We start from the raw sequence: 144,179 nt of genomic DNA, 5'->3' as shown, positions 1-144,179 counted from the left end.
GGTGAGAAGATGTGCAGGGTTGAGGTGCCATCCGCCTTATTTTCGAAAGTGATGGGCGCCCAGATTGCGACCTAAAAGGCATATAGACGTCTCCATGAGCAAAGGGCACCCAAACCTAATAATCGAAACAGGACTTTCAGTGCGCTCACAGCGCACGAACGCCCAGGTACGGACGCTCTAACAAGGGGCGTGTCAGGGGCGTGTTAGGGGCGGCATTACGAGATGGCCGCCTCCAACGTATAACGGATAGCGAAATGGTTTTGCATGGGCGGGAACATGGGCATCATTGTTTAGACCCGAAATAAAAGCGACCAGAGTAAGGGGGAAATCGTCTTTAGACCCATTAGCGATTGTGTGGAGTTGGAGAGTGGCAAGATCGTTGTTGGGAGAGCTGAATTGTTGGTTGCAGAGAAAGTTGAGTGTGTTGAGTACCTGTTACCTTTGGCTGTGTGCCCTAGTCGTAACGTTTTCAACCTCACCTGCCTCGTGTGTGTTTTACCTGTTCACCTTTCCCTACCCTTTCTAGCCCCCAAACCCAGATACCACTACTTCTTCCTCTATCAGCCCTTCCCCTCACCATTCACTGTTCCCACGTTTATATTGGATTCCCTTACCTCCGTTTGTCTCTTTCTTCCCTGTACTGCTGCAGCTGTGTGTGTGAGCACAGTCATTTCCTGTTTGGCGAGTGAGTGGCCAGAGGGTGTGGTGGGAGTGAGCTTCTGTGTGGTGCTGTTGTTTGACTACTACTTGCACTGGTGGGGAAATGGAGGCACTAAATTCACTGGCGGCTTGCAAGTTGGAGGAAGGGGCCACACACCGCAGGAGGTACTCATAGCCCCGAGTGTTCAGGCCCCGCACCACTTTCTTAGACCTCACTGACCAGCAGTGTCTGACAAGGTACCGTTTTGATAGGGCGACATTCAGCAGCTTTGTGAGCAGCTCCAACCCCTCCTTCAGCCCAGGACCCATAGAAATAACCCCATCCCTGTCCACCTCAAAATCACTGCATCTCTCTCTGTTCTGGCCACTGGGAGTTTCCAGTCTGTATTAGCTGTTAACACAGGTCTCACCCAGGCTTCTATTTCAAACTGTCTCACCCACTTCCTGGATGCTTTCCTTACCCACACCTCTCACTACATCACTTTCCCCACCCCCCAGGCCCTGCACAACAACATGGTTGCCTTCTATGCTGTATCTCACTTCCCCTCAGCTATAGGTGTGATTGACTGCACACATGTTGCATTGAGACCCCCCCCAGGCACAAGAGGCCACTTACAGAAATCGTAAGGCATTTCACTCGATGAACGTGCAAGTGGTGTGTGATGCCCAGGGGGAGATCATAGATATGTGTGCCCACTACCCTGGTTCAACCCATGATGCATATGTACTGCAGCACTCGGGCATCTTCCGGAGGTTTGAGCAAGGGGAGATCACCGGTGGATGGCTACTAGGTAAGTGCAGCATGGATCTACCCAAACTATACCTCCTCCACTGGGCAACCCTCAGCACTGTCTTCCTCCAGCTCACTCCACAACCCACTATTCTCACCCACCGCCAAAAGGTACCTGCTCCAAACAATACACACTCATATTTCTCATTCTGTTTCTCCCCAAAGGTGACCGAGGCTACCCACAGAGGACTTGGCTTATGACCCCTGTGGTGCACCCACAACCAGGGTCAGAAGAGACATACAACACCAGACATTGGAGCACCCGTGGGATCATTGAGCAGACCTTTGGCCTACTGAAGAATTGTTTCCGCTGTCTGGACCATTCTGGAGGGGAGCTCCTGTACAGCCCCCAAAAGGTGGCCAAGATCTTCGTGGCCTGCTGCATGTTACACAATTTGGCCCTGCGCAGAGGACAGGCCCTCCCAGATGAGCCACAGCCACCAGAGGAGCAGGCCCCAGATGAGCAGGGTCAGGAGCCCCCTCCACCTCCCGCCCTCAGAGCAGAGCTCACTGCTCACCAGCTGGGGGTCAGAGCCAGACAAAGACTCATCGAAACAAGTTTTCTGTGAGAGTAAGTTGACATTTATTTCTATCAATCACTTAAGTATTTACATAACATCACCACCACCGCCACCCCACCCCGTCCCCGCCTACCCCTCCCACTGTGTTCCTTTGCAGCTGGTGCTGCAGGGGAAGTCTGTTCAGACTCCTCTGATGGGCTGCTCCCACTGTCCTCCTCTGTCTCCACACAGCAGCCTGCTGCCTCGGCTGCCCTGTGGAAGTCCGGCCACCTTGTGGGCTGTAACCTGGCCACAGGACCCAGAAGGGGAGTCGGTGTGGTGGGTGCTGCACCAGTGACTGGGGAGGTGGACGATCTCAAGGACCACCTCTTAGCTGGTGGTTCTTGGCCACTGGAGGAAGTGGACGCCAGTTGTTGGTGCTGCCTCACGGCTGGAGTAGGTGGTGTGAGGTCAGGGCGCAGGCCCTCGATGCTATGCTCCAGCTGTTGGAGTTGCTGGAGCATAGCATGTTGGGCCTGGAGCACTTCCTGGTGGGCTTCCTGCTGCGCCTGGAGTGCTTCCCGCTGCAGCTCTAATTTCTGCTGCCGGTACTCCTCCATGTGCACATTGTGCCGCAGCAATTGAGTGGCCATGCTCAGTATTTACCTCCTCTGGCTGGATGGCCTCTGGCGAGGAGCTGCCCCCCTTTCTTAATCCTCTTCATCAGCAAAGGCTACAGGTGGTGGAGGCACAGCCTGTACTGCTGCTGGTGCAGGTGGAGGTTGAGCCTCTACTGCTGTTGCTTCTGCTGCTGCAGGTGGTGGAGGTTGAGCCTCTACTGCTGCTTCTGCTGCTGCAGGTGGTGGAGGCTGAGCCTGTACTGCTGGTGTACTGCTTTGCTGGGACTGCAGGCCACTAGGGCCAGCCTCATCAGAGTCATCACCTGTATAGTACAAGGGGAGGAAGTGTTTGCTGAAAATAACCCACTTTTGTCTTTCAGCATTCATATACATTGCCCCACACTTGATGACCCAGCAAAGAGATGGTGAGGAGGAATGGGATTGGCACTGATGTGAAAGAGAGCCCCACAGGCAGCTGGGTAGAGGTGGTGGATGGACAGCCAAGAGAAGGACACCGCTCACAAATTGTGGACAAGCTGTTTGTTGTATATTTGTTAAAATGAAGCACATTTGAGCATGTCTTGCTTTACTACTGACTTGCTAGACTGCCTAGAACTGATTTATGAACCAGGTTACTGGCTCCTTACGTTTCATGCATGTGGCCCACAGTGACTAGAGCACAGAGGTGTGGGAAGGAAATATGCAGAGTTTGGTGAGGGGAAAAGAGGAGGGAGTGGAGAAGGGCCCCAAAGCTGTGAAACAGTAGTAACCTACATACACTATTACTACCACCAGGGCCGCCGAGAGCTGGAGCTGGGCCCGGGACAAAGCCGCCCCGACCCCCCACCCGAGGTCGCCGCCCACCCGAGATCGCCGGGCCCCCCTGCCGCCCACCCACCCGAGGTCGCCGGGGCCCCCTCCACCCGCTATCGGGCCGGGCCCTCGGAACTAACCTTAAGCCTCCTTTCACTTCGCAGCAAGCAGCGGCAGGGCAGACCTCTCCTCCTTCCTTCCGTGCCCCGCCCTTGCAGACGTTACGTCAGGCGAGGGCGGGACATGGAAGGAAGGAGTGGCCTGACCTGCTGCTGCTTGCTGCAAAGTGAAAGGAGGCTTAAGGTTAGTTCTGGGAGTGACGGAGGGCGGGCCAGGCGGCGCCGGGCCCCCCTGGAGGCCCGGGCCCCGGGACGTTTGTCCTCCCTGTCCCCCCCTCTCGGCGGCCCTGACTACCACTACTCAAATACAGCTTCCAATCTAATTAACAGACACAGACAGGACAAGTAAGAGGTAAGAGAATTACTAAGGTGGGCATAGTGAGTAAGGGTACTAAGCAAGTGAGTAGTGGTTAGGAGGTAAACACAGCATCATAAAGGTGGGCTTTTAGTCTAGATATGAAGACAGTCAGAGACACACATTGCTTAAACTCCTCCCACCACCTCCCTCCTCCTGCCCCCCACTCCCCACCTCCCTCCTCCTGCCCCCCACTTGTGTAACACGTACTGCAGCACAACAGATACCCCAGCTTCATAATGGTCAACCTACCTGAGCCCTCAGGCTGTGCAGAGGTGTCAAGGGAGCCCTCCTGGGATAAGAGGCCATGAATCATGCGCTCCACGGCGGTGCGTTTCGCGGTGTCATCTGCTGGGGGGTTTTCACCAGCCTTCCTCCTCACATCCCGCCTCAGCTTGCGCCACTTGTGATTGCAGTCTTCGACGTCTTTCCCACAATGGAAGACTGCATTCAGGCGGTCCCTTACCGCCTCCCATTCGCGCTGCTTTGTAGTTGCAGCCAGCCTCTGGCCTGTGGGAGCGAAGAGATTGCTGTGTCTTTGCTCGATCTCCTGCACCAGTAGCTTGACTTCACCATCACTGAAATTACCCTTCCGGGTCAGGGGCTGGCATGGCGGCATTGTACCAATGGGTTTCGATAATACGGAGAGGGGCGTCTAAATAGTCGGCAGGAATGCCCATGTAGGAACATGATAGGCGGGCCTTAGATGGGCGGACTAATTTCGATTATGCACAAGATTCCTAAATGTGTCCAGCTGCTCTAGCGATTTGGGCCGCGTGATTTCAATTATGGGTAGAGAACTATGGGCGTCCCCAGCTGCATTCCCTGTGGACACCCGGGAGGGAGTGGAAAACATGAAAAAGGATCTGAGGAAGCTAGAAGAATGGTCTAAGGTTTGGCAATTAAAATTCAATGCGAAGAAATACAAAGTGATGCACTTAGGGAATAGAAATCCTCGGGAGATGTATGTGTTAGTCGGGGAAAATCTGATAGGTACGGACGGGGAGAGGGCTCTTGGGGTGATAGTATCTGAGGATCTGAAGGCGACGAAACAATGTGACAAGGCGGTGGCCGTAGCTAGAAGGTTGTTAGGCTGTATAGAGAGAGGTGTGACCAGCAGAAGAAAGGAGGTGTTGATGCCCCTGTATAAGTCGTTGGTGAGGCCCCACCTAGAGTATTGTGTTCAGTTTTGGAGGCCGTACCTTGCGAAGGATGTAAAAAGAATTGAAGCGGTGCAAAGAAAAGCTACGAGAATGGTAAGGGATTTGCGTTACAAGACGTATGAGGAGAGACTTGATGACCTGAACATGTATACTCTGGAAGAAAGGAGAAACAGGGGTGATATGATACAGACGTTCAAATATTTGAAAGGTATTAATCCGCAAACAAACCTTTTCCGGAGGTGTGAAGGCGGTAGAACGAGAGGACATGAAATGAGATTGAAGGGGGGCAGACTCAAGAAAAATGTCAGGAAGTATTTTTTCACGGAGAGAGTAGTGGATACTTGGAATGCCCTCCCGCGGGAGGTGGTGGAAATGAAAACGGTAACAGAATTCAAACACGCGTGGGATAAACATAAAGGAATCCTGTTCAGAAGGAATGGATCCTAAGGAGCTTAGCCGAGATTGGGTGGCAGAGCCGGTGGCGGGAGGCGGGGATAGTGCTGAGCAGACTTATACAGTCTGTGCCCTGAAGAGGACAGGTACAAATCAAAGTAGGGTATACACAAAAAGTAGCACATATGAGTTTATCTTGTTGGGCAGACTGGATGGACCATGCAGGTCTTTTTCTGCTGTCATTTCATTTACTATGTTATTGATGGCCTTTTAAAACAGAATTCTCTGTGCTTGCACCGTTGTGGTTTTCCTTTGCATTATTTCAAAGTGTTTTAGTTTCACTTATACTAACCTTTGTTTTTGGCACTGTATGCTTTTGTACACGTGTTTATTTTGGGGGGTAGTTATTTGTAGTTGCCCTCAGCCACCACCACTTCCGTTTCCCTTGGGCCTCCCTTACTGTCTCCCATTCTCTCTGCCTGGTTGTACCAGCCAGTCTGGGGCAGCGAAGAGATTGATACAATGGCACCAAAGCAAGCACCCACCGGTAAGGGTCATTTCACTGAGCCACAAATTGAGCTACTGGTCCAGGAGATAGAAAGAAGACACACCAATAATGTACACAATCTTGAAACACAAGTTCAAGGTAAGCTCATACTTCTCAGCCACCTCTTCTCTTTCTGCTCATGATCAAGGACTCTCCATTCACTGTATGTACTCTGCATTCAGCTCTGACCTCTATTTTCACCAGGTTGCTAGTTGCTATGCAGTGTTTGGAGCAGTGATGCAGACCACCAGGGCTGTACTGTGTGGTTGTGCCGTAGGTCCTCAATGCTGTGCTGCAGGCGTTGGAGCTGCTGTACCGCTTCCCGGTAGGTTCTATCCTTCTTTATGTGGTGAACCCCAGTCCCCATTTATAATGTGCCCACCCATTCTCAAGGGCCAGGGGAGAAGAATATGCAATGAATGTCTTGACCACATTATTGAACACAGTCCTACAATCCTCCATAGCAGTGGCGTAGCCAGAAGTCAATTTTTGGGTGGGCCAACAGGTTGGATGGGTGGGCACTAGACAGTGGTGTGCTGGTAAATGTTTAATAACAGGCTCTCTCCCCGGTCCACCTCTTCACCCCCCCCCCCCCCCCCCCGTCCACATGTGCACCTCCCCTCAAAATTGTAGAGCTGGCTATAGCCGGGGAGAGAGCCTGGGGGGGGAGGGGGGGCAATGCATTTCTCTCTCCAGGAAAAAAAATTAAATGATCCCAGGTTCCAATTTAATTCATGTTTAATGTGGGATAAAATGCCATAAATAAGTAAATAAATATAAACTTTTAATGTTTATATTTGATTCTCAAAGTGGACATATTCCAAACACTATAATGAAAATAAAATGATTTTTTTTCTACCTTTGTTGTCTGGTGACTGTTTTTCTGATCATGCTGGCCCAGTATCCGATTCTGCTGCTATCTGTCCTCTTAACTCCGTTTCCAGGGCTTCCTTTCCATTTATTTCTTTACTTTCCTCCTTTCTTCTTCATTTCTTGCTCTATATCCATAAGTAAAAGCTGGGTCCTCCGCAGACTTGACTGTCCAGTGGATCCAGCTTCTGCCTATTTTCTTCATCCATGTGCAGTTTTTCTCCTCTCTTCCTTTTCCCTCATCTCCTTCCTCACTCTTCCATTCCCTCCATCCATGTCCAGCATTTCTTCTCTCTCCCTTCCCTCTCTTCCATCCATGTCCAGCAACCCTCCTCTCCCCTGTCCTTTCCTCCATCCATGTCCAGCAACCCTCCTTTCCCCTGCCCTCCCCTTCATACACCCATGTCCAGCAACCTTCCTATCTTCTCTTTCCTCCCCTCCATCCACGCATGTCCAGCAACTCTCCTCTCCCCTCCAGCCATCCATACCTAGCAATTCTTTTCTCTCCCATGCCCCCCTCTATCCATCCATCCCCAGCAATTCTCTTCTCTCTCCCCTTGTCCCCTCCATCCATCCATCCCCAGCAATTCTCTTCCCTCCCCTGCCCCCCTCCATTCATCCATCCCCAGCAATTCTCCTCTCTGCCCTGCCCCTATCCAGCCATACCCAGCAATTCTGTTCTTGCCCCTGCCCCCCTGCCATCTATACCAGCAATTCTCTTTTCTCCCCTGTCCCCTCCCTCCAGCCATCAGCGATTCTCCTCTCGCCCCTTCCCGCTCCCATCCATGTCCTGCGATTCCACCTGCCCACCCGGAGCCCTCTTCTCCCCCCCCCCAAAAAAAATTTACAGTGCAGGCTGAGCTCCGTTCCCGCATCTGCCTCCCTCACTCTCACGGCAGCGCTTCCCAAACGCTGCCCACCGCCGCCACGATCGCGGGATTTACCTCCCTCCGTCTCAGCACTCAGCAGCAGCGGTAGCGAATCATACATGCTGCCTCCTTCTAACCCGGCGGTGGGCAGCATTTGGGAAGCGCTGCCGTGAGAGTGAGGGAGGCAGATGCGGGAACGGAGCTCAGCCTGCTCCCTCCGCTCCGCTGCCTCCACTGCTGGGTGGGCCTGAACCAAAACTGGGTGGGCCCACCCAGGCCCACCCGTGGCTACGCCCCTGCTCCATAGTTTGGGGACATCAACATTTCTAACATGTAGCCTGCACACTATTTTCAAGGTGGCCACAGGTACTGCCTACTGAGCCCTTAAGTCATGATGAGGGAGAAGGTTTGTGGTTACAGTTCCTAACCCAAGTTACCTGCAGGTCGCTTCAACCTTGTGGCTGCAGTGGCCTAGTGGTTAGAGCACTGGTCTTATAATCCAAAAGTTGTGGGTTCAAATCCCACTGCTGCTCTTTGGGATCTTGACCAAATCACTTATCCCCAAAAGCTTCAGGTGCACACTTAGAGCCTGTTGTATTATATTGCAATTGTGATGAAGTAAATATCCATCTAATGCTTTTACCATTGTTTCCCCTTTTCTCCTCAGCACTATATTCCATTCGTCAAAGTGAAAAGATGACCCAGCTGTTTGTAGCTCCATCATGGCCCCCACCAATGTGGTGTGGTTGTGGGTAAGGGTGTCTGGTGATCATAGAGCAAACATTGTCTATGCGCTACCTAGGGTTATCTGCAAGTTTCTACTTGGCAGATCACTAGTGCTAAACAACATATCTATTATTTACATCACTCTGTGCTGTGGGGCTCAATGGTAAGGGGGTAGAAAGGCTGGATGGCCATTTCTGTCCCTCAACAGAAATGGCCACCCAGCCTCCCCCCCCCCCCCCTGCTCATACAGCCATGCAGGTTGGAATGAACAAGTGGGCTTTTGTATGGCCACACTTGTCACCGATATGTACCACATTTCCTTTTTCACAGTTCACGTCATGCAATCCATATTGCTGCCTCCTCTCACATCAACACCAGCATTTGATAATATGTAGTGCACAAGGTAGAGACACACACACCCTGTTATATGAAATCTATGAAATGTATTTTTTACAAAACTGTGTACAACTTTCCCCCAACCCCCCCCCCCCCCCCCAAAGTCTTTCAAGGGTGGCCACACTCTCTTTGCAAAGCCCTTTGTAGCAGGGTAATGATCAGCACCACAAGCACCCTCAGTGGCCTGTGGAGCTGCTCATTACCTTGCCTTATGGCTGCGACCTCCTGCAGCAACTGGTTCTGGCCATCTACCAGCTGCTGCAGGAGGCACAGGGCTGGGGCAGGGGCTGGGGGGGGGGGGGTGCTGGAGCTGGAGCAGGGGCTGGAGCTGGAGCTGGGGAAGGGGATGGAGCTGGGGAAGGGGAAGGGGATGGAGCTGGGGAAGAGGATGGGTCAGGGGGTGGGGGTGAGGATGGAGATGGGGAAGGGGATGGGGATGGGGCTGCAGGTGGTGGGGCCTCCTTCATCATGGCCTCCTCCTCCTGGCCCTCCTCGGCCACCTCCTCCTCCTCCTGCTGCTGCTGGCGCCCTGTGTATGTAAAAGGATTGTGGTTGAGAGCAGCACATCCAACATGGCTTGCATGATGCAGGAGCTGGGTGGCCTGAGGCAGGGGATGGGGAAAGGTGTGGTGACCCCTGGGCTATACCCATGGGGTGTGAGATGCATGAGATGACATGACAGGGAACCTTGGAAGCTGGTCTGACACAGAACACACAGGATAGGATATGTTGGCAGACCACACTCATTGGTCACCAGCATGGTTGCATAATGATTTGTGACTAGGGTTGGATGACTTGTTCTTTGTATTGTTTTTTTTTTGGGGGGGGGGGAGGGGGTTAGCACATAACTTTAATATGAGGCAATGACATCCACTAAGAGTAGGACCTCAGGTAGGAATACCATGAAACATTACCCACCCACCCCAGAAAGGGGGATACAGAAGTGAGGCATGTCATCTCATTCATCTCAGAGGAGGTTAGTTTGAAGTTGCAGCCACACTCATGGGAGGGCAGCTGCAACCTCAGGCGTTGATCTGGGACAGAGGTGTTATTTTATTTTATTTTTTTCCAAATCCTTTTTATTGGTTTTCTATAGTACAGAACATTGTCATGAGTTACAACTTTTCAAAATTTGCTACATGCAGCTGAAATTCTTAATACACTCCTGCTTCATTGCCATTTACCTTCCCTCCCCCCCTCCTCCCTCCCCCCCCCCCCCCCCCCCCCCCCCCGTGTCATGGTGGTGCTGGATTCTGTTCTTGAGATTGTTCATAGGGTTGCCATAGTTTGTCAAAGGCTCCCATTCTCTTTATGGCTGTTAGTTTTGCCATCTGATACATAAAGTCAACTTTCTGCAACACCTTTTGGATTTCAGGTGGCTGTGGCTTTTTCCAGTCTCTTGCTATTGCTATTTTGGCTGCCACTAGATATTGCATAGCCAGCTTGTGTTGGAGTCCTGTCAATGATACCGGTTTCAAATGCAGGAGGCAATTTTCCGGCATGCATGGGTAGGGACGTTGTAGCACTTTAGTTATCAATGTGATCACAGTCCTCCAATATTCTGCTATCATCGGACAGTCCCACCAAATATGCAGACTGTATTCCTCCTGTAGTTCTGCAAAGCCTATTATCTTATCATTATCCCATAATTGGCCCAGTGTGTGCAGCCCTGCTTGTGTCCAGTGCCTGTAGGCTATCTCAGTAGCTCCTAGTGGGAACCCCGGGGCCCTTCGTATCCCTGTCTGATGAAAATATGTTCGTTCTGGGAACCAATGTTTCCTGATTTGGTACCAGGTGGACAGAATATGTCCTACCCCTATGGGTGTCCTTCGCCCTATACTCCTTAGTTCCTTATTTGGTAACCACAGAATATCCCCCACTTCTCTCATCCCCAGCCAGGCCCTTTCCCAATGTAACCATTTTTTGTTGACTGCCGGATGCCAATCTGCTAAGATTCTCAGTTGGGCCGCTTGATAGTACAAGAAAAAGTTTGGGACTCCCATCCCCCCCCTCTCATGCGGTTGAAACATTATGGCACGCCTCACCCGTGGTGGCCTTTTCCTCCAGATAAAAGCAAACATCTTTCTATTGAGGCGGGTAAAGAAACTCCGGGGGATTGGGATAGGGAGTGCTATAAAAAGATATAACAATTTCGGCAACATCATCATTTTAATGGCATTTATACGCCCCATCCATGAGATGCTTAAACCCTCCCATCTGTCAAGCTCTGCTAATAATTCTGTTATTTTCCTTGGAAAATTTGCCTCATATAGATCTTCTATTTTGGGTGTAATCTGTATCCCCAGGTATTTGATAGATTTCGTGGCCCATACAAACGGGAATGCAGCTTTCATCTGTGCAACCTCCTGCCCTGGCATTGTGATGTTAAGGAGTTCAGTCTTGCAAATGTTTACCTTGAATCCCGATTGTTCTCCATATTGCTTCATTATCTCTACTGCCCGCCGCACCAATGGCTCAGGGCTTGTCAATGTCATCAGAATATCATCTGCAAATAGCATCAGCTTATGCTCCCTCTTCCGCTCTGATGTTACAGGTCAGTGGTTCAATTGTTAGGGCAAACAATAACGGTGAAACTGCACATCCCTGCCTGGTACCTCTTTGGAGTTTTATAGGCTCTGAATATGAGCCATTAATTTTTAGTACCGCCAATGGGGCCTGATATAATAATTGCAGCCACTTCAAATAGCCTCCCTCTATTCCTACCCTCTGTACCAGTGCAAACAGGAAAGGCCATTCCACCCGATCAAATGCTTTTTCCGCATCGATCGAGAGTACTTTGGCTGGCTCCCGTTCATCTCTCATCTTCTGTAGCACATGTAACAAGCATCTGGTGTTGTCAAAGGCCTGACACCCTGATATAAACCCCACCTGATCTTCGTGGATTAGCTTGGGCAATACCATTTGCAGCCTATTTGCCAATATTTTTGTGAATATTTTATAATCTATATTTAGGAGGGATATTAGTCTATAGGATCCACATTGCTGTGGGTCCTTGCCTGGCTTGAGCAATAAGGTCACCGCTGCCAGTCGCCAGGAATAAGGCAGCTCCTGCACCTGGTCAAATGACCGGAAGAGCCGTAATAACAGCGGTGCCAGAGTGGTTGCATACAGTTTGTATATTCTAGCTGGGAAGCCATCTGGCCCCGGTGCCTTAGCATGGGGGAGCGCTCTAATCGCTTCCTTGATCTCCTCCAGCTCTATGGGCATCGAGAGTTTTTCTCTTTCCCCCTGTGACAACAGGGGCATTTCTATCCCTTGCAAATATTCATCTATATTATTGGGGGCTGCATCCACTTCAGATTTGTACAGGTTAGTATAAAATTCATGAAATGTGGCTTGAATGTCACCTGTTAGTGTGACAGTCTGGCCTTGTTGTGTTATAAGACTATGTATCTGATTACGGGAAGCCTGTTTTTTCAGTTTGTTCGCTAATAGTCTACTCGCTTTATCCCCCAGCTCATAATATTCCTGTTGTACTTGCTGCAGTTGACTAGCCACCTCTGCCATCTGTAGTTCATTAAGTTGCATTCTATTTTTATGAAGCTTAGTCATTGCTTTTTTATCCCTGGGATCTGCTTTATGTTTTTGCTCTGCCTGCTCTATCTTCTCCCTTAGTTCCCGTTCTTTAGCTTCTTTTGTTTTTTTCAGATGGGCCTTGAGGGCGATAAGCTGCCCTCTCAGTACTACCTTTAGACCCTCCCATAAGCTCTCTGGGTGGATTTCTCCCACGTCATTAAACTCCAAGTATTCATTTATATAATGTTCAATCTTTCCCACATTTTCCGGATCATTTAAGATTGCCTCATCTAAATGCCAATATCTTTGCCCTCCCACTTCTCTCCCAATCCTGAGCCTTAGAAGGACCGGGGCATGATCTAGGGACAGAGGTGTTATGACTTATTCGTTGCCTATTAGCCATGTGGGAACTGATATTGTACAGGACACTTGCATTATTACATAATGAAATTTACACATGAGTACAGATGTCCTGTTGTTAATACATACGTCGAGCCCTCAGGCGCTGTCGCACTGCCCTGATTATTTCAGGGCTCTCCCGCCTCACTCACCGGAACCTCCTCCGGAGGGACTCCAGGTCCCTATGAATCCCGAATCGTCTACAATATAAAAGTTTGTACAGCAGGAGTCAGGGGATGGGCTTTCTTGCCTTCAGCACAGAAATTCATTGGGCAATCAAATAGCACAGGCGCACAACACTAATTTGGGGGGGGGGGGGGGCATTCCATTGGTACAGGTGAGGTGGCCATGAGGCCAGAGAGTACCGTTTGTATGCATTATTGTAGGGATGCTTTTCCTTTCTAATACATGTGTTTATTAATGATTGTGCATGTACATATACAGTGGGGGAAATAAGTATTTGATCCCTTGCTGATTTTGTAAGTTTGCCCACTGACAAAGACATGAGCAGCCCATAATTGAAGGGTAGGTTATTGGTAACAGTGAGAGATAGCACATCACAAATTAAATCCGGAAAATCACATTGTGGAAAGTATATGAATTTATTTGCATTCTGCAGAGGGAAATAAGTATTTAATCCCTCTGGCAAACAAGACCTAATACTTGGTGGCAAAACCCTTGTTGGCAAGCACAGCGGTCAGACGTCTTCTGTAGTTGATGATGAGGTTTGCACACATGTCAGGAGGAATTTTGGTCCACTCCTCTTTGCAGATCATCTCTAAATCATTAAGAGTTCTGGGCTGTCGCTTGGCAACTCGCATCTTCAGCTCCCTCCATAAGTTTTCAATGGGATTAAGGTCTGGTGACTGGCTAGGCCACTCCATGACCCTAATGTGCTTCTTCCTGAGCCACTCCTTTGTTGCCTTGGCTGTATGTTTTGGGTCATTGTCGTGCTGGAAGACCCAGCCACGACCCATTTTTAAGGCCCTGGCGGAGGGAAGGAGGTTGTCACTCAGAATTGTACGGTACATGGCCCCATCCATTCTCCCATTGATGCGGTGAAGTAGTCCTGTGCCCTTAGCAGAGAAACACCCCCAAAACATAACATTTCCACCTCCATGCTTGACAGTGGGGACGGTGTTCTTTGGGTCATAGGCAGCATTTCTCTTCCTCCAAACACGGCGAGTTGAGTTCATGCCAAAGAGCTCAATTTTTGTCTCATCTGACCACAGCACCTTCTCCCAATCACTCTCGGCATCATCCAGGTGTTCACTGGCAAACTTCAGACGGGCCGTCACATGTGCCTTCCGGAGCAGGGGGACCTTGCGGGCACTGCAGGATTGCAATCCGTTATGTCGTAATGTGTTACCAATGGTTTTCGTGGTGACAGTGGTCCCAGCTGCCTTGAGATCATTGACAAGTTCCCCCCTTGTAGTTGTAGGATGATTTCTAACCTTCCTCATGATCAAGGATACCCCACGAGGTGAGATTTTGCGTGGAGCCCCAGATCTTTGTCGATTGACAGTCATTTTGTACTTCTTCCATTTTCTTACTATGGCACCAACAGTTGTCTCCTTCTCGCCCAGCGTCTTACTGATGGTTTTGTAGCCCTTTCCAGCCTTGTGCAGGTGTATGATCTTGTCCCTGACATCCTTAGACAGCTCCTTGCTCTTGGCCATTTTGTAGAGGTTAGAGTCTGACTGATTCACTGAGTGTGTGGACAGGTGTCTTTCATACAGGTGACCATTGCCGACAGCTGTCTGTCATGCAGGTAACGAGTTGATTTGGAGCATCTACCTGGTCTGTAGGGGCCAGATCTCTTACTGGTTGGTGGGGGATCAAATACTTATTTCCCTCTGCAGAATGCAAATAAATTCATATACTTTCCACAATGTGATTTTCCGGATTTAATTTGTGATGTGCTATCTCTCACTGTTACCAATAACCTACCCTTCAATTATGGGCTGCTCATGTCTTTGTCAGTGGGCAAACTTACAAAATCAGCAAGGGATCAAATACTTATTTCCCCCACTGTATTACTCATTATCCTTGAATGCAGACTCAAGTTAGTGCTTACATTGATGACCGAGCTCTTATATGTGTAGCTACAGGAGGGGGACCTGATAGCCATGGGGGGGGGGGGGGGGAAGCAAACACTTACCTTTCCAGCCTGTCCCTGATGTGGGACCAGGCTCTAATGGAGTCAATCCTAGGTGGTGGTGGTGGAGGAAGAGCCTGTGGCGGTGCCTGAGGCACAGCTACACAAGCAGCAGGCTCTCTGCCTCACTATAATTCGGCTCTCTACGGAGCTCCATGTTTCTCAGTGAGTAACGCCTTATATGGACGGCCATGCGTGAGGGACGTGCTTTCGTGCACATGTCCATAAATGGATCACCATCACATATATGGACGAGTGAGCACATGGACGCTGTAAGCATAGACGTCCGTGACATGCATGAATGATTGTCATGCGTGCGGGCCCTTATTTTAATGATGCGTGCAGGCCCTTATTTGAATGATGCGTGCGGAGCTTTCCTTATATAGATCAGTATGAAGAATGCAAACCTCTTCAGATATACCCAATATGCATATAGCTGCATGTTCCGCAAGTACAGTGCATGCAGTTCCGGACATCCAGATACGGGAAATATGAGGAACATTCGGTGGGCCTGCATGATCCTTCAGCAGTTCTGTGAGGAACACGTCCTTGATTCCTGTATTTGACGCTTCTCATATTTCCCGTACCTGGATGTCCAGAACTGCTTGCACTGTACTTGCAGAACAACTAGGTACATTCTTTTTACTATAGTTTGTGAGGGCCAGATTTGGTCGTTTCCAACTGCGATAATCGAATGTCTAAGGGCGCCCTTTTTACTACCCTTTGTCCGGCCGTTATTTGGCTGTTTTGAAATGCGATAATCGATTGTCTAAGGACGTCCATATTAATTTTCAATTATACTTACCTGATTTTACCCGCCATCACAAGGGCGCCCTAATTCGTATTTGGACGACCTTTCGATTATGCCTCTCCATGACTGATAAGTGAAAAGCCAGGTTAGAAAATGTTTAAGGAAGTATAAGGTGTCTGAAATTAAGGTGAAATTTTGGATTCAGTGAAGAAGAGAGAGAATTGCTGTCTGTTTGTGTGGGAGAGGAAGTTACTGGTATATTGATTTTGCTTCAGAGAGAGAGAGAGGAAGTAAGTAAATAGAAGTGGTTTTAAAACAAATTAATTAATAAATAAAAAAAAGTAGGGGAAACTCTATCTTTATCCTGGTTGTGTTATACAGCAATGTATGTGTTTAAGTTTGGCACTAATTAAAACCAATTAGAAAGGGGAGAAAAGGTTGGGGATAAGTAAAAGAAAACTGTGCTGTATTAAAAGTTAAAGGAGTAAACGCCTTGATTCTGGTTTGGGTGATGAAATATTGGTTTTGCTTCTTTTAAAGAATATCAGTCTTTTAAAAGAAGAGCTGATTTCAGTATTTTTTTTTGTTTAGTTATAAAGAAAACAAAACAAAACTGGGTTATGTACTACAAATGAATTTGCCAGCTAGAATGTTGAATGGAAAGCTGACTGTGTAGGCTGACTTGACTGGGTTCCTGTGAAGCAGAGTGAAATCCTCTGACAATTTTTTAGATTAGGGAGTAAATGTTTAAGAGTAAGCCTGGAAGTGAAAGGAATTTTAATTAAATTTATTTTCTTTACATAGTTTGTTGGGCCTCAGTTTTCTGATGAACATTAAATGTCATATAGTATAAGTTCAACTTGAAGAGATAAGGAGTTAGGGTTTTGCTTCGAATTTAATTTGTTTAGTAATGAGGTTTAGAGGGAAGAAAAAGAAGAAGTTGAAGAATCAATTCCTGTAGAAAAGTCCCGGGCCCCCACGCAAGAAAGTCTTCATTTCATCAGAGCTCAAGGAAAATAACTTGAACGTATACCTGAAGCTAATTAACAAGTAAAAGAAAACTGTGCTAAACCCAAGTATTAAAACTAAACTGATTGTAAGCCACACTGAACCCACACAAAGGTGGGAAAATGTGGGATACAAATGCAATAAATAAATAAATAAATAAAATTGAAGGAAAGAGTACCTACTGTACTTACCAGAGTGTGAACCGAGGTGAACAGTGAGGCCCTGTGACAATATTGGTAATACACAAAGAATAAATTTTCAAAAGAAAATTGAACCTTAGTTTAAAGGTACAAAAGAAGATTGTAGCAGTGTTCTTATATTGAAGTGATATTATACTTATTTGATAGTAGTACTCATTTTGGTTATAAACTATTCTGTAAGAAAAAAAAAACAATTTATGTCAACTATTTGTTAGTTACGTTATCACATTTAGTACCTTTTTGTTTGGGTATTTAAGGAAAGGAACTTTGTGAAAATTAAATGATACAGAGGGGCATAATCGAACGGAAACGCCTATCTCCATGGGCGTTTATCTCCGAGAACGGGTCCGTGAAGGGGCGGGCTGAACTGTATTTTCGAAAAAATGGACGTTTGTGAGGTGGGCGTTTGTTTTTTTTAGCGATAATGGAAACTAAAAATGCCCAGCTCAAAAACGTCCTAATCCAAGCCATTTGGTTGTGGGAGGGGCCACGATTCGTAGTACACTCGCCCCCCTGATATGCCAGGACACCAACTGGGCACCCTAGGTCAGTGCGGTGGACTTCAGAAAAAGCTCCCACATGCATAGCTCCCTTACCACGGGTGCTGAGCTCCCAACCCCCCTCCTCCAAAACCCACTACCCACAAATGTACAACACTACCATAGCTCTTAGGGGTGAAGGGGGCACCTACATGTGGGTACAGTGGGTTTTGGAGGCCTCCCATTTACCAGCACAAGTGTTACAGGTGGGGGGGATGGGCCTGGGGCCACCTGGCTGAAGTGCACTGCGGTACTCACTAAAAGTGCTCCAGGGACCTGCATACACGCAGGCCTCTAGGACTTGTTGCTGCTATATAACATTGGCACACCAGTTGACACCTGAAGACTAATCTCTCCAAAAACATCCTTTATTGGAATAACCGCGTTTACTCACAGTTAACTGCAGATCAGAGGTTGTGCCCCACTGGCAACGAGTCTCCCTGGTACTATGATGAGCAGTAGGTCAGAGCTGGCAGAATTCTGTACAATGCCCTCTTTCAGCCACATTCAAGGGAAGAACTAAGTTGTCTAACGTGGCTAACACAGGAAAGGGAACTAAAACTGGCTTACAAAAATGGCTACTACCGCATGGACTACAACAGGAAACACAACAGGGTACACTCTGACCCAGTAGGCAGGGGGAAAAGCACCATGGGAGAAGAGCCTACCAACATCGTGAGACTGTAACACAAGCTAATGAAATCACGGAGCCCAATACCCTACACCCACCACAATGCAATGCTGATGTGACCCTGTACTGCACCCGAGAGCCACATCTGACCCAGGGAAAGGCTGTGACAGGATCGAACACATTCTGCTGTCATGGAGGTGGGTACGGCATTTGAGGCTGGAATACAGGCTGGAAAAAAAGTTTTTAAAGTGGGGTTTTTTTGGTGGGAGGGGGTTAGTGACCACTGGGGGAGTCCGGGGAGGTCATCCCCGATTCCCTCCAGTGGTCAGCTGGGCAGTTGGGGCACTTTTTTGGGACTTGTTCGTGAAAAAAAGGGTCCAAAAAAAGTGACCCAAAATCGCAGTAAAAACGCCCATCTCTCCTCGGCTGATAACCATGCCCCAGTTCCGCCTCCACCACGCCTCCGACACGCCCCCGTCAACTTTATTCGTTTCCGCGACGGAGTGCAGTTGGAAACGCCCAAAATCGGCTTTCGATTATACCGATTTGGGCGCCTTTGAGAGACAAACGTCTATCTCCCGATTTAGGTCGCACTATAGGCGTTTTTCTGTTTCGAAAATAAGCTGGACAGTATACTAATTAACAAAATTTATTGAAAGAAAATAAACAAATTATTTATTTATTTATTTGTTGCTTTTGTATCCCACATTTCCCCACCTTTTTGCAGGCTCAATGTGGCTTACATAGTACCATTAACGGCGTTAACCGATTCCAGTCTGAAACAAATAACAAGGTGTGAGCAATACAAGGTGATATTGTAATAAAGTGAAGTACATGCAAGGTAGGTACAATTGGGGGGAAATTAGAGAGGGAGAGGAATATTATAAATTTTGGAGTCTGATTCTCCCAAAATAATGAATAATATCTAATTTTAGTTTAATTTTCCTCTCTCCTTCTTTGAGATAGAGAGACGAGGTTAGTGATTTGTACCACCCTTTGCTCTCAGCTGTATGGTTATGAATGCCAGCCATGACTACTAACAGCGGGCATTAAATAACATACCATATATGATGAGACGCTAGGGGGGTGGGTTACACTACCGTGAAACAGGATCATAAATATACACATTTAACAGCACTGAAATTCAAACAATACAGATATAATATGATGTCAGCCTAATACTAATGAAACATCTAATAAGCACACATTAGAACATTCAAACAACAGCTACTTATGTGGTTAAGTGCCGATATTCAACACGTAACTACATACGGCAAGCAGTCAAATTGGACTGCATAAAACACAGTCCTATTTTATTCCGGTTTCACTTATCTGATGAGGGGCTGAATAATGGCCTTAACCAATAAATGTCAGTCATTTGCATATATACCCAGATATTCAATGCCGGTGCCTGGACATGCATAAAAAGTGGGTCACAACAGAGACAGATTTTCGGCAGGGATAAAAGTTAGGAGCTTAGCATAGTTTCAGAACTAGACTTGTAAAATAGGCTTCCTGCATCTAGGCAAATGATTAGCAGGCCCAAATTTATAATCATAAATTTTAAGCTCCTGAATTAAGAAGACTTTTCAGGCTTCTAAATGTGGTGATGATTGCTGGACTTGAGTACTCTTATCTAAGAAGAGAGAATGGGAGGGAGGACGAGAAGTAATTTCAAGGTCAAGAGGAGCTGCTGATGAAAAGAAGAAGAATGAAGCCTGTCCATAGGATTGTTGGAGTCTCAGCACAGCAGAGAAGCCAAGGAGCTGGAGAGGAGCAGAGGAAAAAGAGTCCAGGAGACGAGAAATACCAGGTTTTTTTTTTTTTTTTGCATTTAGATCATGTTTTTTTAGTAGTGGTTCAAAGACAGTAGGTATTTCTCTGTCACCGGTGTTTGTAAGAAAGAGAATTTACAATGTGGACTGTTTGCTATGCTTGTGAAAAAATATCAATAAAGACAAATTTTTTTGAAAAGAAAGGAAGAGAAGCAGGAATTTTAAGTTCCAACAATGCATTGGGAGTGAACCCAACCCTGGCTTAGCCTGTCTCTAATAACACAGATCCAAGATGCTCTCTCTGTGCCAGCACTTTCAGCCTTTCTTTGTTATTTGGAAAGTAAATAAGTGAATCTGACTCAGATTTCAATCTGATTATGCCAAGGTGCCACCTAACAGAAAACATTACTGCACATGATCTTTTGTGTAAGAAAACCAAAGATTCCTCCAGGTTTGCAGGCTCTTTTGCTCCTGAACTTTGGAATAACTGAAGTGAAAGAGTTTAATATTATCTTGTTCAATCAATTGTACACCTTGGTCTCAGGCAGCACTGTGCAGAGGTGCTGATAATTAATCTCTGGTCCACTTTCAGATCAAGGTTAATCATTACAGGACTTTGAGCCTAATGGGGTGTGTTCTCTGTCTGCTCTAATTGTGGCAGAGTTGCAGATAGGCAACAAAAGTGCTCATTCGGGATCCACACAAACTGGGCAGGTGGCACCTTGGCACTCTCCTCTGATCCTTCCCCATACATTACATATATCAACACTTGACACATTATCCAAGAAGAGTGGAATTTATAATGGCCGCAGCATTAATTGTCTTATATGTGAATCTTATATGGAAAGACATCTACAATATCGTGCAGTCACAATCATGAATGCAGCTTATAGTAATCAGGAATTAAATACATGACTCAATCTTCTATCTAGAGCCTTTCCTGCAGGGTGTCCAGCCTTTTGAGACACACAGTTCACTCTACCTCCGCCTTACCCTAGAGGTATATTTCTTTCTCCGCCTGTGACATTTACTGTAGACATGCATAGGCGATATCATCACTGCTTGTCAGGGGTTGCCATAAAAGCATCTTCCCCTTCACAACCATTGACTCTTTCTTCATGCCTTCAGCCTCCCCATTCTGTCCAAGTCTGAGGTAGACACTGCTGATCATCTATTACTCTGACACCGGCCCCCCCTCTGTAGAAAAGGGGGACTACCCCAGGTCTTAGACATTATCCATACCACTGTTAATATGTGACCAAACCATTCACATTTGACTTTAATTTTGTTTAAGACATAGTGCTATGTGCTCTCTCAGGCTAGGACCCACCACCAAAGACCACAACAGAAGCACCTTGTTTGTCGCTGTCTCCCCACTTATTCTCCTCCTCGCTGCGGCCAAGTCATAAATTTGTAAGTATGCATGTACACTCTCTGCCCATATATATATAAAGCAGTCTACGTTGCAGATATAATGAAGTTGACTTCATCAGACTGGTGTTATACTTGCTGGTCTTCAGCCTAATGGAGAAGTCCCACAGTCCGCACCCTGCAACCCTGTGGATATAGCTATTACTTGTATGTATTGCAGGTACCAAACTTGTAACTACTGCAGGTACTGAACCATTGTAGGTTCTGCAGCAGTGACGATCATGCAGTGAAGATCATATAGAACATGGCTATGGGAAGCTGGGCCGGAATGTTACAAGCACAAACTGGAAATGGCAGTTTCCACGTCCGAGGCTGTTGGTGCTAACCACTCAATACTACAAAACCTGTTAACCATCCAGTACTGTTAGCCTGACAAGGGGGGGGGGGGGCTTTAGCTCAAAAACAACAGCAGATAAAGGATGCAATGATCAGGCATAATGTGTGACCGAATCCATTTCCATTGCTCTGGCCCAGCCGGCCGAGCCCAGAGCAGCTGAGATGGATTGGGAGGTATTGTAAAGAAATGTTGATATGAAGTGGTAGGGAATGTGGAAGAAAAAGGAGGAATAGGAATGGAGTGACAAGACTTGTAGGAGAATTAGTAGGTGTACTACTAAGTACATCAAAATCAATAGTAAAGGGGGAGGGGGAGTTGCAATGTTGATAGGTATGAGTGCCTAGAGCAGTGATGGCGAACCTTTCAGAGACCGAGTGCCCAAACAGCAACCCAAAATCAAATTATTTATCGCAAAGTGCCGGTACTCATTATGGGCGGGGTCACCACATATGACTCCACCCCTATGATAGCCACACCCCTTACACTAGCCATGGCGCATATAAACAGACATCATTGAAAATATTATACTAGTATAGGAGAAAAAAATAACATGATTTTCTGTCATTATAAATCATTTCTGTAAGCTGTTACAGCTCCAGTATACCCAGTGCAAAATAAGACAGCAGATGTAAATTCTCAAATTGGACATATTCCAAACACTAAAATGAAAATAAAATGATTTTTCCTACCTTTGCTGTCTGGTGATTTTGTTTTTCTATTCATATTGGTCCTAGTCGCTGATTCTGCTGCTCTCTATCTGTTCTCTTAACTCCATTTCCAGGGCTTCCTTTCCATTTATTTCTTTACTTTCCTCCTTTCTTCTTCATTTCTTGCCCTCCATCCATGTCCAGCAACCCTCCTTTCCCCTCCAGCCACAAATGTCCAGCCACCCTCCTCTCCCCTCCAGCCACCCATGTCCAGCCACCCTCCTCTCCCCCTGCCCTCCCCTCCAGCCACCCATGTCCAGCCATCCTCCTCTCCCCCCTGCCCTCCCTCCCAGCACCAGGCAGGCCTCCCTCCCAGCACCAGGCTTACCTCCCACCTAGCATCAGGCCAGACTCCCTCCCACCCAGCACCCAACATCAGGCCTCCCTCCCTCCCACCCAGCACCCAACATCAGGCCTCCCACCCACCCAGCACCCAACATCAGGCCAGCCTCCCTCCCACCCAGCACCCAACATCAGGCCTCCCTCCCTCCCACCCAGCACCCAACATCAGGCCTGCCTCCTACCCAGCACCCAGTGGTGTGCTGGAGCCAGCTCGCACCGGCTCGCAAGAGCCGTTTGTTAAATTTACTGGCATCTTGCGAACTGGTTGTTGGCCCGTGCGAGCCGGCTCGCCTCTGCTCCCCCGCCCCGCTAATCCATCTTCCGTCTGCCCTCTGCTCCCCGATAGTAGCCCTGCTGGTTTCCTTTCTGCGCTGCCGCTGCCGCCCTGCCTTTAAAAATTTTATTTTCCCTTGAGGCGCGCCAGCGTTGAAGCGAAGGCAGCAGGCTCAGCTCGGTTCCTGCCTTCGTTCCGTTCCTTCACATCATGGCTCCGCCCTTGCCTGACGTATTTCCTGTTTGCGCAGGAGCAGAGGGCAGACGGAAGATGGACGACCAGGGGAGTGGAGAGGGCTGGAAGATGGCAGAGAGGAGGGCAGGGGGAGACGAGGATTGCTGGACATGGGTGGGTGGATGGAGGGCAGGGGAAGGGAGGGTTGCTGGTCATGGGTGGATGGAGGGCAGGGGGAGAGGAGGGTCGCTGGACATGGGTGGATGGAGGGCAGGGGGGAGAGGAGGGTGGCTGGACATGGGTGGCTGGAGGGCAGGGGAGAGGAGGGTTGCTGGACATGGGTGGATGGAGGGGAGAGGAGGGTTTCTGGACATGGGTGCATGGAGGGGAGAGGAGGGTTGCTGGACATGGGTGGATGGAGGGGAGAGGAGAGTTGCTGGACATGGGTGCATGGAGGGCAGGGGAGAAGAGGGTTGCTGCTGGACATGGGTGCATGGAGGGCAGGGGGAGAGGAGGGTTGCTGGACATGCATGGAGGAGAGGGAAGGGAGAGAGAAGAAATGCTGGACATGGATGGAGGGGAGGGAAGAGTGAAGAAGGAGATGAGAAGAGGGAAAAGGAAGAGAGGAGAAAAACTGCACATGGATGAAGAAAATAGGCAGGAGCTGAGGACCAGAAATGAAGAAGAAAGGAGAAAAGGAAAGAAATAAATGGAAAGGAAGCCCTGGAAATGGAGTTAAGAGGACAGATAGCAGCAGAATCGGACACTGGGCCGGCATGATCAGAAAAACAAAGTCACCAGACAACAAAAGTAGAAAAAAAACATTTTATTTTCATAGTGTTTGGAATATGTCCACTTTGAGAATCAGGTGCTCAACGTTTATTTTTATTTACTTATGGCATTTTATCCCACATTAAACATGAATTAAATTGCCCCCCCGCAGGCTCTCTCCCTGGCTATAACCAGCTCTGCAATTTGGGGGGGAGGGCGCAGAGGTGGACGGGGAGGGGCGCAGAGGTGGACGGGGAAGGTGGGCGCAGAGGTGGACCGGGGAGAGAGCCTGTTGTTAAACATTTACCAGCACACCACTGCCAGCACCCAACATCAGGCCTCCCTCCCTCCCACCCACCCAGCACCCAACATCAGGTCTCCCACCCTTCCAGCACCCAACATCAGGCCTGCCTCCTACCCAGCACCCAACATCAGGCCTCCCTCCCTCCCTCCCTCCCTCCCACCCAGCACCCAACATCAGGCCTTCCTCCCTCCCAGCACGCAGTAGCAGGCCTCCCTCAGTAGCAGGCCTCCCTCCTCCCTCCCACTCACCCACCCAGCATCAGGCCCCCCTCCCACCCAGCAGCACCCAGCACCAGGCCTGCCTCCCTCCCTCCCAGCACCAGGCCTGCCTCCCACCCTCCCTCCAACCAAACAAGCAACCATCAACCCGCCTGCCCGCCCATCCTCCCTCCCTCCATCCCAGCACCAGGAACCCCCCCTTCTCCTCCTAAATTTTAAAGGCACCCTGAGCGAAGAACACGTGTTTCGCTGCCGCTGTCGACGCACACCACCTGAATGAACTCCGAGGAGGTACGCTTTTAAAATTTAAGAGGAGAAGGGGGGGTTCCTGGTGCTGGGAGGGAGGGAGGGAGGACGGGCGGGCAGGTTGATGGTTGCTTGTTTGGTTGGAGGGAGGGCGGGAGGCAGGCCTGGTGCTGGGAGGGAGGGAGAGTGGGCGGACCAGCGATGGCGCGCGTGCCAAGGGAGAGGGCTCTGCATGCTCTCTCTGGCACGCGTGCCATAGGTTCGCCATCACTGGCCTAGAGGGTGTACATGAGCCCTATAGTTCAACAGTATTGCCAGTACCCCCTGGACAACACCACCAGATGCAGATAGTAGCTAGAAAAGAAGATTATGCATCTGCCAAGCATGGATAACATGGCTGCATACAACACTAGCTGTCATGATCTGTTGCTTGCCACTTATGTTCTATATAACACCACCAGTGGGCTGGTAAACATGGTGGTTGGGACTTTGACGTATGATAAGTACAGTTAACAAGCAAATTCTGAGGGACACCTAAGCTACATACCTAACCAAGGACCTGTAGTCTAGAGGAGACTGGTACATCAACCAGAACCTGTATTTCTTCCATGGAATACTCCGAGCCTAATGATATACTTGTCATTCACGATAACCTGGCTAGTACCCTGGTGTATACCTGAGCATAGATAACTTGATGCATCAATTAACATTCTGAAGCCCAGATCTGAAATTGTATCTAGATGGAGACCTGCTGCTATTTGAATGTAAATGCACATTCCACCTACCTCACCAATGACCTGACCTGTACTCGTGGGGCGTACCCTAGTGGGAATGTTGTCCTAGATAACCAGGCAGGTACACTGGTATATAAACCTGAGCATATGTGATAACCTGTGGCACCCTTAAAATTCTCAAACCCCATTCTGCAGCTGCATACATCCAGAGGAGGGAGGAGATCCTGCCGTGGAATCACAGCAGTCCCCAGACTTCACACAACTTCAGGTGTCTCCGGCAGGGGCGTAGCCAGACAGCAGATTTTGGGTGGGCCTAGGCAAGAATTGGGTGGACACCAAGTGTTCTCCCCCCCCCCCCCCCCACCAAATAAAAATCTCAGCTGGTGGGAAAATGCTTCTTTCCACCTTGGCAGCAAGAATGCACTGAAAACTGAGCATGTGCAGGTGCCAGTGTTGTGGAGAGTAGCGTTTTCGTTACCATCAGGGGGAAATCTTCAGCTGATGGAGCTTGGGATTTCCGCCAGTTACCACTAAACATGTGCTACTGTTGGGTGGGCCTGAGCCATAAATGGGTGGGCCCTGGCCCACCCAAGCCCACCTGTGGCTACACCACTGGTCTCCGGTAGACAAATCCCCCCTGCTAAGGAAAAGAACTCCCTTAAAACCACAGCAGACGGCTTGCTAACAAGAACTGAGGATCTGAACCTAAGTCTATGGTGCAAACACCGAAGAGGTGAGGTCCCGACTAGACATGACAGTGGCCTGATGCAGCATCAGACACCCTGAGACAAAGAAAGTGAGGGACAACCTCCCCAGCAGAGAAGAACATCACCCTCTGATAGCCGACGACTTTCAGACTTCTGACTTAACTTTCCAATTGACTATTCTGAGGGCAATTAAGGGTGGGTCCACGGTAGTTATGGACACACAAAAATATGTAGAGGAGGGACTGAGACAGCTTCAACAAAGTCAATATTATGATCAAATAGATTATGACCCTACTGAGGAATTAAAACAGAGCATTAATGAATATGTGAATACAGCGCTCATGAATGGCATTCTGTCTGTTAAAGAGCAACAATTTTTATGCCATCCTAATCCTAAAACCTCTTACATCTATTTTGTCCCCAAAGTTCATAAGTCCGTGTCGGACCCACCTGGACGCCCCATTGTATCTACTTGCGACTCGGTTTTAGAGCCTCTTTCGAAATTTTTAGACAAATTATTAAACCCGTTTATTAGTCATGCGGAGTCATATGTCCGTGACTCTATTCATTTCATACAGTTGTTAGAACAAGTGGATTATCAAAGGATTGACAATAACAGTTTTTACATGGTTGGATTAGACGTAGTGGCTCTGTACACCAATTTACCCCAGAATAAAGTGATTCAGTTAGCATGTGAATATTTGGCTGAAGGGTTAATTTCAGAATCAAAAGTTATAGTATTGCGGCAATTGATGTCCTGGGTTATTGGTCGAAATTATTTTGAATTTCAGAATAAATTTTACATACAAAAGTGTGGAGTGGCAATGGGGGCTACTGTAGCACCCTCCTTAGCCTGTCTCTACATGACTCAGTTTGAAAAGCAGCATGTATATACCTCTTCCCAGTATGACAAGGTCATATTGTTTTGGCAGGGACCTGAAAATGAGTTGTTAGCCTTCATTGATAGCCTCAACACTGCTGATCCTCATGTCAAATTCACTTGTCGGATTGACAAATATGAAATTGAATTTTTGGTTATTAAGATCATCAAGACCAATAGTAATGGTTTTCATACTACGATTTTCAGAAAGAAGACTGACAGGAACACCCTACTGCATTATACAAGTCATCATCATGCAACGTTGAGAAGGGGTGTTCCTGTCGGCCAATTTCTTAGGTTGCGGTGATTGTTCTCTTGAGTTAATGAATTTAAAGTTCAGTCAAAAGACATGATGAATCGGTTTGTGCAAAGAGGGTATCCAATGGGGGTTCTTAGAAAGGCATACAAGCGAGCGTTGTATGCTCATAGACCATGGCTATTCTTGCCTAGGCAAAAACCTGCACATAGGTCTTTAGCCTGTGTGCTTCCATTTTCTCAACATGCCCCTAAAATAGGACATTTAATACACAAATATTGACATGTTCTAGCTGTGCATTCAGAATTCAGTGAGCACCCCAAGGTTGCTTACCGTCGGAAAGCGAACCTGGGGGAACTGTTAAAGAGATCCACTCCTAATAAATCAGATGGCCAACATTTTCCTTGTGTGAAATGTGTTTATTGCAAATATTCAGTTACCACCAAGTGGGTTTTAATACCGAGTTGTACCAAAAATTTTTATCTACAAGGTAATACATCATGTAACAGTGAAAGAGTGGTGTATTGCATTATGTGTCCATGCATGCTCGCTATACTATATTGGTCATACTAAGCGACAATTAAAACACAGACTGGCCGAGCACATTAGTAATCTTAGAACTCATAAAAAAGAAGCAGCCTTGGTAACCCATTGGACCACACAAAACCATGCGATAGAGGATTTAAAGTGTTTAGCATTAGTGCAAGTCGCCCCTTCTAGGGGTGGTGACATCAGTACACAATTGCTGGCTATAGAACAGCGCTATATTTTCGCGTGGGATATGGTGGCTCCCAAAGGCAATTTTTTCTGAGGGGCGTTTCTAATGGGGGTATTTAATCCCAGGAGCAGGAAAGTATGGTTGTAATGTTTGGGGGCGGACCTTTGGATCCCCCGCTTGCAGAGTAGCCCGGATGGTAAGCAGCCACTAAGCGTATTTATAAATATGATACAAGGTTAAAATTTAGATAGGTTTTTGAGATTCCGAGATGATTTGGAGTGGATATGTATTATTGAATCGTTACAGGTTATGGGGAGTGGTTCCTCCTGATGAAGTAAACCACGAAATGTGGTCTCGCATTGAGGAACTAAAGAGGAATGGAAGTTTGGCCATTTAGGTGACCTTATCAACTGGTTTTCATGGAAGCCTTCTAGATGCCGCACAGTGGACCTATGAAGATAGCCAAACATGATATCCAGTTATGAATGGTGTAATTGTGGTTTGAGTACACATTAAGACTCATCATCATGCTATGCATTTGGAGTCTGAGCACTTAGAAACAACTGTCACTTTGACTTTGAATTTGGGATTACAAAAACGAGGGCTGAGAAGCAAGAGCAGCCCACAGCCATTTTGGAACTGTTGGACCGAAATGAATGCCGGGAACATTTCTTAATATTTTCCATCTTAAGTAGAGGAGTGTGGTAGCCGTGTTAGTCCACTCTTAAGGTTATCAATAGAAATCAAACAAATTAAAACATGGAAAAGAAAATAAGATGATACCTTTTTTATTGGACATAATACATTTCTTGATTAGCTTTTGAAGGTTGCCCTTCTTCGTTTTCCGATCTGACGAAGAAGGGCAACCTTCGAAAGCTAATCAAGAAATGTATTAAGTTATGTCCAATAAAAAAGGTATCATCTTATTTTCTTTTCCATGTTTTATTTTGTTTGATTTCTATTGATAACCTTAATATTTTCAAAAGCCAAGGGAATACATCAGAGTTGAATTCTAAGTGCAAGTATTGTAATGCAATTTCAGTGGATTGAAGTTTGTGGTGAACAATATATGAGATTGGTTTGATTGTGTGGATGACACTGTGAAAGGCATGTGGAAGTGAGTTACATGGGAACCGAGGGTTATTGTGAACAATGTATGCATATATATGGGTAACAATAAATGTATTCATGTTTGGTTGAATTTTTCAGTGGAGTACTTTGTGACTAACAATAGGCATTGATCATATTCTAATACAAAGCTATATCCCCCTGTGTGAACAGGATTAAATTTTAACTGCCAGAACCTCAACCATTCTTCTAACTTTTGGAGATCCCTTTTCATTGTTTCTACTCCTTCAAGGGTATCCACTCTATTGGGTATCTTCGTGTCATCCACAAAAAGGCAAACCTTTCCTTCCAACCCTTCAGCAATATCTCTCACAAATATATTAAACAAAATGGGCCTCAGCACCGACCCCTGAGGAACCCCACTGCTCATCATCCTTTCCTCTGAGCAGATTCCATTCACCACCACCCTCTGCCACCTGTCAGTCAACCAGTTTTCTATCCAGTTTACCACTTTTGGTCCTATGTTCAGCCCTTTCAGCTTATTCACGAGTCTTCTGTGGGGGACTGTATCAACGGCTTTGCTGAAATCCAAGTAGATTACATCTAGCATACGGCCTTCATCCATTTCTTTTGTCACCCAGTCAAAGAAGTCAATGAGATTCATTTGGCAGGATTTTCCTTTGGTAAATCCATGTTACCTCAGGTCCTGTAACCCGTTGTCTTCTAGAAAGTTAACTATCCTTTCCTTCAGCAGCGACTCCATTATTTTTCCTACCACTGACTTGAGACTTACCGGTCTGTAGTTTCCCACTTCTTCCCTGTCTCCACTTTTGTGAAGAGGAGCTCAGCAAAGATCGCAAGCTCAGGAAAGATCCCCACATTGGGCAGTTGAGCTTCTGCTCAAGTCTACTGGCAGCCCACGTGATGGGTTGCGGACTCCCCAGTATTGTATCCAGGACCTTCTCCATGCTGGCCTTCTGGCAGCTCGTGCTCTGAGATGCTCACACAGCTACTGTACCCGGGTGTATGACGCTTCCAGCAGGTATGTCAGGATGAAACAAATGGCACAGCATGTGGGAGTTTGGGGCTTCCAGTGACCATCAGTGTGCACATTGATTATGTGCCCTGGACCTTCTCAGTGTTCCCCACCTAAGGCTTAGGGTCAGACAGCAAAAAGAGGCAGCACGTGTGGTTAACGCTGCACCCGTCTCTATCTTACTCTCCTTCCAGGAGCCAGCCAACCCGTGTTCCCAAACTTCAACTAAATGCTTGCCCCTCACAGAAGGTCACGTCCACCTTTGTGTTATCTCCCCCAGCTGCCGCTAATGGCCCACAGAAATTCACATTACTAACCTGAGAACACCGCTGTACTCACTAGCAAGTAGCGCATCCATCTCAGTGGAATCAGCAGCCTTCTGTCCACGTGTCCGCAGTCCACACAGTGCACATGTCTGGAGGAGCGGCAGCCTCGAATCGCGAATACCCAAGTGAAAAGCCGAAAAAAGGTAAGAGGAGGCAGCAGAGCAATCTGAGCCATAGGAGCAGACGGCAAAATAGCGATCACACTCTTGCAAATGCCTCACTTACATAGTAATATAGTAGATGACGGCAGAAAAAGACCTGCTCGGTCCACCCAGTCTGCCCAAAAAGATAAACTCACATGTGCCATTTTTTGTGTATACCTTACCTTGATTTGTACCTGTCTTTTTCAGGGCACAGACCGTATAAGTCTGCCCAGCACTATCCCCGCCTCCCAACCACCAGCCCCGCCTCCCACCACCGGCTCTGGCACAGACCGTATAAGTCTGCCCAGCACTATCCCCACCTCCCAACCACCAGCCCTGCCTCCCAGATGATCTAAACGTAGCTTTACCATCCCTATGATCAGATATAATAGAATGCAAATTTAAGCACGCTATTATCGCTAATTATAGGGTAAAAGTGCAGGAGGATTTTCAATCCACCCGCACTTGTTTGACAGGTCTGGGCTGTCAAACACAGGGGCTGGAGGTCCATGGGACCCTCAGACACCCCTGCAATGCAAGGCCCTAGTGGTCTAGTGCCCCCTGAACCCCCACACCCCCAGGCCAGTGACACGGGGGTTGGAGGTCCAGCAGACCTCCAGTCCCCCTGACACAAGTTCACAGGGGGTGGCTGGAGAGCCAGTGGATCTCCAGACCCCTTAAACCCTTTCACACCCCTCAAATAAAATCCCTGGTAGCCCAGTGGGCCGCGAATAGAAGCCCTCAATCTGGTGGTCTTGCGGCCCCCTTTCCTGCCTCCTCTATACCCTCCTCTTCCAGCACTGCCTTGAAAATGGTGGTATCCAGCCCTGCCCAGTGCATCCAGGGCTGGGCTCTGCCATTTTCAAGGCGGCATTGGAAGACTAGGGCGTGTACTACCTTCTCCTCTGCCACTCAGGTACAGTGGGGGTGAGGAAGGAGGCCAATAGACAACAAGGAAGGGGGGGCTTGTGTTCGTAGCCCACTGGGCCACCAGGGCTTTTTTCTATTGGGGTGCGAGGAGCGGTTAGGGGGCTGGAGATCCACTGGACCTACAGCCTCTGTGTTGCTGGCTTGGGGTGGGGGGTCAGGGTTCCTGTGGGGGGGGGGGGTTGAGGGCCCCTACAGAGGGGTTCCATTGGGGGTATGCATGCCGGACAGGGCTCACTATTCCTCCCTAATGTTCTGCAAACCTTAATGCAAACTCTGAGTGGGTGCAGGGTTTGCTGCGGGCAGCACGCCAATATCTGGTGCATTGCCTGCTGATCATCGGGAATAATAAAATACCAGTTTAGCATGCATTTGCATGCTACTTGTGGTCAGAGCCTGCGAGCGCGTTGTTTCACATGCTCAGGGGGCTCTGATCATGGTGCGGTAGCAAACGTGGGTCCTAGTATGGCGTTAATAGCCTTTAGCGCCTGTGTTTGCTTCTGATCATCGGCCCATTAATGTCTCCTGTGGCCACACCTTTTACCCCCACTTCCTGGACTTTCCCACTTGTTACCTACCTCTCCCTCAACCCCCCCCCCCCCTTCCTATTATCCTTTACTCCCTCACTATCCCTAATCTATCCTGCTTAGGACTGGCAGTATGCCCCTCCCTAATTATCCAACCCCCTCCCCTCCCAACCTCTTTTCTGTCCATGCGTCTGACTGCCTATACGTCTAGGTCAGCTTCCTGAGCATTTGTAGTACCAGCATGGCACCCACGCTCAGAATTCGGGTGGAACCCCATACTGCTGGTTTTGGAGTTTTGCTCAGCTCTCTGGAAAAACTTACACGTCTCAGACTTCTGGCAGTGGTTCCAGTTTTCTTGAGTTTGCATTTTCCAGGTTTATCCAAGCAAGATCAACAGGAACAGACTGAAATGGTTCTGGTTTTGCTCTGAAGCATCAATGGGTTTGAACTTCCTGTCTATCCTAGAGAATCCAAAACCACAATTCATTCCATAGATGCCATGAGGCAAAACTAGGACTGGTTCAGTCTGTGAGCGCTAGCTCTAGCTGTAGCTGTTTAGTGGTGGGCAGGCACTGTGAGTGTTGTGTGAAGGAAGCTTGCACTGCTGCTGCTGCTGCTCGTGGTATACCATTCCTGTGGTGGGGCAGTATGTGTAGGGAAAACGTGCAGTGCTATGCCTGTACTGTAGCAGTTGTGTGATAGGGTAATGTGTGTGAAGCATGCTTGAATGGCTGTTGCCTGCGCTGTACCTGTTCTGTGATGAAACTGTTTGTGAGAGAAGGTACATTGCTATTGTTTGTTATATACCAGTTCTGTAATTGTCCTCCATGTGTGTTTGGAGGGTGGAAATGCTTACTACTGAGCATTCTATACCTGTACTGCAGCAAGGCAGTGTGTGTGTGAGAATGTGTGAGGGAAGCACACAGAGCTGCTGCCCGTAGTGTAAGATGAGGCAGTGTGCGTGTATTTGTGTGTGTGTGTTCAGCAGTGGGGCAGGGAGTGTAGTGTGTGTGAAGCTGGCAGTACTGCTGCCCATAGTGTACTTGAAGCGAGGCAGTGTGTATTGCACAATATGAAGTGAGGCAGTGTGTATACGAAGCTTACAGTACTATTGCCCATGCTGTGTTTATTCAGTAGTGGGGCAGGTGTGTGTGTGTGTGTTGTGCTATATGAGGTGAGACAGTGTGGGTGTGTGTGTGAGGCTTGCAGTGCTGTTACCCATGCTATGTGTATTCAGTAGTGAGGTAGTTTGTGTGTGCGCTGCGTAACCCTAGTAGCGCTTTAGAAATGTTAAGTAGTAGTAGTAGTGTGTGTGTATGATGTTTGGAGTGCTGCTGCCCGAAGTGTACATGCTATGAGGTGAGACAGTGTATATGTGTGTGGTGAGGTGAGGCAGTGTGTGTGTGTGTTTTGTGCTATAAGAGGTGAGGCAGTGTGTTTGTGTGAAGCTTGCAGTGCTGCTGCCCATGCAATGTGTATTCAGTGGTGTGGGCAGTGTGTGTGCTGTCCATGCTGTACCAGGTCTGTTGGTTCTTTGAGAAGAGGGTGAGGTGTTGAATTTACTCTAGCAATCATTGTGTCTCTGGGATAACAATAGATAAGGTCATAGAGAAAAGTCAACATATAAACATTTGAGCCAGGGACAATCCTGCTATAGAATAAAATTGAACAGAGCCCTTTCCTCTGCTCATATCTTCCCTGTAGATCCGAAAGTGGGATGGGACTTCACACATTCCCGTAGATCAGGTTTTCACTCTGTGCAGTCTGCGTCACCACTCTCCTACAAAGCACAGCTCTTACCTACAAAGCACAGCTTTTTACATTGTGCCAAAGAAGCAGCAGACCAATTACCTCATGGATCAGCTGCTGGGGGAGTAGGGGAGACTGGACTGGGGGCACCAGAGATAAGGAGGACAAGTCATTTGTAGTGAATGTCCTTTATAAGGCTGCCAGTGCATGAACTTCTTAACATCTCACAGTAAGTTGTGTTTTCCTTTCCTCTCATGTCCAAGTGTTTATAGTTCTTTTCCTGTTTTCTTTTCCCTTTTTATTTATTTACTAGTAAAACAGGCCCGTTTCTGACACAAATGAAACAGGCGCTAGCATGGTTTTCCTCGGAGTGTGTATGTTTGAGAGAGTATGTGTGAGATTGACTGTGTGAGAGAGAGAGTGAATGTGCGATTGTGTGTGTGTGACAGAGAGAGAGTGAGACTGCTGGGTGCGAGTGTGTCTCCTCTGTCCCCCCTCCAGCCACCCAGCGATTCTCCTCTCTCCCCTGCTCCCCCTCCAGCCACCCAGCGATTCTACTTTTTCTCTTGTCCCCCTCCAGCCACCCACTGATGCTCTTCTCTCCCCTGCCCCCCCTCCAGCCACCCAGCGAGTCTCCTCTGTCCCCTGCTCCCCCTCTAGCCACCCAGCGAGTCTCCTCTGTTCCCTGCCCCCCTCCAGCCACCCAGCGAGTCTCCTCTGTTCCCTGCCCCCCTCCAGCCACCCAGCGATTGTCCTCTCCTCTGCCCCCTCCAGCCACCCAGCGATTCTCCTTTTTCCCTTGCCCCCCTCCAGCCACCCAGTGATTCTCCTATCTCCCCTGCCTCCCCTCCAGCCACCCAGCGATTCTCCTGTGTCCCCTGCCCCCCCCCAGCCACCCAGCGATTGCCCTATCTCCCCTGCCCCCCTCCAGCCACTCCTCCACTTTAATCAGCATATATTAAATTCCCCCCATGTGCTACAGAAAAGCACCGAGCACATCCTATATAATAAAATGCACTTCCAACGTTCTGAAGCAGAGAAAGTGAAGCCTTCAAGCCTTGAAGCATTCGTGCGCTCTGTAAGGCTCCATCTCCTCAATTGACGACAATGTAGTTCCAGAACATTGCAGGAATGCTTCAAGGCTTGAAGGCTTCACTTTCTCAGCTTCAGAATGTTGGAGGTGCGTTTTATTATATAGGATTATTTATTTATTATTAGGATTTATTTACCGCCTTTTTGAAGGAATTCACTCAAGGTGGTGTACGGTAAGAATAGATCAAACATGAGCAATAGACAATTACAGCAGTAAAAATATTCAAAAACAATACAAAGTATGGCATGGTATACTATTTACAATGTCAACACAATACGTAATAAAACATTATAAGTGATAGCAAAGGGTAAAGCAAAGATGTAACATATAGAAGGGTAAGAAAGTAGGAAGAGTTAGAAAGTAAGGTGATTTATTTAAAGAAAGTTGCACATGAGGCAGAGAAATGGTTAAATGTTATCTTAGCTAGGGTAAGAGTGGATAAACATGTCCTGCTGCAGTATATGCAGCCTGAGTACTCCTTATGTGAGTGAGACTAACGAGTTAGTTACTTCTTCCAGTAAAGGCCTGGTTGAAGAGTCAAGCTTTCACCTGCTTCCTGAAGTAGAGATAGTCTTGTGTTAAGCGCAGCCTTTTAGGCAGTGCATTCCAGAGTGTGGGGGCTACTCTGGAGAAGGCTCGCTTTTGGGTATCACATCGTGTAATGTCTTTTGGAGAGGGTGTGGTTAGTGAAAGTCCTTGGTGGTGTATGGAGAATCATCCTATTTTTCAGGTACTCAGGGCCATTTCCTTTCAGGTCCTTGAAGATCAGACATAGAGTTTTAAATTTAGCCCTGTATTGTACTGGTAGCCAATTAAGTTTTTGCAAAAATGGTGTGATATGGTCTTGTCACTTGTAACCTTCTATGAGTCTTGCTGCTGCATTCTGAATAAACTATGATCTCTCTGTATCATTTTCTCTCTCTCTTTCTATCCATATGTAACCCAGTAGGTTATATATATATATTTTTTTTATTTTTACCTGGGGTCCGGGGGAGGCTCTGGGCTCCCAGAGATTGTTGGTGGCCAGTGCTGTGACTCCAGAAGTGGTTCTGGACTTCCTGCATGGAGCTGCACTGTCTGCGGCTTGCCCCAATGCTCTGAGTGTTGGATTTTTTTTTTTTTTGAGTGGGCATCGCTTGGGCATGTATGTGGGGTGATGCAGCATTTAATTTGAGTGAACATTTCTAGTTTTATAAGAGTTTTGACAGATTTATGATAAAAGTCTGTAAATATATTTAATTGTGTGTTTAAACATATAAAAAAATACACTGTATGTATAGTTTGATGACACCAATGATTGTAAGATATTTTGATCTGATTGTATAGAAATTTTATGGGTTTTTGTCTAAAAATATAACTTTTCTATTATTTCCGATGGAAAGTTATTTTACAAAATGGAGATTGTGAAATAATGTTAATTAGTGTCCATGAGGCAAACACCCTGTGTTCTTACACCTTATTGGCCAGCAGAGGTCCAGGGCCGCCGAGTGGGGGGGCAGGGGGGGACAAAATTCCCCAGGCCCGGACCTCCAAGGGGGGCCGAGCACCGGGGTCAGGCCGCCGGCACTGCAGTCCCCGGTCTCACCTGCCTGCCTCCCTCCTCGGCTCCGGGCCCCCTGCATTCGAAGCGACAGTCACAGATCGCCTCCCTTCGGGCCTTCCCTCCCTGTGTCCTGCCCTCGTGGAAACCGGAAGTTACATCAGACGAGGGTGGGACATAGGGAGGGAAGGCCAGAAGAGAGACAATCTGCGACTGCCGCTTTGAATGCAGGGGGCCTGGAGCCATGGAGGCAGGCAAGTGAGACCGAGGACTGCAGCAATGGAGGGCGGCAGCAGCGGGGGACCGACGGGGTGTCAGTGGCAGGGGGAGCGACGAGGGCAGCAGCAGCGGGGGAGCCGAGGCGGGGTGGCCTTGCCCTGGGCCCGGCCTAGTCTCTTGGCGGCCCTGCAGAGGTCAGCTGGTGACTCAGAGACCCAGTGTCCCTTGGCAACAGCTTGCCAGGAAGTGGAGGAGGGGCTGAAGAGGAAAGATGTGTTTGGGAGAGCTCTGAGTGCTTGACAGGATTTCTAGGCAGAAAAGTATGTGAAAGTAAGTTTTTCTGTGAGCTTTGAATCTTTGAATGAAGGTGAAGTGAGCTGAAGGAGAAAAGTGTTGGATTTGAGCAGTTCTAAAACTGATGGGTTTTTTTTGTGTGCTGTTTAAGTATCTGAACGGAAATTTCTCTGCTAGTGTTTAGTGCTGAAACACTGAATGCAGGTGAAGTGTGCTGAAGGTGAACGGTGTTGGATTTGAACAAGAGAAAGAAAGAACTAAACTGTTTTTTTTTTTTTGTTTGTGTACTGTTTAAAAGTTTTGCAGTTAAGACTGTGGTGGAGAGACCCTGTGCAAGGTTGTGTAAAACAGGTGTATGCAAGTGGATTAATCCCAGTTAAGCCACTAGGAAAACTGGTCTCCAAGCTTAAGATTGGGCTTGCAGTATGTGTGTTCTGCATGGTCTGCTGGTGCATGAGTGTGGAAGATTGTATGAGCTTGGAGATAACAAGTTGCTGTGGGCAGTATGACTACAAGATCCAATGAAGAGTGCACTTCCTTAGTTAGGGAACTCAGTACAAGAACAGATAAACTATTTAAGGATATACAATTATTATTTATTTATTTTGTTAGTTAGCAAGCCACAGTTATCCCTGAATCCCAGCTAGTGTTGTTCCTGCTGTTAGTCAGGAAGGAAGTTTTTTGTTGTTGATTTCATTTCAAGGGTGAGACGGTAGGTTCCTGTACTGAAAGAGAAGATCCTGAGCTCCAATGTACAAGCAAGGAGAAGAAAGAAGAAGCTCCAAGAAAGGCTAAAGATAAGTCTTCACTCCTACGTAAAAAGGATACTGAAAGGTCACAGTTTAATCTGACTTACCTGTTGTAGAGACTGAATTTGGATGTTCACATCTAAAAGACAAAGTAATTCAAAATAATTGATTCTTGAGACACACACTATAAAGGAAATTTATAGATTGAGAGAGAACAAATAAGATACTTGGGTTAATACTTATCTGTTGGTTTAACTGTTGTTGTTGTTGTTCTACTACTGCACCTGTTAGGAAAATTTCTGTTATTAGTTTATGTTTAAATGCATTTTTATGTTACAAAAGAACCTAATGTGTTAAGAACATCACATTTTCCATACCCCAAATTAGGTTTAAATAAACCACTAGTAACTTGTATTTACCATCTGTCTGGTTACTGGGTCCTAAAATCCTTTTAGTTTACTTTCCTCTCCATGGTCTAGGACTTTAGAGGCGAGGTTAGTTTAATTGTCTCCAAGCTCAGAGGTGAACTGCAGGCTTGAGGTATTCAGCCAAGGGTAATAGTAGAGCTTGCAGGGCCTTCTGAGATGAGGAAGCTATGCATATTTCTCTCACCCTGTTCACCTTTCCCTTTCTTCAGATGGCTTGCTCTCCTAGCTCCAGCCAGTTGATGCAGAGGTACCGGGAAGATCTGGGAAAGTGGTTGCAGAATAACCCAGAGCTGCTGTTGCGCTGGCTGTATGACCATGGTGTGCTGTCGCAGGCAGAGTACTTCAACCTGCTGGAGAAGCAGCCCAAGCTGAACCAGGTTGTCTCCCTGCTGGAGCTGGTGAGCAGAGACAAGGCTCGGAGTGAGCGGTTCCTGCAGGTCTTATGCAAAGTGCAGGAGAGTTACTGCCCAGAACTCCAGCACTGGCTAGAGGAAAACTATTCAGGCTGCATGAACCCAGAATTCAGCAGGAACCAGATCCAGGCACAACCAGGTAGGGAGGAGGCAGGGTGGTGGAAGGTTGAGCCAGTGCATTCGGATTCAGGATAGCAACTGGTTCAATTTCACTTCAGGGGGCTGATCAGTGCTGGTCCACTGCCAGCATGGAATTGCTGTTCCAGTTTCTCTGTGAAAGCAGGAATTAAAAGGCCATAGATGTGATCAGACAGAACCAGGAGTGACTCAACCTGCTGCATTTTTTAAGCAGACTTTTAATCTGTCATGGTAAAAATGTGCACTCCCTCAGTCAGGGCTGGGGTTAGGCATACTGGGGCCCAGGGCAGAAATTAAGGAGGGGGCCCCCCCAATCCTCTCTCTTCCCCCGATCTCCCCACCTGCCATTACCACTACACATAAAACAACTTTAAATACCTTCTTCACACACAAAACAGAGAGACCTTCACCAAATATGGAACAAGGGATCACAAATTAGACATTAAAATATGAACACTAAAACTGAACTGGGAACCCCAAGAAATTAAACTCGGCAAGTACAGCAACACTAGAGAAATAAAACAAGAAATGCACTTCATTTTGTAAGGAACACAATCAGTGGCATAACCACAAGGGGATGGGCTGTTTCCCCCACTTTGTGCTTAGGCCCCCCAAACGTAACATCTCCCTTGCTGTAGTTGGTGGAAATCCCCAAGCCTAACCTCCCCCTCCTCAGGTCATGTGACTAGAACTCTCCAAGCTCTGCAGCTGGCAGCAGTATTTCAGAGCTGCAGCTGCCCCCCCTCCACACACACATATTGCACCTGCTTCACATTCACACACACATGAAGAAAAAACATTCATGGTGAGGGGCGGTGAGGGGCAGCAGTGGCAGTTCGGGGATACTGCCACCAGCTGCAGAGCTTGCAGATTTCTGGCTGCTAGACCAGAGGAAGAGGCCTTCACTTGGAGGGGCTTGGAAATCCCTGCCAGCTCAGGTATTTATATTTTGTATTCATGCAGGGAAAAAATTTGGTGCCCACCCATTTTGGGCTGAAGGCCCCTCCTCCAAGAATACAATACAATACAATACAAAAGCATCTGTGATGCACATATCCCAAAGATAACATGTTCCAGTTAATAAATTCAAAATACATTTTCTTTTTTTCTACCTTTGTTTGGACTTTTTGTTTTTCCATCATCTTGGTCCCTGTTTCCCTTTTCTACTTTCTTGTCTGCTAATTTGCTTTCCAGTGTCTCCTGTCCATTTTTCTTTTCTCCTCTCTTTTTCCATTCCCTCACTGCACCTGTTTCTAACATACTGATTTTTCCCTTTCAGCTTTCCTCCTTTTTTTCTTTTCTGTCTCTGTCCACTCAAGTTTCACCCTCTTTCTCACCCTTCTCCTTCTTTTTAATTATCAACTATCAATTTTCCATCTCCTCTCAGTCCCTAGTTCTCCCATTTCTCAGCCTCCTATTTCCTTCCATGCATTCCTCATTTCCACATTTCTACCTCTGTACTCACTATTCTTCTCTCACTCATCTCCTTGTCATCTCCTCTTGACCTGTACCACATGGTTCTCCAACAGTTCCAGAATGTCCCCCTCTCTCTCCACTCTTGTAGTTCACCCCATTCTCATTGCCTGATCTCTCCCTGTTCCTTTCCCTCCAGCCCCTAGAATCTTCCTGTCCCACTTCTCTTCCCTCCTGCTCTCCATGAGTTCACTTCTCTTCTTCTCATTGCCCACCCCCATGGTCCATCATTACTTCATCTCTTTTTTGTTCTTCTTCCTCCCTCCACCTCTTGACACAGCATCTCTTTCCTTCCTCCACCCATTGTTCAGTATCTCTCCCTCCATTCCACTGGCCCAGGGCAGTTGCTCTGTTTGCCCCTATCCCCCCCCCCCCCTCCCAATGCCGGCCCTGCCCTCAGTCTTTCCCTAAGCACACAGGCTGGATTATAGGTCCCCTAAAATTTGGCTATAAAAGTAGAATCAGTTCTTGAGGCAGGCTAAACACCAATCACTGTGTAACTCAATGAAGGCGGCTGATTTATGCATAATAAAATTCCCCTTATTGGCTCCTCCTAAAATGTACATGTATATACTATAACAGAGGTAGGAAAAATATGAGGCAAACAGTCCTTCAAAACTACAGACAAATAATTGCAAACGGTATCAAAATGCCTAAGAATGAACATCAAATTCAATAGGGATTTTATTAGTTTATAGACCTCCTTGTCAGTGGTCTTTAATTTCTTCTGATTTATATGAACAGATTTTATATACTAGCACTAAATTCTTATTTATTAGTTCTTGGTGATTTTAATTTGCATCTTGAAAATACTTCAGACACTGTTGTGTCTGAGTTTCTATATTTATGTAATGTACATTTTAATTTACCTGATTTTGCTCCAACTCATTCTAAGGGACATACACTCTTGATCTGGTTAGTGGCACTTCCCACTAATTTAATTGCTTTTTTAATCTTGGGTGCCTATATCTTGGTCTGATTATTATTGCTGTAATTTTACTTTGAACTTTAGAATTGATCCTTTGCAAAATAAGATAGAAAGAAGGAGTAGATTAACTCAAAGGCTGATAGATGAATAGATTTTCCGAGACTTTGTACTCTCTCAATTGATTATTTCAGAAATTAATCCTGAAATAAATCCAAATAAACTAACCGCAATGATACAAACTACAAGAATGCTTGATGGAACCTTTAAAATCCAGGTGTGTGCTAGGAAGAATAATGCTCCATGGTTTTCTGAAACTTTTCTTCAGTTGAAATGACAATTTTGCTAATCTGAAAGGATATGGTGTAAATCAAAAGAAGCAAGTAATAAAACAAGATGACAATTGTTATTTATATCCTACAAGAAATAGGTAAACTCAGCCATACAAGTTTATTACTCTAAATTAGAAGGATTAGATCATCCTAATATGAATAAATTATTTCATCTTGTAAATCATTATACTACCCCTCCTTGTTTACCATCTTCTATTGTTTGTTCCCAATATTTTTTTTACAAAGATGGGATGTCGTCTTCTTCTTGGAAACAGTTGTGTGGAGTTCCACAGGGGTCTCCATATTCCCGTTGTTGTATAATCTTTATATGAGTTCACTTGGGGCAATTTCTCTGGAGGTTGAGGAGTTGATACTATCATATGCTGATGACATCTTTTTGTTGATGCCAGTTAATTCTACCTATGATATCGCTTTGTCTAGAATCACTGATTGTATAAGGAAGGTTAGTCTTTTGTCTTCTTTTTGTTTAAAGCTTAATACTGATAAGACAAAGGTTTTGTGGTTTGGTACGTCAGTTACTAAAATATTAAAAAACAATTCCCTGTTATGATGGAATTCAACTGACAGTGGATTTAACTTCCAGAGTTCTTGGGTCATTTTGGACTCTGCTTTGGAGATGAAACATCATTATTTCATAAGTTTCTCAGACAACGTTTTTAAAAATGAAACAGTTGCGGCTAATTCAATCATGCTTTATTCCTAGTCGTTATGTGCTATGTCAGGCATTATTTTGGTTTGTGTTTCACCAATAATGATTCATTTGTATCTCCTATTGATCTGCTGTGCTTGTTTTCATGTTGGAGTTTACAGATCAGCTGTCCTCTTGCTTCTTAGTACCCCTTTGCCAGTCAGGTTTTCAGGATATCCACAATGAATATGCATAAGATTGATTTGCATACAATGGTGGAAATATATACAAAGCAATCTCATGCATATTCATTGTGGATATCCTGACAACTTGACAGGCAGGGTGGGGGGTACTCCAGGGATAACAGGAAACACTGCTCTAGGGGAAGAAGACCTTGACCAAAATAAGTTTATTATTTCCCTCCAAAAGCTATGTCTCTAATGTCATTGGGCTAAATCTACAGAATAGATCAACCCTTTGGTAGGTTTGAATGGAATTAAACTGGACCAAGGACTCCAAATGCTCCTCCTGTCATTGGCAGATTGTGGAGTCCTGCCACAGCTGGTTGTAGACGTTTATCTGATGTGTTCATTGCATTTCTTGACCTGACAGATTGGAGTAGTAATATTCATTTACTTATTGTCCAATCTTTCAGGGAACACCAAAATCAGCAAAAAAGGTCCCTTATGCTGGCTGAAATTCAAGAGCAAGACATCAAAAAAATATCAGCTCTCTGAAAAGGCTGTTCCAGGTAACAGTGGATTTTTTTAAAATTACAGATTGTTTATTTTAGAAGGCTTATGTCTTATGCTGATTTCAAGAAGAGATTTCCTGAGTAATTGTGAAATAGTAATGATGGCAGATGACAGCCCATTTGCACAAAGACTGCCAGTATATCTGTCCCAATATAATGATAAATCAATTAGCAGGAACCTTCAAACATGCAGGGACAGTCTATATTTATTTATTTAGATTTTACTCACACCTTTTTCAGTAGTAGCTCAAGGTGAGTTACATTCAGGTACTCTGGATATTTTTCTGTCCCAGGAGGGCTCACAATCTAAGTTTGTACCTGAGGCAATGGAAAGTTAAGTAACTTGCCCAAGATCACAAGGAGTAGCAGTGGGATTTAAACCTGCTACCTCTGGACTGCAAGACTGGTGTTCTAACTACTAGTTGGTCCGTAGAAGTGATTGATTTCGAGTTTAGATAGACGCAGACCAAATGACCCTGAGGCAGGTGACGAAACGCTGGCCATCGTAGGTCATGGTCGAGTTTGGCGTCATATCAAGAAACAGAAAATTTGTATTTTCGGACCTTTCTGAAAAGCTAAGTGAAAGCTAAGTAGCTAAATAGCTCTCTATGGTCTAAATATCAATGATAGAAGAAATGAGTATATATTTATACAAAAAATTACTTTATACCCGAGGTGTTTGCCTGTGATGAAACAGCCCAGCCCCCGTGAGCTTGTTTGATACAAAGCCGGGGGTTTTTGAGGCAACACCTTTAGGTCAAAAAACGCTAATTGTGTTTTTATATCTTCTCCATTTTTTCACTTTTGTTATATAAACAGCTCTAATAGGAGGAGATTATCTTCTAAATTTACTAGAATTGTTCTAACTACTAGGCCACTCCTCCATACTGCTGTGACTAACCAATATACACTGACAATTGCACAAGATATTTTTCAAAAAAGTAGAACAACAGCAAAGGCAAACTACTGGTGAATAAGAATGATGCCTTTCTATTAAATATTATTAAGCTTTTGATTAGAATATAAACTCTGTTGTTAAGGAATTACACTTTACTGCCTAATGACAAGTTCAACAAGTAGGACTGTTGTATTAAATTCTGATAATCCAGTAGCCTTAACAGCAGAATTTATATTCTTGTTTTTTTATTATTTTTATTTATAACAGGAAGCTTTATGGAATGAATCCAGCCAATATACAATGTCAAAACAAACACAGTAAAAGTACAAAACATAGAGATTCATCCCATACAAGGAATTCACCTAAATAGGTATCCTCACATATAGCAATATGTTTTCCTGTTGTATTTTTATATTTTTATGTGAACAGTAATAAAGCTAAACATCTCCTATTACATTGCAATAAACCCACTCTCCCTCTCCCCCACATAACAGAGTTTATATTCTAATCAAAAGTTTAATAATATTTAATAGAAAGGCATCATTCTTATTCACCAGTAGTTTGCCTTTGCTGTTGTTCTACTTTTTTGAAAAATATCTTGTGCCTGGGACTTATTGTCAGTGTATATCTGTCCCAGGCATATTTAAATTGCATTCCAGTGTTGGCTTCTGTCACCTTTGTTGGAACATGTGATCAAGGCAGTTAGCAATGCTGGTTTTAAAAAGAGGTTGATTTGGGAAAGCCACTGCTTATTATCAAAGGAAACCAGACTCCAGTCTCACTGATGCTCCTTGTGATCTTGGACAAATCACTTACCCCCTGATTCTATAAAAGTCACCAAAATTTGCATGCACAATTTAATTGAATAATAAGCTAATTAGCACTAATAATTGGCAGCAGTAATTGGGTTTTTAACAAATTAGATTTAATTGGCATCTAAACGTGATCTGAAAAAGGGGGCGTGGAAATAGGAGGGTCAAGGGTATAACGGGAGCATTCCTAAAATTTACGCACATTGTTATAGAATAACAGAGATATGTGCCTAATTTAGGTGTGTACATTTGAACCACATTTCAGTTGGTGCAAATGGCCATACTTACAGTTAGGTGTGATTCCTGGCCATAAGTTCTATTCTATAAACCACACCTAACATTAAGCATAGCTTATAGAATAGCACTTCTTTTCAGCGCTGATTTTTTTGGCGCCATACTGTATATAGAATCTACCCTGTTTCCACGAAAATAAGACAGTGTCTTATATTAATTTTTGCTCCCAAATATGCGGTAGGTCTTATTTTCAGGGGAGGCCTTATATTTTCATGAAGAAGAATTCACATTTATTGTTGAACAAAAAAAGTGAACATTTATTACATACTGTTGTCATCACAAACCAGCATAACCAGACAAACTGTGATGGTACATTTACCGTACCAATCCCGATAGGAAGATTTATTCAATGACAATAATGTCATCATCTTCTGGAACATCATCAAAACAATCCAAACCCTGAATTTCCTGGTGAATTTCTTGTGACTCCATTTCTTTCAGAATCATTGGCCCATATCTCTCATGTGTAGCAATAGCACTGTCCTTAAATGAGTACTTCTTGTCAAGGTAGCCTGCTCGTAGCGCATTTGCAATGCAACTGTCAGTGATTTTCTCCCATGAATTCTTCACCCAAGTCACAACCTCTTGCAGTTTAGGCTTCACAAAGTTTCCACGCTGATTTCTCTCCATTCTATTTTCAATGTAGTCATTAATTTCCATGCGCAAATTGTCCTTGAATGGCTTGTTTATTGCAATATCAAGAGTCTGGAGATAGGCCATCATTCCTGCGGGAATCATTATTTGATCTATTTTTCTTTCGTGAAGAAATTTCTTCATGTCTTTAGCGCGGTGTGTGCTGGCTGCATCTCAGACTAGCAGACCTCTTTGGCTCCCTCGCGTAACAAGCGGCAGCATTAAATCGACCCACTTCCTTATAACTGCTTGTGTGGCCCAGGCTTTTTCAGTTTCAAGAATAAAAATGCCTGAAACACGTTCAATCTTACCCTTCTTGCCCTTAGAAATTATTAAAGTTGGGACTTTAGTGCCATCCAAACGAATTGCCAAAATACAGGTAACACGTGCACTTTCGTAAGCAGTGGAGGGAATGTACACTGAGGAGGCACCCCGCTGTTCAATTGTTGTTTGAGATGCTTGGCCCATAAACACTGCAGTTTCATCCATAGCAATCATGTTGGAAAGATTGTATTTAGACAAGTCAGCGTCATCAATAAAGGACTTGAATGCAAATGCACGCTTAATGATTTCAGCATCTTCCAGCCTAAACAGTGTTGTGGATCTTCTTAAAGACAATTCACTTCGCTGAAGAAAACTATCCAGCCAGTGTTGTGATGCTTTGAATTCTTCAGGGGCTATTTCGAACTGTGGTGCCATTGCAAGGGCAAATTCTTGAATCTGAGCCCTATTCACAACCAAAGCCTTTGCTCTCCTGTCAACAACCCAATCACAGATCAGGTCTTCCAGCTCGGAAAATAATGGTTGCCGGCCTGATCCACACTTGCGTTTTTTAGCATTTCCATTCTCCACTTGTTGACTGAGGTTACTGTAATCTGCTCGCCATTTTCGGACCAATCGGATACTCAACATCTTCTCTTTGCAGAAAGCAGTAAGATTTTTGCCCCAAGAGTCTTCCACGATTCCTTTCTTGTACTCGACGAAATAGCTCTTTCTTTTTGCGCTCATGTCTGGTAGGGCCAGAGCCATAACAACACGGTAAGCGCAGCAGGGGGTCAAGGGCAACGTAGAGTTGTACAGTATTACGGTTAAAAAAAAAAACCTTACCGCGTTGGCAAACTGGCCTGAGTCAGGCAGCTGTCAAGGGACCTCAGCACCTCACTACAGTAAAAAAGAGCAAAAGTCCCTTTCTGAGGAGGGGCTTTGCAGCATGTCTTGCCAGATACACAAACCAAATTCTTACTTGCTCCCAAGATCGCAACCGGCACCAGGCTACAGCACTTTTATTTTACAGAGGCAGGCTCTTCCTTTAGAGCGCCCGCTCTTACCTGACAAATAAAGCACCTGCGCGTCCGCTTCCCAAAGCTCGCGGAGATCTGAGGGCAACAGTGCACCGGCAGGCTGCAACCACTGCAAAGGAGGGGGGGGGGAGGGAGACAAGTAGAACTCATTTTGATCACTCTGGCCAGATCGGGGATATCCCCTCCGCTCCTGGGTACTTACAGATCTTGCCCCTCAGGCTCTGCAACACTGGAATCGCCTCCCTGCTGTCCTCTTCCGCCATGGCCCACAGTAGCTGCCTTTTTCTGGGCTCAATCCTCACTACCGTATGGACCTTCATCATACCGGTAGCAGCTGAGCCCCGCCCACTTAGGGACCGCGCGCTCCTGTTGGGTGGCTGGAGCTGGTTGGGCAGGGCTTACGTAAGAGCATTGAAGTGGGGGGCGGTATCCTGCAGGAGAGTAGGCCGCGGCTCGTCCGCCCACAGTGACCGCAGCTGCAGGACTCGAGCGGAGCAGAGCTGCCCTGGCCAGGCTGGAAATGGAGATGGGGGATTTTCACGAAGGTAATGGAATGTGGGGCCGGGCTGTTCTGGCTGGGGGTCTCGGGAGGTTGTGAGAGGGCTTAGGGCGCAGGATAATCCCTACTGACGTTTAAAAAAAAATTCTACCGGTAGCTCCGTTCCCCATTGGTGGCGCTATATGCGCTCCTCCTGTACATTCGCAACACTTGGGTTGCAGCGAAAAAAATTAAGGTTTCTGTGTCCATGTCCCATCGGGCCAAACAAAAACTTTGCTAGGTCTTATTTTCGGGGGAGGCCCTATATCTAGCAATTATTCAAAATCTCTACTAGGTCTTATTTTCGGAGGATGTCCTATTTTCGGGGAAACACGGTAGTCCTTAAGGGACAATTCTAGGAAGTATGCCCATCACTTGGCGCACCTAAGTGTACCAACTAACACCTGCCATTAATAAGACATGAGGGTGCATCTATACATAGATATGCCAATGCCGGCCTTACACTTGTTTTCTGTAATCGTATCCTGGCGCCAAGATGCCATTATAGAATTGGCACTAAACACACAGCATTGGAGCACCTAAACTGGGACAACAGCTTATAGAATTGTTCTTTTAACCCTCCAATACCTCAGCTACAAACTTATTTTGTGAGCCCTCTGAAGCCAAGGAAATACCTACTGCACCTACTACTGAAAAAAGGCATGGGCTAAATATAAACATATAAAAAGTATGTAAATAAATAGGGAATAAATCTGCTCTTCGGGATCCTGCCAGGTACTTGTGACCTGAATTGGAGACTGCCAGGGACAGGCTTAATAGACTTAGGTCTGACCCAGTCAATATGGCACATGTTATGTACTTAAGATAGACTTAGAGGAGCAGCTACAAAGTTCAAAGGTCAAAAACTTACATCATGCATGAATGCTGTTCAAAAATACCATCCTGGAAGCCCAGGCCAAATATATTCCATGAATTAAAAAGGGAGGAAGGAAGACCAAATGACAGCCGGCATGGTTAAAAAGTGAGGTGAAGGAGACTATTAGAACTAAAAGAAAATTCTTCAGAAAGTTGAAGAAGGATCTGACTGAAAATAATAAGAAACAGCATACGGAATGGCAAGTCAAATGCAAAGCGCTGATAAGGAAGGCAAAGAGGGACTTTGAAAAAAAGATTGCGTTGGAGGCAAAAACATATAGTACATTTTTTTTTAGGTATATTAAAAGCAAGAAGCCTTCAAAAGAATCAGTTGGACCGCTAGATGACCAAGGGGTAAAAGGAGCACTCAGGGAAGACAAAGCCATAGCGGAGAGATTAAATGAATTCTTTGCTTTGGTCTTCACTGAGGAAGATTTGGGAGACCCAAGGCCATGTGGGGCTCATTTTCAAAGCACTTAGCCTTACAAAGTTCCATAGTAACCTATGGAACTTTGTAAGGCTAAGTGCTTTGAAAATACGCCTAGGAACGCGGTGCCAGAAATGGTATTTATTGTTAGTAATATGTAAGGTATCCTTAAAATCAAGCATGGTACCGGAAGACTGAAGGGTGGCCAATGTAACGCCAATTTTTTCAAAAGGTTTCAGAGGTGATCCAGGAAATTATAGACCGGTGAGGCTGACGCTAGTGCCGGGCAAAATGGTAGAGACTATTATAAAGAACAAAATTACAGAGCATATTCAAAAGCATGGGTTAATGAGACAAAGCCAACATGGATTTAGTGAAGGGAAATCTTGCCTCACCAATCTATTATATTTCTTTGAAGGGGTGAACAAACATGTGGATAAAGGTGATCCAGTCGATATTGTGTATCTGGATTTTCAAAAGGCATTTGACAAAGTACCTCATGAAAGATTCCAGAGGAAATTGGAGAGTCATAGGATAGGAGGTAGTGTTCTATTGTGGATTAAAAACTGGTTAAAAGATAGAAAACAAACGTAGGGTTAAAAGGTCAGCATTCTCAATGAAGAAGGGTAGATAGTGGGGTTCTGCAGGGGCCTGTGCTGGGACCGCTGCTTTTTAACATGTTTATAAATGATCTAGAGATGGGAGTAATTAGTGAGGTAATTAAATTTGCTAACAATACAAAGTAATTCAAAGTTGTTAAATCGCAAGAGGATTGTGAAAAATTACAAGAGGACCTTATGAGACTGGGAGACTGGGCATCCAAATGGCAGATGACCTTTACAAAGAGGAAGTGCAAAGTGATGCATGTGGGAAAGAGGAACCTGAACTATAGCTACGTAATGCAAGGTTCCACGTTTGGAGTCAACAACCAGGAAAGGGATCTAGGTGTCATCGTTGATGTTACGTTGAAACCCTCTGCTCAATTTACGGTGGTGGCTAAGAAAGCAGAGTGTTAGATATTATTAGGAAAGGAATGGAAAACAAAAATGAGGACATTATAGTCCCTTTGTATCCCTCCATGGTGCGACCGCACCTCGAATATTGTGTGTAATTCTGGTCACCGCATCTCAAAAAAGATCAGTGGTGTGCTGGTAAATGTTTAACAACAGGCTCTCTCCCTGGTCCCCCTCTGCGCCCCCCCCCCCCAAATTGCAGAGCTGGCTATAGATGAGGAGAGAACCTGGGGGGGGGGGGGGGCAATGCATTACTCCAGGAAAAAAAAATGATCCCAGGTTCCAATCTAATTCATGTTTAATGTGCGATAAAATGCCATAAATAAGAAAATAAATATAAACTTTTAATGTTGAGCACTTGATTCTCAAAGTGAACATATTCCAAACACTATAACGAAAATAAAATGATTTTTTTCTACCTTTGTTGTCTGGTGACTGTTTTTTTGATCATGCTGGCCCAGTATCCGATTCTGCTGCTATCTGTCCTCTTAACTCCGTTTCCAGGGCTTCCTTTCCATTTATTTCTTTCCTTTCCTCCTTTCTTCTTCATTTCTGGTCCTCAGCTTCTGCCTATTTTCTTCATCCATGTGCAGTTTTTCTCCTCTCTTCCTTTTCCCTCATCTCATCTCCTTCCTCACTCTTACCTCCCCTCCATCCATGTCCAGCATTTCTTCTTTCTCCCCTCCTCTCCCCTGCCCTGCATGCACCCATACCCAGCAACCCTTCTTTCCCCTGCCCTCCATCCACCCATGTCCAGTGACCCTTCTCTCCCCCTGCCCTGCATGCACCCATACCCAGCAATCCTCCTCTCCCCTGCCCTGTAAGCACCCATACCCAGTGACCCTCCTTTCCCCTGTCCTCCATCCACCCATGTCCAGCAGTGACCCTCCTCTCCCCTGCCCTGCATGCACTCATACCCAGTGACCCTTCTCTCCCCTTCATCCACCCATGCCCAGCAACTCCCTTCTCTCCCCTGCCACCCCCTCCCGAGTTGTTCAGCAAATTCTCCTCCCTCCCTCCGGATCTGGTCCCTCACCGACCTGACTCTGTCACCCTGCCTTGTCCTCCGAATTCTTCGGGGCAGGCAGTGGTGCCTGCATGCTGCCAGCGCTGACTCTCCCCTGCCGCCTGATCGCGCTTCAAAATGGCTGCCGAGACTTCAGCAGAAGTCTCGCGAGGCCGCCTCTGGAAGTCTCGGTGGCCATTTTTAAAGCACGAACCGGCAGTGGGGGAGAGTCAGCGCCTGCCCCGAAGAATTTGAAGGACAAAAGGGTGACTCCTCAGAGTCAGGTTGGTGAGGGACCGGATCCAGAGGGAGGGAGGAGCCGGCTCGCGCTTTTCAACAACCGGCTCGCAAGTCAGAAGATAATTTAACAACCGGCTCTTGCAAGCCGGTGCGAGCCGGCTCCAGCACACCACTGAAAAAGATATAATGGAATTAGAAAAGGCACAGAGGAGGGTGACGAAAATGATAAAGGGAATGGGATGTCTTCCTTATGAGAAAAGGCTAAAGCAGCTAGAGCACTTCAGCTTGGAGACAATTCATCTCAGGGGAGATATGAAAGAGGTCTATAAAATAATGAGCGGCGTGGAACAGGTAGATGTGAATCGCTTGTTTAGTCTTTCCAAAAAATACTAGGACTAGGGGGCACGCAGTGAACCTACAAAGTAGTAAATTTAAAATGAATCAGAGAAAATATTTCTTCGCTCAACGTGTGATTAAACTCTGGAATTCTTTGCCAAAGAATATTGTAAAAACAGTTAGCTTAGCGGGGTTTAAAAAAGGTTTGGCTAGCTTCCTAAAAGAAAAATCCATAAGCCATTATTAAAATGGACTTAGGGAAAATCCACTGCTTATTTCTAAGATAAGCAGCATAAAATGTATTGTACTGTTTTGGGATCTTGCCTGGTACTTGTAACCTGAATTGGCCACTGTTGGAACAGGATGCTGGGCTTGATGGACCTTCGGTCTGTCCCAGTCAGTGGCGTAGCCAGTATGGGGCCACGGGGGCCTGGGCCCCCGTAGATTTGCCCCTGGACCCCCCTGCCGATGACCCTCTCGACCCCTCTTCCTGTCGCCAACCCGCCGTCGCCTCTTTGCTGGCGGGGGACCCCAACCCCCGCCAGCCGAGCTGAGGTCCTCTTCGTCCCAATCCCTCGCAAAGCTTCGTTCTAGTCTGACGTCCTGCACATTGTACGTGCAGGACGTCAGACTCACAGAAATGAAGCCTTGTTTCTATGAGTCTGACGTCCTGCACATACAACATGCAGGATGTCAGACTAAAACAAAGCCTTGCGCAGGATTGGGAAGAAGAGGACCTCGGCTCGGCTGCCGGGGGTTGGGGTCCCCTGCCAACAAAAGTTGGTGATGGCAGGTTGGTGACGGCGGGTCGTCAGCAGGAGGGGGGGTTGTTTATAATTAGGATCTGCCTCACCCATTTGGGCAGCGGAAGCCATGGGCTCTCTGTACTATCCTAGAGAGAACTGCAAATCCCCTCTAGATGCTTAATTATCCCAACCTTAAATCTGCTCATGACAGGCTTACACCGTCAAGGCAGTATAGACCCTTGTAATTAGAAAGGAACTGTTTTAAATCCCCCCCCTTATAGACCTCTTTCTGACTCCGTCACACGGGGGACTAAAGGTACTTATTTCATATATCAGGTTCTGTATAGTTTCTCTGACCTCCATTGTCACCCAATCACAAGGGGGTGGCATTAGGAGCCGTAATTGAAAACTAATTCCCATAACTACTGCTTTCTGTCCAAAACTGAGTGTCACTTGTATGTGATCTACCTTGTAGGCTAAATGTTAGGTAAAGAGAAGATAGAATCAATAAAAATAGAGACAGAGATAGGTTTAGATAGATAGGTACATTTTATTTCTTACCCAAACACAAGTCTTCAAGTTGATACAAATACAGACATCAGATTCTGGGTTTATCTGCACAGCGCCCTGCCGTCTGAGAGAAGCGTTGGGGAGGAGTTCCAAACTAAGGCAAAATCTCTCCTCTTTTATACACAAACCTCTCCATAGAAGTGAATGGTGAGAAACCTTGCTCCTAATCTTTCTCACTTTCTGAGATCATACTTTCCCACGCGGTCTGCTGTCTGATGTGCCCACCTCCTTCCGTTCTCAGCTACTGCTAATTATCAACATGTTTTGGGAAGCGTTGAGATAACAGTTTCACATCTTCCGGCTGCAATACTTTTCATACCATCTCTTGAACTCTGTATTACCTCTGTATCATTGTATACCAAAACTAATAAGCTCCATTTTATTCATCTGATCTTTCATTACAGGTGCTATATTTGATTTAAAGGTTGTACCAGTTTGTATCAGGACTCATTGTTCAGACCTGCTTTTTTCAGATTCTCAAATATTAATTCACTTGCTTGCTGTTTGGCCTAGTCAGTATTTTTTTCAGTTGTTCTAGGCTGCATAGCTTTGCCCATCACTATTCCAGTGGTAGCCTTAAAGCTAGGCCATATATTAACAGAACCCAGTATGTAGTAGATATAATAAGATAGTTTATTACAATCTTACCAATGGTAGTACATGCAAGTTAAGCATTCAAATAATGGGGCAGCATATCATGGCATGTCCTCTCTCTCTAGCCTTCTGGAGTCTTCCTTCTCTGGTCTTCTTCTCCTCTTGTCTGATCTAATACCCCTCAAACTGCTGCTTATATACAATTTTGGCCCTATTCATTTCAATGGACCCCAGCTGTCTCAACAGGGCTCCTAGCCCTTATCAGTTGATCAGAATGACTTCACATGTTCCCAATCCTTCCTCTAGCCCCCACATTGGATGTTCTCACCCGGGGTGCAGCTGACCCAGTACTATCTCTACATAACCATTGCAACTCTTGCTTATGACATCTTGCAGGTGCCAGTCTTAGGATTGTTTATAGAGTAGATTGCCCCCACCCTTGCCAGTTCTCAATTACCTCATTTCAGCACTTGCCGCAGTGAAATGTAACTGTGTCAAAGGTGATCACTGATTTTTACAGGCTAGCTCTCTTTTGTGTCAGAGATGATTTTGATTTTAAGAAGCCTAGCTCTTATCATGAGCCATTGGCCTGTATTTTACTGAGAGCAAGGGCTAGCATAACTCTTCAGGGTCAAGAGGGTCGTCGGTGGGGGGGGGTGTCAAAGTTGGTGGCAGGGGGGTCGGCAATGGCAGGGGAGTTCAAAGTTGGTGGCGGGGGTTCAGCAATGGCGGGGGGGGGGGGGGGTCGGCGGCACCGGGGTTGGCTAAAATGTGCGCCCTCACCTCGGGCTCTGGACCCCCCTCCTGCTGAAGTCTGGCTACGCCCCTGGTCCCAGTATGGCAATATTTATGTAGACTGTTCACTTATTATCATTAGGGACGTGTTTTTGTTTATACTAAAACAAGAAATGTCTATTTCTTATTTCATTGTAATGCCAAAATATAAGAAAATCAAATACAATTTTGTTTGCAATTGTAGCCCTCTAATTTTTATCAAAGGACCCCCTGGGTGTGTTCTTGTCTAGCCTGCATCCCCATACTACTCCTTTCCCTCAGATCAGCCGGTCCCATTTTGAAATACCACATCAGTAGGGCAGTAGGAACTGAAAATTGCTCCCGTCCATTTTGTACCCCATGGATGGGGTAAGAAATGGAAGGAGAGGGGAAAGGAGGGCAGGAAAGGAGATTTTGGAGAGGTAAGTGGAAGGGCAAGCTGAAAGGGGAGAAGAGGCAGGTGAGTTTAATATGTGGGGACTAGGAAGGCCAGCAAGATTATAAAAAATCCCCAAAATAACAACAAAAAATAAAGAAAATGAAACCTCCACCTCTAGCAACAAAATGAAAAAAAGAAATTAAAACAAAATGAAAAAAAAAATTAAAACAAAAAACACAATCCTGCATACTCTTAATTACCATATTCCACTGGTTTTTACAAGATCCCTAGTTAATCCAGCACCCTCCCCTCTTATCTCCATGCCATAGGTGCCCCATATAAGAGGCTGGGGGAGGCTAAACCTCACCAGCCCCAAACTGTGAGCTTTCCCTCCCTGTCATCTGCTTACTCACCGATACCTCCGCTGGACCTGCCACCTTTTCAGGTCTGTGGCAGCAATGAAAAAGATGCCTGGGACCATCATCCTGCACATTGCTGCTATCTCTGTTGATCTCATCTCCTCTGATGTAAACTTCCTGTTTTGAATGCGAACCAGTAGAGCCTGCTGTGGTGCAAAGAGGGCAATGATCCTCAAACATCTGAGTTACCGACTGCCTATTCACCATGCTTTATAACAGCGTTCTCAAGTCCAGTCCTAGAATATCCCTTGCCAGTCAGGTTTTCAGGATATCCACAATTAATATGCATGTATTTGGTCTGCATACACTGCCTCTATTATATGCAAATCTTTTTCATGCATATTCATTGTGGATATCCTGAAAACCTGACTGGCAAGGGCTACTCCAGGACCGAACTTGCGAAACACTGTATAATAATCCAAGCATCTACCAAAATCAGATAGGCTATTGTTTAAACATCAGGTCAGTCTCTTCTTGCAGATGTGAGGGCTGTAGACATGGCCACTCTGTGCAGATTATTCCATCTTTCTCAGAGATGCCAAGGTACCCAGTTCCAGGCTGAAAATTTTAAGACAGTCCTGGATTTCTGACCACCCCATCCTGATCTATCATGGGATTTGCAACACTGATGTCAAAGGACAGGATCAGACACTACAAATCTGCTTTAGGATGTAAGTTCAAAACCAGGACTGGCCAAAATGTTTCGAGCCTAGAAATGGGCAACTTGGCGTCTCTGCTTTCTTGGAAATTTGATCTAATCTAATCCAGTCTAATCTAGGATTTCTATTCCGCTTTACCCAAAAAAGCTCGTCAGATTACAAATATTTAAAAAATGGTCCACAATTCCATTGAGTTACAAATAAAACATCAGTTAGATTAACAAATCATTTCAGACTAAAGAATCATTCAATTATTGATAGAATAATATGGTTAAGTGCCTTTCTGAAAGTGGTGTAACCAGTAATACTTCTGATATCATTAGGTAATTTATCCCATAGCTCTGGACCTTTACCAATTATAGTTCTATTCCTGGTAGTCATCTTACCACATATTAACATAGAAGATACCTTTAGTTTTATCTCCTGAGCCAAACATAAAGTTGTAGACGCAGAATAAAACGAGACCCCATTAGCAAGATAGTCTGGTACTAAGCCATGTAAAATTTAAAAAAAACAATAACAAAAGGTTAAAATGGATTCTGGCATGGACTGGCAGCCATACCATTAAGATTAGTAGCTTGATACAGCTATTCTGCTGTTAAGGTTGCAACCAGTTGCCCTAGAGGGCAGCCCTCCTTTGGGCTTTCTCCATTCAACCATATTTGCACTGAATTGTGGGGGTATGCCGAAATCTACAGTGCACAGACTGCACTGTGTGCCTGCTCCTCTCATCTTCTCTTCCCTTCTCCCCTGCTGAACCCTCCAACCAGGACTGTGACAATTCCAGGGTGTGCTCTCAGAGGACGGGCCTTGTGTCAAGATGGGTACAGTCAGCTAATATGGTCTCTGATAATGAACAGAGATCAAAGGCTGGCTGATAGATGAGAACAGACCCTGTATGCATTCTGGCTACTAGAACATGTGCTCACATAGGCCAAAGCCCTTCTTGGAGGTGGGGAGAAAGAGGGAATAGGTGCTATTTCCTGTATAGCATCTCTTCACACCTAACTTTCATTAGGGAAACATCATGCTCACCCACTGTCTTTATGTATTTGGCTCTCATCTGGTCTTTATTTGCTTTCACATTCTATGTTTCTATTCATGCCAGGGGCATGGTCACAGATGGGTCTAGGTCAGCCTAGGCCCCTACACTTTTGCCTCACCCCCCCCCCCCCCAAGCTGGGTGCACCATTGGTATAGCTGGTGGAAATCCCCAAGCCCCACTACCTGAAGAAATCCAAAGCCCACCCCAACTCAGCCGTGCAGTGCAGAGGCAGGCAGACAATGGCAGCACTTTGAGCCCCCGTTACAGGCACCGCAAGCATGTTCAGTTTTTGCAGGAGCACTGTCTGATGCTAATTCCAGAAGATCAGTTTTGGGCTGTGTTAGTTCACCAATGCAGAATGTTTTGGTGGTACCAAAGTGCTGCCACTTCCGTCTGCCTCTGCACTGCACAGCTGACTTCGGGTGGGCTCCAGGTTTCTTTAGCTAGTGGAACTTCACCAACTAAAGTATTATGACAGAGGTGGTTGGAAGAAGGGAGATGAGGAAAGGAAGAAATTATGGAAAGCAAGAAGCAGCAGCAGAGGAAATAGAGTGCTCAGTGCTGTGCCCCCTACCTTCCCCCTATACGCACACAAAATTAATGGTCTCTTTCCCAACTAATTCTCATCAGGGAATTATCTTGCATGGTCATCTATCTCCTTACTACTTCCCCATCCTGCTCTTATGAGGTAGTCATCATGCATGATCTTTCTCCTTATGCTTTGTAGCCATCATGCACAGTCTCTGTACTTGCACCTTCTTTGGCTGGCTCTCATCCAGCAATCATCAGCCTATCCACTTTCCTTATAATGTTTCCATCTATCTGTCTCCCAGAACACACCATGCACATCCTTTTTCATTATTCCTCATCTGCCTCTCATAGGGGGATCATCACTTTAAAAAAAATCACATAACTTTCACCATTTCCTCCTCATATTTTCTGTAATATAAAATGTATATGCTGCCATGTCCTCCACAGTGTGATGTTGTGGAGCTGTTTCACTGCTCATTCATTGACCAACCACTAGGTGGCACTGAAGCTACATTTTCATCCCCCTAATAACCCTTTTTGTGAATGCTATTTGAGGAGAAGCACTCCTAAGCCGAACAAATTCAGAAAACAGGAGGTGCCTGTGGACATTCAGTGGTAAAATCTTTCTTTTTGCCTTTGAAACAGATGGTGGAGGAATTCAGTCAACAAATGGAAGAAGATCCCAGGTGCCTCAGCTGAAAGGTGAGCAGGAATGAATTATTTGCAGATGTCTCTACTGGGCAGCCCTTGTGTAGAAAGAGAAGAGGGCTTTCTGCAGCCAGCAGCAAGCTCTTCACCCTATAAATTATATGTTAAGCATGCATTTACATGCTACCTGCGGTAAGAGCCCTGTTTTGCGGTCAGAGCCCGCGAGCGTATTGTTTCACACACTCGGGGGCTCTGATCATGGGGCGGTAGCAAATGTAGGCACTGGTATGGCACTAATAGCGTCTAGCACCCATGTTTGCTTCTGATCATCGGCCCATATGTGTTTCTTGATTTGGTGTCCTTTTTGGCTCAGCTACTAAGCCCTGGCTTTCCATTTTCACTCCCAGCACAGCTCTGTTACAGGCTAGCTTTTGTGGTGTATAAGCTGTGTGGCTGTGCAGGGCACCATGAATATTGGAGTACTGCTATTGTGGTCTGCTACCCCTATATACTATTGACTGGCTGGGATGGGGAGAATGTGGGTTATATAGATATATAACCCACATTCTCCTCAAGGGCCGGCGAGAGACTAGGCCGTGCCTGGGGCAAGGCCGCCCTGCCTCCGTCCCCCCACCGCTGCCGCCCTCCGTCGCTCCCCCTGCCGCTCCCCCCGCTGCTGCCATCCCCACCGCTGCAGTCCCCGGTCTCACCTGCCTGCTTCCACGGCTCCAGGCCCCCTGCATTCAAAGCGGCAGTCGCAGATCGCCTCTCTTCTGGCCTTCCGTCCCTGTGTCCCGGCCTCGTCTGATGTAACTTCCGGTTTCCATGAGGGCGGGACACAGGGAGGGAAGGCCCGAAGGGAGGCGATCTGTGACTGCCGCTTTGAATGCAGGGGGCCCTGAGCCGAGCAGGCAGGCAGGTGAGACTAGGTACTGCAGTGCCTGACCCCTGCACCAGGTTCCCCTTGGAGGCCCGAGGAATTTTGTCCCCCCTGCCGCCCTCTCTGCAGCCCTGTTCTCTTCCTCTCAGCCAGTCCTCAATAGTCCCTGTTCCCTTCCTAACTTGTGCACACTATACACTTCCTTATCTCTCATCTGGGCCACGGTGGACTGGAAGGCATAGCACGAATATGATGTAAAGTAGTAAACTGTGGCAGTGAATTGGAGGAGGAAGAGAAACTGGTGGAACTTGCAGTGCTTCCTCAAGCATTTTTTACCCACAAGTCCTCTCTGCGTGTTCTACATCTAAAGACAGTCTGGCCAGTTGTGTTCACAACCCACCGTGCTTTAAATTATTTTTTTCTTATGGACTTGGTAATTTGTGCCAAGTTGAGTTGGCACCTATGATGCCTGCTATTGATCTGACATAAGTGGGTGAGCTTAAATGTTGGCACATAACTGCCAACTCACGATAGTATACTGTAACAGATTTGGCGTGCAAATGTGGCATTATAGAACACTAGTGCTCAGATTTTTGGTGCCTAACTTTTAGCACCTTTTATATAATTGCTCTTCTTGTCTGTAAAACTAAAGTTCAGAAGTTGTAGCATTGATCAGACAGTTTAATTGGATTGACAGCTTTAGGACACCTTTGAGCAGGCTCTTCAATTTATAATTCAATCATAATTCACACACTACTTCAAACTGTATAAAGGATTACTCCTTACTCCTTATGGTATGCTGTTTCCTCCACAAATGTAACAGGTAGGGGGGGTATGGGCCTGGGTCCGCCTGTCTGAAGTGCACTGCAGTACCGACTGAAACTGCTCCTGGGACCTTTATGTGCTGTCATGGACCTGAGTATGACATCTGAGGCTGGCATAGAGACTGGCACAAAATATTTTTAAAGATGTTTTTTGAGGGTGGGAGGGGGTTAGTGACCACTGGGGGAGTAACGGGAGGTCATCCCTGATTCCCTCCGGTGGTCATCTGGTCATTTCGGGCACCTTTTTGTGCTTTATTCATAAAAAAAACACGTCTGGGTGAAAACGTGCAAGTGTTCATCATGGACATCCTTGCTTTTTTCGATTATGGGTCAAAGACGTCCAAGTGTTAGGCACGCCCAAGTCCCGCCTTCGCTATGCCTACAACACGCCCCCTTGAAATTTGGACATCCTTGCGACGGACTGCAGTTGGAGACGTCCAAAATCGTGTTTTGATTATACAGATTTGGATGTCTCTGGGAGATGGACATCCATCTTCCGATTTTTGTCGAAAGATGGACGTCCTTCTCTTTCGAAAATGAGCCTGTTAGTGTGGAAACTAGTTGCTCAGCTCCTTTGCTCCAGTGGACAGTGTGTTAAACTGGAAGCACCTTTGCTTTCTGCTCCTCTCCTTCCTTTTCTCTTACTCCCTAGGGCAGGGAGCCGAGGATCTGGTGGGCTTCTGAACGAGGTTCTTCACCTACTGCTCCTCTCCATTCTCATCTTAGCTGGACCTCTGTTTAAATGTAACTGAATTATTTCTCTCTTCATAGACCTCCTTCTAGTTATGATTGATTGGTATCTTTCTGGAGCAGGAGCCCAGAATATTCTCCTAGCTACTGCAATGGAAAACATTTTTGGCAACCTGATACATGTGTAATGTCCCTTTATGTTCAAAGATGAAGCTCCAGCCACCTAATTGGGATGCAAAAGGCCAGCCTCCTAGCTTTCATTTTTTTTTCACTATCCTATTGATCATTGTATTTGTTTTTGTTTCTAGATCTCTCTATATAAAATAATATGAATATTAACCACTCTATAAAGTCTTTCTAGGATGGTATATCAAATATAAATAGATTTGGAAACTTGGCATTGAGTGATCACATTTTGCTTGAGTTTGTCCTTTCTAGGTATGTGCTAGCAAAAAAAAAAAATTCATAGTTTTCTCTGTTGTTTGCAAGTTTTGTTTCTTTTTTTTCATTTTGTTTTTACAATTTTTTTTATTTTTATTTTTGTAAATTTCAAACCTTAGTGTAACTTTTAACCAATTACATCAGAAACAAACTGCAAGAACTGACCCATAGAAAGCTTGAGCCTTACTGCACTCCCACCAAAGATGCCAAAAAGTGCTTACCTGTCCACACCCCTTCAAACAAGCATCCAATCCCAACTAATACATCCTACAAAGCTGCACTGGTTCCTCCACTGCTGCTGCCCCCCACCCGCCCACCCCGAAGATCATTGCGATCGCCACCCCGCCTGCTGCAACTGTAATACCTTGGCTGGCGGGGATCCCAAGGTCCCGCCAGCAGAAGAGCCTCCTGCACTGCTCTTCTTCTCTCTGCCACATGGCCTGCCCCTGCGGCTGCTTTTTCTCTCAGGTCATGTGTGCTCTGAAAAAGGTGTGAGCAAAATCTAAATAAATAAATAAATGCTTTGTTTCAAATCCAAACATGCACAGCCTGAGGGGAAAATCAGCTGCTGAAGGCAATGTGGCAGACTAGGAAGAAGAGCAGTGCTGGAGGAATGTCTCTTCTGCTGGCAGGGGCAGGGCCCCCCCGCCAACCAGCCGCCAACCAGCTGTGTCTTCTCCTCCGGGGGGCCTGGAGCCGGAGTTTTCTCTCTCCTGTTCCTGTCGGAATGCGATCACCCAGGTCCCGTCAGGAGCAGGGGAGAAAGAGAGAGAGACCCCAGCGCTGGCCCCCCTTGCAGGACCGGGCCCAGGGAATTATTCCTCCACTGCCCCCCCCCTGGCGGCCCTGGGAGTTAGAGTCTTGGAAGCAGAAGGCTTTGAAATACAACTTGAAGCCACAGATTTAGGCATCTTTGGAGCAGGTGAGGGCATCCCAACATGAGGGTCGTGGCAGTTACAAAGTTTTTATTTTGCACAGAAGTTTTCTGTTCTTATCTAACAAGGTTTGTCCTTTGAGGGCAAAGTAGTAAAGTCCGCCTAGACCACTTTTGTAAGAAACTCCTCTGGATATGCCAGAAACTACAGGATACAATTAATTAGTAAGTTCTCTAATGTGAAGATGCCAAGTTACCCAGTACCAGAATGGAGAATTTTTGTTCAATCCTGATTTGGAATTATACTTCAAAGCAGTGAGGGATTTGTAGTTCCTGATTCTACTCATTGAAATCCATTCTCTAGGTCCCATAATGCGTCATGATAGGCTTGTCAGAAAGATAAAATCTCCCTCTCTGAATTGGGTAACTTGGTAGCTCTGCTGAGGGCACTCAAATTTATGAGTTCTATCAACATTTTAATTTAGATGACTGAGTCAGTACCTTTTCTTTGATTGATTCCTTTTGTCCCAGAGTCCCTAGCTGGGGTGTGAGCAGCTAATAGATAGGGACTCCTGAAGCCTGAATACCAGAGGTGTAGCCAGACCTCATGGTGGGAGGGGGCCAGAGTCCGAGGTGGTGGGGGGTACATTTTGGACCCCCGCCAGCAAAATCAGGGGCCCAGAGGAAGTTTGGTGGGGCCCAAGCCCTATGGCCCCATGTACCTATGCCACTGCTGAATACTAGACTAGAACAAGACGAGCTAGAATTGCTGAAGGTAAGCCTTAACATCACTCTACCTACAAAAAATGCACTCAACACAAAAAGGTAAACAGGAATTAGTGAAAACGAACAGTTTGACAGAAGCTGGTATTCTGAGGCATCAGCAAGCAAGGCAAAAACAGGAACCAAATGCAGGGCTGAATAAGAAAACAAGACTGAAACAGCAGAGAATAAGCTAAGAGGCATGGTGGAAAAGCACAAGCCTGCCATGGGCTGGTCCCTGGTGGGCCAATCAGGAAACAGGAACTGAGATTATGAGAAATACAAGGTACAGCTAGGAACCAGGCTCCCGAGGCAGAATAGCTCCTCCTAGAAAGCTGCTGCCTCCCAATTTAAGGGTTACTGGCTCATGACTGAAAGCTGTTAACACTGGGGGAAAAGTCCTGAAATTAAAGGAAAATGAATGAATGCACATCCCTACTTCTTTCAATGCTAGTAGGAAATGTAATGCAAGAGCTATAGTTACTGATGCTATTGCATGATGGGAACTGTTAGCTGTAGCATTAGTATTGACAGAAACACTATTTGAAAGTATTCTTGCAGCTAGGAAACATTAAAGAACTACCAATTTCTTTCATTCTCCATTTCCTGCTGTCTCTGTTTCAGAACCATACCCTTTTTTGCTTCCCTCCCAAATGTGCCACTGAGACTCAGAGATGCCAAGTCTGACCCATTAAGAGTGTGCCTTATTCAAAGGCTCTCTCACTCTCACTTTCTGCAGAGCTGCCAAGTTACCCAGTTGCAAGAGGGAAATTTCAGACAGCGCTATTTTGATGCATTATGAGTAGAATCAAGGATTATAAATCCCACACTGCTTTCGGGATATAAATTCAAAACAAAGACTGGCTAACTAGTAGCTCTGTCTTTGAACTCATTCTCTCAATCATGAGAGCTTCAGTGTCAGTGTACAGATCCTGAACATTGCTTTCATGAGGCAGGCCTAAGAGAAGAAAAGCTAAGTGGACCCACCAGTAGAAGAAATCTGAGCACACCTTCCTGCCTCCCCTTGCCTTGTTTCGTTTCCTGTACCCAGTGACGTAGTAAGGGAGGATGGTGCCCGAGACGGAGGGGGAGGACGATGCCCACGTCCCTCCTTACTACGCCACTGTTTGCCCCCATTCTCAAACCCCCTCACCCAGCGCACACCATATACCTGAACTGGTGGGGTCCCTAAGCCCTGCCAGTGGAAGCCCTCCTGCCAGTGCACTGTGCCATCCACTCCCCCCCCACCTCCACGCAATGCTGGGTTTTTGTACAACTGAGCATGCATAAGGGAAGCCTGTGCATACGCAAAAACTGTGCATGCACAGGGGTGAGGGGAACAGATGACGTGGCATACGGGCAGGAGAGCTTCCACTGGTGGGACATGAGGACCCCTGCCAGCCAAGCGCCCAATTTTGGGGGGGTCCTGGGGCACCCACCGTGTCCCTGCCAAGATGGCTCTGGGGCAGTCCACCTCCCCCCCCCCCCCCCCACCAACTATGCCACTGCCTGTATCTCCAAGTTCATGTGCTGTGAAACGTCTATGCATACTATTAGCCACAGAGTGGAGGACAGTTTTAAGCCCAGAGAAAGCACCCAGATAACTACTTAGTTACCCAGATAAATTCCTTTGATAATTGCATTATCCCTGTCTATATTCTTTCAGAGGCACCAACGAAAAGCAAATATTTTAATGCTGCTTTTTTCATTTGCAAAGCAATAAACACTTAACTTTTTCTAGATTTATACACCAGACACATCATCTGAAAACTCTCTCACTTCGGACTTCAGTCTCACTATGTGGGATGGTTCACCCTTGTATAAGATCAGAAAGGTTTGGTACAAAATACAGATTTATAGAAGTTTGCATTTGTTGGATGTTTCCTGTACATTTATTTCCTAGATACTACTTGGCGCATAGAGCAATGGTGATTGACTGATTTTGATTTTACTGTTTCTAGTACTTCTTCAGAGTCACAAGAGGTCCCTGCTCAACAGGACGAGCAAGATCCAGGGTAACACTGATGACTCTAGCTCCTGTTGTCATATTGAAATTCGCTACACTGAACTCTTTATCACCACCGACGACCTGTCCCAGACACTCAGTCAACATGAGTACTTCTCACTCGCCAACCGGCGGGCTAGGATTTATGAACACAATAGATACCAGAAGATCCCAATAAAGGAGCTCCTGTCCCCTTTGCCTTTCGAGAGTCAAAAACCCCACAAGATCCTCATAAGTGGAATTGCAGGTATTGGTAAGAGTGTAGCAATGCAGAAGGTACTGAGTGAGTGGGCCTTGGGAGTGGCCTTCAGAAATTATGTGTGTGTCATGGACTTCACCTTCCGGGAATTGAATCTGATTGAAAACAACATATCCTTGATTAGCCTCACCCAGAGTAAACATGCCCATTTGGAACAGGTATTACAGCAACTGTTCAATCACCCAGAAGAAATCTTAATTGTTCTGGATGGTCTTGATGAGTTCAGACATTCTTTGGATTTCACAAGTAAAAGTGACTGCATTAAGGTTGATCAGCCAGCCCATGTCAAAGACTTGGTGTGTAGCCTCTTGAAGGGGACCCTTTTAGGAGGAGCATCGATAATTGTCACCACAAGGCCTAATATCATCATCCCACCAGAAGTGTTTGACAGAAATGTCATCATCCTTGGGTTTGAGGAGCAACAGGTAGCAGCATATTGCCTCAGATTCTTCAGGAGTCAAGAGCTGTCCAAGGAAGTGTTTGAATATATTGTGAAGAATGACAACCTTTCAGGATTGTCTTTCATTCCTCTTTACTGCTTCATCATCTGCACTGCCCTGAGTGAGTTTTTCAGGGGTGGAAGCCAGGGCTCATTTTGTGACAGCCCACCCAAAACCATTACCGAAGTGTACCGCTGTTACCTCTGCACCATCATCCAGCACCATATGCGCCAGGAGTCTTTGGGAGGAGACATGGAGAACCCTCCCAAACTATGTAGCCCATCTGTTCTCAGAGCTATGAAGGATGTTCTATGGCAGCTAGGGAAACTGGCTTACTACACCTTGCTCAGTAACAAGATCTTGTTCTATGAATCTGACCTTCAGGACTTCGGCTTTGATGCCAACAAACTTCCCACAAGCTTCCTTAATAAGATCTTCATCAGTATCAAGGATCAGAAAGAAGTGGAGATGTTTTCTTTCTTCCACATGACTGTCCAGGAACATCTGGCAGCCTTATACTGTGTGATGGCTATGTCTCCAAATCCAGCAGATCTAGTTGTGAGCCTGAACCTTTGGTGCTTTGGTATCATCCCTCAGGAAATGATCAACAGTGAACTGATTTCTACCACTGTGAAGATGCTGATGGGGAACAGATGGGAGAACCTGCAGATGTTTACCAGATTCTTCATGGGGCTGCTGTGTTGCAGAATTGAGGGCAAACTTGAAGGGCTGGTGGATGGCCTAAGCAGAGATATTTTGCAACTTCTTGCAGAGTGGTTCAAGGAGAAGGTTCGCTATGAGGCTAACCAGAAGTTCCTCAATCTTCTACACTGCTTGCGGGAGCTGCAACAGAAGATAGTAGTGGAGGAGGTGGCTCCAGAGATTGATGAAGTAAACTTGTTTAAAGTGACCTTGAATCCTGTAGATTGCTCAGCTCTGTTCTATGTTCTGCAGCATTCCAACAAGAAGCTGAAGACTCTCAACTTGGGTTACACAAACATGGGTATCCAAGGCTTAAGACGACTCCAGCCACTCCTACACCGTTGTGAAATACTGTAGTAAGTATTAGAAGTACTAGTTGTAGCATATTCATGACAAAAAAAGAGATATTAATGCATTGTGTAAATTTTTAGTAAGACTTCATCTAGAGTAGTGTGTCCATTTTTGGAGGCCATGTGTTAAAAAGTGTATAAACCACAAAGAGTCAGTCCAACAAGAGTTATTGAAATGGAGCAGAGTCCAACACCTCGAGAAGGCAGTGAAGGGTAGAGATTTTCAAATATTTCAAAAGTATAAGTCATGCACAGGAGACAGGAATTCTTCAGTAGAAGAATGAATCATAATATGAGGCTGAAGTGGCGTGGATTCAGATATAATGTAAGGAGATATTTAGTCACAGAAAGAGCGGTGGATAAATGGAACAGTCCTTCCAGTGGGAATGGTAAAGGCAAAACATCTTAGAGGATTAGTGGGGAAGTGAGGGTGAAGCTGGAAAATGAGCAGGGGCTGTGGCATTTCACCAGTCACTATCTGACATGATCTGTGAGTCTGTGAAAACTGGTGAGAATCGGAGAGCTAAGGGGACAATATTCAGTGTGGATTAAGCAGGCAAAAGAGGCTGGGGGATCTGGCAGATCTTTATATGGGTCCTGGCTAAATATCAGCCGGGATCCACATAAGTGCCGATGGCCAGCGCATGCCCGATCGTGCTCGGATATTCAATGCTGTGTGCAGACATATATGAGTCCAATTTAGTCAGCAGCAGACAGCAGTTAAAAAAACAAACATTGACCAGTAAAAGATTAGGGGCTGATATTTCTGCTGGCACAATCAGCAGAATAAATTAAGCGCTGGCAACGCCACTGTTCAGATAATTAGCAGTGCTGAATCTATGTGCTGAGCACTGATTGCCTCTATCTGGATATGTTTCAGTGCCGCCTCCACTGCTCCTGCAGCTTGGCCCTTTTTATCGATATCTGGCTGTTTAATGATTGAAGCAGTTATTATCCAGATATCTTGTCATAATATCTAGTTAGGGGAGTTTTGCGGGCGATGTCTGGTGCCCAGCACATAACTCCCTTTGAATATTGGCTTCTTTTCAATGCAGACTTATAATCAGCATTTTTTCAGGTGAGTAATAACATTTTAAGGTGACATAAATCAGACAGAGCTCTTCAGGGTGAATATTTTTAAAAGAAAGTGTATGTTTGATGAAATATTCAGATGTAAAGGCACTTATTTTTTCTCTCTTTTTCAGTTTACGTTACAACTCCCTGAATAAAGAAGCTGCCATCATGGAGTCAGCTGTGCTGAGGTCTCCAGACTGCCAGGTGAAAAGTCTCCTGTGAGTATCAGGTCCGCTTTGTGTTGGAATATCTTCTTCCAGAAAATAGAATTTCTTAGGCTGATAAAGTACTGCTAATAATGATATGTCCATTGTCACCTTTGACCTTATACGCTAAGAGCCATAGTTGTTAAAGGGGCTATTCAGGGATGGAAAGTGCTTCCACCTTCCGCCCCCCCCCCCCCCCCCAAAAAAAGAAAGAAATGCCTTGCTACCCATTTGCCAATTTCTTTTTCTGGCCCTCCTTTTCCAAATTGGGGTGCAAATGGGGCACTTGCATAGAGCCTACAACATGGAGAAAGAAGCAGCAACAAAAGAGGAAATAAATGCAGGGTCTAAGAGCCAGTGCTCATGTTCACCAGCCCTGATACTACCCTGCCCCTTCCTTCAGCACAGGCTTCCTGTTACCTAGGAAACACAGTGATGGTGGGGACACATATGCTGCTTCACAGGCCTCATAGTTACTTCCTCTTTTATTGATGTTGCCACAGGTCTGGAGTTCTTGCAAAGTGAGGAAGAACATCTGAGAAGAGACCATGGGAGGATGCTGCTGGGCAGGGCGATATCGACGAGAGAAAGGGGGGATGTGAACTGGGCTAGAGAAAGGAAGAGAAGATTCTGGATGGGAACTGCATAGAAAATAATAAGACTTGTTAGTGATGCTACTCCGAAAGTATGAAAGATACTTTTCATGTACATAGTTACTCCAGATCAGTGATGTAGCCAGAGGTCCATGTGGGGGGGGGGGGGGGGGGGGGAGAGGAGGAGGAGATCCCAATGGTGGACTAAGCGGACCATGTATTCGCCCTCCCTCCTGTTGTATTAAACCATATCTTTGCTGGCGAGGATGTCCAAGCCTCACCAGCTGAATAGGTCTCCTACACTTCAGCGCTCCCTGCACATACTCGGCTTCTGCTAATGAAGTGACAGTAGAATTTCAATGCTTTTTATAATATGGTTAGTTTTATTCTGGTAAAAAGCAATGTTCTAGTGTGTACATTGTTTCCACTGGATGAGCTGTGTTACTGTATTGTCAGAAGGTCTATATACAGAAAGAGACAAGAGCAGGTTTACTTATGTAAATGTTAAAGATCTAGGACTGAGATTAGATTCCTGTTCCACTTTCCATGCTCCTGCCTGAAGCAGTCTACAACGTGTTCATCTTCACTGTGCAGTCTATAGGGACAATAATGAAGTGAATCAAATTGACTATTTATCCTGTGCTCCCAAATCCCTTTTTGTGGTCCTCCTGGTAACATGTGGCAATGGCACAAAAAGATGCAAAAACAAAAGGAGAAACTCCAGTCCTCACAACCATGTAAAAAGTAACAAAAAGGAGTGAGGAAACAAGAACTAAGGAAGCCATAGCTGAATGATGTAAAACATGTACCTTAATCATAAAAAAGCAGAATAATGTCAAACAAAGATGCAGCACATGAGATGTGTGACAATGTTGTTTCCTCCCCCCTCCCCAAGGCTGGCTTAACCATTAGGCAGACCAGGTGGTTGCCTAGGGTGGCAGCAATTTTAATGAAACAATCAATCTTAAGAGCCATGTTAACTCAAAGAACCATCACTGTGTACTTTTAGCTGCAAGGAGGGTGGACAGTTTTCAAATAGCCCATTTATCTAGGGAAATTACTTTAGAAAATTACCCTTATTTATATAAAATGCAAAGATGGTAACATATGAAATTATGATCTCCAACCATCTATTTTTACAGCAGCATTCTGGGATGCATGGTATTAGGGTCATCATTATTTTGAATTTTAATATAAAAATCTTGGCGGGCAGGAGCCTGAAAGTTAATTGGGGTGCAAGGCAGAAGGTTTGCCTAGGATACCTAGAGGCATATTTTCAAAGTACGTAGACTTACAAAGTTACAAAGGAACCTATGGAACTTGGTAAGTCTAAGTTCTTTGAAAATACAGCTCCTAATGACTTTGCCACGGCCCTGGAACCCTCTCTCTCCTCTACCATTGCCCTCCCTCTAGCAAATCCTTTCAAGACACACCAAAGAGCTGATTGAAGCCTGGTTTTACCCAGTGGTGTGCTGGTAAATTTTTAACAACAGGCTCTCTCCCCAGTCCACCTCGGCGCCCCCCCCCCCCCCCGTCCACCACTGCGCCCCCCGTCCACCTCGGCGCCCCCCCAAAATTGCAGAGCTGGCTATAGCCGGGGGGGGGGGGGGGGGGGCAATGCATTACTCTCTCCAGGAAAAAAATTTAAATGATCCCAGGTTCCAATCTAATTCACGTTTAATGTGGGATAAAATGCCATAAATAAGTAAATAAATATAAACTTTTAATGTTGAGCACCTGATTCTCAAAGTGAACATATTCCAAACACTATAATGAAAATAAAATGATTTTTTTTCTACCTTTGTTGTCTGGTGACTGTTTTTCTGATCATGCTGGCCCAGTATCCGATTCTGCTGCTATCTGTCCTCTTAACTCCATTTCCAGGGCTTCCTTTCCATTTATTTCTTTCCTCCTTTCTTCTTCATTTCTGGTCCTCAGCTTCTGCCTTTTTTCTTCATCCATGTGCAGTTTTTCTCCTCTCTTCCTTTTCCCTCATCTCATCTCCTTCCTCACTCTTCTCTCCCCTCCATCCATGTCCAGCATTTCTTCTCTCTCCCCTTCTCTCCCCTGCCCTGCATGCATCCATACCCAGCGACCCTCCTCTGCCCTGCCCTGCATGCACCCAGATGTCCAGCAATGACCCTTCTCTCCCCTGCATGCACCCATGTCCAGCAGTGACCCTCCTCTCCCCTGCATGCACCCATGTCCAGCAGTGACCCTCCTTTCCCCTGCCCTGCATGCACCCATACCCAGTGACCCTCCTCTGCCCTGCCCTGCATGCACCCAGATGTCCAGCAGTAACCCTTCTCTCCCCTGCATGCACCCATGTCCAGCAGTGACCCTCCTTTCCCCTGCCCTGCATGCACCTATGTCCAGCAGTGTACCCTCCTCTCCCCTGCCCTGCATGCACCCATGTCCAGCAGTGACCCTCCACTCCCCTGCCCTGCATGCACCCATACCCAGCGACCCTCATCTGCCCTGCATGCACCCAGATGTCCAGCAGTGACCCTCCTCTCCCCTGCATGCACCCATGTCCAACAGTGATCCTCCTTTCCCCTGCCCTGCATGCACCCATGCCCAGCAGTGTACCCTCCTCTCCCCTGCCCTGCATGCACCCATACCCAGGGACCCCCTCCATCCACCCATGCCCAGCAGCGACTCCCTTTTCCCCCCTGCCACCCCCTCCCGAGTTGTTTCGTGAATTCTTCTCCTCCTTCCCACCCTCCCTCCCGATCCGGTCCCTCACCGCCCACTTGTTTATTGAATTCTTCGGGGCAGGCAGTCTTGCCTGTCCGCTTCCAGCGCCGACTGTCCTCCCTTGCTTGCTGACTCGCGCTTCAAAATGGCCGCCGAGACTTCAGCCGAAGTCTCGGCGGCCATTTTTAAAGGGCAAATCGACAAGGGAGGACAGTCAGCGCTGGAAGCGGGCAGGCAAGACTGCCTGCCCCGAAGAATTCACGAAACAAGCAGGCGGTGAGGCGGATCCGGAGGGAGGGAGGAGGGAGGGAGGAGAGCCAGAGCCGGCTCGCTATTTTCAACAACCGGCTCGCAAGCCGGAAGAAAATTTAACAACCGGCTGCAGCACACCACTGGTTTTACCCCATTCAAGACTAATAAGGCAAAACAAGAACTGGATCAGCCTATTTGGGGTAACCTGGGTTGGGCAGGAGGTCTCAGCTGAACTATCATTTTTTTGACCTGGGACAGCAAGTCAAAATTTGATATTCCATCATGGACATAGCCAGACTTCGAGGTGGGAGGGGGCCAGAGCCCAAAGTGAGGGGATACATTTTGGTTGCCGCTCTCCACCCACCCACCTTCTGCTGCTGCTACATATACGTTAGTGGGGATCCCCAACCCCCACCTGCTGAAGCACCACCGCTGCCGCATATGCCTTGGCTGGTGGGGGTCCCCAGCCCCCACCAGCTGAAGTGCATTTTCAAGCTCTGGTCTCGGGTGCTGCCGCATTTCCTGCCCTGCTCTCTCGTCTCCTTATGTCATGTCTGGCATGCTTGTTTTAATGAAATTGAGCATGTGTGTGTGTGCTCAGTTTCACTAAAACACGCGTACCAGATGTGAGGTTAAGAGAGAGCATGGCAGGAATTGTGGCAGCACTGGAGGCCAGCGCTGGAAAAAATGCTTCAGCTGGCGGGGGTTGGGGACCCCCACCAGCCAAACCAGGGGCACAGATCCAGTTTTGGGGAGCCCAGGCCCCCGTGGCCCCCCGTAGCTACGCCACTGATTCCATGTCAGAAAAATTAAATTGTCCTTAAATACTATTCATACTAATTGAAGCCTGAGGGAAAGACAGTTCTTGTGCACAGTGCACTTTTACCTTTGATGTATTTTCTGCATATATCCTTCAGAAAAAGTTCAATACCTCTACAAATAATGATTTTCTCTAAACATTACCTGGATGCTTATTTTTGCGTCAGCCCTGCTTGAAGGTGGAGGATTAGGTGCCCTAGGCAAACCTTCATTCCTTGTGCCCTCATTTCTCATCCAGCATTTCCCCTCCATCCTCCTCCTGTCCAAACTGCTACTGCCGTTGGGGGATGTGGCAGTGACAATGGCCATAAAACAGAAAGGAAGTCAATTTGAGGGTGTCAAACTCATGTATGTGCTGAACACCCTGCTGTGTCCTGCCCTCAACACATGGGGCAGAATGTGGCTGGACTTTCAGAGTGCAGCGCCCTGGAGTTCAGAAACCACGTACTGTATATGCATCTTTTTATTGCCTTTGCTGCTGCCACAGGTACAGAGATATGTGGCAGCAGTAATGGTGGTGGTGGTGGTGGTGGTGGTAGGGGGGTAGGTGTGGAAAAGAGATGGAGGATGTCAGTGCAGGGCTTTCTTTATGTGGGCATTTTCTGCCACCCCCCTTGGTTTGGTGTGCTAGCAACAGTCTAATTTGCATAATAGTAGCACTGACCCTGTTTACAAGTGCCTGATCTATGATTGGGTCATACAGGGGAGGACTGACCATTTGGGCAACCGGGCAGTGATGGAGAGCCCAGAGGCTCTGTCCGGTTGCCTGCCGCCACTGCATGATGCAGACCCCCCCGCCTCAGTGGGCCCTCCCCTGCCCTACCTTGAAGGGACCTGGTGGTTTCATGGCCTCTGTGAGGGCAGGAAAGAATCCCACTCCTTTCTGCCTGCTGCTGCTACTCTGCTGGCACTGCCGTGTTTTAAAAATGGCTGCCAAGACTGCAGAGACACACAAGATTACCGTGGGAAGTATTGGCACAGTAGCGACAGCAGGCAGGAAAGAGTGGGATTCTTTCCTGCCCCCAAAGAAGCTTTTAGACCACCAGGGCCCTTCAAAGTTGGACCAAGGAGGGCCCACCGTGGCTCAGGGGTCTGTAGTAGGCAGGAGGGGGCGGCGGTGCAGTGGTGGAGTGGTGGGCAGCAGCCGGTGAGGGGGGGGGGCAAGGACCTTTACTGCTCAGGGGCCCCAACCACTGTCCACCCCTGGGGTGATGGATTTCAGGGAAGCTGCCAGAAATAAGGGAAAGAGAGGATTCTAGTTACTGATGTGCCTAAGCTGCTTAATATCCATTAATGCAATTTAATGGACATCAAACAACACAAGCCTCATTGTCAATGGGGCCTGTTTCCTAACCATGGGGGAAATTCTATAACTTGGTGCCTCAGTTTAGGGACAAACTGAGTGCCAATTCTGCAATGACATCTGGGCATGCCAAAGCTGTTATAGAGTATCAGTGTAAAGCTTAGGTGCAACCACTTAACGCCAGGTCAATGGCTCATGTAAATTGGCAGACAATTGTGTTTGTCACTTGGCAACAAGCCCGTGGCCTACCCATTTGTACATCTCCTTGCAGTTCAATTTAAGGCACTTACGCACTACCTTATAGAATAGCGCATAGTACACTCACACGTGTAAGTGCTAGTTAAGGTGCCATGTACATGTGTAACTGCGCATGGCCAGTTATAGAAATGCCCTTTATGTGCTTAACTCAAAATAATGCACATTAGTAATTTATTTATTCATTTATTTATTTGTTGCATTTGTATCCCACATTTTCCCACCGATTTGCAGGCTCAATGTGGCTTACATAGTACCGTGAAGGCGTTCGCCAGCTCCAGTAGAGAAAACAGATACAAAGTGATGTTATAGTCGAATAAGGTTCATATGTGACAGACATATTGGGAATCGTAGGGAAGAAGAGTTATATAGTAGTGTTCATTACGAGCTTTAATGACATTGTGTCGCAGGGTTCAGGCACTTAAGTTGGGTTGGTAGGGTAAGCCTTTTCAAACAGGTTGGTCTTTAATAGTTTCCGGAAGTTGAGATGGTCGTACGTTGTTTTCACAGCTTTTGGTAATGCATTCCACAGTTGTGTGCTTATATAGGAGAAGCTGGATGCATAAGTTGCTTCTCTTGCATGGGATTTACAATGATGAATAAGCTGAAAAGTGCAGACTTACAGTGTGACCCAGTGGCACATTTCCCCTTCCTCTGCAGACTCAGACTTGACAAGTTCTTCACCCCTAAATTGTACTGTTCCCTTGGGGTTTTGCAGCCTAAATGTATGACCCTGCATTTTTTTAGCATTAAATCTTAGCTGCCAAAATCCAGACCATTCTTCAACCTTCGCTAGGTCCTTCCTCATGTTATCCACACCATCAGGGGTGTCTACCCTATTGCAGATTTTGGTATCATCCGCAAAGAGGCAAACCTTACCAAACAGTCCTTCAACAATATTGCTTACAAAAATGTTTAAAAAACATGATCCAAGAACCAAACCTTGCAGCACACCAATAAGTAATATCCCCTTTCTCAGAGTGAGCTCCATTTACAACTACCCTCTGTCACCTTCCAATAGACAGGTGGGCCTTATACAAATAAATGCATTGAGCTGCCTCATCATAATTTACACATTTTAAAGTGCCCAGAAATGAGGATCTGTGTGATTCTGACTGCAGAGTAAAATGAGCAGAGGATGACACTAGAAAGTTGCACTGGGATTCTGTCCCCGCCAGAATCTAACCCGTCCCCGTGGGGAAGCTAACCCATCCCGCCTCAAGTAATTTCCTCCATCCCAGCCCCAGGCCTGCTATGCCGCAGTCACCTTGACCCCCTCCCAAGAAAACCAGATTCTATAAGCAGTAAAAATACTAGTAAAAGTAACATAAATAATTTTCTTCCGTACTCCAAATACAAAATTAAGATACACACATCAACGAGCAGCATGTCCCCCTCTCCTCTCCATCCACTTCTATCCCATGTGCTCTGTTTCTACTTTTCACTTCCCCACTCCTCCATCTATGTCCCCCTTACTAATCTTTGTTCCCTTTTCCTTGCACTCACCCACACACCACCCTTTTTACCAAGGAGGTCAGATAAAACAGGAGACAGGGTGAGCCTATCTAGCCCATTATATGGGCTGAAGCCATTAGGTGGAGAGTGACGCCATACTGGTTCACCCAAAACAATAGCAAACACCATTGAAAACAATAGCAAAAAGATTATTAGAAATAAAGGACTTTATCACAAGCAAATTCTGATTCAGTGTAGCTTACATTTGAAGAATAGTAGAATTCAGTTATATCATGGGAGCAAGTAGATGGATATGTCTGAAACATTGCTTGCTAATGCCTCCTGTTGACTTGAGAACAATGTACAGGGAGGGGGTTGAGGAGAGCAGACAGATCTCTGTGGACAATGGTGGTTCTGGCTTCTTTGTGCCACCATTGGATTCATCAGAGCAAATATCTGCCTCAGGAGCTATTGAATTTCACATCTGAGAGGGTCCTTCCTAAAAGTTTGGGCCCTTGTCATTTGTCTGTGCCTTAATCCTGCCCTGCCTGTGGGGTGTGACAGGCACATGGACCTGAAGTTTCTGTGTTCTCTTCCTGCTCACCTGCATTCTTCATATTTCTGTGTGTTTGTGTTTCGAAGGATGTGTGGCAACTGCATCGGCTCTGAGGGGGTGCAGAGTCTGTGGGAAGCTCTTCAGTTCAACAGCACCTTGGAGGAGCTCTACATGGATATCACTGGCATCACGGACAGAGGCCTCGACAACATGCTGCCCTGCCTACTGAAGAACTCTACTCTCCGGATCATGACGTGAGTTGGCGACTGCCTGGAGGGGTGGAGGGCACCAGGATCTTGTAAAAGACCAGGTTGGGATGACCCAGTGGCTCACTGGAAGAGTCCAGTGTGATTCCTGATCTTGGGTTTTGCTTCCTGGGCTGACTGGAGTTAGATGCAGCAGAGGAAGCGGTTCAGAAAAAAGCAATGAAAATTGTAAGGGGTTTGCATTACAAGACATATGAGGAGAGACTTGAGGACCTGAACATGTATTTTCTGGAGGAAAGGAGAGACAGAGGTTATGTGATACAGACATTCAAATATTTAAAAGGTATTAATCTACAAACAAACTTTTTTCAAAGACTGGAAGGTGGTAGAACTAGAAGACATGAATTGAGGGGGGCCAACTCAGGAATAATGTCAGGAAGTACTTTATCTTGGAGAGGGTGGTAAATACCTGGACTGCTCTCCTGCGGGAGGTGGTAGAGATGAAAATGGTAGCGGAATTCAAAAATGCTGGGATGTAAACACAAAAGAATCACGTGTAGAAGGCAAATAAGCTTAGTAGTGATTACATGGCACCAGTAATTGGGAAGCAATGCCAGTGCCAGGCAGACTTCTACGATCTGTGCCCTGATCGTGGCTGGCCAGATTTGGGTGTGCTAGAGTGGGGCTTCAATGATAACTTCAGAAGTTGGAGAACAAGGCCAGTGCTGGCCAGACTACTACGGTCTGTGCCCTGAAAATGGCAAGGACAAATCAAGATCAAGTGTAAATATGTAGGATCACATCATACCTTATGCTATGAGTTTATCTTGTTGGGCAGACTGGATAGACCATGCAGGTCTTTACCTGCCATCATCTAATATGTTAGGAAATGTTCATGATTGTGAGTTGGGAGTTAAGGAATTACTCATTCTCCGAGGACAAGCAGGCTGCTTGTTCTCACGACTGGGGGTTGACGTCCACGGCAGCCCCCACCAACCGTAACAAAAACTTTGCGGGCGGTCCCGTACGCAGGGTACGCCCACCGCGCATGCGCGGCCGCCTTCCCGCCAGTGTGTGACCGTTCCCGCTCAGTTTTTTCGATTCCGCGCTGAGGAGAGACGTGTTATCGTCTCTCTCTTGGTCAGCCCCGGAAACCGGATGGCCGCAAATTTTCTCTTTTGTGCGCTCGCGCTTCTTTTCTTTTCTTTATTTAAAAAAAAAAAAAGTTTTGTTTGTCCCCTCGTCGTCTTAGCGCGGGGGCGCTTTGTTGCAGCCTTGTGGCCGCTCGGTCGTTTCTTTTTCGGGTGTGCTTTTCACCGCCACCATCGACGACTTTGACTTCGCCGACGCGATTTTTCCGTCGATGTCCTCGAAGGTCCCGAGTGGATTCAAGAAGTGTGGTCGGTGCGGCCGGCACATCTCGCAAACCGATACTCACGCTTGGTGCCTCCAGTGTCTTGGCCTGGAGCATAATACCAAGACGTGCACCTTGTGTCTCGGATTGCGAAAGCGGACACAGGTGGCGAGGCAAGTTCGTCGGGACCAACTTTTTGGAACTTGCGCCGGCCCTTCGACGTCGACGGCATCGGTGTCGACGGCCGGGTCTTCGGTACCGGTACTGATGTCGACGAAATCGACACCGACGATGGCATCGACCCCAGGAGCACAGGTACCGTTGGCCCACCGGACCTCCAGCGACGGTGGGGGTGAGCGGCCGCGCGGGCAGTCGGCCCCAGCCACTCCCTCTACCCAGGGCCATCGGGACCGAACCCTGTCAGACCCGATCCCTCGAGGCCGGGGGGGTTCTACCTCCTCTTCATCTCCGCCACCGAGCGTCGATGATGGGCACCGAAAGAAAACAAAGAAACATTGGTATCGGTCGCCCACGACTCACGGGACTGCTAGTTCCGGCGCCTCCAGAGATGGATCAACACCGAGGAAATGGCAGTGCCGAGTGGAGCGTTCCCCCTCGGTCGAAGAGGTGTCGCTGCGTCAGTCCATGGGTGCTTCGGTACCGTCTCCTGGACCCGAGCAGCTTCTGGCACCGGCACCCACTCCGGCCCCCCTGCCTTTCCCGACAGCGGGCCTTGACGAGTGCCTCCGAGCCATCCTTCCAGGGATTCTGGAAGGGCTGATGCGCCAGGCCTTGCCGAGGACAGCAGGCTGATTGTTCTCACCTACCCTCCCTCCTCCCCTTTGGAGTTGCGTTTTCCTCATTATTTTGCTTGTCATTCAAGTGAGCGGGAACGGTTGCGCACGGGCGGGAAGACGGCCGCGCATACGCGGTGGGCGTACCCTGCGTGCGGGACCGCCCGCAAAGTTTCTGTTCCGGTTGGTGGGGGCTGCCGTGGACGTCAACCCCCAGTCGTGAGAACAATCAGCCTGCTGTCCTCGGAGAACACCTGCTACAGGTATGTATCATTCGCTTTTCCGCTGGCTGGAGCTTGGCTTCGCAGATACCATATTCTAGAGGAGATGTAAATCTAATAATTGGCTCCTGATGGCTCCTGTTTGCTTCTGTTTTTATAACTTTCCTAAACACAGTCATTGCAATGATGGTCCTTGACTGGAAGCCTTCTATTAATCAATACTCTGAGCTGAAGGGGATACTTCAACAAACTATACTATAAATCTAATAATCCTCTTCTTCCTTGCAGTGGTTTATCACAGTTAACAACAATCATTTAACACTCTCATAACATATGTGAATACAACTAGGGAGGATATTTTTGGAGGTTAAAGGAGCCTCAACAGTGCACCCCTTTTGATTAAACAATCTGCTCGTGGCTTAGCCTACGTCTTCTGGGGGCATCCACTTTCATCACTGGCACCGCTCCTCCTCCTTCTGGTTGTTTGAATTTTTTATATTATACTTTTCAACTTTTCAAAATTATCAAAATTTTTCCTTATTTTGTACTTAGCTTATCTAGTTGAGCCACGGCCCCTGGCTGTGTTCACATATGTTATGAGAGTGTTAAAAGATTGTTGTTAACTGTGATAAACCACTACAAGGAAGAAGAGGATTATTAGATTTATAGTATAGTTTGTTGAAGTATCCCCTTCAGCTCAGAGTATTGATTAATAGAAGGCTTCCAGTCAAGGACCATCATTGCAATGAATGTGTTTAGGAAAGTTATAAAAACAGAAGCAAACAGGAGCCATCAGGAGCCAATTCTGATTGAGTTGGGATCAAGAGAAATCTGCCAACCCCCCCCCCCCCAAATACAATAACAGATCTTATCTCTCCAAAATATCCTTTCTTTTGGAAGATGTTAGTTTACAAAACTTGCTGTTTGGGGCCTTTCAGAAGCACTGAATTTACTAGGAAAATTAAGTTTATGCCTTTGAGGGTTGGGTGGGGAGACTGAGGGGAATCAAATCACTTCTGTAACAATTTATGTGTTTTACATTACATTATAGTACAGTTAAGGCTTGTAGGCCATAAATACCATAAAATAGTTCAGCATGGCTAACAAAAGAACTAAGGGAGGCCAAACTCCCAAGCTCGCATAAAATACAAAATAACAGAAATTACACAATCAATAATTTTAAAAACAACCAAGTTTTTTTTTACAAATGAATACAAGCTGGACGCAAGTTTCTCTATTTTGTAGCCTGATATTATAAACCCTAGTGAAAATGTAGTCTTGTAACAAACCCCGAAAACAGAAGGAAATTGAAGTGACAGAGAATGTCTTGAAGTGTATAAATAATTCTTCTCTTACAGCATAGTCAGAGGTAGCATGTATAAAAGGGTGCAACCATGTAAAATTAAAAAGATAAAAGAACACAATTTGAAAACAGCTTCCATTGTCAACTATTGTAGTTTGCGGAGTAATGGTCTGGTGCTCTCATATTTAGAGGATGTACATATCAGCCAGGCAGCTGTATTTTGCAGTGTCTGAAGACAACACCGAATGATACTACTGCAACCCACTTAAATGATGTTGCAGTAGTCTAAGTGTGACATTATCAACATTTGAACTATTAATCGAAAAGTGTCTGCCTCAAAGCAAGTCAGTTGAAACTGTGTAATCTTATGTACTCTGCGAAAGAAAAAGGGGGAAGGGGGATATGACAGAATATGTCAAACAGCAGGTGGACAACAATAAGGTACACAACAGAAACATTTTCCATACAACAAAGAATTCCAGGACAGGGATTCATGGAGAGGGAGACCCAAAGGACATCAGAGGAACTTCTTCATTACTGAAAGGATAATAGACAGCTGGCATAACCACCAGCAAAGTTAGCAGGAAGCAAAGCCCTGACAGAATTCAAGCAGACCAGGTGCAGATACAGAGTTGGGAGAGGGAGAGAATGATAATAAGTCCAAGAAATGGAGAATACTGGATAGAGTAAAGTCTGTTGTGATATAACAGATGGGGTAACATGACAGACTGCTGACAACTGGTGTGTTACTATGGATTTTAAAACTGGGACTATCAACCAGCAAAAACTATGAGGTCAATATTAAAACTCCACAGCCGATGATTCATTTATGTAAAACCCACCCACAGCGTATAAATAAAACCCGGATATTCAGTGCCATTATCTGGATAGTGGGTGGTATAAAAATCCAGATAGAGCAGGCAGCACTGCTGTTAGCCAGACAGTGGTGTTATTCAAACCACTATACAAGTAAAGTTAGGACAGCAATTTTTCCATCCTGGCTTTATCCGATTATCAATTTAAAAATCAGCACTAACTAGATATCCTTTGCCTCCACCCAGTACCATTTGCTAAGGCAATCTGTAATGATTTTCAGCAGCACTTATCCTGATAGCAGGTACAGTGTGTTTTGATATCTGACCCTGTATAAGGCCTGGCTCATGTAACCCACAATGGGAGTTGACTATTGAATTGGGATATGACTGCAATAGCTGCATTCACTGGCAAGATATCAGACTTCCATCCTATTAATGATTTCTAGAGATATGCACTGGACAAGTATATTTTGGTTCCTTTTTAGTTGGATTGGGCTTGTTTCCATTTCTTTCACACATCCACTTTAATAAAATCTTTTTAACACATGCTAATTGCGTTAACAAGCACGTAATTCATAGATTAATGCAGTGGTTCCCAAATGTTTTTGGTTCACAGCACTCGGTGTTCAATCTATTTTTCATGGAACACCTCCCCCCCACCACCGGCCACACAGGTCTCCACCCCCTCAGCCACACAGGTCTCTAACCCCCCTTCCTCACCACACTTCATGTCCTGTCTCCTCCATGCGGTATGTGTCCAGGATAATCTGCCACTCCTATGTCCAATATTTCTCTCTCTCTGGCCCCTCTCCCTCCCCTCAAGCCCCATATACAAGATTTCACCCCTTTGCTGTATCTCTCCATTTCTCTCCCTATAACCCATGTCCAACAATTATGCCCCTCATTTAGGGGCGTAGCTATGTGGGGCCACGGGGGCATGAGCCCCCACAGATTATGCCCTGGCCCCCTCTACATTTGACCCCCCTGCCGTCACTGCCCGCCCCCCGCCCCGCTGCCACATCAGGTACCTTGTTTGCTGGCAGGGGTCCCCAGTCCCCGCCAGCCGAAGAGTTTTCTTCAGCACCGGTCGACTCAGGCGCCTTCGTTGTGTGATCATCTGTTTCTGACGCCTTACATCCTGCACCGTGCATGTAGTGGCGGTGGCGGGGGGGGGGGGGGGGTTGCGGTTGCGGCGGCGGTCCAAAGTGGCGGGGGGTTGCGGTGGTGAGGGGGGGGTCGGCGGCTAAACAGTGCCCCCCCACCTTGGGCTCTGGTCCCCCTCCCGCCGAGGTCTGGCTACGCCCCTGTCCTCATTCCTCCTGCAGCATCTATCCTTCCCTCCCCCACCCCACCCACAATTTTTTCTCTGCTTCAACGGGTCCCTGTCAGCGATGGTGCCTGTCGCTAACCCAGAAGTTTCCCCTTTGCTGCATCCTGTCCCCATGTTAGCAGCAGGCAGCATGTGGTAATTGCTGCCTCGGACCTGTTGAAGCAGGAGCGGCACTGTCAAGTGAGCATTTGCAGTACCTTTCTCAGCAGCAGTGGTGGGCAGGATTCATTTCTCTTGCAGGGCCTGGAATTCACTGCAGCGTGCGCTTGACTTTATCCCATTTCCCTCCGCTACAACACAGTAAGTTCACTGTGGTGCACAGTTTGGGAAATGCTGGGTTAATGCACAAAAATTTGATTTACTGCACCCTAAATATGTAAGGCACACTAATGAACTGAATGTGCATAATGAATGCACATCTCTAATGGTTTCTCTGATTATTGACAAGGTGGAAACCAGCCTTATTTGTGCCCATATTTCTTTTGTCCCCAGAATCGTGGGCAACAAACTAAGCAAGGCTGGCAAGTGCCAGCTGATCGAGCTGTGCCAGAGGAAGCCAAGCTTGAAGATCATCAGCAGTTTTGTGGATGACATGGGTCTCCTGCAGGCCTACCTGGACTGGGTGGAGGAGATTAAGGCCGACCCTGAGCAGATGGAGTCTGTGAAGAATGCAGACGCCCTGCGCTCCATCCTGGTGGAACTGGAGCAAACAGACAACCAGACTGTGGGGGAGGATGTGCAGGAGAGGGCCCGGGAACTGAAGACCCAGATCAGGCAGCTGCTCCAGTGCTCCTTGTCTACTGATAAAGGTGGAGGATGAGGAGATCAGAAGGACAGTGGGTGCAAATCTCTATGTCTTCAGATGATGTCTGAGGCATTGTGGCAGGACTTCAGTGGTGGCCATAAGAACTTCATTGAGGCTAATCATTTTCAGCAGTAGGTGGGCCACCAAACTGGTTCCATGGTAATTCCTTGGACAACAGAAGTAAATCTTATAATAACACCTACCTTCAGTGCCAGAATAAAACATCCTTATGCAGAAAATGTTATTATTAACATGAAGACAAATGCTTGGACTATGGAAAGATGTTTTTAATACAGGAATTATTTCAAAGGTTCTAAATGTGAAAAGAGGCTCCATACCAGAGAACTTGTTTAACTTGAAAATAACTTCTTCCAACAACTCCTTTCTGTGCTATTGTGATACTTTGGGGGACTTTCTTCAGCTTGTGGTGAGCTGATTTCTTTTTTAATGTAACCGTCTTACAATCCTGCTCACCACCACCTCATTCCTGTCTCGCAGATTCCAGTTGCTCTGTCACAGGAGTGTCAGCTGGACTCCAACCTGTCTGACACCATAAATGTTGATTTTAAATGTTTCAGCTCCAGCAGGCTTACAACTTAAGCAATTCTGAATATCTCACCATTCTTATTTTTAAACAAGTGTGAAATGTATTAAGAGCACATCTCATGACACCTTTTCTACCCCTATGTGTGTGTACCTCTGTTGTGTTCTGTGTGTGCACTTCCTATGTTTTATCTGTGGGGGTAGCTGGGTGTGGTGGGGCAGTTTGCAGTGGGTATGTATTGGGGAGTTGGGGCAGTTTACAGGCTAGTAGGGCAGTTGCAGGGCTTGGACAGTTGTGTTTGAGTAGTTTTTAGGGGTGGGGACAATTATCAGGGGAGTATTTTTGGATGTAGAGCAGTTTGCAGGGTGGTAGGTTTTGTGATGGATCCAGAAAACAAACTGGCAAATGGTTCACAATTTCCAAAAAGGAATGAAGGCACTGGAGCAAACGCGGTGATAAGAAACCCAGAAGATTTTATTGATAAAAAGTTTCGCCCAGCAGGGGCTGCTTTAGGGGCTAGACCATGAATATTCATGAGAGAGATCATGCAGATATTCATTGTGGATATCCTGAAAACCCGACTGGCTGGGGAGTCTCCAGGACCAGGTTTGGCAACTACTGAGCTAGACATTACCTTATAGTGTAAAGTAAACCAATCACTTCACCATAGGCCAGTGGTTCCCAAACCTGGTCCTGGAGGCACCCCAGCCAGTCAGGCTTTCAGGATATCCACAATAAATATTCATGAGAGAGATTTGCATGCACTGCCTCCACTGCATGCAAATGTCTCTCATGAATATTCACTGTGGATATCCTGAAAATCTGACTGGCTGGGGTGCCTCCAGGACCAGGATTGGGAACCATTGCCATAGGCTTATAAGACCTTCAACCTCCAGGGGGGTTACTGTACTGGCAGCATCACTGAGCTGGGTGAAACATGGCCATGTCGGACACACTTTTTAATTTATCAATGACGTTTTCTGTGTTTCTTATCACCATGTCTGTTCCGCCTTCATTCAGTTTTTGGGGTGGGACAGTTTGCTTGGTGGTGGAGCTGTTGGAGGGGGTAGTTTCTGGGAGTGGGGCAGCTTGAGAGTAGTGGTGTAGTTGAGGGAGAGTAGTATTTGGTGATGGGGCAATTTGTGGAGTGGTAGGAAAGTTGCAGGAGTACTTTTTCAGGGTGGGGCATTTTGTAGGATGGTGGGGCAAATGTAGGGGAATATTTTTTGTTGGGATAGTTTGCATGGTGGAGGGGCAGTGTGAGAGTAGTTTTGTGAGGGTGGAGAAGCTTTGTAGGATGGTGTGGCAGTTGCAGGGATAGTTTTTTTTCTCGGATGGAGGCAGTTAGCAGGGTGGTGGGACAGCTGTGGGGGCTAATTCTTGATAATGGGGCAGTTATCAGGGTGGTGGAGTAGCTGCAGGGGATAGTTTTTGGGTAGGGTAGTTTGCAGTGTAGTAGGTCAGGGAGGGGCTAGTTTGTGGGGATGAGACAATTTACGAGATGGTGGAGCAGTTATGGGATTTCATTTTTGTGGGTGGTACAGTTCGTAAGGTGGTGGGGCAGTTACAAGCATATTTTTTGGATAAGGGGCAGTTTTGGGGGTTGCAGTGGAAGATTTGGGGATGGGGCAGTTTGCAGTATCATGTGGCATCAGTTGGGGTAGGTGTTTGTGGTTGGGGTAGTATGCACAATAATGGTAAAGTTGCAGGGAGCAGTCAGTGGGGTTTACAGTTCAGGGGGTAGTTCTTGGTGGGGCGGATGTTGAGGTGGCAGGACAGTTGGGATTGGATTTTGGGGTGGGACAGCTTGTACAGTGGGGTGTTAGACTTTGGTGATGGGGCATTTTGTGGAGTGCTGGAACAGCTGTGGAGGATAGTTTTAGGCATGGAGTGGTTTTGAAGGTGGTATTTTTGGGATGGAGTAATTTGGAGGATTGGGAGAGCAGAGAACAGGGTACTGCAGTTTGAAAGAAGGAATTTCCTAACTGCTATATTTCGCTATATGTAAGTTTCTCTGCTGCAGACGCTGGAACTCCATCTCCCATAGAAATGCACTGGGCAGTTGTTTTTTTTATTGGGGGGGCTTATTTCTCTGGAACTATCACTCTGATTTGGTCCATTGATATGTCTTGTTACCAATTTTTCACACATGACAAGTTTTTGTCTATTCCTTTAAATTTTCAGAGTTACTTGCTCTAGACTTGCCCTCATAGAAATGCATTGGGCCATTTTATTTATTTTTTTTTGGGGGGGGGGAGAGGTTATTTCTCTGGAATCCCTGGTTCAGTTTTTCCCACTTTGAACTCAATCCGGCTGATATTCAGTCGATGGTGGTCAGCGTTTTTGTAAATTAGTCCCAGATATTCAGTGCCAGCCATGTCTGGGCACCAGTGCTGAATATTGGGGGCTAAATCTGGTGGGCTGCCTCCTGGAACTTATGTGGATTCCAACCAATATTCATCCAGGGCACACATAATTGGGTTTTAAATTCTAAGTGCTGCGATCCCCCTCCTGGCCCCCCTCCTTCCTACCCCCTACCCCCAGTCCATGAGACTCAAACTCCTCCTCCCCCAGAACACCCACCCCGATCCAGATAGTCCCCACCCAGGCCTACCTGATAGCCCTGGTAGTCCTAGTGAGGGCGATAGGGGCAGGACCAAAGCCCACACACAAATACCACAAGCTGCCGTGAGAGTTCGCAGCAGCCATTTTCCAATGGCCGCCACAAGGGGCAGGAGCGAGTGGACTTTGATCCTGCCCCCCATCACCCCCACTAGGACCACCAGGGTTATCAGGTAGGCTTGGGGGTAGGAGGATTTTGAGACTCATGAGCTGGGATGGAGGTGGTAGGAAGAGGGGGCCACATGGTAACTGGGTGGTAACTCCATTTTGGCGCGCGTTGGGCGTGCATAGGCGCCTAAGCGGCTTAGTAAAAGGGTCCCTCAGTCTGGAGCTTAGGATGAAGAGAGTTCCCCGATTTCCACTTCACTGGATACGGAGCAGAGGTCTGGGTGACACTTCTGCTTGCTGTGCAGCTCTGATTTCTTCTGTAACTTGAATGTGCTGCTGTGCTGGAAAGCACTGCTACCTGAATGACTATGTAGTAATTATTTAATCTGGGCCTAATGCTGGAGTGCTGCCCCTAGCTCACCATGGTCAGAGCTGGGGAGGCTTAAGCCAACAGACCTTAAGTTTGAAAGTGGGCTCCACCTTTTTCAGAATTTCCATCCAAAACTGTACTCCTCCTGTTTTTGGAGTTCTCACCAGTAGAATTTAGGATACTCCCAATTCTCCTTTGTTATAGACAGGTTCTTTTGGGATCAGCCAAATAAACACTCTGCTGGCTACTAGTGATATCATCACTGTTGGAGGAAACTTAAGGATTTTTTTTAATGCACAATGCCTGTGCAAGAATCCACAGGTTCCTCATTCTTCCCCAGCCGCAGGGGGAAAAATGATTTTCTTGTAAAAATTATTTTTGTTGTGCACCCACAGCTACCTAGACTCCATAATATCACTGAAACAGGAAATCTCCAGGAACCAGCTGAAGATATTCCATAAATAACATCATTCCATAACAAATGTACAGAAAGGAATTTGGTTAGTGCACAATTCTAAACAAACTCTGGCATATATATGATAAGCCCTTCCTCCTTTTTCATGCCTTCTTCTGGAAAAGAAGGGAAACTTCAGACTAAAGCAGAACTGCTGGGTGCTGATCTCTGTTCTACGGTGCTACAGTGACAGAGAAAATCACAAAAAGTATTTACATTGTAATAATAGGCCACATCTATTAGGTACTCACTTACGTTCCCAGGCATGAGAGGTAGCAATATAACTTTCTCAAAAAGTGGACTGTCATAAAGTCAAAGTAATTCTCAGGTCCATAGTGATAGCAAGAGTTTAACCACAGGCCAATGGCATACTCACCACCAAAGGCTGACCAACAATACAAGCGAATGTGTCAAAAATCATTTAGGTATCCACCAATGTGTCAGTGTTAATTGCTGAACACTTGTAAAATATCCTTTACTCCTATACATGTCTTAGTCCTATCATAAAAATGTAGAAACGACAATCCACTGTCTCAAAATGTGAAACATATGTCACAATGCTTCTTCAAAATTTATAGCACAAATGCCTGTCACTCTAGAGTAAGTCAGAGAGACATGACACCTCATTAATGGAAAAGATCTCTGAGTTAGAGACATCTCTTTACTCCTCTTTACCCTTCATCATATATCGTTATTTACATAATAATTATTAACCTATTACCTCTATGCCCAAATGAGCTCCACTGACCAAGAGGGATCACCTTAGAAAAATCCCATCTGCGTATACATCTATTTAACTATTACCTTATCGTCCTATAGGGTTTCCATAGGAGGGAGGCTGTCATTCTTTACCATTTATATTATTTACTAGCCGTTGAGCCCGTTAAAATGGGCTGGTGGGTCGCCGCCCCCCCGAGTTCGCCGCCCCCGCCGCCCCTCCACCCGGCCCGTCTCTTCTCTAATCAACTTACATCTCCGCAGCAGGCAGAGATCAGCTGAGCTCCCGTCGGCCTTCCTTCTCTGCCTGTGTCCCTTCCTCGTGTGACGTAACGTCAGCAAGGGCGGGACACAGGCAGGGAAGGAAGGCCAACGGCAGCTCAGCTGATCTGCCTGCTGCGGAGATGTAAGTTGAATATCGAAGAGACGGCCGGGTGGAGGGGTGGCAGCAGCGGCGACTCCGAGGGGGGGGGTACCAGTGGCGGCGACCTCGGCGGTTCACTCCCCTTCGCGCAGTTTCCCTCTCTGTCCCGCCCCCCCATCATCACGTATTGACGTGGGGGCGGGACAGGAAGGGAAGTCTCTACTGTGCATTTGCGAGTGAGTACGGTCACTCGCCGTTTATATGTTTGATAGTAAAGGTTTCCTGCTATAATAGTTACACTACTAGCATGAGTGAGTCTGTCATAGACTTGATTCACCAATTGGTCAGGACAAGTTTGTATTAATCAGGTGGCAACCTGCTTATGCTTCCACTACATACACTCATATTGGTTATTAAAATCAATCTATGTCAATAAGCCGTATCCTGAATTTTTAGAAGTATCACCTTGTTATGCAATATCATTTAGAAATAGCAAAATATGTGGATGTTATGTTCAAAGGAGCATGCTCCATTTCTCCAACTCCATCCTTTGGTTATATATATATATACTCCTATCAGAAAATCAAAAAGGTAATAATGGTTCAGAGCATTTTGTTTTGTTCTTTTATAATTTTTTTCTTTTTGTGTATTTTATTTTCACAAACACTAATATGGTAACTAAGAAAACCATATCTATATAAGAATCAAGACAGATTGGCAAACTTTATTTCACATATTACATAATACCAAACAAGGACAGGGCCGTGCCAACACGGTAAGCGAGGTAAGCATGGCAGGGGGGCGCTTCCCTCTGGGGGGCACCGCCGCACCATGCTCACCTCGCTCGCCCTTCCGCTCCCATTGTTCAACTTCCCGCCCTCTCCCCCCCCCCCCCCAACATCCCTTTTCTTTTTTTTTCCTTTTTAAATTTACCTCCGTGGCGGTTCCGGCAGCGCAGCGTCAGTGAAGGAGGCGGCGCTCCCGACGTCTCTAGCCTTCCCTTCGCTGTGTTCCGCCTTCTTCTGATAGCAGCAGAATCAGATACTGGGCCAGCATGATCAGAAAAAGAAAGTCACCAGACAACAAAGGTAGAAAAAAATCATTTTATTTTCATTTTAGTGTTTGGAATATGTCCACTTTGAGAATTTACATCTGCTATCTTATTTTGCAATGTATAGCAATTTGTTTCTAAGAATATTGCTGATAATTCCTGTCAGTGTGGCAAATGGTGAGCGATCATTTTCACGGGGGGGGGGGGGGGGGAGGGGGAGGGCCGCCGCCGCCAACTGATAGTCTGCAGGGGGGCGCCAGAGACCCTAGGCACGGCCCTGAACAAGGATGCAGGTAAATTGCCTGCAACAAAAATCATATAACTTTTAATATACTTTGCCTCTGCACTGCCATCTGCTGACATTTTGTAGAATTGTAACTACCTTAAACAGGATGATATTTAAATTTATAATCCAACGTACATTCAAGCCTCTTTTACCAAACTGCACTAGCGATTCCTGAGTTGCAATGCCAATGAAGCCTATTGAAAAGGGAATGGGTTTTGTTGGTATTATGCACCGGAAATCCCTAGCATGGTTTAATAAAAAAGGCTGTCAGTAACTAACACTTCAATATTCTTCATTTCTGGGGAACTTAATCTCTCTGCAGGACCCCTATTAACAATAAAATTATCAACCAACAGAACACAGAAATACAGGGTCTTCTTCAATAATCATTTAACATACTGATATATATATATATATATATATATATATATATATATATATATATATATATATATATATATTGTGATAAAGTCACATCCAGGATAGTTGGGTTAAGGCAGTTTCAGTCTGAACTACAAGTCCCAAAAGGCATTGCAGGCAAGGAGCCAGGGGGTGAGATGGAAAACCCGGACTGGACTCCTAGCTGCAATAAGGGAGGACATGGGTGTAAGCTAACAGGAGGTGATAGGTGTAGATTGGCTGCCACTAGGGGGAAAGAGAGATAGGAAACCCTGTGTGCAGGAGCTCCTCATTAGGCTCATGCTCAACTCAGCTGGTATGGGTGTGTAGAGAAGCTAATGAGTGGAGAATGATTGGTTGTGAAGGCAGAAGCCAGGGATTGATTAGGCAGATGGGAAGGAGTCTCAGGAGGTCAGTTCAGGGAGAGCAGCAAGGAAGGCGAGTAGCAGTTGCAGGCTGAAAACCCTTGGACAGGGAGGTCCCTAAAGTACTGGAGTCTGAGAAGTATTTGCAGGCTGAAAATCCTTGGGCAGAGAGGTCCCTAAAGTACTGAAGTCTGAGAGGCAGTTGCAGGCTGAAAACCCTTGGGCAGGGAGGTCCCTAAAGTAGTGAAGTCTTGGAAGTATTTGCAGGCTGAAAATCCTTGGGTAAGAAAAAGTCCCTAAAGTATTGACCTTACTAGTGAAGCTGTTGCAGGGGGAATCCCTTGGGTGTGAGAAGTCCCTAAAATATGGCGCTCATTATGAGGGTGAAGAGAATAGAAGTATAACTGCTGCCCATTCTGTACTACACACACAAATGGGAAAGCATATTGGGGGGCACATATGAATACTGCAAGTGGGAAGGGGTGTTCGCATCCTTACTTAAGGTGTCAATTTCTAATGCTCTGGTAGAAAATGGTTACAAGATACTATACTGCTGGTACTACACTCCACAGAGACTAGCTAAAATGTTTAAAGGGGGATCTCCCCTTTGTTGGCGTCAATGTGGCATGGAAGGGGATATGGCACACATTTGGTGGATTTGTCCGCAGGCTCAACAATATTGGTCGAGAGTTGTGAAATTGATTAACAGCACAACAAAAAGTGTTTTTCCTATGAAAATTGAACATTGCCTTTTACATGTGTGGCCGCCAGGAAGCAAAAAATATGGATTTCAACTGGCCACGCAGATATTGGTAGCCAGCAAATTGGTGCTGGCAGCAGCATGGAAACAACAGACTTTGCCGGGGCTACGGGCGATCTTGAGGAAACTGGACTACGTTCAGTTAATGTCTAAGTTGACAGCAATGCGTTTGGGCCGCCTGATCCCCTACCACCTGGTTTGGGACCCATATACACAGTGGTTGGCGCAGCCTGATTCTGCCTTGCTAAATAATTAAGGGAATGGGGGGGGGGGGGGGGGGAACATACAGTGGGTTCTTGTTAAGCAGATGAGATTATAATTTGTATTTGGAAAATATTATGTTGTATATCTGCAGTTCTATTTGTATGCTCAGTTCCTACTTAATAAAAATTGGAAAAAAAAAGTATAACTGCTGCTTTGTGAGTTAACTATGATGATGAATTGAATGGACTGCTGCTGTTTGGAATTGAACTAATGTTTATGGTGCACTGGATAAAGAGCCCAGACTGAAGCCTGTAAGCCTGTATTGAATCCTGGTATGTGCTATGCTGCTGTTGGAACTGGGTACTAGAAACCTGCATGGAATAAAGTCCTTGAGTTTGAAGTTACTGGTGGATATCTGTTTCTTCATTGTACCGGGAGCCTGTGGTTAGAGGAGATTGTTCTATCCCTGGCTGCACAAGAGAGGCGCCTGGTTACAATATATATATATATATATATATATATATATATATATATATATATATATATATATATATATATATATATATATATATATCTTCGGACTGTTTTTTCACCAGAGCCCCCCTCAGGTAAGAAATGGGTCACACTATAATACTTAGACTTATTGTATTTATCAGTTATCTATACAAAATGATTTCTAACAGATCGGTCTATTTGCCAGTCCAGAAACTAATGATGGATAACACCTGTCAAGTCATTGGGTCCATAAGAAGCATATGTGGGATTGGGCTTCATCCGACTATATCTCCTCACGCACCCAATCATCCCCTTGTGCCACTGCTCACATCACTTGCATAGGTAAAAAAAGGAGCCAAAGATTCCACAAGTCCCAGACCAAGTTCCGCAAATATTGGTCAGCTCGGTGGAGTTTTGGAAGTTTAGTGTCTCCCCTTCTGCCGGGCTTAATCCAGAAATCCCTGAAGTACCGAGGGGTTATTGACTTCATCATCAAATCGTTACTGGCGGTCATAAAGGCTGTTAATGGATTTGTCATGATAAGATCCTTGGAGTTGCCTCTGGAGTCTTCTGCATTTTTGGCCAGCATCCAGTCGATGCTGTGGACTGTCCACTCCACAGTGAGCGTTGTAGCTGCACTCACATTCAGTGTGCCAGTAGCCAAACTCAAACATACAACTAGGCACAGGTAACCAAGTTGTCAAATTTAAAAAACAGTTTTTGAGGCACACCCAGTTCGGTTGTCGTTGGTTCCAATTTAGAGATCAGGTATGCCGGTACAGATTGGGATGTAATTATTGGTTACTTTTGGAGAGTCCTGGCGGTGTTCAACTTCTTCCCATAGTTGGAATACCCCTCCTCCGCTAGCCTCTGCAGTGAAAATTCTTCTGAGGATGGAGGTGCCCAAATATATTGCCGTAGCATAGTACTTTGTTCTATGGTTTGGCAATTAAAATTCAATGCGAAGAAATGCAAAGTGATGCACTTAGGGAGTAGAAATCCATGGGAGATGTATGTGTTAGGTGGTGAGAGTCTGCTATGCACGGACGGGGAGAGGAATCTTGGGGTGATAGTATCTGAGGATCTGAAGGCGACGAAACAGTGTGACAAGGTGGTGGCCATAACTAGAAGGTTGCTAGGCTGTATAGAGAGAGGTGTGACCAGCAGAAGAAAGAGATTTTAATGCCCCTGTATAAGTCATTGGTGAGGCCCCACCTAGTGTATTGTGTTCAGTTTTGGAGGCCGTATCTTGCTAAGGATGTAAAAAAAATTGAAGCGGTGTAAAGAAAAGCTACGAGAATGGTATGGGATTTGCGTTACAAGACGTATGAGGAGAGACTTGCTGACCTGAACATGTATACCCTGGAGGAACAAAAAGGGACCAAGCCTTGAAAAGGCGCCTGAACTGACCAGATGACCACCGGAGGGAATCGGGGATCACCTTCCCTTACTCCCCCAGTGGTCACCAACCCCCTCCCACTCAAAAAAAACAAATTAAAAAACATTTTTTTGCCAGCCTCTATGCCAGCCTCAAATGTCATACCCAGCTCCATCACAGCACTTTGCAGGTCCCTGGAGCAGTTTTTAGTGGGTACTGCAGTGCACTTCAGGCAGACAGACCCAGGACCATCCCCCCCTACCTGTTACACTTGTGGTGGTAAATGTGAGCCCTCCAAAACCCACCCAAAACCCACTGTACCCACATCTAGGTGCCCCCCCGTTACCCATAAGGGCTATGGTAGTGTTGTACAGTTGTAGGGAGTGGGTTTGGGGGGGGGGGGGGTTGGGGGACTCAGCACATAAGGTAAGGGAGCTATGCACCTGGGAGCAATTTGTGAAGTCCACTGCAGTGACCCCTAGGGTGCCCGGTTGGTGTCCTGGAATGTGAGGGGGATCAGTGCACTACAAATGCTGGCTCCTCCCACGACCCACGGCTTGGATTTGGCTGGTTTTGAGATCGCCGACCTTAGTTTCCATTATAGGCGAAAACCAATGTCGGCCATCTCTAAGGGCGGCCCAAAAGTTGAGATTTGGCCGTCCCCGACCGTATTATCAAAACAAAAGATGGCCGCCCATCTTCTTTCGATAATACGGTCGGGTATGCTTCTTTACGAGGCCGTCGGTAGAGATGGGCTCCTCCGTTCGATTATGCCCCTCCACGTTACTCTACTGTCTCACCCTCGTGATGGAAGCAGTTCAGCTCGGTCTCGGCCTCTGACAGTTTCAATGTCCCAAGCAGAAAAACTGCATTTGCCCTTGCCACATGGAGAGCTTGTAGGGAGAGGTGTGATATCCCCTTCAGTACTCATTCCACTGGTGGTCGACATTGTGGTTCTCTGGGACTGGTCACTTCCAGCACTAGTAATGGATAAGCTGGACCAGTCATTGAGAGTCAGAGGAATCCTTTGACTCGAAAAAGAATTTACATAACATAGTAACATAGTAGATGTCGGCAGATAAAGACCAGTACAGTCTGTCCAGTCTACCCAATAAGATAAACTCATTACATAGGGTATGTTTACCTGTTCTTGATTTAGCCTTGCCGTTTTTAGGGCATAGACTGTAGGAGTCTGCCCGGCACTGGCCTTGTTCTGAAATTTCTGAAGATGTTGTCAAAACCCCCGAAAAGCTCCACTCTGGCCCATTCGAATCTAATTCAGCCTTCATCATGGCACAGACTGTAGAAGTCAGCCCATAATTGGCTTTCCTATCTAATCTCCCTAAGCTTCTTTGGATCTGATCCCTCTAAACAGGATTCCTTTGTGTTTGTCCTAAGCATTTTTGAATTCCATTACCGTTTTCATCTCAACCACCTCCCATGGGAAGGCATTCCAGGCATCTACCACCCTCTCTGTGAAAAAATACTTCCTGACATTATTCCTGAGTTTGCCCCCTTTCAACTTCAATTCATGCCCTCTAGTTCTACCACCTTCCCATCTCTGGAAAAGGTTTCTTTGTGAATTAATACCTTTCAAATATTTGAAAGTCTGTGTCATATCGCCCCTGTTTTTCTTTCCTCTGGGCATGGGCATAGTTTGACTGTTTCATTTGGGGAGGGGGCAAAGGATGGGGCGGGGCATATGCAGGGGGAGATATCTCACACATATTCATTATGGTTATTCCCAAAACGCCAACTCTTTCTCCCTTCCTTCCTTCTTTCCTCCTTATCCAGAACTCCCTCTTCCCCACCCCCTTTCCCATACCATGCCAGTGTAGACCTTAGAAATGCATAAGCTCTATATGTAGATCCTTCAAGAGGTAGTGTGCCATGATTTAGGCCCTGAAACCCTTTCTGATGTTTTGGTGCCACATCACCAATCTCTCCACTGCAAAACACTATACACAAACTTGTGCAAAAACACACTCATAACCTTACCAAGCCATAACAGCACTAATTCCAAGGTCAGGATGAGCTTATGCGTGGAAAGGCAGTACTGCAATTACACTGGGCTCTAAAATACCAGTACACTACCTAGTGACAAAAAACAAAAAAAACAAAACAAAAAGGTCTGCAAATACTGCAGACTAGCAGAATACGGCATCTTGATCACACATGAAAAACACATGTCACAACAGATATGACACAAGGAACTAGAAATAAAAAAATATGAAGGCAAAATACTGAACTGGAAAGTTACCTCAAGAAGTCAGACTCAGCATGCAGCAATACTAGAAAAATTGAAACTTACATGAAAAATATCACAGATGCACATTTCCAAAAGCTGACATATTCCAATTAATAAATTCTGACTAAAATACTTTTTTCTACTTTTGTTGTCTGATCATTTAGTTTTTCTATTCGCTTTGGTCCCAGTGTCTTCTGTTTTATGCAGTGTCTTCTTTCCATTTGATATTTTTTTCTCTCACTATGTCCACCATCCTCCTGTGTCCATATGCGACCTGTCTATCATCTGCAGCCCTGTCCCTATCCTTCCTCCAGTTTCAGCATCTGCCCTCAAAGTGTTCCGATCCAGCCCTTAAATTCAGCAATTTCCCTCCATCCATATCCAACATTTCTCTTCACTCCCTCCCCTCCATCCATGTGTATGTACTTCCTCTGTCTTCCCTCCCCTCCATCCATGTCCAGCAATTCTCCTCTCTCCCTTGCCCTCCCCTCCATCCACCCATGTGCACATTGATGAAGTTTTAATCATCAGCAAAGGACAACAGCTCCATGTACCCATTTGATTACTAGTTTGTCAACAGGAACCAATTGTGGACTTACCTGGAAGGAACATTAATGAATTGAGGGTATTTGATCACGATGGACTAAAATGGTGCAGACTGAGAAGGGATGAAGTCCGCCTGAAAAGATCATAAGAAGAGGAAAAGCACTCAACCCTGAGGGAGACGTTAAGGCTATTGAACAAAGAGTATCTAATTAGCAACTTATGTTATGTCATGTTATGTTATAACCGATATGTCCTAAGGGGTTTGTGAATCAGTAAAGGAGTGTGTTTTTTGAATTGGGGGGGGGGGGGGGGGGTGAAGGGTTATCTCTTTGCTGAATGAATATGGTGGCTATGATTGTATAAATACATAGGGATAAGCTGTATGGTTATGGGGTAATTGTGTTGAGTTGAATGAATAAATAACCTTATTCAGTACAAGTAACCTTTATGAGTTTTGATTTGTCCACAGCACATAAATTAATAAGATACAATAGGAATAATTATAGTGCATTTAAATTAGAGACCCTGTGTATTTTTGAAGTTGATTTAGACACAGATATTTATAAGGGTTTTTCCCGGATAAGGTAATTATAAAATTTTAACTGCCACACTCTTGACCATTCTTCTAACGTTTGGAGATCCTTTCTCATTCTTTCTACTCCCTCCAAGGTATCCAGTTTATTGGTTATCTTCGTATCATTCAAGAAAAAGCAAACTTTTCCTTCTAACCCTTCAGCAATATCTCTCACAAATATATTAAACAGAATTGATCCTAGCACCGACCCCTGAGGCACTCCACTACTCACCTTCTTTTCATCCGAGCGGATTCCATTTACCACCACCCGCTGCCGCCTGTTGGTCAACCAGTTTCTAATCCAGTTCACTACTTTGGGTCCTAAATTCAGTCCTCTCAGCTTATTCATGAGTCTTCTGTGCAGGACCATATCAAAGGCTTTGCTGAAATCCAAGTAGATTACATGTACAGCACGTCCTTCATCCAATTCGTTGGTCACCCAGTCAAAGAAGTCAATAAGATTCGTTTTGCAAAATTTTCCTTTGGTAAAGCCACCGACGTGAGGCTTACCGGCCTGTAGTTTCCCACTTCTTCCCACTTCCAATTTATCACATCTCTTGCAATAGATTGGAAACAAGATTGGCTCCTCACAGGTCTTGCAATGTTAACATTTGATGTGTCCCATTGGCTTCCCTCTTTTAAAAGATAGGACCACCTTGGCCTTCAATTTGTGAGCCATTTCTGCGTTGATAGATAATGCTAATTTCAGTAAGTTTTAAGTCTGATCGCTCCCTCGTTAGCTGTGGTGATTCCCTTGCTAGATGGCTCAGGTATTCAACAGCGTGGTGCTAGTCATCTTGGGCATGGCTTTTATAACAGCCCATGCACGCAGTCTCTCCGGCCTCCCGACTGAGCAGGCTGTCTCAAATGTTCTTCATACGATCAGGCTGGGACGCAAACTCCTCCCATACAGAGTACTGTAATATATGGTAACATATATTAAATGTTTGTTTCCTGGGGCTCTGTGGGGGGCTGTTCCAGGATTTTGATGGCTTGGGATGGCAGGCAAAGGTTTAAAGTTAGTTTGGGAATTTTTTAATGGAGTTAGGTAAAGGAAGTGTGAGATGTTTCTTAAATATGGTTTTATTTTACAAGAATAACCCATGATTAGGAGGGAATTGTACTATAAAATGTTTCTTGCTGTTTTGGGTACAGGTTAGGTTAAAATTGACTTTGAAATTCTCTATATAGGAAGTTTTGCATTAACTTCTATGGGGGGTTGAAACAGCCAAGATTCTAAAACAGCTAAGAGAAAAAAGAAACAGTCTTTAGCTGACAAGCTGATTAGTTGAGGGATGTCAGATGTTCCTCTAGGGGGGGGGGGGGGGGGGGGGTGAGTTGCTAGCAGTGTTGCCAGGTGGGCGGTTTTACCGCCCAATTGGCGGTTTTCCGCGACCCGCCGCGGGAAATTTTTGCCCGCGGCGGGTTGCGGTTTTTTGGGCTGGTTTTTGTGCTTCGGGCGGTTTTTTCGGCCGCGGGGGGGCGGGGTTAGTGACGTTTTTGGGTGGGGTTAATGACGTTTTGGGCGGGGTTAGTGACGTGGGAGGCGGGGCCGATGACGTGGGAGGCGGGGCCGATGACGGGGAGGCGGGGCCGATGACGGGGAGGCGGGGCCGATGACGTAAGAGGCGGGGCCGATGACGGGGAGGCGGGGCCGGTGACGTGGGAGGCGGGGCCGGTGACGGCGGGGGCGGGGTTTATGACGGCGGGGGGCGGGGGGTGATGACGCGGGGGTGGGGGTGTCAGGGGCGGGGTTTGTGTTTGGGCGGTTTTTGGGCTGTTTTTTGGGCTCCAGTGGGCTGGAAAAAAATTTTCCACCTGGCAACCCTGGTTGCTAGGGAGACTGGTGAGCTGAAGAGGAGGGCTGGCTGAACATGGAGAGAGAGATGGCTGTGAGCAGGGAGAGAAAGGGAATAAAACGTTTGCTGAGTGTTTGAAATGTAAGAAATAAAAGTATAGATTTTATGGTTTGAAAGTGAAATAAGTGATTGGAAGAGTAATTTAGACCCAGGCTTATGTGTGCCACTTACTGAAAGTGAGCTGAGGGGAGTGTAAATGGGGTTTCAGTGGTAGCACTGAATTTCAAGAAATAAATAGTGAGTGAAGGTGAGCCTTGGTACTGAGAATGAGATGATTTGAGCTGAGAAGTGAGTACTTAAATAAACAGGCTGTCTTTTTCATGGCTGTATTGCTGAATACATTTGGGGAAAACTGATGTGTTTTGGGTGAGAGAGCTGTACTAATAGAAAGCTGTGAGAAAGTTTAAACCACATTTAATTAGGTTTTGAGTGGAGAAAAGGTATGTTTTTGCATACAGTGAATGGATGGTTAAGCTATAGGAAATTTAAGGTAATGGAAGGTGGAATGAGAGTCTGTATGCAAAAGTACTAAGTGGACACATGGCTGCCTACTCTTTTTAGAATAGGGAAACAACAGTGAGAAACAGGTTTTGTAGTGAGAAAACCTTTAACTTATTTTATTTCAATTAGAGAGTGTGGCCCCAGTATTGAGAATTGCTTAATTGTCACCAGAGTGGAGTCAGTTCCTGAACAAGCCCAGGGGATTTAGGATTTTGCTTCCCTGATTATTTTCTTTATAAGTGAGGTTGAGGAAGAAGAAATCTGGGGGAGTCGTCCTCTGAAGGGTTCCGGCTGAGCTCCAACGCAAGAAAGACCTCACCCAAATCAATTCAACCACAGCTAAGTGACATTTGCAAAGGGTGTTGAAGGACATATAGTTTTTTTTGTTTACAACATTTTAAGGGAAAACTAAAGAACAGAACAACATCATATAGAAAAAAAATCCATGTTTTCCTGACTTGCCTAAGTGTTCTGGGTTCAAGTGAGATCCCTGCACAAACATCCATAATACCCATAAAGACTCAAATTCTGACATCAATAGTAAGGAAAGAGTATTAAAACAAATATCTGATTTTGATAAAAGACAATTTAAATATTTATCTGAAAAGGCCCTTTTCTGCCTTTTTAGGTGATTCTGTTGAAAGAAACAGAAAAAGTAAAGGGTATAAATGTAAAACTACATTTGAATGTTGAATATGTTACTGCAGTTCCATTAAGCCACACACTAATTGTGAATTTGAGTTTATTTGAATGAAAATTTGCTTGCATTTGTATTCAATAAAGAAAAAGATATCTTGCAAATCTGAAAGTTTGGTCCTTCCATTTCAGGAACCAATCCTAAATTCCGTCTGCGGAATCGGAAAGAAGTAGAGAGATCGTGGATGCTTTTCAAAGTGCTTTGCTCAGACAAATGGTGTCAGAACCCACGAGGGAGGGAGCGACGCTAGATCTGGTACTCACAAATGGGGATAATGTGTCAAATGTCCGAGTGGGTGCCCACCTGGGCAGCAGTGACCATCAAACGGTTTGGTTTGATATGACGGCTGAAGAGGAGGGTGGCCACTCAAAACTCAAAGTCCTGGATTTCAAACATGCTGACTTTAGTAAAATGGGGGAATACCTGAGGAAGGAGCTGATGGGATGGGAGGAAATACAAGAAGTGGAAGGACAGTGGTCCAGACTGAAAGAAGCTATAAATAGGGCCACGAACCTTTATGTAAGGAAAGTAAATAAAAGCAAGAGAAAAAGGAAACCGATATGGTTCTCCAAGCAAGTGGCTGAGAAAATAAAGGCTAAAGAGTTGGCATTCCAGAAATACAAAAAAACTCAAGAAAAGGGACACGAGGAGGAATACCGGATGAAACTGAAAGAAGCCAAGAGAGAGATACGCCTGGCGAAAGCGTAAACGGAAGAACAAATGGCTAGAAATGTAAGGAGGGGTGGCAAAATTTTCTTCAGGTATATTAGTGAAAGGAGAATGACTAAAAAGGGAATTGTGAGACTAAAAGATACTGCGAACTGCTATGTGGATAATGATGAAGAAAAAACAAATTCGCTAAATAGATACTTCTGTTCTGTTTTCACAGAAGAAAATCCTGGAGAAGGACCGCGATGGACTGCAAAAAGTACAAATGAGATTGAAGTGGATAGAGCACTGTTCAAGGAAGAGAGTGTGTATGAACAACTTGAAAAGCTAAAGGTGGACAAAGCCATGGGACCGGATGGGATCCACCCTAGGATATTGAGGGAGCTCAGAGAGGTTCTGGTGGGTCCTCTTAAAGATTTGTTTAATAAATCCTTGGAGACGGGAGAGGTTCCGAGGGATTGGAGATCGGCGGATGTGGTCCCTCTTCACAAAGTGGTGATAGGGAAGAAGCTGGAAACTACAGGCCGGTAAGCCTCACTTCGGTTATTGGAAAAGTAATGGAAGCAATGCTGAAGGAAAGGATAGTGAATTTCCTGGAAGCCAATAAGTTGCAAGACCCGAGACAACATGGATTTACCAAAGGGAAATCGTGCCAAACGAACCTCATTGAGTTCTTTGATTGGGTGACAGGAGAATTGAATCAGGGACGAGCTATGGACGTAATCTACTTAGATTTCAGCAAAGCTTTTGACACGGTTCCCCACAGGAGGCTCTTGAATAAACTGGATGGGCTGAAGATAGGACCCGAAGTGGTGAACTGGATTAGGAACTGGTTGACGGACAGACGCCAGAGGGTGGTGGTGAATGGAATTCGCTCGGAGGAGCGAAAGGTAAGTAGTGGAGTGCCTCAAGGATCGGTGCTGGGGCCGATTCTGTTCAATATATTTGTGAGTGACATTGCCGAAGGGTTAGAAGGTAAAGTTTGCCTATTTGCGGATGATACTAAGATCTGTAACAGAGTGGACACCCCAGAGGGAGTGGAAAACATGAAAAAGGACCTACGGAAGCTAGAAGAATGGTCTAAGGTTTGGCAATTAAAATTAAATGCGAAGAAATGCAAAGTGATGCACTTAGGAAGTAGAAATCCACGGGAGATGTATGTGTTAGGCGGGGAGAGTCTGATAGGTACGGGTGGAGAGAGGGATCTTGGGGTGATAGTATCTGAGGATTTGAAGGCGACAAAACAGTGTGACAAGGCGGTGGCCGTAGCTAGAAGGTTGTTAGGCTGTATAAAGAGAGGTGTGACCAGCAGAAGAAAGGGGGTGTTGATGCCCCTGTATAAGTCGTTGGTGAGGCCCCACCTGGAGTATTGTGTTCAGTTTTGGAGGCCGTATCTTGTTAAGGATGTAAAAAGAATTGAAGCGGTGCAAAGAAAAGCTACGAGAATGGTATGGGATTTGCGTTACAAGACGTATGAGGAGAGACTTGCTGAACTAAACATGTATACTCTGGAGGAAAGGAGAAACAGGGGTGATATGATACAGACGTTCAAATATTTGAAAGGTATTAATCCGCAAACGAACCTTTTCCGGAGATGGGAAGGTGGTAGAACGAGAGGACATGAAATGAGATTGAAGGGGGGCAGACTCAAGAAAAATGTCAGGAAGTATTTTTTCACGGAGAGAGTAGTGGATGCTTGGAATGCCCTCCCGCGGGAGGTGGTGGAAATGAAAACGGTAACAGAATTCAAACATGCGTGGGATAAGCATAAAGGAATCCTGTGCCGAAGGAATGGATCCTCAGGAGCTTAGTCAAGATCGGGAGGCGGGGCTGGTGGTTGGGAGGCGGGGATAGGGCTGGGCAGACTTATACGGTCTGTGCCAGAGCCGGTGGTGGGAAACGGGACTGGTGGTTGGGAGGCGGGGATAGTGCTGGACAGACTTGTACGGTCTGTGCCAGAGCCGGTGGTTGGGAGGCAGGGCTGGTGGTGGGGAGGTGAGGATAGTGCTGGGCATACGGTCAGTGCCTGTGCCAGAGCCAGTGGTTGGGAGGTGGGGCTGGTGGTTGGGAGGCGGGGATAGTGCGGGGCAGACTTATACGGTCTGTGCCCTGAAGAGCACAGGTACAAATCAAAGTAGGGTATACACAAAAAGCAGCAAATATGAGTTATCTTGTTGGGCAGACTGGATGGACCGTGCAGGTCTTTTTCTGCTGTCATCTACTATGTTACTAAATTTAGCTTCTTTTCCTCCTTTATTCTTTGAGAGTAAAGGACGAGGTTAGTTTATTTGTTTTACCCCCTCGGCTGTGAGTGTGTGTTCCCTGGATATTCGCCACGACTACAACAACAGGTATCTGGGAGCACATCACTACAGTCCAGCCGAGAGGGGTGGTAACAGTACACATCATTGTACTTTGGCGTGAACTCCTCTAGGGTGACATGCATGTTCCTGCGCAGGCCCTCCAACTCCAGCCCGCTGGCGGGAAATGCCGCCATCTTTGATTGCGCTCCATGTTTTAATTAACTTTAAGCAGAAGTTATACAGTTCAAAATGGCACAAAAATGCTGTGGTTTTGCTTGTGCGGCACTCTTGTCTACTCTGAAACATGGGCACTCTGGCTGACCTGCCACTTGCTTACTGCCAGAACAAAGCAGTCCAGGTACGTGGTTCTATTTTTTTCTGTTTTTAAAAATTTCAAACAGTTCCAAAATATTTCTCTCTGCCAAAATAACACAGTCTTTATCCCAAAAAGTGTATATTGTGGTTTTAAAAGGCATATTTCATGCCAAATATTTATAAGGGTCAAGGCCCCTTGTCTATATAGATTATACAGAGCTTGGCTTCACCGCCTCCTGCAAGAACAGAGCCCAATACAGCATGAACTGTGCCCTGATTTTACCATGGTCCTGCTTCAGCAAGAAGGAATTGCTTATGAACTGCTTGCCTAATGCCATCACCTGACAAACATTCTTAGTGACATATACCTCAGGTCAGGCTAACCCAACCAATTCAGAGCCTGAGCATGGAAGAAGGCCACAGAGCCCACATCACTGGACTATTCAGTGCCTAAGTTTGGGGACTTTCCTGAATTCCAAGAATTGCATCTTCAGAGTCATAAGTGTGGTTTCTGAGTACTGAATGTTCAAAATATAGGGATGAATTTGCTTATCTTCAAGGATAATGCCTCCATCTGAACTGTATAAAGAAGCACTAGAAAACAAGGAGTGCAAGCTGGTTTTTCTATGTGGCCTGAATTACCACCATTCAGGTTACTAATGTTATGGAAATTTAAATCTCTCACCAAAGAAAAGCACACTCTCAGGACTGAGCAAATTCTGCAGTTTATTAGATCTGTGCACAGAGAAAATCCATCAAGGAAAAAATCCTGATGCAGTCTGATCTAAAACTCTCAAATGCTAACTTAAATAGACAAAGAACTTGCTATCTAACCATCAACAGGTGCATCTTCTAACTAAATTTTTAATGAGCTTGAAAACAATACAACTCTTTTTGCCTTTCAAGTCATGTTTCTCTAATAAGATAAGTAGACTTGTAGCTAATTAGAGCATACCAATGTGATGACCACAGCTTCTGACTAGCAAGTTTTCACAGCTGCAGAACTTTCTGGTCAACATAAACATTGTTCTGTTCCCTGACAGCCTTGCACTAGTTCATAACGTGATCCTAAAATGTGTGTAATGTCTTTACTGTTATTCTCATTTCTAAGAACATTCGCTGCTGCAGTCTCTCATTGTAAAGATATATGAGCAAGACACTGTGGTTAATGTAGTTCACAGGCAGTGCAGCCACACTTGCTTGGTTGTGCAAGAGTTGTTACCACTGGTTGTAAGGCTGCCTAGACCTCCTCTCTCTGCCAAACTTGGCTCCTCTGTCTCCCTGCTACCATTTCCTGTTCAGCCTTACTATCTCTGTCCTAAGAGGTCAGCCAGGTATGACCTTTCCTTCATATCTCTAGGACCACCCCTTGCCACCCGATGGCAGGCTCTGTTCCCATTGGCCTCTATCTGCCCCCCCCCCCCTGAGCCTGTAAAAAGCCCCATCACCTCTTTGTCCTTTCAGCCATGAGGTATTCTAACACCATCCAGCCAGGGGCATGGAGATGACCAGGGCCGTGCCTAGGGTCTCTGGCACTCCCCTGCAGCCTATCAGTTGGCGCCCCCCCTGCAGCCTATCAGTTGGCGGCGGCGGCACCCCCCCCCCCCCCCCCGTGAAAATGATCGCTCACCACTTGCCACACTGACAGGAATTGTCAGCAATATTCTTAGAAAGAAATTGCTGTACATTGTAAAATAAGATAGAAGATGTAAATTCTCAAAGTGGACATATTCCAAACACTAAAATGAAAATAAAATGATTTTTTTTCTACCTTTGTTGTCTGGTGACTTTCTTTTTCTGATCATGCTGGCCCAGTATCTGATTCTGCTGCTATCTGTCCTCTTAACTCCGTTTCCAGGGCTTCCTTTCCATTTATTTCTTTCCTTTCCTCCTTTCTTCTTCATTTCTGGTCCTCAGCTTCTGCCTATTTTCTTCATCCATGTGCAGTTTTTCTCCTCTCTTCCTTTTCCCTCATTTCATCTCCTTCATCTCTCTTCCCTCCCCTCTATGTCCAGCAATTTCTCCTCTCTCCCTGAGCCCTGCCCTCCCAATCCATGGCCATCCATGCTCCTCTGTCCCCTGCCCCCTCCATTCATCCCTTTCCAGCAATTCCCCTCTCTCCCTGAGCCCTGCCCTCCCAATCCATGCCCATCCATGCTCCTCTGTCCCCTGCCCCCTCCATTCATCCCTTTCCAGCAATTCCCCTCTCTCCCTGAGCCTAGGGTTACCATCCGTCCGGATTTCCCCGGACATGTCCTCTTTTTGAGGGCGCCGTCGGGAGTCCGGGCGGATTTCATCCTTCCGATCATTTGTCCGGGTTTCCGACGTCCGACCTGTCACATGACTCCTCTGATGCAAGCGCGGCGGCGTGGGCCGACGCAGGCAGGCTACAGGCAGCGTACGTGCTGTGTGTCACGCCTGCCTGCATCAGCTGATGCAATTTGTCGATCCTGCACGCAGGCCCAGTTTAGCTACTGCAGCCGCCTGCCTGGCGCCTGCCTGCCGCCTTTTTCCCCCTATATAATCGAGTCGACGATGACTGAGGCTGCAGCGTGCAGCGTCTGGGGTCTGTCTGTGTGTGCCCTCCTTGCTGCCCTGCTACTTAGCCTGCTGGCCGGCGCCATTACCTGAGAGGCTGAGAAGAAGGACAACCAGGTAAGAAGAATCAAGATTTAAGATTTAAATAATTTATGTGTGTGTCTGGGAGCTAGTAAGATAAAAGGCTACTTCTCTGCTTGAATTTGAAAGGAAAGGATTAAGGAAGGGGTCAAAGGCGGGAGGGTATTCTTGTTGGCGGGGGAGGGGAGGAACTGAAAACACATGGCTCTCCTGTTCAATCATGTGTTGATCGGGAATAGAGAGAAGAAGAGCATTTTAAAACACAAAACAGAGGGAGGAATAATATGGTGTAATAAATCCTTTCAGCACTGGAGTGTTTTCTGTGTGTGGGGTGCGCTGCTGAGGTTTTTTCGGGGCTCTGCAGGATTTTCGGTGGGAATGAGTTGCATATTGTCATTAAGATTGGATTGGGACATTGCTATCTGCTTTCCGAGGCACTCCCAGTGTGGTTGCTACTGCTACTTTGCAGGAGGAAACACATAGAATCTTACATACTGCTCTCTCAATTACAATTATTTTATGCTGGGGTTGTGCCCTCCGCCAGTCACAGTGTATCAAACACCATTCTGTGGAGAATTTGTTTTTAAATTTTCTCTGGAGTTGTTCAAAGGTTCAATCTTTTTCTGGCAAGCTTTTTGGTGAAGTTTTTGACCCAGTCTTTTTGACACAAGTAGGGAGCCCTCAGGAGATTGGGGAGAAAGGCCAGGGGAGGTTTGTTTGTTTCGCAAACTGTGGCTTGTGGGTCTCAAAATGTATTATGCAAACCTGGGTATCAGCAGACTCACCTCCATTTTGGAGTTGGAGAAACCAGATACATATATTGGCTATTTGGGAAACTAGGGATGCCTCAGTTTCTCCTAAGCGTACTCATCATTTTTTTTTACAAATTTGGGATTCTTATTTTAAAGTCTTATCTCCCATAGGCCACAGCCTTTTGTTGAATAAACTGGATCTTGGGTGTTGGAGGAGGGGGGTGTGGGCGGGGCGGGGGTGGGGTGTGGGCGGGGAAGAGGTGTGCCAGGGGGGCGGGGTATGTGTCCTCTTTTTTCTTAGGGCAAATATGGTAACCCTACCTGAGCCCTGCCCTGCAATCCATATCCATCCTTGCCCATCTGTCCCCTCCATTCATCCCTATCCAGCAATTCCCCTCTCTCCCTGAGCCCTGCCCTCCCAATCCATGCCCATCCATGCTCCTCTGTCCCCTGCCCCCTCCATTCATCCTTTTCCAGCAATTCCCCTCTCTCCCTGAGCCCTGCCCTCCCAATCCATGCCCATCCATGCTCCTCTGTCCCCTGCCCCCTCCATTCATCCTTTTCCAGCAATTCCCCTCTCTCCCTTCCATGACCCCCCCCTCGCATCCATGCTCCTCTCTCTCCCATGTCCCAGCCTGGCCCGCCCTCTTCTCCCCCCTCTTCGCATCCATGCCCCCCCCTTCGCATCCATGCTGTCGTTTCTCCCCTGCCCTCCCGCTCTCATTGTTCAACTGCCCACCCTCTTCTCTCCCCCCAACATCCCTTTTCTTTTTTTTTTCTTTTTAAATTTACCTCCGTGGCGGTTCCGGCAGCGCAGCATCAGGGAAGGAGGCGGCGCTCCCGACGTCTAGCCTTCCCTTCGCTGTGTTCCGCCTTCTTCTGACGTCATCCTTGAAGGAAGGCTAGAGACGTCGGGAGCGCCGCCTCCTTCCCTGACGCTGCGCTGCCGGAACCGCCACCACGAAGGTAAATTTAAAAAGAAAAAAAAGAAAAGGGATGTTGCGGGAGGGCGAGCGAGGTGAGCATGGTGCGGGACGCGCCCCCCTACCATGCTTACCTCGTTTACCGGGTTAGCACGGACCTGGAGATGACCCCCATCTCGCTCCAGACAGCTCTGTCCTGCTGAAACTCCCTGTAACGAACCTGGATTTTTTACCCTGTGAATATCTTCTTCCAAATGAGATACCGCACATTCCAGTCACCCAGCTTTGGACTATTTCTACCTGTTCAACTACCTTCTCCTCCCCCTGCAATACAACTACCTCTCTTCAGATCTCCACCTCCCACAGCCTCCAGATTAAGAAGTCTCTGTATCCTGAACATCTATCTGTGAGTAAATTATCTGTGATTTATTCGATAAAAGAGACTTCATAAAATAATAGAGACTTCAGGTGATTGCTGTGCCAGGGTTATGCTCCATGATATTGGGGCTTCTAATTACCAAGCTCCAAGAGTCATGACAGTAAAAAATCCAGTGGTTATAACTGAATAGCTGTGAGGAAAGTTTGGAGCAGGACAACTGTGCCTTTAAGAGAACAGAAGGGTCAAAGAAAAGGAAATCAGTAACTGTGTGCATTGTCTGGATGTTAATTGATCTGCATTCTAGTGAAGCCATAAGGAAAGCAATGTTGGATGATCTGTTAAAGTTAAAATGCATTTACTAGATAAGTGGAGCTTGTGAAAGAAGCAGAAAATCGTGGAGGTTTAAACTGAATCCAGTGTCTGTCTGCATTCTTGATAGTGATTAACTTAAATACCCTCTCCTGCACAGAGGGACCCCTTCTCATCTGGCTCACCAGTAAGCAAAGTAAATAGCTATTGAAAGAAGCATCAGCAGGATGTGCCTTTGAGACAGCCATCTGCACTGTGTTTAAAGAAATCAGTGACTCTGCTTGCACTGCCTATGTTAATTGAAATGCATTTAAGTGAACTCGCAGCTAAAGAAAGCAACATTGGACTGTTTAAAGTTTAAAAGCATGTATCAGAAGAACTTAGTTGTGAAAAAGCAGAAGATTGTGGAGTTCTAAACTCAAACCAGAAGCTGTGCTAGTCAGCCCTGCCCTAAGGGTGATTGAGTTAAGTGCCCTTCCATTGTGTTTCTAAGTATTCTTCCTTGCTCGAGAGCAGCCCCCACCACTTCTGGGTCATCAGTAAATAAGGCCAGTAGCTAAAAAGTCAGAGAGAGAAGAAAACTGTCTTTGTATTGACAAACCTGTGAACGTTTAACCTTCAAGCAAGCATAAGAAGTTAAGAGAGAGAAGGAATTAAACTGGCTGTGGCAGATCTATTAGAAACTTTGAAGCAAGCAAGACATCAGAGTGAGCCAGAGAATGTGCAGCTAGCTCTTTGTTTGAATATCACACCTCTGTGATCACTGAGGACACTTGGAAGGTCCCCCTCCCCTCTCCCTCCAGCCTCAGAAATCTGAGCCCTGAAGGTCTTTGGGCAAGAAGGGCGGGGAAGCAATCTGTTGCTAGGTTACTGCTTGAAGCGACAGCCCTGACTCAGAGCTACTCTCTCCAGTCCCCCCTCTCTCCTCCTTTGCCCAGTAACATAACAGTGAAACTTGATCCAGTTGAATCCAACAGCTTGAAAGACAAACTGCTTTGTGCTGGGTAATCCTTACATCCCCAGCCCCCCTGCACACAAGAGTTGACTTTTCATTTAATAAAGACAGATAAGCAAACCAATACATGATGGCAGAATTCAATGTCTCACAAATTGTACCGGAGGAAGCGTCCTCTGCGCCGGACACACAAGAGGCCAACGCGGATGTGATAGACACCCTCTCCCTCCAGTCCCAACAAGGGTTCCAGGGCAGAAGAGCTCGCAAGTTAACCCAAAAGGCCCTGGAAGCGTATCAAGCGAAACAGGAAAGCTATACCAGGAAACTGAACGGACTCTGGAAAGAAGTGAAAGAAAGTTTACACCGCGCTGCAAAGGCAGGGGCGGACAATGACGCCTGTCTGACGTCGATGAAGACCAACTATGCACGTTATCGGCAAAAGGCAGAAGAGTATTGCCAGTTCTTAAAGGAGACAAACACGGAGCAGAGTCTCTTGGAAAAGGAACTCCAAGAGACCACGGATCATGAGCGCTATACAGAGGTAGCCAAAGGCGAAGAGATAACAACAAATGCAACTGTAGAACCACAAGACAGCATCTCCGTGCGTGCTCACTCTTCCAAACATTCATCCAAAACCTCAAGATCCTCCAGGTCACTTACAACAAATCGCTCCAACCATTCTGTAGCTCCAGAAGACAGCATCTCCGTGCATTCTCACTCTTCCATACATTCATCTAAAAGCTCAAGATCCTCCAGGTCACACGCAACAAATCGCTCCAACCAGTCGAAAATCAGCTAGGTGGCCTCCCAAGTGAAGGCCCTCATTCAACAAGAAACCACACTGAAGTTAAAACGAGTTGCGCTAGAGGCCGAGGAAGCACACAGAGAGGCCGAGGAAGCGCACAGAAAGGCCGAGGATGCTCGTAAAAGAGCTGAGCTAGACATCATGATAGAAGCACTCCGGCAAAATAGAGAATTGGTTGAACTGGAGGCGAGAGCTAACTCCCTCGAAGATGCTGTGGGACAGCATGATGAGGTCGAGCGACTTAACCACCTCGTGTTTGAAGACCCTGCTCTAAGAACCGAAACTTACGTGTCGACGCACTCCCCACTGCCTGTCAGGACGGCAGAACGGTTCGATTTAGATGAGCCCTCAAACACGGAAGTACAGCACACCAAGGGAATCAAGCCTCACCGTACCAGCTTACACACTCGTACAAGCTTCGATGCACCGCCACTGGCTTATGCCCTGGGAGCAGCCGATGAAATGGATGTCCCACCCCAGCCACGGGCTCCAGTGCCACACGGCAGCCAGAGGCAAGGAGAGTCTGGGTCACCGTCTCTCGGAAGAGCGCCAGCTACACGCACTTCGTACAAACAAGAAATGGCAGGGTGGCCATACTCTGCACCTATTCCCACTGAGACCGAGACCAGCCAGCCCGCAATGGTTATGACTGACCAGCCCGGAACCTCAACCAGAGATGAACTAGTGAGATATCTGGCATGCAAGGATCTGGGGGGCTCAGGGCTTACCCAGTTCGACGGCCGTCCTGAGCGGTACAGAGCATGGAAATCAGACGTCAAGGACGCTATCGTTGACATGAGACTCACACCCAAGCAAGAGATGAACATGATGTTACATTGGCTGGGAAAGGGAACAGCCGCACGTGTGGAGGAGTTGAAGCATTCATACTTGAATAACCCGTCTGAGGGGCTAAAAGATATGTGGGGAAGACTCGAGGAGTATTACGGCAGCTCAGAAGCCATAGAAAATTCATTGTTCAATAGGCTGTACAGATTCCCAGCAGTATCCGGCAGAGACAACCACAAGCTGCAAGAGTTGGGAAACCTCCTTCACGAGCTGGAAGCAGTCAAGGCCGAGAACAGCTTTCCAAACCTCAGCCAGCTAGACACACCTCGAGGCACCAAGAGTATCCTGGGGAAGTTACCATTCGACATAAGGGAGAAGTGGTCAGTAGTTGGCACATGTTACAAGGAAGAGAATCAGGGGAAATATCCCCCTTTCAACATTTTTGCAAAGTTCATAAGAGACATAGCCAAAAGGAGAAACGATCCATGGTTCATGGTCGAGCCATGTGAATCAAGCCAATCCCTGGAAGGGAAAACAGCCAAACTAGGCCAAAGACCCATATCTGTGCACAAGACAGGAGTGTCGCCCGCAACGTCTACACCGGCTGACCCCTCTCTCACCACAGAGAACGTAGAGGATCCCAAAGAACCATGCCCTATACATGGGATGCCCCACCCACTCAGAAAGTGCCGAGAGTTCTTAAGGAAACCATGGGAGGAACGTAGAGAACTGCTCACAAGGTACAGACTTTGCTACAGGTGCTGGGCTTTTCAGACCATATCGCCAAGGACTGCAGAGCACCTAGCAAGTATACAGAACGCGGCAGTGGCCAGCAAACCAACACTTCACGCCCGGTTGATGCCGAACTGCATCCCAACCCCGAAGCGAATCACGGCGAGGAGACGGGAGAGGTAGGTGCACAGGCACTCCAAGCCACGCCGAAGTGCACGAGAATATGTGGTAAAGGCCGCGAAGGGAGATCCTGCACCAAGATATGCCTGGCCAAAGTGTATCCCGAAGGACGGCCGGAGAAGGCAGTCAAAATGTATGTTATCATAGATGAGCAAAGCAACCGATCTCTTGCAAGGTCAGAGTTTTACGACCTGTTTGGAATCCAGCAAGGCTACTGCTCATATAGCATTAAAATGTGCGCAGGAGTCACACAAGTGTTGGGGAGAGTAGCAAGCGGCTATACGATAGAAGCAATAGATGGCAGCACCAAGTCAAAATTACCTGCACTAATGGAATGTGACCAGATACCAGATGACAAGGATGAGATTCCTACACCAGAGGTCGCGTGGAGTCACCCTCATCTGAGACCTATAGCCAACCAACTCACACCCTTGGATCCAGACGCTGAGATCCTACTCTTGCTGGGTCGCGACGCACCAGAACTCCTGGACATCCATGAATCACGCAGAGGCCCACGGGGTGCTCCCTACGTGCACCGTCTCGATCTGGGATGGACAATAGTGGGCGGCGTCTGCCTCAACCGGACAATAAGACCGAACATCCGTATGCTCTCCACCAGTGTCTTAGAAGGTGGACACGCCATGCTATTTGAATCGTGCGCCAACCACCTGACTACCAAAGAGGTTCACGAACACAAAGAACGTAACGCTGTCTCACTCCGTAAAACCAGCTCCGCAGCAGATTTAGGAGAACATCTGGGGAGCTCGGTGTTCCAGACCACTAAAGACGATGACAGACTCGCACTCTCTATAGAAGATAAAGAGTTCCTGAACATTATGGACAAAGGCCTAGAGAAAGACGAGTCAAACGGCTGGATAGCGCCCCTTCCATTCCGTAAGCCCAGGGCCCGACTCCCAAACAACAGGAGTTACGCCTTCTCCCGACTCGCCTCGCTACAAAGGACCTTGAAGAGGAAACCAGAGATGAGACAACAGTTCACAGCCTTCATGCAAAACATGCTCACCAATGGCCACGCGGAGCTCGCCCCACTGTTGAAAGATAACGAGGAATGCTGGTACCTACCTATCTTCGGGGTATACCACCCACAGAAGCCATGACAAATCTGAATTGTGTTCGACTCTAGCGCCCAGTTCCAAGGGACTTCACTGAACAGCGTGCTGCTCACTGGGCCCGACCTAACCAACAGCCTACTGGGAATCTTAATCCGCTTCAGAAAAGAACCCATTGCCGTGATGGCTGACATCCAGCAAATGTTCTACTGCTTCACCGTCCACGAAGACCACAGGAATTACTTAAGGTTCCTGTGGTTCCATGACGACGACATCAACGGAGACGTGGTGGAATACAGAATGCGGGTACACGTTTTTGGAAACAGCCCGTCACCAGCAGTAGCCGCCTACGGGCTCAGACGGACAGCACATGAAGGAGAGAAGGAACACGGCGTTGATGCCAGGCAGTTCGTGGAGAAAGACTTCTACGTGGACGATGGGTTGAAGTCCTTACCCACTGAAACAGAAGACATTGACCTGCTGAAAAGGACACAGATGATGCTAGCGGGAGCTAATCTGAGACTCCACAAAATCGCATCCAACAGCGCCAATGTGATGAGAGCGTTCTCTCCAGCAGACCACGCTACGAACTTGAAGGATCTGGACCTAGGAGTGGACACCCCTCCTCTACAGCGCAGCCTCGGCCTAAGCTGGGACCTGAAAACAGACACCTTTACCTTCCGAGTCTGCACGCAAGAGAAGCCGTACACCCGACGAGGCATCTTGTCTACAGTGAATAGCCTGTGTGACCCACTAGGATTCGTAGCACCAGTCACCATCCAAGGGAGGTCACTGCTTCGCGAACTCTCTTCAAGCTCAACTGAATGGGATGCCCCATTGCCGCCAGGAAAAGGCAAGAGTGGGACACATGGAGAAACTCCCTAAAGACACTTGAAGAACTCCACATCCCATGGACATATGTCCCAGTGTCTCTCACGAACACCCGCCACAAGGAGGTTTGCGTCTTCTCTGATGCCTCGGAGAAAGCCATAGCTGCAGTGGCGTACCTGAAGACCATAGATGCTTGCGATGCCATCCATGCGGGATTCATCTTCGGCAAATCAAAGCTAGCCCCGCAATGTGGGCAGACCGTGCCATGCTTAGAGCTATGCGGAGCAGTTCTAGCAGTAGATATAGCCGAACTGGTTGTAAGCGAGATGGATACCCACGTAGACTCAGTCAAGTTCTACACAGACAGCAAGGTCGTACTCGGTTACATATACAACCAGAACAGAAGATTCCATGTATATGTGAGTAACCGAGTGGAACGCATCCGAAAATCCACCAGACCTGACCAATGGCATTACGTGTCAACCAACCACAACCCAGCGGACCATGCCACAAGGGCTGTCCCAGCAATGCACCTGATGCGAACGACTTGGCTGACAGGGCCAAAATTTCTCACGCAACCAAAAAGCGCCACTACAACTACCACAAACTCCTTTGAACTGGTGAACCCAGAAGATGATGTCGAAGTCCGTCCGATAGTCAAGGTCCTCGCCACGAGTGTTTCACCCAAGGACACCCCGGGAACGCACCACTTCAGCCGATTCTCACGGTGGGTGACGCTGAGAAGAGCCATAGCCCATCTTATCCACATCACGCGTTCTTTCCAGCAGAGTCCCGACAGAAGAACAGGCAAGTGTCATCACTGGCATCTCTGTTCCAAGCCCTTGGCTGTAGAAGAATTTGTCCGGGCAGAGAAGGTAGTCTTGCGTTGGGTACAACAAGAAGCATACGCTGCAGAGTACATGTGCATCAGCAAAGGGATGACGATCCCAAAGGACAGCCACCTCTGGAAACTAGATCCCTTCAAGGACGAGGACGGATTGCTAAGGGTAGGCGGCCGCCTCACCCACGCCAAGATAGACAAGAGCGAAAGGAACCCTTTGATCACCCCAGGCCGGCACCTGGTATCCACCCTGCTCGTGCGCCACTACAACGAGCAGGTCAAGCACCATGGTCGACACTTCACCGAAGGAGCAATCAGGGCCGCAGGAGTGTGGATCGTCGGAGCGAAGCAGTGCATCACTGCAATCATCCACAGATGCGTCAAGTGCCGAAAACTGTGAGGCAAACATCAAGACCAAAGAATGGCAGACCTGCCGTCCGAAAGGCTGAGCACTGACCCACCATTCACCTATGTGGGACTGGATATTTTTGGACCATGGCCAGTTGTCTCGAGACGAACCAGAGGAGGAAGTGCAAGCCGTTTTGTTCACGTGCATGAGCATACGCACTGTCCACATCGAAGTCATAGAGTCGATAGACACTTCAAGCTTCATAAACGCTCTCAGGAGGTTCCTCTCAATCCACGGCCCAGCCAAGCAGATTCGCTCTGATTGTGGATCTAACTTCATAAGTGCTTGCAAAGACCTGAAAATACACTCAGAGCAGATCAACGCACCAGCTATCGAAAAGTACCTGAACGATCACCACTGCACGTGGATATTCAACCCCCCCATGCTTCGCATATGGGAGGAGTTTGGGAGCGCATGATTGGGATTGCTCGTCGCATTCTCGACTCTATGCTATCTGAAGCAGGGGCTAATCGCCTCACCCATGAGATGCTGACCACACTTCTGGCAGAAGTATCTGCTATCATCAATGCGAGACCTCTGATCCCAGTGTCCTCAGATCCAGAGTCGCCCTTGATCTTGACCCCAGCCACACTTCTAACGCAAAAGACAGGTGTGCCACCAAACCCGCCTGGGGATTTCGATGAGAAAGACCTATGCAGACGACAATGGAGACAAGTCCAGAGTTTGGCCAATACCTTCTGGAGCCGCTGGAGACGAGAGTACCTCCCGACCCTACAGACCCGCAGCAAATGGCAGATCAGCAAGGGCAACATCCACGAAGGCGATATTGTCTTACTCAAAGACAACCAGGCCCAATGCAACGAGTGGCCCTTGGCGGTAGTTACCAGAGCCATCCCTAGCGAAGATGGAAACGTCAGAAAGGTCGAGGTCAGAACTGTGAAACAAGGAATAGCGAAGAATTTCTGCAGACCCATCGCTGAAGTCGTGCTCCTCGTACCACATGAAGAGGCGCGAGCACTGTGATCTGCCACCTCCTGTGAAGACCAGAGACTCGAAGGCTCTCTCTCTCTCTTGTGTTGTTTTAGTGTTGTTGTTGTCTGTCTCTCGTTTCAGATCCTGTGCCTACCCAGCTCGTTGAAAGTCCTGGACCCTGTTCCTGCCAAGCTCGTTCGAGTAATCTGAAACCTGTTCCAGCCAAGCCAAGCTCGTCAGTCCAGTCCTGCCTGGGAGGTTTGCCTCTTGCTGCTGTCCGACGACAATAGGCCAAGGACTCACGCTGTTCCAGAGTTTGTGACTGTCCGTTCAAAGCTTGGTGTCACGACAGCCGATGGACAACCTGAATGTTAATAATGGACCTTGCATGCGATTGATTTGATAAATTGTGATAATGATGATGATATCTACCAATATCAGGCGAGGAGTGTTCTGTTCCCTGACAGCCTTGCACTAGTTCATAACGTGATCCTAAAATGTGTGTAATGTCTTTACTGTTATTCTCATTTTTAAGAACTTTCACTGCTGCAGTCTCTCATTGTAAAGATATATGAGCAAGGCACTGTGGTTAATGTAGTTCACAGGCAGTGCAGCCACACTTGCTTAGTTGTGCAAGAGTTGTTACCACTGGTTGTAAGGCTGCCTAGACCTCCTCTCTCTCTCTGCCAAACTTGGCTCCTCTGTCTCCCTGCTACCATTTCCTGTTCAGCCTTACTATCTCTGTCCTAAGAGGTCAGCCAGGTTTGACCTTTCCTTCATATCTCTAGGACCACCCCTTGCCACCCGATGGCAGGCTCTGTTCCCATTGGCCTCTATCTGCCCCCCCCCCCCCCGAGCCTGTAAAAAGCCCCATCACCTCTTTGTCCTTTCAGCCATGAGGTATTCTAACACCATCCAGCCAGGGGCATGGAGATGACCCCATCTCACTCCAGACAGCTCTGTCCTGCTGAAACTCCCTGTAACGAACCTGGATTTTTTTACCCTGTGAATATCTTCTTCCAAATGAGATATCGCACATTCCAGTCACCCAGCTTTGGACTATTTCTACCTGTTCAACTACCTTCTCCTCCCCCTGCAATACAACTACCTCTCTTCAGATCTCCACCTCCCACAGCCTCCAGATTAAGAAGTCTCTGTATCCTGAACATCTATCTGTGAGTAAATTATCTGTGATTTATTCGATAAAAGAGACTTCATAAAATAATAGAGACTTCAGGTGATTGCTGTGCCAGGGTTATGCTCCATGATATTGGGGCTTCTAATTACCAAGCTCCAAGAGTCATGACAAACATTTCTTTGCTTTTCCCTCTAATGGCCCCTTAGATAAGGCTCACATAGCACATTCCAAACTATGAGATGACTTCAACCTATTTCCTTGCTAACGAGCTAGTGAATTACAGTCATGGCTTATGAATGACCTTTCTTTACTCTATTCTGCAGTAAGGCCTAACTAATTCTAGCATGCATTTCTCTAAGGTAAGCATAATCACAGTACATACATAGAATGATTTCATTTTTTCATAACAACTACCAAGCATCCTCTCTGCTGCACTGTTGGGCCCTGACGGGGATCTTGTGCATCCAGTTGTTCATCTGGTGTCCTGTACTACCATCATCTACATCCAGGTTGTATGCCAGCTCTGTTATACCTCAATAAACATCTTTATTATTATATATCCACTTATGGTTGTTTTACTTGCTTGTAAATAGCCTGTATTTTTATAATAATTGGCCTGTTACCTGACTTGCCAGTTCCCAGAGCAATAGAACTTGGATTCATATTATTGTGGGACAGGGTTTTTAAAAATCCTGATAACAACTAGTATTACATAATTTACCCTCCCACTCTTATAGTGCATACAAAAGCACTATACTGTAGCTAGCTCTGCCTACACATTGGGCACCAATTATGTAAGCCTTGACCTTTTGGGTCACCTTAGGTGGCTGTCTAGTGTGCCCTCTGGAGCATGAGAGCTGGTCTGGTACACAATATTTTTGTTTTAGGGCATAAGTCAGGACTGAAGAAACCCCCAGGAGGCTGAATAAGGCTATATCCACACACTTACACTCAGTTGTCAAAATAAAAGCAGACCACATGGTTGATGTGCTCTGAACCACAATAATAGTTTGCTTCAAAAAATAGGATTAAACAATCAGCACCAATTAAGGCAGAGGCAGTAACAACACAGAGGATTTAAAAAAATATTTACATTTCTCCTTTACAGTGTTTCACTTTACTCCCAGTAGAGGAGACTCTGTGAAGAGTCCTCTCTATCTATCTAAAACTTCTCTTCTTCGATCTCTCATGACAGCCAGTACAATTTGGATGTTCAATAGGGACAGACTTATGTGCTGCAGGTCCCCAAAGGGTGTCAGGCATGCAGGAGTTGAGCCTTGATAGACATGCAGGGATATTAGAGGTATTTCAATTCCTAGTTGTAAGGCTGCAGCAGCAAAAGTTGTAGTTGTGCCCTTTATTCCTAGCTTTCAAACAGAGCTGGAGCTTTAGAGTGCCCAAATGCATAGGCAGTCGGTGGCCCAGCTGTTTGGGGAGAACCACCCTTGCTACCTGATGGCAGGCTAGGGACTTTGTATGAACTTGGCGGCTAAAAGTGTGCTGAACTGGACAATGCTGGCACAATTAGACTGACTTGTCAGAACTTCTGCATGAAGGAAGCCCTTCCCTCATTATTCAATACTTCTCTGTGAAATACTAGTAATAAAAAAGGCAATCCACAAAACAAAACAAGCATGTTCCCACATGCCATCTTTTTGTTTTGATGTAGGCACAGGGAAAAAAGATGTTAAATGCTCCTTCAATCTATTTAATATATTTTTTAAATTATGCTTATAATTAGTAAGTCTGAATGTTAAGCACCTGATTCTTATAACATGATGTCTGTTTTGGAGGCCCTTTACTAAATGAAAACATCTTTGCATGAATATAGGGAGTCCCTATAACCAGCACCTCCAAATGACACAATGAATTAAAATTTAGAACAAATGAGGTACTCTAACCAATGAAACCAATACTTCCTCTATGTACATCCGTATGTTGCACAAGCTGGCATGTTTAAAAATATAAGTGAGATCAAATAAAAATGCTACCAACAAAAAGAATGATGGATAGAGCAGCTCATAGATTAGCTTGCTTTGTTTTGTGTGAACAGGGATGATGGCTGTGCGGAGGAGAGGGAAAGGGAAACTAACCTAATTGGCTTCAACTTTTTCACATCATCCAGGATCCTGTTATCTAACCTCTGCTCTCTCCCTTAGTCACGCTCTTTGCTCCTTCCTCCCTCCTCAGTTCCAGTCTCTCTCTCTGTCTCGCTCCTTCCCGCCCCCCTCCTCCAAAGAAGTAGTTAGATTCGGACACTTGCCTTTTTTTCTTAGATGTGGATTAGTCTGTGGCGTACATTGCTGCCGGTAGTGGGCTCCATCCAAGTAATCACCAGCCTCAGGGAGTCAGACTTCTTCCTGTGATATGTCCCACCCTCGCGGAAGCAGGAAGTCACATAAGAGGCAGGGTGCGTCATAGGGGGATGGCCGAGTAGCTCCTGAGGTAGGCCTGCTATAATCGCTAAGGTGGAGACCACTACCGGTAACAGTGTGAGAGTCGGCGGCAGGCAGCTGTGCACTGCAGCAGTGGGAGATCCTGCGGCCACAGCTCTAATGGGCTCTTCTTGCTTTTTGTGTGGTGTTCTGCTGTGCAGCATGCTGCCCCGGTTACCTTTGGCGAGGGCAAAAGGTAAAATACGGATATAGCAGGATCCTCCCAGATTCAATTAAAAACGCCTTTAAAACTTCATTTTTTCTTTGCCCAGTCGCTTAGATAGGGACGTTTTACATATATCCACCCAAAAAATTGTTTTTAAAAGAAGACTGTTGATGTATTCAACGCTGAAGATTATTCTCCCAGACCCTCGTATTTGTGTAGCAATCTTGTCATCCTTAAAAGTTGCAAGGCCCCCATCGTGCGACGGTAACGTTACATCACAGGGGGCTTGACTTAGCGAGATCTAGCGTTCTCGAGGTAATAAAAGTTTAGTGACAGAAGGAGCGCTTCTTTGTTTTGACGGCCGCCACTGCTTACAGTATGCAGCGATCACTAGCCATAACCCATACAGAGGATCCTGGTGTATTTTCGATCAGAAGGGATGAATACACCAGAATTCTAGTCTATTTTCGATCAGAAGGGCCGAATACACCAGAATCCTGGAGTATGTGGCCCTTGTGATCGAAAATATACCAGGATCCTGGTGTATGCAGCCCTTCTGATCGAACATACACCAGGATCGTGTATGTGGCCCTTCTGATGAGAAACAGAACTGAATCTAGGTGTATGCTGCCCCTCAGACAATGAATACAGCTGGATTTAGGTGTGAGCAGCCCTTCCAGAAAGTTTTGGACATATGTAAAGAGAGTTTCTGCTGTGTCTAGAAGGTACAATAATTTTTAATGTTGTCTTGCTGATTTAAAAGTTTATGGTATATGTTCATAGGGGAAGCTTTAAAATAAATTACATTTCTGTCAAATTAAAAAAAATGACACACATAGGCATTAAAACATTTGCAAGTATTTTTATAGAGAACTATGTTTATTGTCATCATGAAGAAAACAGCAGGCATCTAGCGCTCCAATTAAAATCAGAATAGAGCACTGGAAATAACAAAGCAGCTTCTGGAGTACTGACAAATATATTTTGGAAAATAACCCCCCCCTTCACAGACCCTTGAAAATTCCACCAGCCCTCACAACTGCTCTTAGATCTCCCCCCCCCCCCCCCCCCCTCCACCTCCTAACAAGAAAAAATGCAAATCTTTGCTATTGTTTTTGACAAATGGAGATGGCTGCTGTAGCCGGACTGGCTTCAACTTTATAGTCATACCGTCTCCTGTGGACCAGATAAGCTTATCCCATGTCTCCTCATTTAACCTCAACTCTTATCTCTGTTTTCAGTTTTGGCACAGTATAAGTCATCATAAGAAAAAAATATAAGAAAAACACTGGACTGCATTAGGGGCTTATAGCCCATTTAGTTATGTTTAAACAAAAGAGATCTGCATGAAACAAAATATTTATTTTTATTTGGAGTTATAAAACCACTTGCCCCTGAAACAGGTTCCATAACAGAATAATCCATTTGTGTATCTAAAAGACAAACTTCTAAAAAACAGATGAAAATGTGATTTCAAGTGCCTCAATGAAAGGAGAGTTTAATTCTACTTCCATTTAATTTCAATATATTCCATTGTCTTTATAAACATCAGGCTTCCCAAGGCAGATTACATACAACCAGTTAAGATGAACCCCTCAGGAAACAGAATATTCTCACTGAAATCTGGCCATCTGAATTGTATAGAAGCACACTGAAGAAAAATGAGCACAAACTACAGAATTTATAATTGCTGTTTCTACTAGCTACAATAATTTTTGAAGTTGTTTTAGTGATATTCAATTATATCTTTTCTCCTCCACCTTGTAAGGCACTGCCTATCCAACAAAAACAGTGTTAGTGTTAGACCTGTATAAGTCGTTGGTGAGGCCCCACCTGGAGTATTGTGTTCAGTTTTGGAGGCCGTATCTTGTTAAGGATGTAAAAAGAATTGAAGCAGTGCAAAGAAAAGCTATGTTACAAGACATATGAGGAGAGACTTGCTGAACTAAACATGTATACTCTGGAGGAAAGGAGAAATAGGGGTGATATGAAACAGACGTTCAAATATTTGAAAGGTATTAATCCGCAAACGAACCTTTTCCGGAGATGGGAAGGTGGTAGAACGAGAGGACATGAAATGAGATTGAAGGGGGGCAGACTCAAGAAAAATGTCAGGAAGTATTTTTTCACGGAGAGAGTAGTGGATGCTTGGAATGCCCTCCCGCGGGAGGTGGTGGAAATGAAAACGGTAACGGAATTCAAACATGCGTGGGATAAGCATAAAGGAATCCTGTGCCGAAGGAATGGATCCTCAGGAGCTTAGTCAAGATCGGGAGGCGGGGCTGGTGGTTGGGAGGCGGGGATAGGGCTGGGCAGACTTATACGGTCTGTGCCAGAGCCGGTGGTGGGAAGCGGGACTGGTGGTTGGGAGGCGGGGATAGTGCTGGACAGACTTGTATGGTCTGTGCCAGAGCCAGTGGTTGGGAGGCAGGGCTGGTGGTTGGGAGGTGAGGATAGTGCTGGGCATACGGTCAGTGCCTGTGCCAGAGCCGGTGGTTGGGAGATGGGGCTGGTGGTTGGGAGGTGGGGATAGTGCGGGGCAGACTTATACGGTCTGTGCCCTGAAGAGCACAGGTACAAATCAAAGTAGGGTATACACAAAAAGCAGCAAATATGAGTTATCTTGTTGGGCAGATTGGATGGACCGTGCAGGTCTTTTTCTGCCGTCATCTACTATATTACTATGTTACTATGACAGTACTTGTTACAGATGGACCGACAATAAAGAACAACAATGTGGATGCAGCAGCTCACAGGTTTGCTTGCTGTGTTTTGAGTGAACGGCAATGACGGCTGCGCGGGGATTGGAAACAGAGATTAATCAAATGTCTTCCTTACTTACAGTGGATTAGATAGGCTCACTTCCAGTCCAGTCTATTACACCTCCTTGGTTTAGCCTCCATGAAGATTCACCACGGAAAGAGGGGAATAGAGAATCGTAGCGCTGGGTTATGGCTGGTGATCGCTGCATACTCTAAGCAGCAGCGGCTGTCAAAACAAAGACGCGCTCCAGTCTTAAGGTCATACTTAGATCCGGAAGATCCCGGGGATCCCGCAGATCTGGGTTTTACACCGTCCCTTTGGCGAGGCTAAATATCAAGCACAGGCTCCTTTTACCAAGAACTTCATGTTATGACTTCATCTGTATTTTGATATGCTGGAAGATCGACGGCATCCTTTTAAATCTGCAGAGGAGCCATTTTATAAGATTAATGATTGGTAGAATGCAATAGGACTTGCTGGCAGTAAATAAGATATGATAATAACATTGAAAATTTGAACTACTTTTAAGGAGAGGTTGATTATTATTTGATGATAAGCCAATTTGGTCTTGCTATAATCTCTGAAACTTGGTTATATGCAAAAGATGGTCCTATAATTCTTGCTATATGTCCACCTGGGTATTCCATCCTTCATTTTCCCAAAAAGAAGAAAAGAGATGGTGGCTTAGCCATCATTTATAAATCATTTTTTGAGGTAAAAACAATTTCTGAATCGCAATCCCCAAATTTGGAAATTGTTGCTTGTTCAGTAAATGATGACTCCTTACCTGAATTTATTTGCCCACTATTACTAAATCGACCTCCTAAAAACTGGAACCTTACAGAGGTAGAGCTTACTGAATTCAACTTTAATGCTTGTATCAATAATGACAATATTATTATTGTTGGTGACATTAATTTACACCTTGAAAACAGTACCAATCAATACACTAAGCATTTTCTTGATTTCCTTGATATATGGCAATTCTCACTTTTCAATGGAATGTCCCCCCATATTAAAGGTCATCAATTAGACATATTAGCTACAAAATTTATTGACCCAACCAACATTTTCATATTTGAATCACAGAGGACTCCAGTACCCTGGTCAGATCACTATAGCCTCTCTTTTAATCTAAAATGGACAGAAATTAACCATTGTTCAAAATCTACGAATACGTTACATTTCTTCACAACTACAGGCAAAACTGACCCTCTCAAATTCTGGTCTAATGAACAATTCAGCAAATCATTCACCTCAAACCCATCTACTAATTTCATCCAACAGTGGAACGATATTAGTAAAACAGTCCTTGATGAACTTGCACCTATAACAAACAAATCTCATCCTAAAAAATTATCCCCATGGTTTAATGAAGATCGTCTACAAATGAAACACAATTGCAGGAAACAAAGAATTTGGGCCAAAAATAAATCCACTGAACAATGGATTAATTGGAAAAAGCTCCTAAAAACATACAAAAACATGATTACCTGGTATGTTTTATCTATTTTCCACTACTTATTATACATAATTTTCTTGCACCTTATCTACAACAATGCTGAAATTCTTACTCCGTTAATATGGTTGCCATGTTATACTTTTTGCACCTTATCTGTTATCTATATTCTGATTTTCTTATTCCATCAATGTGATTGTTGTTGTATTATATTGTAAGCCACATTGAGCCTGCAAATAGGTTGGAAAATGTGGGATATAAATGCAGCAAATAAATAAATAAAATAAATAAATCCACGGAAACTACTCCTTAGTAAATAGTCTATTGAACACTCAGCCTGTATCAACTGCAAAAGAACCTACTCCAACTGCAGACCAATTAGCGACATATTTCAAACAGAAAATAACTAAAAACAAAATAGAGCTAAACAATTCTTTTACATCAATTGATTACTTCCTCAGTCTGCAGGATCAATTACCATCTTGTTCTCATGCAGACAGATTTTGGTCTGCTTTTCACCCAATTACTATTGATCAGGTCAGTCGCACCCTACTCAAATATGGAAAATCATAATGCCTACACAGATCAGCTCCTAATCTATTCATCCGTTATTTACACTCTGATGCTATCTCAGGGTCTGTTCCCCTCTCAAAATAGCAATATTATCTTGACTCCCATACCAAAGAATACCCAAGCAAGCTTAAGTATAGTCTCCAATTATAGACCAGTGGCCTCAATTCCTCTATTGGTTAAAGTTATGGAAGGAATTGTCATGCAAAAGGTCCAACAACCAATGAAATATCTCCAACTCCATTCCATCTTGCACAGCTCACAGACCAGTTTTAGACCCTCTTATAGTACTGAAACTGTTCTTACTACTCTCTTAGCCAACAACAGAAGAGAACTGAGTACTGGCAAGAAAATATTAATACTTTAGTTTGATATATCTAATGCCTTTGACACTGTTGACCATAATATTCTTCTAAATATCCTCGACCATTATGGAATCTGTGGAGCTGTCCTGAAATGGTTCTCTGGCTTTCTAAAGTCCAGATCATATCAACTCAAACAATCAGGTGCAATTTCTTCAACATGGTCTCCTGATTGTGGAGTACCTCAAGGTTCTCCTCTGTCCCCCATCCTGTTCAATATCATGATGATCCCCCTAGGTAATCTACTAGAAATAAATGGTCTTTTGTCATTCATTTATGCTGATGATGTCACCATTTATATCCCATTCTCTAAAGAATTATATGAAAAAATGAACTCAATCAAATTAGACCAGTGGCGTACCAAGGGGGGGGGGGGCGGTGGGGGCGGTCCGCCCCGGGTGCCAGTGGGTGGGGGGTGCTCCGCTCCCGCCGCCTCCCGTGGCCGTTCCCGCGGCGCCGCACATTAAAAAAAACCGGCGAAGCAGCGTCGCAGGCAGCGCCTCGTGCCCTGCTTGTAAAAAAAAAAAAAAAATCTAATCTCCTTCCTTCTCCTCCTCGTCTTGACGTCGACTCGGGCCTTCCAATCAATTTGATTGGAAGGCCCGAGTCGACGTCAAGACGAGGAGAAGAAAGGAGATTTGATTTTTTTTTTTTACAAGCAGGGCACGAGGCGCTGCCTGCGACGCTGCTTCACCGGTGGGGAAGGAGAGGGGCGAAAGGGACTCGGGTGGGGGTGTTCAGAGGGGAGAAGGGGACTGGGGTGGGGGTCTCAGACAGGGGAGGGGAGAAGGGGACTGGGTGGGGATCTCAGAGGGGGGAAGGGAAGGGGAGGGGAGAAGGGGACTGGGGTGGGGGTGTTCAGAGGGGAAAAGGGGAGAAGGGGACTGGGGTGGGGGTCTCAGACGGGGGAAGGGGAGGGGAGAAGGGGACTGGGGTGGGGGTGTTCAGAGGGGAGAAGGGGACTGGGGTGGGGATCTCAGACAGGGGAGGGGGAGAGGAGAAGGGGACTGGGGTGGGGATCTCAGACGGGAGAAGGGGACTGGGGTGGGGGTGTTCAGAGGGGAAAAGGGGAGGGGAGAAGGGGACTGGGGTGGGGATCTCAGACAGGGGAGGGGAGAAGGGGACTGGGGTGGGGGTGTTCAGAGGGGAGAAGGGGACTGGGGTGGGGATCTCAGACAGGGGAGAAGGGGACTGGGGTGGGGGTGTTCAGAGGGGAGAAGGGGACTGGGGTGGGGATCTCAGAGGGGAGAAGGGGAGGGGAGAAGGGGAGGGGAGAAGGGGACTGGGGTGGGGGTGTTCAGAGGAGAGAAGGGGACTGGGGTGGGGGTCTCAGACAGGGGAGGGGACTGAGGTGGGGGTCTCAGACAGGAGAAGGGGAGGGGAGAAGGGGACTGGGGTGGGGGTGTTCAGAGGGGAGAAGGGGGCTGGAACTGGGGGCTGAAAAAAGGGGCAGAGAGAGAGAGAGGGGACAGATCCTAGATGGAAGGGGGAGCGAGAGGGAGGGCAGACCCTGGATGGATGGGAGAGGGAGGGCAAATGGTGGATTGAAGGGGCAGAGAGAAAGGGCAGGCAGTGGATGGAAGGGATGGCAGAGAGGGCTGACACTGGATGGCAGAGAGAGAGAGAGAGAGAGAGAGAGAGAGAGAGAGAGAGTGAAGACAGATGCTGGATGGAAGGAAGACGGTGAAAAGAAGATGAGGAAAGCAGAAACCAGAGACAACAAACTGTAAATAAAATATATTTTTTAATTTTTTTTTGCTTTAGGATAAAGTATTGTAGATATGTTAAATGTTTATAATAGAACATGTAAATAAGGTAATCTTTTTATTGGACTAATTTTAATACATTTTGACTAACTTTCGGAGAACAAAACCCCCTTCCTCAGGTCAGGATAGGATACTGTAACAGCACTATACTGTACTGACCCGAGGACGGAGGTTTTGGCCTCTGAAAGCTAAATGTATTAGTCCAATAAAATGGTATTATTTTACTTTCTATATTTGTTTTATTTTTATTTCTATTTGTTAATTTGTAAAGTGGTGATTGGTACTTGTTAGTTTTTTTCAAATTTACATCTGCTGTCTTTATATTTTGCACAGTACTAGGGGACAGTTTCTGTTTCTGTGGTGTTGCATTGTATGCAGAGTCTGGCATTGGGGGTTCAGTTTAATTTTTGTCTAAATAGAAAGTTTATGATTACTTATTCTATAGTGGATTAGGGTGTATCTGTGTTTGTGAAAAAGACATGGCTTTCAGTTGGCATTGACTGTGCAGGATCTACGATCTGTACTATTCTGTCTGGTTTCATTTTACAATAGGTGAATTGATGTTCTAGTGCTCACTGTAGTGTTTAAGATGCTTTCCTTTTTCTTGTGTGACTCGTAGAAATGACTGCTTATGGTATGGTAGAATTGCTCTATAGGTCCTGAGTGTTTTGTATTCTCGGCATGCCTAGTACTGGATTTGGGGGGGGGGGGGGGTTAAAAAATGACCGGCCCCGGGTGTCAACTACCCTAGGTACGCCACTGAATTAGACATCAAATTAATAGAATCTTGGGCATCTAATTTTAAATTAATACGCAATACTGAAAAAACTAAGTTTCTAATAGTAAGTAACCCTCACCACCCTATAAATCTTTACAATTTTACATTAGAGAACATCACTTACCCCCTTGACTCATCAATGAAAATATTAGGAATCACGATTGATCAATTCTTTACCCTTGAAACAAGTTTCAAGGTGGTCTCAAGTGTCTTTAATTCACTTTGGAAACTAAAGAGATTAAGATCTTTATTCACTAAATCAGTCTTTCGTACTTTGGTTCAGTCCCTAGTACTAACAAAATTTGACTACTACAACTCCATTTATGCAGGAATTAAAGGTGGCCTTATCAAAAAATTACAAACTGCTCAACATACCACTGCATACCTCATATGTAGATCACCTCGCTTCGCCAAAGCAACTCCTCTTCTATATAACCTACACTGGTTACCAATAAAAGAATATCTTTCAATTTCTATGTTTTTATTCACCAAATTCTATATGGTTCAGCTCCATCATATATGAACAGTGGAGGAGTGGCCTAGTGGTTAGGGTGGTGGACTTTGGGCCTGAGGAACTGAGTTTGATTCCCAGCCCAGGCAGCTCCTTGTGACTCTGGGCAAGTCACTTAACCCTCCGTTGCCTGCCGCATTGAGCCTGTCATGAGTGGGAAAGCACAGGGTACAAATGTAACAAAAAAAATCATTGAATTACCCCTAAGTAATGCTGTATCAGCATCCAGTGAATATCTCATTCTGCATTTTCCTATTTGTAGGAAAGTAATCTATAAAACCATTCACAATGCAGTTTCTCATATCAAGGTACTAAAATTTGGAATTCTTTACCAAAAACAATTAAATGCATAAATGATTACTTGTCCGTCAGAAACCTACTGAAAACTCATTTTTTCAATTTAGCCTTTCAGAAAACAAAGAATTCTATTTGAACATTATCCATTCATACAATTAATTTCACTTCTTCTTTCCTCCTTAATCCTAATTGTGCACATATTTATTCATCTTCACTTCTTTGTTTACAAACTTAATTATGACTTAATCTTCTTCTCTATCCATCTATGCTTAAGAACAGTTGCATCCAAGATTCAAGATGGCCGCCGCTGGTGTCGGACGCTCCTGAGGACTCTCTGAACCTCTTACAATGCCAAAGAGAAGGGGCTGCCTGCCCTCCGCAGCCCCCTCACAGCAGAATTCTTCATTAGTCCAATCCTCTATTCAAAATTACCTTCAAAGAGCCCAGATACTCACAGCATCGGACGGCAGCCTGCTTGGTCGACCGGGGGTGAATGGAGACTCCTTGGCGACCTTAGGGCTGGAGCTTTCGCTCAGCCCTGATGGCAGAGCCCCTCCTCCGCAGCCCTCTGCGTTCAGTACTACTATGCAGGAAACCCCTGTCTCGCTACCATCTGGTGCGAGCGGTGGGGAAAGGGAGGAACTAAGATCCATGCAGGGAACTGAGCCTAGAGAAGTTCAAGGCACCCAGAGGGAGGAACAGCTAATAACCAAGCAGCCAGAATTGATGGATACTTGCGAGGAAACAAGGAAACAACTTTCCTCAACTGTTTCCACAGAGGTAAAAACTTTACATTTTCCTTTATTAGAGAAACCCAAGGAAGTAACACTTGATACTTTATGGACTCTGATAGTAGACTTGGGGAAATCCATAAATCCACAAATTAAACAAATTACCCACGATTTAGCTAGTCTAGATCAACAGGTACAAGAGACTGAAACCAGGATTGAGCCTTTGATGAACCAACATAAGGAACTGGAAAAAGAAGTTAAAGAGTTACATTTACACCAAGATATAATGATAAAGGACTTAATAACACTTAGAAGGAGAACAGAGTTTTTGGAAAATGTGACAAGAAATAACAATATTAGATTCTTGAATTTTCCTATACAATTTGGGACATTAGCTAGAGAAATGCTATGAAAATATATAATGGAGACACTAGGGGTTAAGGAGGAATTAATTCCCCCATTCACTCAAATATATTATTTACCTTTGAAAAATTCTGTATCTCAGAATAAACCAGCTCTAGATGTCTCGATCATGTTGGAAGCCCCAGATAGTAAATCAATAATGCCATCAACATTGATAGCCACGGTGGCCTTCTCACCAGACAAGAACTGGTTAATGAAATTATTTTTCCAAAACAAAGATAACTTTCTCTGACTTAAGGCTCGACTCTTTTCTGACGTTACCAAGGAAACACAGAAACGCAGGCAGAGATTTCCTCTATTGAGACCAGGTGTACTTCAATTGGGGGGAACCTTTTTCTTAAAATATCCCTGTAAATGTGTTATAAAATATCAATCAAATAAGTTTGTATTCTTTGAACCCTCACAATTAACCGCCTTTTTAACAGCTAAAGGCTCTATGGGGGAGATTGGAATGTAGCTCTCATTGAAGTAATTGGGGTATTGATTGAAGCACCTGACACAGCTAAGTTTCTTTGATAAATTTTCTTTAAAAATATCCATATCTGTAGATCTTGAATCTCAAATATTGTGGACTTTAGTAAACTGGCATTAATGTTATTTAATTACTTAATTTTTTCCTTTATCCCTTAAAGGGTATAATGTTTGCCAATGTTTAATTTCCAACGAGTATTAATGTGCTTGTTTTTGTTATTGTAAATCAATCAATCAATCAATCAACCAATCAATAAATAAATAAAAAGAACAGTTGCATCCAAGTTAATTCACCACATATGTTATATTTGTTTTACAAAGCCAATTTTATAGCATTATTTATTGTTCTTTATAATCTATTTATGTAATTTTTAATATGTATCATTCATTTAATTGTTATGTAACACATTGAATCTGAGTCACTCTCGGGCTAATGTGTGGTAAAAATGTCAATACATAAATTTAAATATATTATTCGCTGTGGCGCTTTATAATGAAATATTTGGTTGTTTTTAGGATGGAGTGGCAATGCAATAAATACCGCTTTTGAAAAAGCCTTTGCAAAACAGCAGTGTTCTGTTGAACAGAGAAGCAACAAATATTATGCCAGTTAAGTATTGAATATTATTTCCAATGATGAAATTAATGAGAATGAAGTAATGAAAGCAATGAATAGGAAATAAAATTACAAACATTAAAATAAGTTCTAACATATAGGAGGTTTTTTTAGACCGGTGAAGAATATACTCAATTAGCTAAGCAAGTTATATAGATTGCATGATTGAGTGTCTGAAGTCTTTTTTCTCATTTTATTTAAATTCATCATAACCAATGTAATTATTTCTTGCATATATGGTTTAGATATTTTTCTAATTAGCAAGACACGAGCCTGGTGATTTTTTTTTTTAATTTATAGATATGGTTTAAATTGTTGCTTTCACAAAAAAGTGAGACATTTATTTTTCTTTAGTAGTTAAATATCAGATCAAATATAACGGCACCATTTAAAACACTGCTCGCAAAGCTACTTAATGAATCATAACCGTGTAAAAGCGTTACATAGCCCCAGATCCTGAACACTTTATAAAGGGGAGAGGGGGGTGGGGGTGGGGGTGGGTAAAAGAGTTCACTTTTTCCAAGACAGGCCCTTCCCCTCGGGGGCGGGGTCTCCCTTCTTTCCGGCAGGTCACGCGGCTGCGCGCTGTGCGCTTACAGACTGTGGCGCACATGGAGGTTTGAGAGCAGAGCCTAGACTGCAGCATGGCGAGCGCAGCGAGGTGAGGAACCAGTGCAGGGACCAGAGCGCGGCATCAGCGCCTCTTCCATTTCATATAATGTAGCGGGCGATTCTCAGCATTCTTTCTATTACTGGGGTGCCACCCGGTGCATTATTAGGAAAATAAGGTGCTTTTTCGGCGACGCTGTGTGTGTATTGCTTGCATTTGTGTCTAGTGCAGTATTTGAGTCAGTCAGATCCAATGTACTATCGAAGGAATATCTGAAAAACAGCGTACAAGAAAAAGGACAAGAGTTTTTCATCTGCATGCAGTGAAAAGGAAAAAAAGACAGCCCTTTCTTTCCAGAATTAGAGAATTAAAGTGGAGAAATTTACTTTAGCGATCAAGCAGGACAAAGAGCCAAATGGAAATAATTCCCGAACCTGAGACTGGCCAGGGTTAGACAGACACACTACCAACCCAAAAGTAGAATCGTGCAGAAAATGTGTCTTGCAGTTTTCTCTGAGGCAGGAGCAGTTTTGTTTATGTGTGTGTGTTTTTTAAGGACCCTTCTGTGCAGTATTATCTGATAATTTTTTGTAATAGGAAGGGGCGCGTCAAAGCAGGGTACATCTACTATAATAAAACTCACCCTCAACGTTCTGAAGACAACTTCTGAAGTCACTCAGTCACTCACTGAAGGGTTCATGGATTCATGGTGGTGAAGCCACAACACTGACTATGTCTCTCTGCCCCGCCCTCGCATGACGGACCAATCAGAAAAAACACCCTCAACATTCTGAAACACAAAGGACCATCACAACACCGTTCCCAGGCAACACTAGGCAACGTAAGACGGACCAATCAGAGGAAACTATGTGACAATAAGGGAGGAGCATTCCCCAGCAGAATGGCTCATTATCTGTGCAGCACGGAGAGCACAGAACCACCGCTGGAACGAGAGAAGAATATTCCTGCTGTGGGTATGTGCAAAAATAGACCGGGGAGGGGGAGGGGGGAGAAATTTTGAAATGCCTAATGCCAGTACTGAAGAGGGCCTATAGCACAGACTATATTTGGGATCGCTTGACATGGAGTCAGAGGAGCCGGAAAACAACGTGCCCGTCACCATCTGGGATGTGGGCGAACAGGACAAGCTGCGGCCCAGCTGGAAGGATTACCCGCGACCCAGCCGGCAGCAAACAGCGACCAAGGAAGAGGGAGGAGTACTCCTTCCCTGCCTAGGAATCGCTGGAGACTGGCTGCCAAACTAACGAAACAACCGCACACCGACGCACCACCTCCATCATTCGAAAGGCATCCACTCTTTCTTCAACAGAAATGCAAACTAATAATACAAAACAAACAAAGAATACATGGTTTCTCAGGCGGCTGCAGGTAACTCCCCACCCCCTTCCTCTTCCCCTTTTGCCGAAGCGGCCAAGGACGTGCCCAACCATCCCCAGCCTCAGGCAAGCTGTCTCCCACCTCGGGGATTCCCCGAGCACCCGGAAAAAGACGGCGCTGATTCCTGCAGCGCATAAATGTTCCAGCATTCCCCTGCAGCCGGCCTGAAATGGACCAAACATACCGGATCACCCCCCGACGGCCCGAGGCTGTGCTCTTCTCCCTTCCGCCAACTTAAAACAACCATCCCCGTCCTCAGGCAAGCTGTCACCCACCTCCAGGATGCCCAGAACCCCAGCCCAATGGAAAAAGATGGCGCTGCTTCCAACAGCACATTTCTCTTCCAGCATTCCCCTACAGCAGCCCTGAAACGGCCAAAAAATATCGACAAAGAACGTGCTCCTCTACCTTCCGCCCATCTAAAACAACACTGCTGCCTCAGCACAACACAAAAAAAAAACAACACTCAACAAAGGCTGACCCCCCTACAACCACATTTACATTTCACTAACAGAAAGACCCCCCTCCACAAACCTCTTTGACAGACAAAACCACACACACACAATACAACAGAAACACACCCTCAAAGCCACACACCAATCCAACCCACTTTGCCAGCACAGCACATCCCCCAACCCCCAAGCAAAAAACAAAACAAAAAAAGACACATCAACAACCTGCACACACACCGCACACACACACACACACAAAATAACTCTGTGACACATACACACAAAAAACCACATGCTAGCGCCCGTTTCATTGGTTTCGGAAACGGCCTTTTTTACTAGTCATTTAAATAATACATTAACACATAAATAACATATTAATAAAACAATGACTATGATACTGTAAACATAAAATAAAGCGCATAAATAATGAATTCTCTTCAAGGATAAAAATACAATGGCTTGATACATCAATACTAAACTAACAATACTTATCAAACCTATGAAAATGCCTGGTTAAGATACAAACAAATAAAAAACAATTACCATAAAACTTCCTGCTAGCCAATATCCTAAAAATACATACAGAAATGTCAGACTTTTTAGGGATGATAGCCTCAGTATTACTGAGAAGATTTTTTTCAGTAGTACCGGGGTGATAATCCGTTATGTGGAATAATTTGGAATATAGTATTAATTTCTTGAGATCATATTTATGGTTCTTGCAGCTGTTTGGATGGTGCCTCATCCATGTTTGCTTTATCCAACATTTTATCCATTTTGCCGTGGCTTTCTTCAGGAACAGCTGCAAGAACTGTGACACCAGTTGTGGAAGCCTGAGAGAATGTATATCATTTATGATTGTCTTTTTTTCTTTTTTTGCCAGAGAGGATAATGGGAGACAGCCACTCATCAGTCAAGCTGTGTCAGCTGAAAAGCCTCCACCTCCCACCAGGACACCTGAGCCAGCTCTGCCGCAAGTGAGAGTGCCAGAAAAGAAAACAAACAGCTCCACTGCCAAGCAACCTTCTGCTGTGACTTCCCACCACAAAGCAGTTGACAAAATTAGCCATTCTTCTTCAACTCCCAGTCCAGTCGAGCTGCAGAGCTCAGTGTTTGGTCGATCATCTTCTTCTTCCCTGTCCTCACTGACGGTCCCTATTCGTCTCGACGCCCTTTCCTGTCTGCTGAACAATGCCCTAATGGGGCCCTGCAGGATGTTACCTCAGAGGCTCTATTGTGGAAGTCAGTGTGCTGCCATGCCCTTTTGTCCAACCAATCCTACTCCTGTATGTTCCAGCCAGATGGGCCAGTGCACACAAGCTTCTTGTGGATGCACTATGCATTTCACACCCACAACCTGCTTCAATCAGCCACTGGCGTATCCAGGAGCTGTAATGACTGATCCTTCAAGAATGTTGGGGAGGCCAGCGGGATGCCAGAGTGATGTTTCCTGTGTTTATCCACCAGTAATTCTGAACCAGAGCACGGGAGCTTGGAATGCAGCTGGACGAGGCTACGACCAGCGTAGTAGTAGCAGCACAAGTACGCCAGAGACCAGCAGATTGCTGACAGAAAGAGTTGGTGAAAGACAGTGCGGCAGCTTTGGTCTGACAAGAGGCTCTTTCTCCAGAAGCAGTGAGTACCCGAGTACCCCACAAGAACGGAGCTTTGAAGGTTCACCAAACAGGAGCTTTGGAGGCTCCCCAAAGAGAGGCTTTGGAGGATGGAAGGACAGTCAGGGGAGAGGAGGGCATAGCTGGTCTGAGAGGCCCCTGAGAGATGGAGGCAGGTCTACTGGACGATTCAGCAGTGAATTCAATTCTGGTTCCTGGCGGAGAAACTCAAGGGATGAGAACAAAGGGTTACAGTTTGGAGAAAAAACTTGGGATTCTGAGTTTGGCAGCCGGAAAAGAAACCATGAAGAAAGACCGTGGTCTACAGAAGAAGATCAGCCTGCAAAGCAAGGTCTTTGGTCAAACGGTAGAGGAGGAGCAAAGGGTGGAGGTGGAAGACCATGGCAGCAAAGAAGAGCACCTGAGAACTCCTTAGTGCAGTCAGACTTGGGAACCTTTGGAGACTGCTTCAAGTCCAGTACATTGGCACCAACTAGAGGTAGTACTGGATCAGCAAGTGCTAAAGAAGGGCTTTCCACTGAAGACTGGGAGGCAGAATATGAGCCAGGAAAATTACCTGCATCAGGTTTCAAAGTCACCAGTGGACTAGGTCAAGAGTCATTGAATACCAAGCCGCAAGTAGCCGATACCAAACAAGAAGACAGGGAGACTGACCACATGAAGGAGAATAACCAAAGTCCACTAGTAGAATTGAAAAACACCAAAAATTTCAAAGAGAACAAAGAAGCTCTGATCAGCACAACCAAGGAGAAGACTGATGAGAACCCAGGAGTGTTTGAGAAATTCTTAAAAGGCTTCTTCTCAGATATGATCCCCAAAGGAGAAAAGAACAGTCATCCTGGAGATGTGGATGAAGGCGAATGCAGTGACAGCACGGAAGAGGTGGATGTGGGAGTGGAAATTTCCAGCCCAAGCAGTACAGCTTTGGTGATACGTTCCTCACCACCATCACCCTTGCCAGTGGCTCACAGTGAGGAAAACACTGAGGCCTCCAAAGCAGTGGAACCAAAGAAAGGATGCAATGGTGAAACAGCCACACCAGGGAATTCGAGCATCACTGCATATGATACCCCAGACGGTTTAGAGGAGGGTGAGAAAATCATTGTGGAAATCAAGAGTCCCATAGAAGAGAAGGGCCCTGACAATGATAATGATATCCAGGGGGGTCTAAAGTGTTCTGAAAATGGGGAACCCTCCAACTCTCAGTCAGTTGAACAAGATACCAACTGAAATGTCAGAAGAGTGTTTACTAAATTTCAGTGCTCAGCTTCTACAAATATAAGTTTCAGCCAGGCTACTGGTGTCAGTGTTTATTTAGCCTGCTGATACTCCTGTGGAGCTGATGATCTCATCTTATATCCTATGAACATATTAAACTTGATCCCATCCCCCCCACTTTCCTGTTGGCTGCAACCCAAATCCCACAGAGGTACAAGGTTGGGAAGGAAAGTTTCCCTCTTGGTTATTCAAGTCAGTATTTTTATTAACCACAAGGGGGCGACTTTATTCTTAGAGCTTATTATTATTTAAAATTTTGTTCAAGGTTTTGTTAGACAAGAAGTAGCACTTAGAGGACTTTTCTTAAGTTGTATTGGCTTGCTTAATACAGCTGGATTTTCTGCTTGCTGCATAGTTTGTTTGAAAAGTCAGTAACATCATGGAACTCTGTCCTGGTTTTAAGGAAGCTTGTCCTTCAGCCATTATTTTTGAGTTGCTTGGCGTGGCTCATGCACCTCCTGGCTCCAGGCACAGATGAGCCAGTCCTGGTTTTTCAGCTATTGGGAGTGCTTTGGACCAAGGCTTGTTAAAACCAGAACAGTTTGTGCCTGGGGACCTGGAGACAGGTGATGATGCTAAATTACATCTCCATGTGTGCAACAGAGGTGATGGGGAACACCAGGACTTGATTGGCTTGACCTGAATAAGCAGAGCTGGATGGTAGGCACCAGGATTAGATGGCCGACAAACTAATGCAAAGGATCATTAATGTGAAAAGGGTTTAGTTTTCTTTGAGTATATGCTGTCTGTACTTGCTCTGCTGGATGGAGAATTTTTTAGTTCCCTGGTTATCATGTGACCCAGGCCAAATTAGGTTTTACTGTATTGTTTGCCCTGGATAAGGAAAATCAGAACTACATCTTCGTACATGCAGTGGGAGTAAAACCAGGACTAGCTCAGCCTGTCTGAGGTGACATGGAGTCACCCTGAACAAGATTAAGTAGTTCTTCCTTTTAGTTATTGTCTGATACATAGCATTGTGTTTTTCTTGCTTTTGCTGATCTATATTTCTTTTATGCTGGTAAGGCAGGGGTGAGCCAAGAATCTTTAATTTTTGTGTTTGAAGCATATTCCACTCTCAGTGAAGGTAGATTGTAACTTTGTATATATGTACAGTGGAAAGGGGAGAGTAGATGAGGAGCGGGGGCAGATATTTAGCACAGATCGCTGATTTGCATGTTAATAAGTGTGTTAAAGCTTTGTTTTTCTGTATGCTGATCTGGCTGGTGATCTGCAATAAAGTGTAGACTTTCCACTGATTGCAAAAATGGGCTTTTTCTGTCATCTGTGCCAGGTAACTCACTGCTGCTTTGATTTCCAGATCTTTATATTAGGGTTGCATTTCTATTAAAATTTTAATTGTGATTAATCACACAATTAAACGTATGTCCCCCCCCCCCCCCCCCCCCCACTACAGCTCCTTGTGACTCTGGGTAAGTCATTTAACCCTCCATTGCCCAGAGTCACAAAGAGCTGCAGTGGGGGGGGGGGGGGGGGGGGAATAAATAGCATACCTTTAATTGAGCAATTTATGGTATGATTAATCGTAATTGCAAATTTTAATCGACATGCAGCCCTAGATAAGTAATACAAAATACAAATTGAAAAATGACAAATTAAACAATCTAAACCAGCAGAATAGCTATAAACAGCCTTACATTTTTCACAACCTACTTCAGAAAAGCAGGGCTACTTTGTATTAATAACTAGTAAAAAAGGCCCGTTTCTGACACAAATGAAACGGGCGCTAGCAAGGTTTTCCTCGGAGTGTGTATGTTTAGGAGAGTGTATGTGAGAGTGACTGTGTGAGAGTCAGAGTGAAAGTGTGAGTGTGTGTGTGTGAGAGAGAGAGTGAGTCTGGGTGTGAGTGTGTTTGTGAGAGAGTGTGTGTGTGAGAATGAGAGTGTGTGCAAGTGTGTATGTGAGACACAGTGTGAGAGAGAGTGTGTGTGTGTGTGCGAGAGAGAGAGTGTGTGTGAGACACATTCTCTGTGAGAGTGAGTGTATGAGACCAAGCGAGTGTGTAAGTGACTGTGTGGCACATAGAGAGTTAATGTGATACAGTGTGAGACAGAGTGTGTGAGAGTGAGAGTCAGAAAGACATTGTATATGAGAGAGAGAGTGTGAGCCTTGCCCTCCCAATCCATGCCCATCTGTCCCCTGCCCCCTCCATTCATCCTTTTCCAGAAATTCCCCTCTCTCCCTGAGACCTGCCCGCCCAATCCATGCCCATCCATGCTCCTCTGTCACCTGCCCCTCCATTCATCCCTATCCAGCAATTCCCCTCTCTCCCTGAGCCCTGCCCTGCAATCCATTTCCATCCATGCCCATCTGTCCCCTCCATTCATCCCTATCCAGCAATTCCCCTCTCTCTCTGAGCCTTGCCCTCCCAATCCATGCCCATCCATGCTCCTCTGTCCCCTGCCCCCTCCATTCATCCCTTTCCAGCAATTCCCCTCTCTCCCTGAGCCTTGCCCTTCCAATCCATGCCCATCCATGCTCCTCTGTCCCCTGCCCCCTCCATTCATCCCTTTCCAGCAATTCCCCTCTCTCCATGAGCCCTGCCATCCCAATCCGTGGCCATCCATGATCCTCTGTCCCCTGCCCCCTCCATTCATCCTTTTCCAGCAATTCCCCTCTCTCCCTTCCATGACCCCCCCCCCCTCGCATCCATGCTCCTCTCTCTTCCATGTCCCAGCCTGGCCCGCCCTTTTCTCCCCCCCCTTCGCATCCATGCCCCCCCCTTCGCATCCATGCTGTCGTTTCTCCCCTGCCCTCCCGCTCCCATTGTTCAACTTTACTGCCCACCCTCCTCTCTCCCCCCAACATCCCTTTTTTTTTTTTTTTTTTCTTTTTAAATTTACCTCGGTGGCGGTTCTGGCAGCGCAGCGTCAGGGAAGGAGGCGGCGCTCCCGACGTCTAGCCTTCCTTTCGCTGTGTTCCGCCTTCTTCTGACGTCATCCTTGACGTCAGAAGAAGGCGGAACACAGCGAAGGGAAGGCTAGAGACGTCGGGAGCGCCGCCTCCTTCCCTGACGCTGCGCTTTGTTTGTTTTTTTTTCCGCCCTCGATGTCATGACGTTTGCCCTCGACGTCATGACGTTTGACGCGAGGGCGGGGCAGAGACGGCTGGGTGGCTTCACACCATGAATCCACGAACCCTACAGCCAGGGAGTGTTTGAGTGACTTCAGAACGTTGTCTTCAGAACGTTCACGGTGCGTTTTAATATATTAGATCTATTTGTAATTAATATTAGCGGGGCCCTTTTACTAAGCTGTGCTAAAACATGGCCTGCGCTATGACTAGTGCTTGGGTTTCCTGCACGCTGAGGCCACTATTAGCGCAGCTGTAAAATGGCCGCATTTCCTATTTCCCCCATTAATTGACTATGTGCTAATTTCTCAATTAGCATGTGGCCATTAATGTGGGAGCCCTTACTGACACCTATTTTCTAAGTGGTAATGGCTCCTGCGCTAACCACACGCTAATCGGTTAGAGCGTTGTGGTGGGTTCGCCTTCTCTCTGCCCCCCAAAACACCCCCCAACACTAAAAAATAAAAAGTATTTTTTAGTGCATGGGAAGCATGCACAGATGCCAAAACTACAACGGGATGCCTGAGCATGGCCCACTTAGTGATATTTAACCTGCAGAAAGGATGCATTAGTGCTTACCGCAGCTTAATAAAAGTCCCCTCCCCCCAGCCACCTCAGGTGAGAAAGTAGGTTGCTTTACATGGCATTCATACAGTAAACTTTTCTATTGCCACCTCAAAAGTGAATGGCAGAGCTCCTTGCTCGTTGAGTATCCAAATAAGGCCCCTAGATCTTCTGAAAGGGGCCTTATTTGAACACTGGTTTGGCTTCTGCAACCTAGCCGAAATCTTTTCCATCACCATCAAATGATGTATTGCAGTCTGCCATTTGCGTCATATTATTTGTGTTCAAAGTGTCCTCTTTCAACCTTGAGACGTTCATGAAGTCTTTGATGCCACTGAGCAGTTGGCTTAATTAATTCTGGGGTTTTATTAAGAGCTCAACTGTTTTGCTAGCTCAGGGCCCTTTTACTAAGCTGTGGTTGGCTCTAAGTGCGTGCTAAAATGAGACTACCACCAGGCCAGCGCACCCTCCTGAAATAAAATGGGGCGATTTATTTCAGCCCCATAATGGCTAGATGATTTATTTATTTCCTCCTATGCGCACGGTAATCAGAACTTGGCATGTGCCAACCAGGCACCGCTCAAGTAGCGCGTGAGCCTTTTCCGCCAGATCAATGGGTGGAGTTAAAAGCTCAGGCCGGTTTTGGGGCGCGCGCTGGTTTCATTTTTACTGCAGGCCCTTTTCCCGTCCCATTAAAAAAACCTCTTTTTTTGTAGATGCGGTAAAAACTGGCCCGGCACGCACCCAATACACGAGCCTACACTACCGCAGGCCACTTTTTACCATGGCTTAGTAAAAGGACCCCTCAATGCGCTGGAGCTCCACCCTCTTGAAAAATAAAGTACACAAAAATGTGTTGAATTTCAGGCAGAAGGTTCTCCTGCAGTAGAATGTTTTTAGGTTATTTGGAAAAATGTTGGGGGCCCCTTTTTTCTGAACACCATGTATATACCAGAGTACTACAGACTGAGTTACCAAACAGGGGAGCTTCCAGTTTTTTTTTTTAATTTTTAGAAGTCTTTATTGAACATTAATAATACAGAACACAGTACTCAGCACAATTCAACACAGAATGAAACAATTATCTTAACTCTAACACAGAGTACCTTCCTAGACAAGTATTTTGAGTAATTATCCTTGTTAATTATATTTTTTAAGTCACTTCAAAACTTTTTAATTTTTAATTGTTAAACTTCCAACACAAGGTACCTAACCCCGCATCCTACAGTCCCTCCCTTCTAAACCCAAAACCACCCCTCCCTTGACCCCCACCCCCCTCTCTAACCTTATACCTTTCATCCAACACACGCATTCAAAAATGGTTTCCAAGCCTTTTCCCACACTGGCACTGATTTGTTTTTAATGGCTGTCAGTCTCTCCATCTCACAGATATACCGCACCTTGGTAATCCAATTCACAAGTGAGGGGACCCGCACCGCTTTCCACTGCTGAGCCAAGTTAATGCGGGCAGCATGTAGCGACCCTCTTACCAGGGCCCATTGGCTGGCTGTAAGACCCTCCGGTCTCCGGCCCAGAATGAAAATCAAAGGATGCCACTGCACAGATCTCCCCGTCCAGACCTGAAGCCGCGCATGCACACTTTTCCAGTATGCCTGCGCCCTGGGACATGTCCACCAAATGTGCCCCATTGTTCCCATTCCCCCACAATTTCTCCAGCAATCTTTCGCCACATTAGTATACTTGTGATGTAATCTTATCGGCGTAAGGTATGTAAGCATTTATAGGTGAATAACTCTTCTGGGCAAAGCTACCCAATGAGTAATTTCCAGGTTCCGTTTACAGGAGTCTGGCTAAACCAACTTCCTTGCTCTGTCCAGGGGTTATATATTATAAAGGAACCTGGCTGTTCTGGGCCTACACCAGAACTTTTCTTCTGTTAGAGAGAACTGGAATAAAAGTAAAGTCACTGCTGTGAAATATATTAATTTATTATATAGGTAAGAAAATAGAATAATACACCCTACACTACAGCTCAGCTGTACAAATGTAGCTCCCTTATGCTGATAAGCAACTGTAGAATGTATTGTCTAACTAAAACACTGATATCACTGGTTACTAGGTTATTACACAATCCTGATTAGTAATACTGACTAGGTCATGAAGTAATACAGTTAGCAGCACATCTTCCTGATCACAAAGTTCTGACTAACCCGCCTTTGCTTAGGTAAGAACCCACTAGCTAATCTCCGACTATAGGAAATAAATCTCTGTAATCCTCACCGAGCTGACTCTAGGTGGTCTCTCAGATGAAGTGGACACAGGTTTTTCCCTTTAGACTCCAGCTGTTTTCCACAGCGAGTCCCCGTCTTAGGAAACAGCACAGGCTCTCTGCAGCATGCAGGATTACAGTCTCTCTGGCCGGTAGAGCTGAACCAACAGGTACTTTCTTCAGATGGTCAGTTCACAAGGTTGTGGACCACTTCAGGTCTCGCTGGTCTTCTTTTCAGCTACCCTTCTTCCAGTAGAACCAGACAAATTCTCCCTTTCTTCTTTTCTTTCTTCTTCTGTCTGTCCTCTGACTCCTCTTTCTGGTTTCCGCTCTCTGGCCCCTGATTCCCAGGTGACCTGACAGCAACCAATCAGGATCTTGTCCAGCTCCTTCCCTGAGCAAGAAAAACCTTTTTGATCTTCCAGTTGTTACATTGTGGTATGCATTCCTGTCTCTTATCAGACTCGCTGGCACCATGGCCTTACCCCCTATAGCTCATCAGGGAGGTGCAAGGGTCAGGTAGCCCACTGCATATCCTTGAGTTTTTTCCAGACCTGCCAGTTATTTATCACAAGCAGAGCTCTGCCACAAACAGAAAGTTGAATCTGCTTGGTCACTGAAGTGCAGGGTCTTAGTTCACAGACTCCATCTTGACATAGTTGTATACACAGGCAGAGACCAGCAGAGTGAGGCTCACAGGGAAATAGCCCTACAGGTACCATCTATAAAATATCTTGTGCATTTTCCTTCATGGCTACAGCCCGAGAGGATTTCAAAATCGTCCTCTCCAGCCTCCGCCATTCTACTTCTGACAATGTGAAATTTAATTCCTGTTCCCACCGCTTCCGGTGCAAAGTGTATGGCTTAAGACGGGCAGCCAAAAATTCATACAAATAGGTGATCATGCCTCGTGTAGACCTTGTGTCTACACACACCTCTTCTAGGGGGTGGATCTCTCTTTTCATACAGTCTACATAGGTTGGTCCCTGCAGGAAATGTTGTATTTGTGCATATGCATACCTGTCCTCAGTCCTAAGGCCATAGTCCTCTATTAATCTGTCAAATGGTATCATGTATGTTCCACAGCAAAAAAAAGGAGGTAAAAACCCTCACGAAACCGTGAGATATGGAACAAAAAAGTGAGGAGAACGAATGAGGATACCAAAAATTATATTTATTCATATAAAAAATGACCCGACACGGCCGTGTTTCGGCCCAAAGGCCTGCCTCAGGGGTCTTTTACAACCTAAACAAAACAAATGAAAAATAAAACATAACATTAAAAATAAATTGTATATGATAGAATGACACCTAAACATCGAGAGTTTAGTAATACATCATAAATGAACATAAAATTGTAATAAAAACATATGTGCCAACACCATAATCTGAAATATAATTTTTGGTATCCTCATTCGTTCTCCTCACTTTTTTGTTCCATATCATGTCTGTTCCCACATGCAGCTGCCCACACATATCTAGCCCCACTTCAGCCCACCTGCTAAATGTGGTATTCCCCACTCCCGGACCAAACCTCGGGTTATCCACTATTGGCGCCAATCCGGACACAAGGGGCTGACACTCCTCAAACATATGGTCCCAGTAGTGGAATGTAACCTTCACCGCAGGAGGGAATTTATCTATCTGTCCTCTTTATTTGCTTGGTAACCACATCAAGTGTCCTAGTGGACGAGACACAACCATAGCTTGTTCAATGTGCACCCATGTTTTATGGTCTTCCTTCCGGAACCATTCCACCGCTGCTCTCGACTGTGCGGCACAATAGTACCAATACAAGTTGGGTACCCCCAAGCCCCCCTCCCTCCTGCTTTTGTATAGTACTGTTCGCGGTAAACGCAGTCTTTTGTTATTTCAGATAAAGCGAATAAGACTGTTCTGCAGTCCCGACAAAAAGGTTCTAGGCAGTCGCAATGGAAGTACCTGGAATAGGTATAGAAGCCGAGGCAAAATATTCATCTTGACAGCCGCGACCCTTCCCATCCAGGATAGCCCCATTGGCATCCATCTCTCCAGGTCTCGCCGTATAGCCTTTTGAAGACCTGGGTAATTAACTGCAAAAACATCTGACCAGTCTTTAGGAATCTGTACCCCCAAATATTTTAAGTCCCTCTCCTCCCATTTAAATGTAAAGGATGTTTTTAAAGTGTCCATAAGACCCCCTGGTACTCCAATAGCTAATCCAACTGACTTACTCGCATTAAGTTTATATCCTGACACTCTAGTGTATCCCTCAATCTCCCGCATCACATTAGGCAAGGATATCAACGGCTTGGTCAACGACAACAGGACATCATCCGCGAACAATGCGATTTTATGTTCTTGTCCACCCACCTTGACCCCTGTAATGTCGACATTCTCCCGAATGGCCTCCGCCAAGGGTTCTATTGCTAAGGCGAACAAGAGGGGGGACAGTGGGCACCCCTGCCTCGTACCTCGTCCCAGCTTAAATGTCCCCGAGATCCCTCCATTGACTCTCACACAGGCACTTGGGGATGAATAGAACGCTCGAATCCAGGACCTGTAAAACTGTCCAATCCCCACTCTCTGTAAGACCTTATCCCGATATCCCCAGTGAACCCGGTCAAAGGCCTTTTCCGCGTCTAGACCCAATAACACCATCGGGCTGGCCTTCTTTCTTGCCTGAAACACTAGATCCAGCGTTCTTCTTATATTGTCTCCTGCCTGTCTTCTAGCCACAAATCCAACTTGATCCGGGTGTATCAAATGTGGGAGCACCTTTCCCAGACGATTCGCCAGTACCTTTGCCAAAATTTTGACATTGGCGTTAAGTATTGAGATTGGTCTGTACGCTGCACAGTCAGTGCTATCTTTACAGGGTTTTGGTATGACTGCTACCCATGCCTCCATCATGGTCTTTGGTAGGGGAGCTCCCTCTCTCACCGAGTTAATGACCAGCGTTAGATAAGGGGCCAGTATCCCCCCGAATGTTTTAAAAAATTCGTTGGTAAAGCCATCCAGGCCTGGCACTTTTCCTGTTGGCAAAGTTTTAATAACCTGAGTCACTTCATCTACCTGCACCGGGGCTTCCAGATCCCTCTTTTGCTGTTCCGTCAAAACTGACAGTCCTCTTTGCTGCAAATATCTGTCAATCTCTCCTGTCTGTACAGCAGCATCCTCCGAGTGCAAGGCTTCATAGTACTGTGCGAATCTTTCCCTAATCTGTGTTGAGGAGTGCAGCATAGCCCCCTTATCACCCTTCACTCTCAAAATGTGCCTGTCTGCTCTCATCTTTCGTAATTTGTTAGCCAGTAACCTTCCAGGTTTATTTGTGGGCTCATAGTATACCTGTTTCAGACGTGCATGCACGAATTTCAAGCTCTCTTCATGCATATCTGCTATCTCCAGCTGCACCTCTTGAAGCTTACGGTAGTCAGACACCGAACCTGTGGTCCTCTATCTGGCCTCCAAGGTTCCCAATCGCTCCATGCATTTAGCCATTCTTTCCTTATGTATTCTATTCCTATGGCTAGCACATTTAATGAAATAACCTCTTGAGACCGCCTTAAAGGCATCCCACACTGTGTCAAGACTAGGCCCTGAGTTCATATTTAGCTCGAAGTATTCTTGTAGTATTGACATAAATTTAGCTACAATATTTGGGTCTTGCAATAAACAATTATTTAGAGTCCATCTCTTATCTCTTACTTCCTCTCTCAAAGAGGGGAGGACAATCCAAATCGGAGCATGGTCCGAGATAGTAATATGACTTATATGTGCTCCTCCTCCCCCCTCCGAGAGAGTCTTATCAACAGATAATCCAACCTGGAATAGGAAAGGTGCACATGAGAATAATAAGTATAGTCCCTCCTTCTAGGATGCCCCACTCTCCACCCGTCGCATAGCCCCATCTCATCTACAAAATTTTTCAAGGACCGAGATATTTTATAGTCCATCGGAGCTGGAGGAGCTGACCGGTCTAATCCGGGCTGCATAGTGGCGTTAAAGTCTCCGGCCACTAATAGCTTCCCTCTGGCAAAAGCCTGTAGCTCTCTCTGGAGTCACCCAAAAAAGCGCTCCTGTCGCTCATTGGGAGCATACACATTCACCAGCGTGTATTCCTCCTGCTCCAAAAAGACATGCAAGAATAGGTAGCGTCCCTCCGCGTCCCTTCTCACATGTAATATCTGGACCTGTACATCCCTGTGAAACATGATAGCCACCCCTCTCTTTCGCATCCGAAGCCAAATACACTCGGATATTGCCTAAAAGAGGTATTTCTCATGTGTTTTTTGGAAATGGGTTTCTTGCAAGAATACCACGTGTGGATGCATCATACGCAATTCCCTCCCCAAGGCATGCCATTTATATGGGGAGTTCAAGCCTTTTACATTATA

The 144,179-nt window shown here is 46.0% G+C and overlaps 1 protein-coding gene across 2 annotated transcripts; it reads left to right on the top strand.

Moving 5' to 3' along the window:
- Nucleotides 1–33,721: 33,721 nt before the first annotated feature.
- LOC115476310 (NACHT, LRR and PYD domains-containing protein 12-like) lies at nt 33,722–82,763 on the top strand. 2 transcript variants are annotated; one of them, XM_030212609.1, is made up of 8 exons: nt 33,722–33,923; nt 38,227–38,569; nt 42,603–42,698; nt 57,438–57,494; nt 63,873–65,673; nt 66,873–66,959; nt 74,964–75,131; nt 81,393–82,763. In XM_030212609.1, exons 2-8 carry the CDS (start codon nt 38,227–38,229, stop codon nt 81,718–81,720), a joined length of 2,880 nt encoding a protein of 959 aa, XP_030068469.1. In that variant the 5' UTR covers nt 33,722–33,923; the 3' UTR covers nt 81,721–82,763. The 2 variants fall into 2 exon arrangements, with proteins under 2 accessions (XP_030068469.1, XP_030068470.1); XM_030212610.1 differs by lacking the exons at nt 74,964–75,131; nt 81,393–82,763 and adding an exon at nt 67,451–67,654.
- Nucleotides 82,764–144,179: the final 61,416 nt, after the last annotated feature.

The sequence above is a fragment of the Microcaecilia unicolor genome, chromosome 8 (assembly GCF_901765095.1).
Source record: "Microcaecilia unicolor chromosome 8, aMicUni1.1, whole genome shotgun sequence".
In the NCBI taxonomy this organism is placed as follows: Eukaryota; Metazoa; Chordata; class Amphibia; order Gymnophiona; family Siphonopidae; genus Microcaecilia; species Microcaecilia unicolor.
Note: the sequence above shows the minus strand (reverse complement) of the source record. Positions and strands in the feature narration are given on the sequence as shown.

Excerpts from the sequence above, each read along its gene's own strand:
- LOC115476310 (XM_030212609.1), top strand. The coding sequence starts at position 38,227 with ATGGCTTGCTCTCCTAGCTCCAGCCAGTTGATGCAGAGGTACCGGGAA. Across the intron at positions 42,699-57,437 it reads CTCTGAAAAGGCTGTTCCAG|ATGGTGGAGGAATTCAGTCA; the intron begins GTAACAGTGGAT and ends CCTTTGAAACAG. Across the intron at positions 57,495-63,872 it reads CCAGGTGCCTCAGCTGAAAG|TACTTCTTCAGAGTCACAAG; the intron begins GTGAGCAGGAAT and ends TACTGTTTCTAG.